This window comes from Podarcis muralis, chromosome 3 (assembly GCF_964188315.1).
Source record: "Podarcis muralis chromosome 3, rPodMur119.hap1.1, whole genome shotgun sequence".
NCBI lineage: Eukaryota > Metazoa > Chordata > Lepidosauria > Squamata > Lacertidae > Podarcis > Podarcis muralis.
The window spans coordinates 48,003,344-48,114,365 of record NC_135657.1 but is presented as its reverse complement, the minus strand read 5'-3'; the positions used below and the strand labels follow the sequence as shown (position 1 = coordinate 48,114,365).

Sequence of the window (111,022 nt, the reverse complement as noted above, 5' to 3'; positions counted from 1 at the left end):
TTTGCACAAAATTGGCTCTCATGGGGGTGAAAGCTGGTTTTTACCATGTCAGACAAAAAAATTTAGATCTAGAATTGTTTATACATCTTGAGCTTAGAGTGCTAAAAACTATTCCAAACTCCCAAAACGAGAATCAAACTTGTGCCCATCTTGTGAAAATTGAGTATCCATCTATCAAACTTGTCTAACCCCTATTATTATAAATCACCCCCTTCTCTTCCTGAAAGGTATTTCATCACTACTTGTTTGGGCCAAGTCTAAGTATAAGGGAGCTCTACATTTGTAGAGGGGTGTGTGTTTCATAATACTGTATTTTTCCATGTATAAGAGGCCCATATATTTTTTTAACCCAAAATTGAGAAATTAAATTGCTTAGCTTTTTTGGGGGGGGGGTCACTTCCAGCAAACACTCACCCCCCTGCCCGCCACTGCTGATCTCACACATTGACGCAGCCGCCTTATCTGCCCACTCATTACCGCCAAAGGCCACCCGCCCACTTGCCGCAGCCACCAAATGCCTGCCCACCTCACCACAGCTGTCAGTTGCCTGCCCAGTTGCCACAGCCAATCGCCAGTAGGCCTTGCTGCAGCCACCAATCACCCGCCCAATCGCCGCTGCCAATCTCCTGCTTGCTGCTGCCATTAATTGCACGTCCCCCCTCTGCATTCACTACCCGTGTATAAGACAACACCCAATTTTTGCCAAAAAATTTTTAGCAAAAAAGCAGCATCTTATACACGGAAAAATACAGTAATTCTCCATTTGTATCTTGCTTGTCGTTCATGGAGCCCATAGGAGATTCTCTCATGATCTCCCTTTTGGGTTAGCAGCTGGATCTCTTAGCTGCAGAATGGAATAACATCATCTGCCTCCAAACTACTATCCTGTAGTTCCAACTTTTGAGTCATGGTTGGTAAAATCAAGAGGGTAAGTCTTGTTACTTTATAAGATCACGAGAAAGGAAACATGCTTGTCTTCACTTACTTTTCCTCTGCTCATTCCAAGCCCAGCCTGCTCTTTAAAGCTCAGTCAGAGCAAACAGCAATCCACAGAAAAATGTGAATTGACATTTGCTCCGATTGAGCACTAAAGACCGAGATTTTGAAGGGAAAGCTCCAGGGCAAAATTCCCCCACAAAAATGCTCTGATACAGACCTGTGCCTAGAAAGAAGAGGGCAAAACGTAAGTTTGGGTGAGCCCAAAGCTGTGCAAAGCAATTCAGGTTGAAAGTGTTCAATGACCTTGAACGGTGCCCAAATAATAATAGCCAGGCACAGAGTGGTTTGATGCAATCTTACAGCATTTTCAGATGATCACTATTTTGTGAGTGGGATTCAATCACATACTGGCAGATTTAAGTTGCTCGATTGATTAAAGCTGATTTGGAACTGTTCCCCCAAATACCAGACTTCTGGGATAAGGAAAATGATTCGGAAATGCACTGGGAAAGTGATAACACTTGCTTTGAGATGTCATCTAGCCTCCCCACAGATAAATCGGAATGAATGCTCTTTAAGCAGGCATTGTTGTCTAATCTCCCTGCAAGCAAATCAGAATGGAAACCTAATATGTCTTCTGGAAGCATCCTTGATGGCAAAATCCCTTTAGATCATATGATCCCCCTGAAGGTTCTACACGACATTCTATGACAAGCTTTAATCCACACTAGTTGCACTAGCATACTATGCTCTGTTTGACAGATTGGTCCATCCATCTGAGCTTATAAGAAATAAGAAAAAATAAGGCAAAAAATGTTTATAAGAGAGGCCTGCTGCAATTAGTGGAGTCGGCAAGGCTAACTTTAAAACATGTAGGATTCTCTTCTATTGCCTATAAATAGAACTGGCTAATTCTTTACTTGAATTATTCTACATAAATACCCATCCATGAATCCGTATCTCTGGAATCTAATGAAAATAACTTCCTTGGTCAAACTGACCAAATCACTCCATAAATTTCCATGATGAAACCCAGACAGTGCACTGCTTACATCAGGAGGAGACACAGAGTTTGTCAGCTTAAATTTGTTGGGACTTTATAGTGTGGTGATTTTAAGGACAGGTTCTCCAAAGCCCTCAGATATGAGTCAGTTGCATTATGAGACTACAAAGCAGTCGGGTTCTGTGTAGATAGGGCTGGTAGGGGTTTGAGAAGGGAGATGGGCTAAAAGATGAGATGAGAAGGGGTTTTGAGAAGGGAGATGGTGGGGCAACACTTCTTCAATCACTGGCATCTCCAGTTAAAAGGATCCGTAAGCAACTGATGGGAAATACTTCTGCCCATCAGAATGGACAATAGTGGACGAATGTTCTGACCTGGAATATGACATCTTCCTATGGCCCTTTCTAAAGTCTGGTTCATTTCTACTCATCAAGCTTTGTCAAGTCTTTGACAACTGAGAGACACACAGCAGTTTTTGCTTTGTATGCAGAGAAACAAGGCTGTAGCAAGATGAGGCACGAGAAGGTATCAGCCAGGAATGAGGGAGAACTTTGATTCAGTTCACATATAAAGGCGAATCTATTTGATTTGCACTTTCTGAAGCAGTATGTGAGCTCAAGAACAGCTGCCCTTCAAAATTTGCACTTAACCAAATTTTGTGGGGCAGTTCTGCAGCCAAACAATGTCTGCCAACATGCACATATTAGGCAAAAGTGCACTAGATTGAATACATTAGTGAAAACAGCATGCAAAAATGTAGTCCTCCAGATATTAGCGGACTTCCATTGGCCCAAGCCAGCATGGGCAGTGGGTCAACTATGATGGATGTTGTAATCTAGCAGTGTAAGGAGGGCCCTGGGTTCTCCACCCATAGATGTGTGACCATTTGGGTGGTAGCTGTGTTTACAATTTATATCAATTTTGTGTGAGAGTTAATTCAGAAGCATCTTCACTCTTAAACTGAAGATACCGTACCTTGGTCTATATTTCAAGCCTGTGATGAACACCTGGGGGAGGGAGGAGGATTGTTTAAAAAAATATGGCCTTCTCCAAATTTTTTTATTTCTTTGCCTTTCTTAAAAACAGTACCACTGGTTGAATCACTCTACTAAAAAAGAGTGGCACACATTTCTACTATCCAATAAGGCTGAAATTACATACTGAAATTAAGTATTAAGGACAACATAATATAGTGGAGAAGAGATTTGAATAATCTCAATGCTTCTGAATAGCCAACTGAGAACAAAACCACTTTTCTTCCAAGCTATTAAATGGATTGTGGTCATAGGATTGAAATAATAGTTTATAGGTTTATTTAATTTACCCTTTTCTTCCTGCTCAGCAATTTTAAAAAGCTTTTTCCATTTTTGGATCATTTTGTAAATCAAACAAAAACACATTTACAGCAGGGACGCCAAGTGTCAGCCAGATGTGAACTGGAACTTCTTACAAAAGATGGGGCATGGGGCTCAAGAGAATCCAGGAAAGCTGTTTTTAGAATGGGGGGAAAGCCATCTTATTTTCCATAATACAATGAAATCCCCTAATACAATGTCAATCTGCTGCTGCTTCCACTTTTAGAAAGACTTGAAAATATGTGTAACTGCCCATCTGGCAACCACTTATCCAAAAAAAATAGGTGTGTGTGTGAGAGAGAGAGAGATGTACTTCTGCAATGTCTCTTCTAGCACCAGATATCGTAGCCTTCCTCATATGTAGTCATATTTGGCTGTTCCAAGCAAAGGCAGTTTTCTATGGGGCTTAAAGACAATTCCACCCAAGAGAAATCCTGGTCACGACAAATTAATTTAGTTGGGAACCCTTCTTTCTGCAGGTTTGTTTATATTCACCGGCAAAAGTTCAAATAGCAATGCCAAGAAAACTTCAGTTTCCCCAATAAGCCTCAGTAGCAAAAAGGTACTATTAGCATCTGTAATAAAATTGTATAACTGTGCTGATTTTGCATAAGCATGCTGACTTGAATATTTTATTCAGTGACCCTGACATTTGATGAAGTTTATTGTCAGTTTTTTAAAAAAATAAAATAAAGAACAATTAACATGACTGTTCACTTGGAGTCAAATGGATATTGACTCCCACTTTACCACTTAAAGAAACAGCAAAGAGATATTGAGAGGTTGCTGGAACATGAGGAAACGACAACAACTACTACCCAATTTAAATTTAATAACGCTCACTTGCAGTGCTTTCAAAATGTATTAGGCTCCTTTAATGTTTTCAGCCGTGGCACACAAGATTTGGAAGTCTGCCTGGCTTCGTCACTCTCCATTTTGATTCTCTCCATTTCTCATTTTGCCCATCTTAAATTCAGTTCTCTGCATTTCTGCAGCAATTTATGTTTGTTTGTTTTAAAAAAACAATCCTCACAAAAATTAATCAGCATTCCAGTGCAATTTTTTCCTAATAAACATGCTTGTATGTAGTTTTGGTTAATGTGGACATGTCTGCAAGCCATTTCCCCTAATACGATGTATTTGTATATGTTATTTTCATGCATAGATTCGTTTCTATGCAAACTTTCCCCTAATATATGTATATTTTTTTGTTAAGCAATGTTTGTTTGGAGAACTATGCGGCAACATTATTGCTTTAATGTTTCGTGCTAACTGGCTTTCCCCAGATAATAATAGATCCTTGACAGTTGTGTTAGATGAGCACAAACAAAAATAGAATAATAAGGTCTATTGATTACTAGATTCTTCAGAGCTGTTATGAATCCAGCTATAAAAAGCCCATTTAAAAACAAAAACAAGGAAGAAGATTATTCTGTACGCTAATATTACAAAGAATATGCAAATTGATGTTTTTCAGCATAGGATTGGACCTGGTGAAAGCTATCTCTGTTAGGGTTTGCATCTTCCCCAAAGGATCCCCTGTGCTCCCTTACAGTGATGTTTTTATTTCTTCCAGATACTGGAAATTTTAAGCACATAAAAGCTTCTTTTCTGAGCCAAGGGAAGCAGAGTTTCAAATGTTTGATCAAAAACAGGTGCAAGCCTGCTTGCCTTAACAAAAGGCTTTCAGTCCACTGTGGATAAACCCTTGGTGGGGGTGAGGTGAGTGGAAGTTCAGTGCAAAAAAGAAAGAAAGAAAAAGGAATGCAATGTTAAATTTTGCATGTCAAAAGAGAGAATCGGGATTTCAGCAGCTAATTTGAGTAGTGCTTGACATTACTATTTTTAAAAAGTGTTTTAACTTAGGAGGAGCGTGTGTTTTGGAACACATAAATCCTCTTGTTTCCTGCAGACTCAGCCAAGCGCTCACAGCTGAAGCACACAACTGTCCTTTTTGCAGCAGCGAGTTGGTTTATGCAGCCCTCATTGTGGCAAATAGATCATCCAACTCATTTCCCATGAGCAGGAGAAGCGGCAACTTTTCAGAATGGAGCTCCAAGCCTCCCCAGTGTAGCACACATCCACCACGTACAACACTGGGTTATAAGATGTACTGGTGCTGGCCCCAGAACCCCTTGCATTGCGATGGAGCCAGGGGGTTGAGGTTGCACCTCTGAATTTCATCTTGATGTAACCATGCTAGAAGAAGAGCCCAGATTTCCACACTATTTGTGGCATGGAAGATTCACTGTGCAACAACTGGAATCTGGTGGCGGTGCCCATTAAATAGTCACACAAATCCCACGTCTGATGCTATGCCAAGTAAATCAGGAATGAAGAATCCGTGACCCAGATCTTATCTGACTCCATTTTCCATTTGCCACAGCTGTCATGGCCCATGGTCAGGGCTGATAGGTTTTGTAATCCAATGACAGATGGAGGGCCATAGGTTCCCCATCCCTGAAGCAAATTGTACATTACAATTTTGCTTCCAAATTAAGTTTGTGCTATGTTCCAAGTCTGGTTTGTTTTTTTCGTTTTTTCTGCATAACCTGCTGCCAAATGTTCATTTGTTCTGTACAAGCTTTTGAAATTTGCCCACTAGTACTTTTCATTTATTTTTACCCTGGGATAAGCACACAGTTCTTCCATACAGCAATATCAACATATAGAGGATATTATTCTGACAGGTCACTCTTAATCTGACCTCCTTTCTATTTCAGTTACACTTGTCCTCTAGGAAATGAATCAGATCAGTGTTACGAAATGGAAATTCACTTCTCTCTGGCACCAGGCAATCTGTTTTCAAGCTAAAATGGTCTCAGGCAAGACAGCTATTATCTGTCTGCAATCTGTGTTTCAGAGGTCAGTTAATCAAGGCGTAAAGGCATGGTGAGGTATTCATAACTCTGATATTTCATCCTTTGGACCTCGGCCTCATGAAAGCATGATGGATAATGACGACAAAAATTGTGGGGTTCACATATCCATCTACTGTGAAGCCCAAAATAAAGAGGCCAGCTTTTAATGGCAGAGTAGAATGATGGACTTTTGCTTTCCTGTAAACAAATTAGAAGGAAATCCTTCCATCATACATCTCCCTGTCTTTGTGGAACTGGTAAAAGGAGTCGGCTGAGTGATATAATCAAGATACTGTCAGGGCCAGTGTTACCATCAGGCAGTCTGAAATGGTTGCCTCAGGCGGTGGAATCCTGGAAGGATCCAGGAGTGGTAGTTTCTGCTGCTGCGCCTGCTGTTTCCGAAGCCTGCAGCCTTGGTGCCAGTTTTAGAGGCAGCCACGACAGCTATTTCTCCAGTTCCCTCTGGTGCTGAAGTGGCCACTATCTCCAAAATGGCACCAGTGCTGAGGCCTGGGACTTCTGCTCCAGCTGTGGCCATTCTCTGCCCCCAGCGGCAGCGCTGAGGATGGAGAACAGCAGCAGCTGGAGCAGAAGCAACACAAAGACCAAGCCACAGCTTCTTCAATGGTCTTCCGGCTTCCAGCTCACCTCATTGGTTCACCTCCTGTTTTTGGCTCTTCTGATTGGGTCTCTTTTCCCAGGATTTCACCCATATTGTGTTTCCTGCTGCCGGGAGCAATAAGGAATTACTTTTGTCTTGCTGTTCTTTTGCTGCCATGCTGCTCTCATGCAGCCAGTTTGTTCCATTAATGTAAATTTTGGGATGTTGGGAAAGATGGAGGGCACAAGGAGAAGGGGACAACAGAGGACGAGATGGTTGGACAGTGTTCTCGAAGCTACCAGCATGAGTTTGACTAAACTGCGGGAGGCAGTGGAAGACAGGAGTGCCTGGCGTGCTCTGGTCCATGGGGTCACAAAGAGTCAGACACGACTAAACAACAATGTAAATTTTGCTGTCCGCTGGCTCTCAGCCAGCAGCACATGAGTTCAGTCTCCATATGAGACAAACTCACAATTTCTTTATGTAACTACCAAGTAAAGCCTGCCTTTCAGGGATCATATCGTGAACTGAAATGTGAGTAAACTTTTTGTCACTTTACTCAGAAAGACTTTTGTGTCTTTATTCTCTTAAGAGGGATCAAAGGGGACACCAGGAAATAATCTTAACTAAGAGATTCAAACGAATCTGCAAACTAGCTTCCAGCTATATTAAGGGGAATTTGCTCTGCTACATCACTCACTAGCATGTGTGAAGGAAGGATAATATTTATTCAATATATCCTTTCCTACTATCCTTCACATTCCCACATGTCTCACCCCTGGTGAGAGATATACCTGGACTTCTTATTCTTGTGGTTCAGGGTGCAGTGCGTGTGTGCTCAGTTCTGTTGAAATGACAAAAAACATTTCTTTTTTTCTTGTTTAATGTATTCCACAGCCAGAGCTAGTGAGTTACTATGTGCTTTGGACAGGCTTGGTGGGGACAATTTAGCACCTGTTAAGTATTCAGTGTCCTCAGGTCAGGTTACATGATTTTTGTCAGCTTTATTGGGGGGGGGGGCGAGCTACAGAGTAGTGTGCATTGGAGTTGTTTTTTAGGAGTCTGGTTTTGTGCTTTTTCCAGATAAAGCCATTTTTCTTCCACACCATCTCCTCCATCTCACTAAATTGGCAGGGGGTGTGCCATTGTGTGGTTTTCCTCAGGTGCCAAAATGTCTTCAGCCAGCCCTGGATGCTGTTATGGGGCTCTTTGGTTGCAAGGATAACAGAATGCCAAGAAGGAGGAAAGAGTTGGGATGATGAAGAAAAAAACCCACGGGAGATCATTTGTTCTATCTGTTACTTTAAGATGAACTTTTACCACCAATCTTGATGAACGCAGCAGAAATCTGCTTGACTTTCAGTCCTCTGATATTATAGACCTGGAGTTAGGAAGGTTGAATTTGGCCGCGTTGTTATGTTTTCTCCGCCAAGAAAGCACAATGCGTCTTGCAAAGCTGGGTGATAGCTCCTGATGCACAGCACTCCTGTCCTGATTTGTTTAGAAACAGGAACAGCCAAGCCCCAGGGGCCTGCAAAGAGGAGTTAAGTGCAGATGAGCCAAGGAGCTCCAGCAGGGTACAATGACATATTTAAGGTTCTGATACTATTCCAGTTCTTGCTTGAGGAAACCAAAACTACATTTGTAATGCCTATCTCCTTGAGGAACTTAAGAATGTGAGCCACGCAAATGAGAGGGTCACAGAACAATGAAAAAAGAAAGCCAGAATCAGTGCCCCTCCAGCCATCCTCTTCATTGTGCAGTCATGATTATTTGTGCTCATGATGGTCTTGGAGAGGTCACACGCAATCCTGCTTTCAACATGGTTTGTACCTGCAAATATTTTGGGGCAGTCACACTCCTTTATTTCCAATCAGTAGGTATCCCAAAACTTCCTGCTGAAATCTTGGAACTTTTTTTAAAAACAACCACCACCACCACCCCACAAATGTTCTGGTTTGTTTTCTTCTTCTGCTTTTGTTGCACTATAGCCCCTCCCAGAAGGGAAAGAAGCAAACAAGAGAGAGCAGGAAGAGAAGTGAAGACTGTTAATTGAAAGACCAAAGACAGAAACGGCTACATTGGTATCAAGTTAATGGACACAGTTGTCTCATTTATCCATGAAGTTCATCATTGCCAAGTGATGTAGTGATGCGGGGTAGGGTCGTTGTGGGGTTGTTTAAGTGTTCATTAGTTGGTTGGATTAAGGTTGTTAGTTTTATGAGATAAGGAAAGATTTCTATGTCCTTTGACCCTGAGGGATTGTCAGCCCACCCTCATGCCAGTCGCAGTACCCTGAAGCATTACTCATTTACTGGGTTGTTGTGGAAGGAGAACAACTACAGCAGTGGTTTTCAACCAGAGTGCTGTGGCACCCTGGGGTGCCTTAAATTATAGTCAGGGGTGCCGCAAGCAATACAGTGGTACCTCGGGTTAAGTACTTAATTTGTTCCGGAGGTCCGTTCTTAACCTGAAACTGTTCTTAACCTGAAGCACCACTTTAGCTAATGGGGCCTCCTGCTTATGCTGCACCACCGGAGCATGATTTCTGTTCTCATCCTGAAGCAAAGTTCTTAACCTGAGGTACTATTTCTGGATTAGCGGAGTCTGTAACCTGAAGCGTATGTAACCCGAGGTACCACTGTACTGGCCTCTGTCCCTTTCTCCTTCCCTCCCTCCTCTTGCGTCTCTGCCTCCCAAAGGCTTGCACAGCTGTTTGTTGCAGCAGCCACAGCTACACGTTCCGCAGGCAAATGGTGCCTCTGGGGCTGGCCAGGGGGTGCTGGTTGCCAGGAACTGAGGTGGCCTTGGAGTAAGCAAGCAAGCGGGCGAGGGAGCCCAGCCAGTCAGTTCACCAGCCCTTGCTGTTGGGAATGGGCAGATAAGTGGGAAGCCAGGCAAGCAGGCGCTGCACTGGCTTTTCTTGGGCTTGCTGCATGGACGACCTGCCTGGGAGCTGAGTGCCTGGTGCTGAAGGGGAGCATTTCCTCCCCAGGTAAGGTACTGGCCTTTTGCTCACATCTGGCCAGTCTTTGTTGTGCCACTAAGACTGGGGGCATCCTCTTCCCAAGCCCCTGTGGGGCAGTGTGAGGAGGCACCTCTCTTTGGAGTAGGGAGGGGGCAGCTCAGAGACCAGGGGTAGCAGCAGCAACTGCCCAGAGGACTCCCAAGGAGAGGGGAGGAGGCTGAGGGAACACTCCACAAGGGAGGGTGTTTGAAAAAGGATGAGAGGATGCCAGCTCTGCAAGCAAGGAGTGTGGTCCTGAGCCCCACAGGGGTGCCGCAGAAAGAATGTTGCTGGTCAAGAGAGCCGTGGACTCAAAAAGGTTGCAATCCTCTGAACCACAGGTTTGACTTATTGTGGGCAGTCTTTTTACAATCCACCAGCATCAAATGTCACCAGCCAACAGTGACATGGGCATTGTTAGGATTATTTGTGAGCGTCTTTTTTCTTATGCATATTTGAAGAAATTTAGGCAAAACAAAATTAGGACACTTAATGGGAGCAGTTCAGCCATGTGGCGAGTTCATTGGAAACTGACATGATCATGTGTCATAAAAAAAAAAAAAAGATTGCTTGGAGCCAGTCATTCCATTTGATGTGAATTGCACTCACTTTCAAAACATACACCACACAAGTTAAATACTTATCTATATTTGTTGTTTTCTTTTAAACAGGTACTTTATTACACCCCTTTTATGCCAAAATGGCTTCAAAGCAGTTCTGGTAGTGTTGAGGGCCAATATAAGAAAGGGTAGAAGATGCAGGAATTCTGCGATGTTTTCAACCATGGGAGGAACATTCCAAACTTATTTTGAGAGGCACTTTGAGCACTGGCTGAAACCCAGATTGGATATCTTCAGATGTTCATTGTCAAGTTGATAAACTAATAGGAGAAAGAAAGACCAAACATTGCCGTTGAAATATCCAATTTGTCAGAACTCTAGGGCCATAAATCTGACCAGCCTCTTCATATTCTGAATTTGTGACTACCAAAATATGTATGTCTGGTGGAGGAGGCACTGTGGTCAAACAGGATGATAAAGGAGACCCTAAAGTAACATGTGTAAGATGAGAACTTCCCAGAATGGCAGAAACACAGGACCCTCTGGAACAGAGGTGTGGCTCTAAAATCTGGTGGTTATTTTAGCTTAAGGGAAATGGGAGCCCTCCCCATATTCTGTCACTTGTTTGGTTTTAAACTATTTAAATGTTGAGGGCCATAGGCTTGGAGAGACATCCTCAAGTCAAATAATTACCCAGTGGAGGCCCTTCATTGGGTTTTCATTTGCTTATGCCAGTAGTAAAATGTGCCCATGAAAAAGTGGAAGAAGTGGGGAATCCTGCACTCAAATAGTTACTCTCTACACTTTTTACTTAAGGACATATGAGCTTTAGGATCTTGCGTACTTACATCACTTATATTCAGGTTAATGAAGTCTCTGCTTTTCACACTTAGTGCTTGGAACACGCCTGGGGAAAAATCAACAAATGTTGAAGAGTTTGGATTTGGATTTGATATCCTGCCTTTCACTCCCTTTAAGGAGTCTCAAAGCAGCTAACATTCTCCTTTCCCTTCCTCCCCCACAACAAACACTCTGTGAGGTGAGTAGGGCTGAGAGACTTCACAGAAGTGTGACTGGCCCAAGGTCACCCAGCAGCTGCATGTGGAGGAGCGGAGACGCGAACCCGGTTCCCCAGATTGCAAGACTACCGCTCTTAACCACTACACCACACTGGCTCTCAGATGTTGATCTGATTCATACCAATATGTGGGGACAATGCAAGGTAAATGACCTGAGGCATTTAGTGGTACTCATACTTAAGAGTAAAGCCACTGAAATTAATGAATATGACTAAGTTAGATCCTTTAATTTCAATGGGCGTACTCTGCTGCAAAACTTAATTGGATGCAAGCTTTGGGGCCAAGATGCAGATTTGCATAAATTAGCATATGCACATTTTGTATGTATAAATGCCCTAACTTTCAGAGGGGAAAAACAACCTCCGGCTGTTAGGGCTTAATATGGGCTATCAAGAGAATTTCCTGGGCTCAGTTCACTGTATGTGAATTGGGCCTCCTATCTCCCCGCCCCATGACTTATTAGCAAGAGCTGCTCTTTTGTATATATTAAAACAAAAAGAAGTGTCCTTGGGCAAATTAAGATGACAGGTGGGTGTAGTCTCACTGGCAATGTGCTTTGTAGTGTATTATGTGAGCACAGTTAAATACTAATAACAAGAATCTAAAAACCCCCACCAATGTTAAATATATGAAAGGGGGAAAGGGGCTATAGATCGGAAGCCAAGTAAAAAATATCTGTGGCTGAGACCCCTTGGGCCATCCCCCGAAAACACCTTGCCAATATCATCAGGGTTTTACATAAAACTCTGTTGCAGTAAATGTCAGAAACATGGTGAATGCTGACATTTACAGGTTAGTTTTAGGAGGCCCAATGAGTAATGACAGAAATATTAACGTCACTGTGGCTTCCCCTCACCTCACATTTGTACCAAGGACATGATAAAGTGTCGTTTACTAATAAGTGACAGAAATAAAGGTGACATTCAAGCATTTACTGAAAGTACTAAATTGACCTTGAGCTTTACTGGGAAATGTCAGAATTTTCTGTCATTTTCCCTGCAACTTCAGATCTTAAGAACGACCGGTCATTGTTGGCATTCATCAAAAGTCTCTCGCTTACTGCAACAGTGCCAAACATGGCTGCTTAGCAGAGCACTTGCCCTTTCAGTTCATTATGGCACTGAGACACAAGGTAAACGTGCTTTCAAACTAATAGTGTCGTAATTATGAAGCAGGGTAGCAAATCCAATAATTGTAGAACACTTGTAGGAAATGAACAGCTGCAAAACCAAATGATGAACAAAAACTGTGAAAGCAGGTAGGTGTTGGAAACCCACCTATTGTGTCTATCACATGTCAATGGGAATTAAAAAGCTTTCAAAGAGAACAAAGAAAAATAAAAGAAGAAGATACTCACGGCTTGCATTTTCCAGGCGAATGAGGCAGTTTAAGAAGTCATCAAACTCAATCTGGTATTGATCATCAGAGTACCTCAGAACCATCAACTGCAGTAGATAATTATTGAGCTGAAACCCTTCAGGAAAGAGAAATTTGAGCTTCTTTAATAACTCACGGCAGCTGCCACTCTTCCTGTGGTTTTAGTTTTTAAATAAGCTTCCAGCCCTCATGATTGTAAAGAACTGATTGGGTGAAACGGGGGGGGGGGGGGGAGTAAATCTGGAGTTCTGAAAATGTAGATTTTAATGCCTTTTATGATTCCCTGTAGTTCCATATATAACTAACTGTTACTTTAACCAGTCATCATAATCACTTCTTTTAATCTTTGATCTCAGCCAGTCTGTCCTGGTCAGAATTTCCATTGGAATCCTGATTCTTTAAAGTACATTCTGCAGCCACCTCAATCTTATTTACCTGCTTTATTCTGAGCAAGGAACTTGTTCAAAGGAAGTGTACAAAAAATCCTGACTATCCTGTCTTAAGTAAGCCCACAGCCCTATATTCATTTTCCTGGGAGTAAGCCCCACTGAAAACATGGGACTTAACTCTCTTCCCAAGTGCCACTTTTGGGCCTGTATGCCTGCTTTTAATAGATGATCTAATAAGGACTCTTTCATATCACATCTAGTGAGGATGATCTTGAAAGGCTGCTGCTCACTCACTGTCTGGGCTCCCTGCTAGCAACACAGTTGCTCCTGCTCTCCAAGCCCCTCCTGCTACCTCTGCCACCTAAGTTCACCTTCTGCCAAGGCCAGCCTTTGAGGAAAAAACTGGTACCTGCTGCTTTTAAAGCAAGACGAAGTTCATAGGAAGACATGGTGCCGGAGTGGTCAGAATCAAAATGAAGGAAAATACCCTGAACAAAAGAACAAAAAGAGAAAACTATTTGTAACCCCACTGAGAAAGGAAGAGTTGAGGGGTCACTTAATTGTTTCAAGACTTCTGAGAAGACAGCCAAATGCTCCTTTATATTGGGCTTCATCAGCCTGTGTGCTCTGACTGGCTATTTAAAAATTCATTTGTTGCTGACTGTATATTGTCCAACTTTTTCAGATCCAAAACTGGGACATGCGGCTTCTGGGACATGCTCCTGGGCACATCACGTAACCTGCACCATGCTCTAGCCTCAAAAAAGCACTTTTTCAGGGCTGGAGTATGGCCCGAGACGACACGAGATGACAGCACCCAAAATGGCCACCGAGATTTTGCAGGAATAATGGGATGACCCTTTTCCCCCAGAGCACTTGGCAGGTCACCAGTGTTTTCTCCTCATCATGAATCAGCACTTTCATCTTACATGTTCCAACAGCAATATATTATGTCCGAGCAATGTCTTTTGCTAAAGATTTATTTTGCTTGGCCTCCTTCTGAGGAACATTTGTTCTGACATTTATTACTTTTAAAAAATCCTTTTTTTGCTCAAGTTTTAAAAAAATATCGCTAATGTTTCCTGTAAACTTTTTGTGGTTTGGCACAAAAGCAAACAAATAATGTTTCCTAGAAACAGCTTTTTTATTTTTAAGAGCACTGATTTAATATGAAAGTTTTATGGGTCTTTAAAATTGCTTTGTAGTTACTTCAAAAATGCCTAACCAAACAACAGAGAAAACTATGACTCTATATTAACTTACAATCCACTTCTTCAGTTTGTCCCAGAAAATTTTGAACTCATTGAATTCGAGTTTCCCATTTCCACTGGCCTGGTGCAGTCCACATTGAGGAAAACAATACTAGTTGTGTAAAATACCAAAACCAGCCTACATTTATTACTTTATTCATGCAGTTAAACATTTTGAACTAACAGCCTTGTCCTATCAGCATTAACTGCTGCAGAGCACTATTACTGCATCAAGGACATGCTGCAGAAAACACATGCACAAAACCACCAGCCTGGACAAGCCCTGTTGCTAACATATTGTTATGTGTTGGGGTAGGGTGTAGGTTGTATGCTTGAGCCCCCTTCTAAATCCAGGATCCAGCCTAGATTCAATTCCTGGAATAGCTAGGTTAGCTTCCTGGTGAGGTCATGGACCATTAAAGTAACAAAGGAAGTAGCTCTGTACTAGAGCTGGTAGTTAGAAAGGCAAAGGGCAGAGTTGAGAGTTGCTTTATATGAGCTAGAAGTGGGCAGGCTGCAGGCTGGGCAGCTGAGAGACAGAGCTACACCTGACTTCTGTTGGAATCCAAGGCTGTGGCTGTGGAAGAAGCAATACTTTAGCGGGGTGCTGCTGCTGTGAGCCCCTCCATCAGGTTGTACATATGTGTAAATAAACCATATATCATAAAGACACCACAGTCTCCGCTGTCCCTCATTCCAAAGGAGACACGAATCCTGGGTAAGCACCTAGAACCCCTGGTATCTCACACGGCTTGGAGACTGAGGTGGCATGCAACAATATAATGCAATACAATGTCAGCAATGCCCTCTCTAAGTCTTCAAATAATTCAGTGAATGAAAACACACAACAGAACTCTGCATCCCCTTGTCCTGAGTTATTTAAATAAGCAACCAATCCTACTTGTAAATGATATTATGGTAGAATGGAAATGTTTGGAGATGCCAAACAATAAAAAAAACCTGGGCTGGGTTTGAATCAGAAATATTCCAGTGCTCTTGAAGATGCTTTTGTGAATACAATTTTGTTAAAATTCATTTCTATAATTTTTATAAGAAAAGCTGCAAAGTCATTAGGACTTCCAAAGACATGCCCTGCTTAAGTTTTCCTCCGATACACACCAACATATTTTTATATATTGGAGAAAGCAAAATCTTGTAGAGATTATTATAAAACTTTGTATCAGTTTCACCCGAGGAAATTCCCACACTCGATTTTAAAGGATACATCCATTAGGGAAATGATGTTTCTACACGAGAGGAGAGTTACTTTCTTGAATTTGACGTTATTTGCTGCAAGAGAACAATCACTATCATAAAATCAAATTCACTGTTATACAGCCCTGCTCTGCCACCCAAGGCTAAAAGAGTGCAGATCCATACCGTACATGGAAAGCACGTTCAACGCACATGGCTTCCCCCAAAGAATCCCATGGGCCATAGTGTTTTAAGGGTGTTGGGAATTGTAGCTCTATGAGGGTGAAACTACAGTTTCCAGGATTCTTGGGGAAAAGTCATGTGATTTAAATGTATGGTTACTAAGCAGAAAGGTGAACGTATGGAGTTTCCTTATGTAGAGCTGCATTTTGGTGGTACAGTAACCTAGCTTTCTATACTGATTGGCAGATGCTTTCCAGGATTTCTTAAATATTTCATTTCTCAATTTTTAACAGTATTCTTATACATTTAAATCATTTTCAATTTTTCACATCTGACATTACTTGAATCCACAGACTTCCCCCCAACCCCTACCCCTGGTTTCCAATATTTATCTCCCCCCCCCATTGCATCTAATTACATCTTTCTAATTCATTTTATATCCTTTTTAAAAAAACTTTAGTCTTATTACATTGTAAGTGTTCTAACAATCCTGCTAACTTTTAAAAATATCTACAGTGCTCTTTAAGGTACTCTATAATTTTTTTCCACTCTTTGCTAAATTTCTTGTCATCTTGGTGTCTGATCTTCACAGTCATTTTCGCTATTTCGGCATAGTCCATCGTCTTGGTTATCCATCCTTCCTTAGTTGGGACCTTCTCTTCCTTCCATTTCTTAAGGACTTAAGATGCTCTCCAGGATTTCAGACGGGGTTATCTCCTAGCCCTAATCAGAGATGCTGGGGATTGAACTTGTCACCTTCTGCATGCAAAGCAGATGTCGTACCAACTCAATGATGCCCCTTTCCTTTCGCCTAATATAAACCTATTGTGCACACTGTACAGGATTTCCCATCACTATGCGGCATAAGAAATCATTTGCCAACTGGGCTTTGACAGCGCTTACTTTTTTTCAGTACAGCGTTCAAAACGTATTCAAGTTCCTCAGCGCTGATCTCCATGTCCTACAGTGGAAGAAATGAAGGCAATTGGCAGGTTTGCAGGTTTAAAACACAATCTACCTGTAATGTGCATTCATGGGAATCTGCTCTGAATCAGGACAATGTAGTCCAAATTAGGAGCACAGAAATTTATGCCAAATTAGCCCATTGGGGGATCTAGCTGAGTATTGTCTATACACACAGCAGATCTGCAGGGTTCTAGACAAGGGTCTTTCTCAGCCCTACCTAGAAACATCAGGGATTGAGCCTGGAGCCTTTGCATACAAAATGTGGTGTTCTGCCACTGAACTGAGCCCTCCTGATCATCCAGAGTTCTGCTTGAATATGATTTTTTTTGTTTTGTTTGGATGTTGTTACCTGTCCTGCAATCTGTTGGAACAATGTCCGGAATTGCTTCTCTTCTTCTGTTTCTTCTTGGGGTGGAGATGGTTCAGGAAGCTAAAACAACCCAAAGATTATTATTGGAGAAAAACAACAATGACCGCATTTTAATGCTTCTGCTTACTGCCTTTGGGGTTGCACCTTGGAAAAAGAGGCATGTTGTTAACATTGGGTTTGATGGACTCAGTTTTTCTTTATTTTCACCTGGTGTTGCCATAATCTCGGATGCAACAAAACAATCACGAGTAACCTTAGTACAAAGTAATGCCTTTGAGTATGGTGATTGGCTCAATTATTAATTTAAATGTGGTGACATACCTCTGGCAGATCAATGTCAACATTTCCATCCATCTCCCTGTGAGAAACAAATGCAAATCCAAGTTTTTATATGATTTTCTATGTGGAACATTATAAAAAACAACAACCAGAGACAGTGTACTGTGTACAATGTAAGTGTACCTCATGCCCAGTTCTTACATTATGGGGAAATTATGGTTGTAGGTCCATTACACACTGTTTCAGTAATGTAAGAATGTAGAAAGCTGGGAGTGATGTAATGGGAATTACCGCTCACCCCCTCCAAGAGGTGGGCAGGGTTTGCGACCCAGTGTGGGGCTTCCTGGGACCAGGGTGCCACCCACCTTGGTCACAGGGTGGCTGTCGCCCCACCCCCATCCCAGTGGGCCAATGGGCTGTGGGCTGGGCGAGCGCAGGAATAAGGGCCGATGCTCCTCTGCCCAGGCTCACAATTTTCTTTCTGAATGCACTGAACTGCCTCCAGAGAAAGCGATCGTCTGTATACATTGGTTCATGTCCCAGGTTCTACAAATGCTAGCAACTTACTCTTAAAAAAAAGGAAGCTGGGGATTATGGCCCAGTCACTAACCCACTCACAGACACATGAAGCTCCACTACAAACTTTCGGTAGGAGCTGGTTGCAAATGTAAACTTGAACTTGGAATTTTCCCCTCAGATGGATGCAATACTTGGTGGTGGTACTTACTTCGCGACAGCTTTCTTCTCAGAAAAAATCCTCAGGCAGAAATCTGCCTCCTGGTGTGGCTCAAACGTGGTAGGGACAACAACGTAATCCCCAGGTGGCAGTGCAAATCGGTCAGAGACTTCCCTTAAGTTGATGTAGGTTTTGCTCCTGGCCTTGGATGCGTGGTAGCGGAAAAAATCCTTTGTCAACTGTTCGTCATTACTGGGGCTCTGCGATTGGATTTCAGATAGACCCCATTATTCATCTGTTAGCTTGGCAGATATAACAGCATAAGAACATAAGGAGAGCCTGTTGGATCAGGCCAATGGACCATCGAGGTCAGCATCCTGTTCTCCCTGCTGGCCAACCAGATGCCTGTGGAGAAGCCTGTCAGCAGGGCCTGAGTGCCAGAGCACTCTCCCCTCCAATGTTTGGAGCCCAAAGTAACACCCATTAGAATGCAAACTCCAGATTCCAACACTGGTCTACTGCCCTTTCATTTCACTCTCTGCCTTAGTGTATTGCCATACATTTATACAGCAAAACGAATATCAAGTGTGGGTCTTCAGTGTGTTGTACTAAGTGGATAGATGCATGGGGAACAAGGTCAGCTTGTGTAAAGAGTTCCCCCCTCTTCTCTCCCTTAAGAACCCTCTAAACATGTTCTGGGGGTTCCCCCAACTCTCTAGGGCAGACTGGGGGGGGGGAGTGAGGAGAGGCATGGAAAGACCCACTGCAAGAGCATATCTCATTCCATGCACATGACGACTTAGCTGAAACCTGAACGATACAGTTCAAAGTTAAATAGGAGACGGCTACATATTGTATTATTATTATCTGTTGCACCTATACCCTGCCTTTCCTCCAGAGAGGAGCTCAAGGGGGCAAAAAGGCAGACCCCCCCCCAATTTATTTCTGCCCTTCTTTTTGCAACAGCTGAAGTGTGCGGCTCTTAATGACCCAAAGGGATATGAACTTAACCTTCATACTATGAATTAACTTCATGCCGCATGAATCATCTTCTTCTGAATGGCCACTATATGCCATTCTTTTTCACAACTGGGAAAATTAAAGAAGGGAATGCTTTTCCTGTACCAGGGCAAAGAGCATTCACACAGCCAGGGTTTTTTGGAAAGCTCCCCACCCACATTTCTGAGGGGTTTCCTATCTTGGTAGTGCAGTGCCAGTGCAACAAGGGAAAAAGTGAGCACCTGCAGCTATGCAACACACAGGACTGACAGGGACTCAAGTTTAGCTTGCAGATAAAAATAAGAACCACTAAAAACAAGGAAAAAGCAATCATTAAAAAACAATGAAACATTGATAAAATTAAGAAACAAACACACAACATATAGTGATGAAGTGACTCAGCTGCAAGTCACATCAAAAGGTGAGGGGAAAGGCTCAGGGACTATCACCACATCAAAGATGTGTCTTGTGTCAGGTGTTCACCTTGGCCCTGCCCAGAGCGAACCATCACATTGCTGGAGAGGAAAATACCTCATAGATGGCATAACCTATGGTTAGCATTTCAGCTCCCTGCTTCCTGAGTTTACGGCGGTCTTTTTGCATTAGAGCGGCTATAAATGTGCATTCATTTTGACCATCGTCTTTTTCTGTCAGCTGGAGCTTGATCTGTGGATTTGTCCAAAACGTTTCTGGAAAATAGAGAGAGAAGGAATGGAAAAACAAATTGAGTGAGAGAAAATGCATGTTCCCATTTTTCTGGTATGGAGATAGAGAGCGAGAGAGAGCGAGAGAGAGAGAGGGCATTCAAAGCTATGTCTGTTTATTAAAATCAGTATGTTTATGTTTAGTCACGAAAGCATATTTCAACATTGCCGTGTCTGCTTCAAGCACATTGTTATAAAATATGCTGGAAATATGCATAGCAATGTTAATCTGGAAAATGCCATTAATTATTCACAATTCCCTCCTCTGAAAGAACCTAATGATAAAATATCTTCCCTTGATAAAATAGATCAGTTATTTTCACTATCACTAGGGCATCACTTGGACTATTAAGAAGAGCTCATCCCTCCTGCCTTTCATGAAGACCAGCAGTGGAGCCTGCAGACACTGTCTGTGTACTGTGGACTAGCATCTTGATGAACCCACCATATTTCTTTCCAAACAATCTACAAAGGCTTGGAACTGACATCTCCCCTCTGAGTTGAGTCAAAAGTTGTGGATCTGAAAATCAATGAGTCATCAATGGGCAGTAGTGGTGGTTGTGGTAGGGCAGAGCCGCCCTCTCAACACCGCCATTGCTGCTACTTACCTGTGTGGTGGTGATGGTGGCGATACCAGAGTTGTGCACCAGTAAGATCACCATTACCCAGTCAATCAGTCCAACAAGTGCACCCAGCCTCACTACTGCCCTGTCACATGCCCTGCTGCTGTCAACAGGGGAATTCCAAGGAAGGAAATGCAAACCGTTGGCTCAGCTTAGCTTTGACAAGCTGTAGCCTCTTAATAATGATGATGAAACTCTGAAGTTTCCAATGTCAAATAGAAACAGTGGCATCAAAAGCCCCATAAGTATTTATGGAGCTGAGCAGTTATTTAAGCTTATGAGGAGTTGGGCCTCACTGTTCAAACAATGATGAAGAAGGGTGGTCTGATGAAGAAGCAAGGTCTTCCCACGGAGAAGAAAAAGGTGGCAAGAAATTTCAGATGCACACCTATGAAGTTTCTGCAGCCTCCAGCAGTGGCCCCCCTGACCCAGCTGCCTTGGTGGACTATCACCTCCCATTTATGTGCTGCATTATCCTCAAGGGCATCAGGCGTCAGGTTGCAGATCTCAACTTTGTCGAAATGAGACTGGAAATCATCAAACTTCATCCTATATAAGAGAAGAAAGAGAGATCACACTATGAAGGACCGTGAAGGATATCAACATGCTAAAGATTACATGCTCAGGGCAGGGGCTTGTAAGCGTGTCTCTGCTTCCCCCTCATGTGTTTGTTGAGATGTGAGGAGGACCAAGTAACCACGAAAAAGGCACCCTGGTTTGCTCTTGCTTTAATGCAGTTATTATTGAAATCAGCATATTCACTTACCAGAACTCTCCATCATCTAGGGCTGTCTGATACAAACGTTTTTTCTCAGATGGGCTGACGGAACGCCATTCAGGAGAACTTGAAGAGAAAGAGATAGCCGTCAGCCTGCTGGAGCTCACAGAGTACTGTGCATGCCAAACTCTCGGGCATGTTTACACCATACATTCAAGGTGCATGAAACACACATTTCAAGCACATGACTTCCCCCAAAGGATCCTGGGAACTGTAGTTCCCCCCTCACAGAGCAACAGTTCCCAGGAACCTTAAACTACACTAAATGTGCTTTGAATGTAGCACATGTAGCTGAGGAGATTTCACCCCTCCCATATCCAAGAATCTGCTGATGTTCTCTGCTGATTCTCCAGAGAGGAGGGGGCGGTTTCTGCTCTCTACTTATTCCGCTCCAGCCTCACATCAAAGAGAGAGAGAGAGAGACTGAGTGTTAGAGAGAGATCGTGTGTATAGATAAGGTTGCTGCTAAGAGCAGCTGCAGGCACTCAGTGCAGTTCAGCATTTTCGTTTAGACCTCATTTAGCTCTGTACATAGTTGTGTATTATAGTTGTAGACAGAATAAAGAAGATATTCTACAGAGCTGCTCTTCGAGTCGTTTATGCTCTGCTATACTCTGCTATACTCTGCTGTGTGACGAATGTCTTCTTGTGGAAGTGAATCCGGTGCTCACAACTCTAAGCTGTGAGTCCACAGCACTTTGACCTGTTCCTGTGCAGAAGGTGGTATCTGGAAGTGCTCCCCAGCTCGCCTAGCCCAGTTTGGGCTAAGTGGATGAGTCCAGTTGGTGACACTGGCTCAAGGGCGATGCTGACAGTAGCAAGCCCTTTTGAAAGAGGCATCTTTAGGGTGGGTGGCTCCCGCTTGGCTAGACAGATCCACTGAGTAGGTTGAGCTCTCAACTTTTCCCATTTTTTAAGGGAAATTCCCTTATTCCAAATAGGATTCCTAGCAAGAAAAGGGAAAAGTTGACAGCTATGGCTCTCAGAGAAGGACCTGATCCTTACCTTTTGCTCTGGCTGGCAGGGGCTTGGATGCAGCAGTGAATCTGTCACTCCGCACCTCTCAGCCCTTACTTAGGATTGCTTTGTCCATCAGTATTAATGCTGAAGCTATTTCTTGCCCTTGGCCATTCACTCGTGGATATTTTATCACACCAGTGATGTTTAGCCATTGCATATTCTGCTTCAGTGCCTGTACTTTACTGTGTCATCCAAAATGTCAGGTGCTAAATAATGGGTGATATCAATGAAATCAATTGAATTAGGTAAATGCACTCCATTTATTCCAATGGGTGTTCTGAGAATGGCTTATCATCCCATGAGCGCGTTGTGTTTTCAATAACTGTTCCCCCACCCCAACCCCAACCCTGTCTACGGAACATGTGTAAGTTAAAAGTTCTTGGAACACTGAATATACTAACTTGTCGCTCCAAGGGCCATTCCATTCCACTTGACCCCATGGGTTCCTAACTCGAATGAGCTTCACCTTCCGGCCTTGGTAGTCCACCTAGTGAGAATGGAAGCAAGAAAGAGAAAGAATACAGAACAGCTTTCCAGTCCAAAAAACAGAGACTCACATGCTTAATCCAAGGACAGCCAGAATGATGCCCTGAACATATGGTTAGACTACAACTCCCATCATCCATTGGCCATGCTGGCTCAGGCTGATGGGAACTGTAGTCCAAAAACATTCTAGAGCATTCCCTGGCTACCTTGACTTAATATAACAACAACAACAACAACAACAACAACAACAAATTTCTTGTATCCCTCCCATCTGACTGGGTTGCCCCAGCCACTTTGGGCAGCTTCCAACAAAATATAAAGGAACACAACAAAACTTCAAACATTAAAAAGCTGAACTAAGACGTTCAACTGAATTTAGTAGGATTATAAAGCAGAGTGGGAAACCCCAAGCTGGATGGCTGAATGCAGCCTTCAAGGCCCTCATTTCTGGCAGCCAGAACTATCCTCAGACTACATCCCTGTCCTCAGAGCACACTGCTTACGAGTTCAGCTTTGTACACAGAGTGTTTTTTATTCAGCTAGAATATGTACTTGAACTCTAATTATTACTTTTGCTTATCTGGATGTAAGACAGAGATGGATTTGTGTATGTGTAAAAATCAGCCTACTGTACAAAGGCGAAATGTGCATTTGTTATTCTGTCAACCATTGCCTCTGCCCTGCTCATCATTGGCAACTGGCCCCTGGAAGGGAATGTGGCCTCCAGGATGAAAAAGGTTCCCCAGCATCTATTATACAGCATCTATTTTGAGAATTTTAGCCTATGGAGAATCTAATCATCCACATTCATCCTGACATCTTAAACTAAGAAGCAGTTTTTCTTTATAATGCTGAGTAACTCAATTAATCTGGATGACATTCTCTTCACAAAGCAAATCACCAAGCCCCTGGTACTTTAGACCTGAACATAAAGTTGGGTCTCTTTTTTTGGCGAGATTCCCAATAATGGGCATGAATTGCCCATGCTGTGTGAAGCCAACTAAAACAGTACCCCAGCAATTCAAAAGCATATTATATTACAACTATCTCTGAGCGTAGGATAAACAGGCTTGGTTTCCGAAGCCAACCACTCCTCCCCTTTAAATAAAAATAGGTTCCGTCCTCTTCACAGCAAGACAAACCACAACAGAAAAGCCACTTACCTCATCAATACCAGTTACTGAATAGGCATGACCTTTTATAAGTCCGTAGGGTGTACGAGCTTCTGACTCAGCTGCACTGCTGGTCTAAGGCATGGAAATATAGGTTGAAAATACTAGTCTTATTGAAGTAACACCATGTATTTATTCACATGTATATGTAAGAGTGAGAAGAGTGAGTGACCACATTTAGAAGCAAGGGGTTGTATCCAAAGAAAACATTTTGTACGTGGAACATCTTCAGCAAGCAGAATGAAAATTCCCCTCCCTTTTCCCCTCTCCGTGCCCCTAATCTGTTCCATAGCTTTGGGGGGAACCCCAGAGCAGATTTGGAGAAGGAGAAGGGAGGATGTTCTGTTGTGCTTGCAGAAATCATTCTGCGTATGCAGTGATTTAGTTGGAAACAGCTACAGGTAAGGAATGTGAAATACAAAATCCTACAATATAATGTACAGTGATAACATATAAAATATTTAGAAAGCTGGTTAATCGACAATGCAAGTAAGACCTCAAATCATTTCCCAAACACTTGGGGGCGTTGATAGATCCCCAGAAGAGGTCTCTGGTGTGGTGTAGGGGCTAGCATGTTGGGCAGGGCTGTGGGAGATCTAAATCCCTGTTCCGCTATGAACCAATCTTGCCCAGGTTGCTAGCTCTCACCTAACTTTTCTTACAGGATTCATGTAAGGCCAGAGTAGTCCTCTGAGCTCCTTCAGAGCAGAATCCAAATGCAACACATTGCGGATGAGTACTGTGAATGGCTTCAAATATAGATGGGGTTAAGAAGATGGACTAGCATAGAAGAATTAGCTATGAATGGTGTATGGGGCTTAGGCTGCAACTGTGTGGATGCTTACTTGGAAGAAAGTCTCACTGAAATCTGCAGGATTTCTGAGCAGACACTGGTTACTGCTGCTCTTTCTCAAATTTAGATTTTAGTAAGTGCAATTAATTAATTAATTAATTAATTAACATATGAGATAGCCATCTTCAGATATCTTAAGGGTTGTGGAAATTCGAGCAAGCTTGTTTTCTGCTGCTCCAGAGGCTAGGACCTGAACCAATGGATCCAAGTTACACAAAACAGGATCCAAGTTCCAACTAAACAGTAGGAAGAACTTTCTGGCGGTCAGAGCTGTTCGACAGTGGAACGGACTCTTTCGGGATGTGGTGGACTCTCCTTCCTTGGAGGTTTTTAAGCAGAGATTGGATGCCCATCTGTCATGGGTGCTTAATTTGAGATTCCTGCATTGCAGGGGCTTGGACTAGATGACCCCCAGAGTCCCTTCCAGCTCTACAATTCTATTATTCTGTGTATCATGGCAGCATCCAGCAGATGATATGATATACCAACAGCATATTCCATCCCTATTATGCATCAGGGAACTCAGTACTTTGGAGAAATTGTTCATTCAGAGCAACGAAACAGATAAAACCCCTGAAACTCAGCTTTATCATTTTACTTACATCAATAGAACAGCCCACCATTGAACCTCTTTTCAGAGCTTTTTTTAAGATGTCATAGAAATTTTCTGGAGCTTTTTTAACTTCAAACATTTCTCCAACTCCTCCTGTGAAATCTTCCATTGCTTCAATTGTGCTTCCGCCTTTTAAAGCTTCATAACTTCCATTCAACCTGACAGCGGCCAGAAAAAAACCACACACACATATATACAAAACTTATCACCATCATCATCATCATTATTTATTAAATTGGTTAGTTGCTTTATCTTGTCCAGGGCAACCCAAAGTGACTTACAACCAAAGAAACGGACAAACAAAAAACCCCCACATATATACATTAAAACCAAGAGGGAAAAGAAATACATTTAAAACATCCCACCAACTTCTAAAATGCTACCTATAGCTAAAGGCCAAAGACCTGCTTGTAGAGGAAAGGTTTTGTCTGGTGCCTAAAGATATGTAATGAAGGTGCAGGCAAGCCTCCCTGGGAAGAGAATTCCACAAACCGGGAGCCACTGCAGAAAAGGCCCATTTTCGTGTTGCCACCCCCTGGACCTCTCTTGGAGGAAGCCCATGAAGAAGGGCCTCAGATGATGAATGTTTGACCAAGAACTTGTCCAAGTCTCTTGGATAATAGGGGTGGAATTCATTCTATATACCACTTCAATTGCTGCATTGCTGATTGGGATAATCCAGTGCTTTTTTCTGGGGGATACGCAGGGGTACGCATACCCCTCAACATTTTGTGAATCTTTGTACTTTTGTCCATTTACTGTATTTATTTTTCCCAATTCAAACTTTAAAATGGTGATTTTCTTGAGTCAAAATGAGAGTACCCCAAACATTTTTAAGGGGGGGGGGGGAAGCACTGGGATAATCTACTAGGAAAGTCTCTTAGACAAGCCTTACAGAAATCAAAGATTGCTTCCAAAGCATTTCCAAGTTCTTGTACATGCCCAATATATTTTGAAAGGTTTCTGCAGCAGAGGTTCCTAGCATATTGTGCCTTGATGCAATCACCCATTAGCTAGGACAGCATGGTGTGCTGGCTGGAGTTGATGGAAGTTGTAGTCTGAAACAACATCTGGAAAGCACAATGTTGGCCATTTCTGAACTAGGTGAATAAACTATGGCTGGAGTATAAATCAAAAGGCACACCACTGCAGCTACTTATAGTACAGCTGTTACATACCACACATTTAAGGACATTACCCTTCTTCAAAGAACCTTGGGAACTATGGTTTAATTAAGGATGCTGAAAACTGTAGTGTTATCGGAGGAAAACTATGATTCCCTGGGTTATTTGGAGGTGAAGTTATTGCATACTCCCCATTTTAAGGTTATTACCATGATTCTGTTATTAGCATTCTTTAGATCCTTAGCAGTGGTAGCAGACACAGAGAGCTAAAATAGCAGGCCTCAATATCTGATTTCACAATCAAATTTCACAGACCACACAGATGACAGTGTGAGAGAAGAGTGCAGATAGCAATGAGGTGCAGGCTGTGAAAGCCAAGGAAACCATGAACAGTACCTAGATCACATAACCCACAAGGCTTACTTGGCATAAGCTTTTTCCAACAATGCACTCCAGAATTCATTGTGATCAGCTGAGTGTAGAAAAACCAGCCGGTCTTTGAAAGTGGGCAATCGGTCATCAACGACAATATCCAGCCACTCATTGTGTTGCCAAAACTGTTTGGTAAAGGTAAACAGAATAATTTGATAAGGTGAAATAATATGCACCACAGTAATTTGTACTTCTTTCAGTAGCAAAAAAAAAACACCCCAGCAACAAAACCCACTTAATTTTCTTGGAGCAGTCAAATGGCAAGTCTTGACTAATGGAGCAATCAAAACTCTCCCCCTCAGTCCAGTGGGGCTATACAGAGTGGTGGGGGCACTGTTGCACATGGCAGTCTGGGTGGAAGGTGGAAGGTGGACAAAGAGCAGGAGCTTGTACGGTGATTGGCCCAAACCGGGCTCAATGCCATCGCACAGAGGTAGTGGGGGTGGCTTGGACATTTGGACATGTATGACAAGAGTTCTCTTACCTGAAAATGAAATATTCCAGCATAGCCTGGTCCAAAATCCTGATCGAGTGGCACTACTCTGGCTAATGTGCTTTCATTAAGAGTAAGAGATGCTATAGCTGCCAATAGCCAACAGTCACCTGGAAATCAAATAGAACAAATTAACAGGAATTCTTTAGAATTCACATCTACAAAGTGGAGGTCAAAGCTCCCCGTTAAATTATTCCCATTAAACCTTTATTGCTTAGCTATTAAATTTTCCAATGCTTTTTCTTATGGTTGCACATCAGTGTGGCATTATTTTGAACAGCACTCCAGTTTATCTAGATATTTTCTTTTAAAATTGGTTGTATGGTATATAGGCAGTGGGTTTTTTTCCTAGAGGTACTCAAGGGTACTCAGTGCCAGCACCTTTTTTTCTAAAAGAAAAGCACTGGGTATAGGGAATCAAATATGTAAGGTGAGCTGTCCTACCCAGGAATCATATTTGATGTATGGTAGAGGTTTTGTGGTGTACATACAAATGCATGATGGACGTTGGGTGAAAAAGGGCAGGCCTGAAATCTACTCTCTGTATTTACCAGTAATCATTGGATGAGACTGTACACAAGTGAAGCAAAGAACCCACACAAATGAGAAAGTAGAGCCAATGAACTTTAGCTGCGTGACCATATGCACGTCAACACTCGCGTTTCCATGTACAAGGCAGCTACAATTTCAGTGGGAAAGAACACTCACCAAGTTCCCCTTGACAAATGTCCGTTCTTGTGGCGCCTCCAAGAATAAACTGTGGGTCTTTAACGATTTCCTTGAAGAATATTGGAAAAAAAGATAAGTGCCCTGAACAGAATATATTCTGCTGTGCATTGCTGCAACTGTGTGTCTGTTCTGCCCAATGACAGACCTGGAGCCTTGGGCAAACAGCAGACATTAAGATCTGCCAAGTCCTGTCCTTTATTAAATTGCGCATTGGAAGATTTATGGCTCCATAATGATACTATGGCATCATTGTCAATATATGAAGATCCTGTGCTGCTGGTGTCCGACCCAAAAGAAAATGGAAAATTACTGCTGTTGATGTCCTGAATTATGAGACTTCACTAGGAATACCACAGGGCATATTAGCACTCGTGCGTAGGCACAGCAAGTGATTAAAGACTTTTATACTACATTTGGATATTTAATAGCTTTTAACAAAATATTTTTAGGTTCCTTTCAAGCCCAGACAGGCTCCCAGGGCAGCTTTCAAATCAGTCCACTTAAGAATCTAGAGCAGATTCTTTTAGGAGGGCTTCTGTCTGATATCTCCTCTCTTCTTCTCTCTGCTTACTCACCAGCCATGCACAGCCTGGAGTGGCTAGGATAGTGATGATGATGATGATGATGATGATGATAACAATAGTAGTAGTAGTAGTAGTAGTAATAATAATAATAATAATTTATTATTTGTACCCCACCCATCTGGCTGGGTTTCCCCAGCCATTCTGGGCAGCTTCCACAAAGACCAAAAATACACTAATATGTCATACATTAAAAACTTCCCTGAACAGGGCTGCCTTCAGATGTCTTCTGAATGTCAGGTAGTTGTTTATCGCTTTGACATCTGCTGGAAGGGCGTTCCACAGGGTGGGCGCCACTACCAAAAAGGCCCTCTGCCTGGTTCCCTGTAGCTTTGCTTCTTGCAATGAGGGAACCGCCAGAAGGCCCACAGCGCTGGACCTCAGCGTCCGGGCAGAACAATGGGGGTGGAGACGCTCCTTCAGGTAGTGGTGTGCTTTGAATAGTAGAGTAAGGTGCCCAGTGGCCTACAAGACTGGAGGATTTTCCATTGCTCTCAGAGGGAATTTCACAGAAAAATACAACTGCCTACAGTGTTTATGTTATGTATTCAGTGGTCTGTGTTTGCCTGAGCTTGAGTCTGGACTAAGGATTCTGAGCCCCTGTGTTCTGATTCGATACATGATATCCAATCACAGAGTATTTCAGGATTTGGGCCTCTGCCATTGGCCCTTGAACTCTGAGTCGTGATTCGCAGCTTGGAAGTTTAGACAGCCAATTACTTTGGGAGTGGGAGTGGCCCAGGCCTTCAGGAATATATATAAGCAGTTGCTTTGCCCCTGTTTCCCAGTTATGTAGTTCAACAAAGGTTCTTCCTGTTGTTGCTGTGTCTTGCCTCATGGGAACTCAGCTACACTTCAGTTTACTTAGGAGGGCTGGGCTTTTGAGGGTCTATTCATCCATCCTCCTCATCAATCACGCCACTCCTAGCATCAGCTGCTTTCAAGGCAAGCAGATACCCTGGGTTGCCAATATCTGTTTTAAAAAATAAGCTAAAAAACAGGGAAGGCATACTTGTCTATCTAAAAGGGACCATACATGCTGATGATAAATACACATATACTAATAAAATTACTTTACAGGTCACAATGGATGCAGAGAGATTCTGGAGTCCAGGGCTCAAATTAAGCCTCAGACAAACAGAGGCTTTGTGGGAAGGGAGCCAATGCAGGAACGTGCTTGTGGAGCAGAACCTTCCTCCCCAGCGGGGGAGACAAAGGTCGACCATGTCTACACAGTGGGCAAGATGGATAAAGGTGGCAGCCAAGGCAATTAACGGAGGCTGCAAGCTTTACACAGGCTACTGGTAGTTTAAAAATTGAATGGAGCCAGAGGCTGGCATTTTTCTCGCCCCCAGCCTCTCTGCTTCAAAGGAAATGTCAGAGAGCAGGTGACCTGGCTGGCTGCATTCCTGCTGCTCAATGCCCAACTGGGGGAGAACATTACTTAGGCCGGTGTGTCATGATTAAAGAGAACAAAAGGCAAGTCAAACCAGCCCAGTCATCGCTGGCACCACCTGCTTGTTCAACACACCGGGTCGTGCAGAGCTTGCAATTGAACCATGCAGCACAAAGGAACAGGCTTGCCCTTAGAGAATAATGTAGTGCTGGGAGGCTGGGATAAGAAAGGGATTCCTCTAGACCTGCTCTACAGGCACAACTCGCTTCATTGCACTGTGCAGACATGCTCCTTAGGAGGATGAGGGTGCAGCTGCAGGCAGACTGGCCGCTTCCTTTTCTGGCCACAAGAGTGGAGGGAGCCTGGCTTAATAGATTACAATATAGTGTAAACATAACTTTTATATGCACTGGGAAACATTTAAAAATAAATAAATATGTGACCCGCTTTATTGCGATATTCACTTTATTGCAGTGGTCTGGTAAGCCTGTATGCATTTCTGAAGCCTGACACAGAATTTGAGGTAGCCGCATGTAACCCATGGAGTAAGGTAAAGGTAAAGGGACCCCTGACCATTAGGTCCAGTCGTGGCCGACTCTGGGGTTGCGGCGCTCATCTCGCTTTATTGGCCGAGGGAGCCGGCGTACAGCTTCCGGGTCATGTGGCCAGCATGACTAAGCCACTTCTGGTGAACCAGAGCAGCACATGGAAATGCCGTTTACCTTCCCACCTATTCATCTACTTGCACTTTGACGTGCTTTCGAACTGCTAGGTTGGCAGGAGCAGGGACCGAGCAACGGGAGCTCACCCCGTTGCGGGGATTAGAACCGCCGACCTTCTGATCGGCAAGTCCTAGGCTCTGTGGTTTAACCCACAGCGCCACCCACGTCCCAACCCATAGAGTGGTCCACCTAAAATATAATGCACAACAGAGGGGGGGGGGGGACTAAATTGTGCATACGAAAAATCCAGAATCTGAACCAGGAAAAGCTGAATTTTTTCAATCCAATTATGCAAAATAAACACATTTGCATTTATTTGCTTACTGAGACATAATATATCTTGCTTCCATTAATTATGAGGAGGGGCAAAGAGCTATATAGGTGTCTGAACCCCCATCCCCTGGTCACAGGCAGAAAGCATACTGTCTGAAATTTTGTTACGCATCCATTGGCAGTCTGGTTTAAAAATTAAAAACCCTAAGGTAGGCTTCCTCAAACTCAGCCCTCCAGATGTTTTTGGCCTACAACTCCCATGATCCCTAGCTAGCAGGACCAGTGGTCAGGGATGATGGGAACTGTAGTCTGAAAACATCTGGAGGGCCGAGTTTGAGGAAGCCTGGTCTAAGGAGTAAGAACAGGAGAGGCCTTGAAGGTGATCAACGTCTGTTATCACCACTAAGCAGCCACACTTGGCCACACTCTTCCCCACACTGATGATCCATAGGATTCATTTCTACATTAGCATCTCCAAATTTTATGCTGAACTGCCTTTTTGGGGGCCTTTGCTCTGGTGAGGCACACATGGGCCATCCTACCTAAAGGAGATCAGCTGTGGATTAGATGAGGACACAGATGGGATGGGGAAAGAGTGGTGATTGTTCCCCTGTTAAGTTTTGAGTTTGTTGTTTTGAGCCTGCTACTCACTAAGGCTCATGTGGGAATAGAGATTTCTGAGGTAACCTGCTAGTGAGGTAGCTTACTGCTACAAAGGTCCCATCTCCTGTGGCAGAAATACGGGGCAATTACACTCACCAGTTTATTACCTGGAGATTTGTAGTGCACTTTTGATTTCCCTGATACAGAAAGAAATGAGGTGGGTTATGCCTTTTCCTGCTATTTTTCTCCTCAGTCCTGTGGCCTACCTTCCTCCCACTTTGGAAGGCATCCTGTTTATTACCACATGATCAGATGGTGGCGGCAAAGAGAACAGGGCGGGGAAGCCAGAAGCCCAAGAAGCCACACCTGCTTCTTGAGGTAGCTTTTTCTGAAGGGTTTCAACCTGACAGTCAAGCAATAGAAATGTCATCATAAATCTTAGCCTGCAGAATGTTTACCTTTGTGCCTAATTTTCTGCACCCTTGAGGTATAATCCATTTTCCCCTTGCCGTAATACAATAAAATAAAAACAGTAATATACATTGGCCCTAAATCTTAAAGGAGAGAATTATTCCAATTGTGCGATCGAAGATCTCCACCAAGTGCATTCCTAAAAGCTTATTCTCTATTCTAAAGGAGGAAAAGAGAGTTTCTATCTGTTATACTTTCTCGAATCAAGTCATGAAATTCTACAAGGGGGACTCTGCTAAAACAGCAACCCACATCATGCATTTGTGATGTTTGTTTATCCCTGTTAAACAGCAAATCAAAGTTTGTTGACTTTTTCTTTCTATGGGAAGGAAGAATAACAGGATGTAGGTTACAAGTTATTTATCCACTGAATGGAGCTTAGATTTCCCCATGGGAGGTGTGGAATGTGAAATATATTTGTTTTGATTCGAAATACATGTTTGCTGTCCGAAGGTACAGTATAGACGCAGGCATTTCCGTGTTATACACCACGCTGGGAATAAGTCATGCACATGTGCTATACATTCTGAGAAGGAGAAAACATAAACATGTTTCCAAATATACTCTGGCTTACTTGCATGGTTATCTCTGTCTATTTTTATCAATTTATTATTATTATTTTATTCCACTTGCCTTCAAGGAGCCCAAGATGTGACACACCATTATCATCTCCTGTTTTATCCTCTCTACAACTCTTTGAAGTAGGTTAGGCTGAGAGGTGGTGGTTGCTTCAAGATTACCCAGTGAGCTCCAGGGCAGGCTGACTGGGGATTTGAACACTGCAAAGGCGGGCTAGTATGAAGGTCTGAGATTTTAGGGCTTTAAAAGGGCAAAATCAACACTTTAAAATTGGGCCGAGAAATAGTCTGGTAATTGGTTCAGTTGCCAAAGCTCAGGTCAAATCCACTAGTCTCACTTGATAGTTTTGTGGATGTTTTCCAGACCAACTGAATTTTGGGGGTCATTTTTAAAGGCAGTCCTCTGGGCTACATGATAAGTTATTTGGTAATAGCAGCCAAGATACCTCCATCCAGGTAAGGTTGCAGCTGACATGTCAGTTAAAACAGAAAAAAATATGATTTGAGATGGTGCTGGATCAATAAGCGCTCCCATACTGAAAACCTGAGCTTAGGCGGAGTGTAACCTCATCTTCAATGAACTTCAACTTCATCCATCCAGATGCATGAACCATCAATCACAACAGGACCTCCATCTTTTCTGAATTGAGTCTCAATTTGACCCAGTCTATTACTGTGCCCAAACACACGTTTATTTCATTTATTTATTTCCCAAAAATCTATATACCACTTGGCTGTAAAAAACCATCAGAGCATAAAACAAGAAATTATCAGTAAAAACAGAAGAGTAAAAAGCAGCTATTGAAAACATTAAAAATAATTAAAATCAACAATAAGCTGAAAACCAGATTAAAACACGTGTCAGCATGTCACATGTCTGTATAGGCTTGCCTGAATAAAAATATTTCTAGCAATTGCCCAAAAGGTGCCTGATGTCAGGGATTTTCAAGCTTAGCTGCTGCCACACTACAATATTGATTTCTTACAATGTTGGGCCATTATATCTATATTTAGAACCTTGAGGGAGAGAAACTTGTCTTTTGGAAATAGAGGTTTAGCTGTCTCATTTTGCACAAGATTCTACACAATGGGAGAGGGACTGACAGAAAGAGAAATCGCACTCACCCCAGGCCTCTTCCACACAAAGGGGACGGGAGGCTTCTCACTGTAGAAAAGGGAAGCGTCATTGGCTGGGAAGTCACAATCCTCAAAGAGTGTCCCCCTCTGCTGGCATTCAAGCTTCAGCTCCTTGTAGGTCTGGCCAGTGGAGTGAGTGGCAGAAGCGCTTTGGGGGGCGGGGGGAGCCCGTGGACTCGAGTTCCGGAAAGTGTAAGGCATTGTTCTTAATCCACCTGTAGCAGGTATAACTGAGGTAGAGGGGCTGAAGGGTTGAGAGGACAGCTTCTGGAAAATGCCAGCCCTGCAAAACAACAACAAGGAGTGATTATAGGATCCAATTGCACCTTGTGGCACGCAAGAAGATCCAGACCTTTAGGGAAGTGGGCGAAAGAAAGAGAAAACCTTCTTCTGGGCAAGCAGCCCCTCCTTTTTTGCACCTGTTTGAATGGCAGGTTGACAGTCACATTCACCAGAAACAATAAAAGAAAGGAACACCCTGAGAGCAAACAGAAAAGGGAACTTGTTTGGCTTCTTCAGGTGTTCCGGTTTGCTGGATCCTTTCCCTCAGGTATGTTAACTCAGAAACCGCAAAGGGTGGCACAGAGATAACTCTTGTGTTTGGCCATGTATCATGAATCTGCTACACCCAGAAGGAAAAGTCAGGGCAGTTTCTCCATGTTTGAGTGATAAGGGGAGGGTGTGGAGGCATTGCCTTCGCTGACTCAGAGAAATGTTAATTGGCACGAAAATCTATCTGCCTATAATTTCACAGCTCCCTATGATAGAGTGAACCAGATTATTATAGATTAAACCAGGGGTAGCCAATATCTCCAGATGTTATGGACTACAATTCCCATCATCCATGCTGGCAGGTGCTGATGGGAAGTGTAGTCCAAAATGCTAAATACTCCTGGGTTAAAGGCTGCCCACAATGCAGACACACAATCATTTTATTTGTATGCCAGTTTTCCAAACCATGCTCAAGGTGGCTTACAGTATGTAAATATATATATACATAATTACATACGTAACAAAAGCATTCATAAGCTATAAATAAAACATCAAAAAGTACACATTGAACAATTTCCACATATATCATAACATCTAAAATAAAGATACAAATAATAATATCAATACAGTAAGTAATAGACTTGTGGATGGAGGGAGGAGAAGGCAAATTCTCAATAGGCATTGTCTGCTAGCCAGGAATATTAAAAACCCAGCCCTAAAGACCACTTATGAAAAAGAGACATTGTTGTCTCTCGGGCAAAAGCTCAACCAGTTTATCCAGCTCTTGCAAAATTCTGTACAGGAAGAAAACAAAAGAAAGCCTTTCTTACGTTTTTAAATAGACAAGACAAACCCCAAAACAAATGAATAATTGACACCGCAAGTATAGCTACATAAATACTATAACAAAAAGATTTCGTGTCAGCTTAAAACTGTGGAATGGAAAAGGTGATGGTGTTAAAGTCGTGACACCCCGTGTAATGTTATTCACATAACAGTCAAATCAGCCCTGGGTATTTTCATACCTGAGGTGAAAAGTTAAAATGCCACACCCGCCTCATATATTTTTTATGACACACAGACCAAGAAATCAGAGGCAAGAAAATGGCACTTCTTTTTATATGTGCTGCTCAAAGCTACTAATATAGGTTGTTTCATGGTACATGGTAAGGCTCATGCAAATAGTCTTCAGAGCTTCTCCTAATACTCCCATCCATGTTTCTTTGTATGTTTGAGTAGCAACCCTTTGATGTTAGAATTAATGGTCTGTGCACCTAATCGGCTATACTGTATTAATTTCTTTACATATGTGGCTTCTATGCTCATAATATGCAGTCATACAGGTCAATTTTTATAGGGTTGATTTCAAAGGCGGAAGTGATGTCTGGGGGGAATTTCTGGAAGGTGACTGTCCTGGATTTTCAGCAAGTAAACCCAAAAATTGCATGGTTTTTTGTTCGTTTGTTTGTTTGCTTGCATTTTCAACAATTTTGGTGGTTTCCTAAAAAAACCTGAACAGCTTTCAGGGAGTTCTGTTTTTTAGTTTTTTGAAATATGGTAACCCTAGCTTTTATTATTATATATTACAATATATTTATTTATATCCAGCCTTTCCCCGCCATGGGACTCAAGGCAGCTTACAGATGAAAACAAGAATCACTAAAAACATAGAAAAAATATTTAAAAATAATTAATAGAATTAAAACTATATACATATATAAAATCTGTTTAAAACAGAGAAATAATTACAATTAAAACAGAATGGCACCATCCCATGGTAGGTTAATTATGTCCCTGTTTTCCCTTTATTATAAGTGCAATAATAAACTGTGAGGCAGAGAGTATTAACTCTGTAATCAATGTCATTTCCTGCAATGCAGGAATATGCAGCTGTCCCTTATGGGGATCAAACCTGCAGCTTTGGCGTTATCAGCACCAACTGAACTATATGGCTGTTGATGTGCATTGAGAATTTATACTTGCTTATGTTTTTTGGCCAGTTTCTTTCGACTCTTAGTCAGCACGTTTCTCAAGTGTGAAGTCCCTAGTCAACAGTTCCATTTAGCAACCCACAACCTGTACCTTGAATACAATCTCAGTGTATAAATCTACATTTCAAAGTCTTGAAATAAAAATTCATATTAGAAGCAAGATACTACATGCTACATATCACACAGTTTCCGGAATAATATGTTACATTGCATAAATGTTCAAAGATGCTCGCACAATAAGCAACATGCTCTCGAATGGCAGTGTTATCAGCCACACTTGCCAATTTCATGCAAGAAAGAATATGGAGAAAACCACCTGCAGTATTTGCAGTTCATGTTCACAAGGGGGCAGACTCGTCTAAAGAATAAAAATCTGTTGTGGCTCCCAATCAGAGCCTTAAAAAACCCCGTTTCATCCATGAGTATACTTGGTGTCTGGGTGTGGTTCATCTACAATTGTGTTTGTATGTGAGGGGTTGTGATTGTGTATAATGTTGTGACACTTAACTCTTCATGGGAACTGTTATTAAGCATAACTTTACATCTGCAGAAAATTTGCATTTTATTCTTTCTGTGTGCAATGTGCCACATTTATGCTGTTGTTTCTTCACTGTGTATAATGTGCAAACTGGAATTGCAGATCTGAAGTTGGAGAACACTTTTCTCTGGTCAGAGGTTATTAGACTAGGAAGGGTGATTGATCTGATCTTTCCAAGGCAAGAGATTGCCCCGGTTACACTGTTCAAACAGGATTTTATATAAGTTTGTGCAGGTAATGAGTTGTGTATCTTACCACCTCCAGTGCACATTCTCTAATCTGATCCTGCAGCTTGCTGTGGTATCTAGTTCTGCATCTAATCCTGTCTTCTGTCCCTGGAAGTGTCCAGCAAAAGCATTATATCAGCTGTAAAGAAGAAAAGCCATTAAGCCTACTAAGAGAAAGATTTTTCATTTGCTGTTAAAAGGCGCAAACTCCTGCACCTTATCTGCAATAAAAAAGCATGCCCCTTGAAACACCGCTATGAAACAAATCACAAAAGCTTTTCATCTGAATGGCCTCCTTGATTAGAATTAAGGTTTTGTTAAGAAAAAGAGAAATCATCCCATAATGCTTTTGCCATTTTCTGGAGCTGAAACAGCAAATTAAACAAAGGTTGTATGTGCCTTCTGCATGGCTCTCAGATTTTAGGAACTTTGAAACTCTGGCTACTCTTGCTTTTGATCACTACGTGAGCTCTGAAGATAAAATGATCTTCTCTGAATGGAATCATAGAATTGGAAGGGACTCCAAGGGTCATCTAGTCCAACCCACTGCAATGCAGGAACCCTGCCCTGCAGGGTAGGCTCGAACCACGAACCTTCTGGTTAACAGTCAGATGCACTGGCTCACATTGCCACCTCTGTACACTCAAAGTTATGTGCATTTAGAACACTCAAAGAGCCCTGCTGGATCTGATCAAAGGTCTACTCGCACTGGTCAGCAAACTTTTTCAGCAGGGGACCAGTCCACTGTCTCTCAGACTTTGTGGGGGGCCGGACTATTTTTTTTTTGGGGGGGGGGGGAAAGAACGAATTCCTATGCCCCACAAATAACCCAGAGATGCTTTTTAAATAAAAGCACACATTCTATTCATGTAAAAACACCAGGCAGGCTCCACAAATAACCCAGAGATGCATTTTAAATAAAAGGACACATTCTACTCATGTAAAAACACACTGATTCCTGGACCGTCCACAGTCCAGATTTAGAAGGTGATTGGGCCAGATCCGGCCCCTGGGCCTTAATTTGCCTACCCATGGTCTACTTGCTCCAGCATTTCAGATACTCTGCTCTCCATAACCTTATGCTATAATAAATCTGTTAGCTTTTGAGGTATCGGTAGAGATGGGGGAGAAACTCAATTCAGTTTACATTTAAAGGTGAAGCAACCTAATCTGCTCTTTCCAAAACAATATACAAGCCAAAACACAGCCATCCTGTGAAGGAGCGTCTCCACCCCCATCGTTCTGCCTGGACTCTGAGGTCCAGCTCCAAGGGCCTTCTGGCGGTTCCCTCCCTGCGAGAAGTGACTTTACAGGGAATCAGGCAGAGGGCCTTCTCAGTAGCCCTGTGGAACGCCCTCCCAGCAGATGTCAAGGCAATAAGCAACTATCTTACTTTTAAAAGACATCTGAAGGCAGCCCTGCTTAGGGAAGTTTTTAATGTTTGATGCTGTATTGTGTTTTTAATATTCAGTTGGAAGCCACCCAGAGTGGCTGGGGAAACCCAGCCAGATGGGCGGGGTATAAATTATTATTATTATTATTATTATTATTATTATTATTATTATTATTATTAAATATTCACATTTATCTGAATTTTGCAATGCAGTTCTCCAGCCAAGGATTGCATACAAAATGCATATATTACAATAAAGCGTGCATAAAAATGCATTTTACTAAGAAAAATTGCAATGGAAAAACCCAGAAGTGTGCAAGATGTGCTTAGTGGGAGAAATTTGCACTAAACTGCTGAATAATTTTCAGGAGGACTTTTAAAAATGCAGATTGGTGTAGAAATGTGGAGAACAGAGCTGAAGACTGGAAAACGGAGAAACAAAAATTGACAGATGGGCCTTTGCATAGATACCACAAGCCGCTCTGCTATTTATTTTCTGCAACAGACTAAGTTGACTTTGATTGTTGTTACAGTATTTGGGAGGGAATCTCCCCTTTTCCACTCTGTTGACTTGTGTTCTTTAAGTCCCTTTATGCAAGCTGAAAGCAGAGCCCCTCCACTATTTTATTTTAATCAAGTCCCTTCCTTGGAGCAACAGACAAACCATTTGCAATACAGCCCAGTTGCCATTTCTACGTATCCTGGCAGTTTTTGTAAGTGCAACACCAGAAGAGGTATTTCTTCTTTCCCACTGACAAATTGCTAGTTGTGCAAAATCCAGACGTCTTTGTCCAAGGCTGCACTTCTGATGTGAAGAAACCACATTTGTCCCAATGCTCAGAACATCCGTGTTTCGGGAAATGCAATGTTTGTTTCCGAGTGAGGGCATCCATTGTGGTCATAAGTGCAGTGTAGATTGCGAAATGGGCTTGTGCTAGTGTCGTGTCGCCTGCCGCACAGTGCCCATGACATCATGGCTGATGAATTATAGCACTCCCCAGCCCCCATTCAGGTGCCATTTAAATGATATATTTTATTTTACATTAAACACAACAGCAAGAAGAAACATGAAACATGAATGGACAAAACGAAAAGAGCTTAAAGCCAAATATCATGAGTTAATAATATCTGTTGTTTCACAGGTGATCATGAGAATCAGTCTCTAGGTCCTGTTGCATGCATACCAGCATGAAAATAGTAATTCCACCATGCAGATTCCTACAGGAGAGTGTATCATTTTGTGACTGTGGGAAATGTTCTGTTTTGCAAATGCTGTTTTGATAACACACACACACACACACACACACACACACACACACACACACACAGAGCGCTTTTTTCGGGGGGGACGCAGGGGTACACATACCCCTAAACATTTTGTGAATCTAAGTTTGGCCTCATTGAGGGGCAGTATTTCAATATGAGTAAGAAAATGAGAATACCCCTAAACATTTTTTTAGAAAAAAGCACTGTGTGTGCGTAGTGTATTATTTTTAATATATTATTATTATTATTATTATTATTATTATTATTATTATTATTATTATTATTCACTTGTTATCTAACATTTAAAAACATAATACTGTAGAGGGGGGAATCATATAATTTTAAACAGTTCATTTAATTTTTATTAAATGAAGTTTTTCCCCCAACAAAAGTTTATATAATTATGATGAAGATCCTAATTTTTAAGGGCTGGATTCAACTAAATGGTTGCACTTGCAATGAATCCTATTGCTACAATAGGGCATTTCTCCCTCTTCTCCCTGTGCACTGAACTCCAATGAGCTCTGGGGGATTGAGAAAAACCCCAGATTATCGTGTGGTGGGAAGAGTGGGGAAATAATTCCATATTAGAACGATGGCCTTAGCATGACACTGAGTTCTACTCTTAAGGCCTGAGCTTTTCCCTGAAGAGCACCGTCCCTGTTTAGAATATACAAAAGCTGTGCTAGAGAGTATTTACACAACTTCCTGCTATGTCCCATTGTTTCCCACTGCAGGATGAGGTCCTCATTTGAGTTGCTTCTCTTTTAGGGGACGGAGAACAGATGAGGAAAAATACTGTGAGCAGACAGCAAACTCGGAACTGATGAAGCGGCCTCCTCAGCCAATGTTTGCTCTTCTCACGAGGAAAAGGAAAGAGCAATGATTACAAATACATGGAAAAACACGTATCCCAGGACACTGTGCATTGGAGTCAGAGAGCAGAGGGGGCAGCTAATGTGTAACTTAGGTTAGGCAATCGGGGATAAAATAGGAGCACAAATTGTCACTTGGAGTCAGATCCTGAGCGCAGGAAACGGCAGAAGATCCCCTTCACAAGACAGTGAGTGTGAGAGAGGTGTATATACTCATTTGCAGACCTTATAATTGTTGAGGGGGAAATGATGCAAAAGGGAGTGTCTAAATATTACTGTTATTCATATTATTATTTCACCCTGTTGGTAGGAAATAAGTGTCTATCCTTTTCACAAATTCATATGTGTTCCAGTTTGACGTTCTCTCCCCCCTCCTTAATAATGCCTTTATACAAATGTATGTTGAGACCACACATGGAATACTGTGCACAGCTCTGGTTGCTGCACCTCAACAAGGGATGTAGCCATGGCTGCAACTTGGATAGCTTAAAAAAGAGATTTAGATAGGTTCATGGAATATAAGGCTATAAATAGTTGTGATGGCAGCCTGCCTTGGAATTTCACTTGCTGGGGTTTAGGAGTAGGAGATGCTGTTCTGCTCATGTCCTGCCTGTGGCGCTATGGGCTTCCCAGCAGAATCTGGAAGGCAGGAGTCATAAGAGAATGCTGGACCAGTGAGACCTTGGAACTGATCCACTAGGATTCTTCATATATGCTCTAAGATAATGTGTGTGCATTATTTTATGTCCTAAAGCTAACAAGGTTAATTGTTATTTTTCTCAAAGATGGCAAGAAACAGGTTAGCTAAGTGCAGTACATTAATTTGCAACATATACCTTTGCAGCCGTAAGGCAGAATCAACGTTTTGCAGAAGTCAAGGGCTAACTCCCCTAATAATAATAATAATAGTAATTTATTTATACCCCACACATCTGACTGGGTTTCCTCAATGGCCCTTGAGATGTACAGATTGCAAATAGATGTAAAGAGAGGTAGTAAAAATGGAAGGGAATTAAATATTTTAACACCTATGTGAAGTTAGATGAAATAGCCAAGAAGCTGATTGAAACCTTTTTATTTACTGTGGATGTTCAGTACAGCAAAAATGAGAGGAACAGTCATGAGAAGAGAGAAAAGGATGGTGTCAGAAGAGGTGAAAAGGCTGTGGTCTTCAGTTAGGAAGAGTCTTGTGGTGAAGTGTGGGATGTTCTGAGTGGGAAATTGTTGTGGTGCTCTTGGTCCTTATGCTATCAGTCTGAGAAAGATAACCAAACCTTATTCAAAAGCTGAGACGTGTGCAAGAAAAAGGAGGGAAACATCCTACTTATCTGCATAACGAAAGATTCTCCGCCCACAAAAGTAACTAGGCTGCTTCATGCATTTAAAAATAAATAAATGGCATCTTGGATAGAAAACTTGCAGAGTTGTAATTCTGACCTTACCTCAGAGGTCTGACAGATTCTCTACCCTGCCTTAGTGGCCACAGAAGGGGCTCTGAGGATTGTCTAGTTCAAGGCAGGAATATGCAGCTGTCCCATACGGGGATCAAACCTGCAACCTTGGTGTTGTCAGCACCACACTGTAACCAACTGAGCTATTAGGCATGGATGTCTGCAGGAGAAGCCCTGTGTATATGGGCCTCTGCCCACAATGATCAGTCTTCCAGAGCATGTAGATGGAGTGGCTCCTTATACACTGCAAAAAAAAGCGTTGCAAAATGGGTAGGGAAGGAAGACTCAGATTTGCATAAAACATTGTACAAGCTCATGTAGAGCTGCAAGTTCAGAAATGGTTCTTCTAATTAAAATAGAAATGTGGCACATCTCATCATAGGAGGAAGACCACGACCAGGTGTCCTATGAACCGGCTGACTCTGCTGTGCAACTTCAGGGTCCCTCCTCTGTGCTCAGATTTGTTTATTTTTTTAATCTTTAAACCAGACTTGGCCTGGACAAGTCTTCAAACAAAGGACCATATTCAAGTTCTAGCTGGTACTAACTGGCCCGACCATCTCTGTTGGGTGATGCAAGGGCACAGCACTAACAGAGATATTTTGGAAAGGGTCTTCTCTTTTCAAAGGTCATATTAAACTACTGCCAGATGGGACAACATAAAGCGGGATGTTTTTATATGTACTGTAAGCCTCCCAGCGGGGCTGGGAAAATAATTAATAAAATTATTATTATTATTATTATTATTATTATTATTATTATTATTAGCAAGGATTGTGAACCAGCTGCAGCTGCCAAGTGGTTTGAGGAAATAATAGAAATAGTATTAACCAAACAGTATTACCATTGAATCTCTTGGGAAATTTCTGAGAATACTGAATTTCAGAATATCTGGATCTTTGTACATGTCCACATAATGTGGAATATATTTGTTCTAGGCATTTTGCATCTCCAGCAACAGTCAGTGATTTCTGGTTTTTGCTGTTGTTTTCAGTCTAAGTGGTGCCATATACCAATGAGTAATTTATAAAAATGTTCTTAAAAATTCATGCATGAATTAAAATGGGGAATTAAAAAAAGCAAAGAGATGCAGCTCTTACCCATTGCGTAGGTGACCAGGTTTCACTATTGCTTTGAGTACAGAAAGTCCCAAGTTCATTCTTCTACAGCCTACATAAATAAGGATAATAGAATCATAGAGTTGGAAGGGGTCCCAGGGGTCATCTAGCCCAACCCCCTGGATTTCAGGTCATAGGGTAATAATAATAGTATTCATCATCATCATCACCACCACCATCATCCCTATCTGAGATCTTTATGACTTGCTGCCCAATAGCCAGTTATGAGCTAAATAGACCCATGGCGTGATTCTTTATAAGACAGCTTCATATTTTCACATGATTCCTGGTTGAGCAGGAAAAGAAAGAAAGCTTACAGCATCTAGTAGTTGTGATATAGAAAGCAGCCAGATCCCCAGGTTCTAAAGCAGAGGTTCCCCTTGTTTTTCAGCCCACTATCCCCTTGGTTCCATAAACTCATCCCCAGTGCTCCCTACCCTACTCTACCCTACCATATAAAAAGCATTACTCAGAATAGCAGCCTGCACTGGGGAAGTTAACAGCACAATGAAAGTCAAGACAGTAACAATTAATTGCACATTTCTTCATAATCCAATAAACTGATGAGCTTGATCCAATGATAGTCTTTTGCACCTCCAGTGCCCCCTGGCCTCTTTGGGAACCAGGGGGCACTGATCTAAAACGTGATTCAAATACACGATGTGATCACAGTCAGTTACAGCTTTTTTGCATAGTAACCCTTAGATCTGATCGTGGTTTTGTTAAGTGATACGGGTGAGTACAGGCCTTTTAATCTCAGAGCCTGGGCCAATAAGCCTAGCAAGCCACAGACTAGAACCATTTCCACCCAGGGCAGAAGATTATAACAAAGTACCTCCCGTTAACTGGTTGTGGTTTGAGTGGCCATTTTACCTGGCAGAAATAAATGCTTGGCAAACTCACAAAACTTCCCTTTGTTGCTTTTTTCCCTTCTCCAACAGACATCGCTGAAGTTGCAGTCAAACATGAACCCCGGAGTGAGTTTGTTGTGCTTCCTTCTCTGCATTACCATTGTGGGCTGTGACCGGGTCTACGTCCACCCATTCTACCTGTTTGATGTAGGAAACCTAACTGGTTGCAAGGAAGTGGAAGACAGGGAACAGCAGGTGAATAATTTTGTCCCCGTCTCAAATTTATCTCACATCAGTTCGGCACATGAGGAGGGTGTCAGAAACATGAGCGAGGGAAGAAGTCATTTACAGAGAGAGCTGAGAGACCCAATTTATATTATTGGTGCACGCTTCTATGAACAACTGAGGAAAATGCACAAGGAAGAAAATATTCTTCTGTCCCCCACATTCAGCTATGAGTCCTTGCTAGCCTTCTATATAGGGGCCTCTGGTGAAACAGCAAAGGAATTGCAGATTTTTTTAGGATTTGACTCCTCATCCGTTAATCCAAACTGCACCTACAGAATTGATGGGCGCAAAGTATTCTCTGTTCTGAGCAGCATTGCTAAAAGTCTATTTCACGCAAAAGAAGATGATCAGCTGTTCTTCTCGAAGTTCTCCTGCCTTTTCTCTGCCCCCGAAATCCGTTTATCCAAGTCCTTTGTCAATGATTTGGTCTCTCCAAACATGAATCTCTTCATACGAGCTGTGGACTTTACAAACCCCACAAAGGCAGCAGAAGAAATGAATGCTTTTGTCAAAGGCACCCACCAAAGTAAGAGTTTGCTGGCAGACATTGATCCAGAAACTAACCTCCTGTTAGCAACTTACACTCGTTTCAAAGGTAAGTGAGCAGGGAGAATTCCTACTTGTTGAAACCAGTAGCAATTCTATAGGGAATCAAATTTTCATCAGGTGAACTGAATTTATGTACCCCATAATGCCATGCTCTTCACTTTTTGAGTATTAAATCTTCTATTCTAACGTGGGAAATCCTCTAACGCGTGTCTGGAAATTTATATCTGTACACTTACTGGTAAGTCCATGTCTTTGATGGCTTGCACATGCTTCCCTAAGACTGTGCTAATGTAAGAATTGCCCAGCTAGGTTTTACACCAGCTGTTTTCAAAGATGGACAGCTAAATATCATAGGCAATATCACATGCAGTAGCTACTGCCACAGTTTGTCTCTGGCACAGGAAGTCAAAGCCTTGTAGTATACTGCTCTGCAGATTGAATTTCTGTTCCCGCCTACCACAGGAAATAGATATTGAGGGAGCAATAATTGATTTCATCTGGTTTAAAGAACAGAAGCAATTCCCATAAAAATTATTTCAGTCAACATCTTGCGGCAATGAAATCAGCCTGTCTGCTGTGTTATGTGGATATGTGCGCACGCACATCAATATTTTCAAGAGAAGCCTTCATTGGGCACTCTCTCTACATTTCCCCCATCTTTCAAAGCAACGATAGCTAATCAGCAGTAGAGATGTGCAAATAGGTGAGGAATCTGTAGTGTGCTCCTATAACAATACGCCTTGGCTCACACAACAGCCACTGGAAATTCTTGGAGCATCTAACGTGGCTCCAAAGTCTACTGAAAAAGGAAAAAGCTTCTAAACAGTCCAAGTGCATGCTTAAAGTTTCTAGTAGGTTTGGGGAGTCAATGGGGTTTTTTTGGTTCTTTTTACACAGCACTATGTGTATAGAGAAGGGACACGGGTGGCACTGTGGTCTAAACCACTGAGCCTCTTGGGCTTGCTGATTGGAAGGTCAGCGGTTCGAATCCCTGTGACGGGGTGAGCTCCCGTTGCTTGGTCCCTGCTCCTGCCCACCTAGCAGTTCAAAAGCACGTCAAAGTTCAAGTAGATAAATAGGTACTGTTCCAGTGGGAAGGTAAACAGCATTTCCTTGTGCTGCTCTGGTTTTGCAAGAAGCGGCTTAGTCATGCTGGCCACATGACCCGGAAAAACTTTTTGCTGACAAACGTCTTCTCCCTCAGCCAGTAAAGTGAGATGCGCTCGCAACCCCAGAGTCGGTCGTGACTGGACTTAACTGTTAGGGGTCCTTTATCTTTTTCAGGTGTATAGAATAAGAGGGTCCTCAAGATTCCTTAACTAAAAATCATAGAATCATAGAATTGTAGAGTTGGAAGAGAACCGGAGAGTCGTCTAGTCCAACCCCCTGCAATGCAGAAATCTCAACTAAAGCATCGAAAGCAATAAGCCCAATTCATTGAAGTAGCGTTAGTGTGTAACTGACTTTTGCATCAATTTATTGTTCCACCCGTTAGTGATTTCTTCTAGAATAACCCCAAGGAATTATGGATTTTCTCTTTTACCACTCTGCCAAAAAATGGGAGGAGGGTTTAATTGAATATAACAGTCAATTTTACTGTTTTTATTTTGCTGTTCTTCATTTTTAAAAAACGTCATATTAAATTGCTGTTGTTAGTCATCTTAATTCTGTTAAAGAAACAGAGTGGGGAGTAAATGTTTTAAATAATGGATTAAAAGAAATTTCCGCCAGTGTGGCACTTTGTGAACCAACCAAATGGATTAAAAAATCGACTCATTTCTCCCTATAACCATATTCCAATTTTTGTTTTCAGTCTCTCTGAAGGGAGCCTCCCTACTGAAAGAACCTCAGGAATTCTGGCTCAGTTCACACAAAACAATCCCTGTACCAATGATGAGAATAACTGGTACCTTTCAGCATAAATGTGATCCCAGCCAGAACATTTCTTCCATCAAAATTCCTCTTAGCCAGGATTTATTTCTGCTGCTTTTGCAGCCCACCAATAACAGTGACCTGGCCAGTGTTGAAAATCAATATTCCATGAAGGTTCTTTCCAACGAATGGCTGGTGGGACTGTCCCCAAGGTATACTTTGTTTATGCAACATTACATATTTGTGGGACCAGCAACAGTCAGGTGGGATAGCTGTCTCTTTTCACTTAGATCCAGTTGCCAGAGAACTGGTAATGACAGAGTATCTCCAAGTTAAACTCGGCCACCTCAGTCCAAATAGTAATACCTGTCATTGACAACAACATTTAAATCTTGATCAACAGGTATTTAGAAATGCCAGCAAAGAGTATTTGCACCCCCTGCCTTAAAAATAAATAAATAACAGGGCTGTCTAATTTTCTCCTTTCCACTCCTAAATCTGTTTTATAATCTCACTTATTATCTCTGTATGCTAAACCAAGGAGAGGTCTGGTGAAGGTAAGAGCTCCCTTTTTCTTTACTTTGTTAAAAGAAAGAGGGGAAATGGACCAATGCATGCCCTCCCTTATTTTGTGCTGGGCATCCGTGAGGGATTAAGTATCCTCACGGAGCCCAGAACAAAATAAGATCTATTTCCTCTGATACTTAGGTGGATGTTATGAGCATGCTATGAGAGAGGGCAGACATAGGAATCATCTCTGTTCTGCCTCTTACTCAAATTTCAAAGGGTTTCCATGAGAGTTTTTGCCCAAGAGCATGGTGTTGATAGAAATAGATGCATGGGCCCCAAATCATTTTCTAAAGTGCCCTGAATGGGTAGATTTTGACTTTGGAAGAAAATGGATTGTTGGGTGGGATATTTATCTGGGGAAGTAAGGTAATTTTTTAAAAATTTCACCATATTTGTGTCTATCTTATACCCAAAGTTCTCAGGGTGCCTTACATAGCAAACACATATTAAAAAATATATAAGGGCAATAGCCAAAACGTGATCACACCAAACTTTCCCCCAAGAAGACGTATTTTTTATTGCTTGTCATAATTCTATTACATTATTTTGTCTAAAGATGATTTGGGAAGTAATGACTAAGGTAATTAAATTGATGGAAATTAATTGGAAGTACAGTAAATGGATTGGAGAGGAGCTGATTTAGGACCCAGCTATATTAGTCAAGAAAAAGTGTTTTATGTGTTATAACACTGTGACACCAGTGTTCTGTGGAGTCCTGTCTTTCGCCAATGTGATTTCCTATAATGAGGTTTACAACACGTTTTCCTGAAACACTTTTTTGATGCGTCTAGATCCAGCCTTGTGCTCCCTTGGGGTGTGGTGCAAATTGAAGACTTGACCTGACAGTGGGGATTTAGCTGGCTTGCCTTGCCACATTTGACTTTTCTAAATTTGCACCTCCATTGGGGCAGCCTGCCCTATTTCACCTAGGCAAAACAGGAAGTTCCTCCCCCCCCTCCCCGCCCCCCTGGGCAAAGTCTCGTTCACTGGAGTTGCCTGGTGGTGCCAGCAGCTTCCAGTGAGATCTTGTGATATCTCACAGAACTCTCAAGACAACTTGTGCCAGCTCTGCAAGATCTCACTGGAAGCTTCTGCGAGTCCTTCTCTGGTGTCAGAGGTGGGCAATGCACCTACAGGGACACTGCCCTGCGGGATTCTGCCGCCTGAGGCTGGTGCCTCAGTCTGCCTCATGGGCAGGCCGGCCCTGATCTCCACATATAAATCAGCAAACACAAATTTGATAATATGTTTTCCTCTCTTTCTCCCTTCTTGCATCTTCTTCAGACAAATCCAGCTGACTTTGCCAAAGGTGTGCTTGGAAAGCACATATGATATACAGGAACTCCTTGGCAAAATGCCCCTGTCTTACCTGCTTGGAAATAAAGCCAACCTCACACGACTAAGTGACAACAACATAACTGTTGGGAAGGTACGGTCTATTTTCTACGCAAAAGCGCAGGCGCTTTCCATCTTCCACACAGAGACAAAGTCCATGTAAACAACAGAATAGAGAGCAGGCTAGTTGTTGCAGAGAGCAAAATCTGTAGTGAGCGAAAGATGAACATTTGGAGCAGATGCCGGGAAGGCATGGGACCAAAGACAACGCTATGAGAAGACAAGGGCTCAAGGAATCAGAGCACAAAGGGGGAGATAAGACGTTACATACAGATGAATGATTTTAAAAATGAAAAGACGCCTCAAAAGACTGCAGTGTTGAGTGAAAGGGAGGACGAAGAGAGAGAATAAAAGGGTTCTTAGCCTTTTTCCAGCAAGAAATTGTGTTTACTGTTAGGCAATTTTAGACTCTGGACTCACTGAGCAATTGACTTTTTAGATAGTAAAGGTAAAGGTACCCCTGCCTATACGGGCCAGTCTTGACAGACTCTAGGGTTGTGCGCCCATCTCACTCAAGAGGCCGGGGGCCAGCGCTGTCCGGAGACACTTCCGGGTAACGTGGCCAGCGTGACATCGCTGCTCTGGCGAGCCAGAGCCGCACACGGAAACGCCGTTTACCTTCCCGCTAGTAAGCGGTCCCTATTTATCTACTTGCACCCGGGAGTGCTTTCGAACTGCTAGGTTGGCAGGCGCTGGGACCGAACAACGGCAGCACACCCTGCCGCGGGGATTCGAACCGCCAACCTTTCGATCGGCAAGCCCTAGGCGCTGAGGCTTTTACCCACAGTGCCACCCGTGTCCCATGTTAGGCAATTTTAGACTCTGGACTCACTGAGCAGTTGACTTTTTAGATAGTAATGTGTTATTACTGCTCTTAAAAATATGTTAAGCCAGTACAGCTGCATTTAGGGCCACCCAGATAATACTGCTGAATGGAGCTCTCTGTGTTGTCTCAAACTGTAGCCTAACAGCACTACTGCCCACCAGACATTTTGGAGAAGGATGATGATGATGATGATTTATACCCCACCCATCTGGTTGGGTCTCCCCAGCCACTCTGGGCATCTTAAAACATATCTAAAAACATAATAAATACATCAGTCTTAAAACTTCGCTAAACACTGTTGCCTTCAGGTGTCTTCTAAAAGTCAGATAATTTATTTCCTTGACATCTGAAGGGAGGGCGTTCCACAGGGAGGGCGCCACCACCAAGAAGGCCCAGAACCAGCCCCTTCCCATTTGCTTCTTCCCTTTAGGTTTCCAAATATGTATTTACATGTATAAGCAGACATTTTAGTCTCTGCTGGGGAAAACACGACTAGACCAAGGAACACTTTTAATGGGAAATTGGTTGCAGGGAACATGCTGAGCATGCCTGCAACTCCATTCAAAATCTCAGCCTGCCAAGCATGCTTTTCACCTTCATAAACTGCCGTGTCATCACCACATATATTTATCCCCATGTTCAGCCTGTTCCACTTATAACACTCTCTCCAAATAAGTTGCTAAGGAGGCTTATAATCAGTCATTTACCCCTCAAAGCAACACTTCAAGATACTTTAAGTTGTCAAATATGGCAGAGTGTTGATTATCTACATATTTTGAAATGGAAGGAAAGGAAAAGGCACGTCTGAAATTCCTTTGCAGGTCCTTCAGCAGAGTGACACCTGCCTTGTAGAGCACAAAGGCCACTGAAGTTGGACACCCTCCAATATTATGCCTGTTTTGTCAGATGCTACAAACACGATTTCAACAGGCTTCTCCAGAAGATTGTGTTGACTCCCAGGCAGTATCTGAATTCTTCTGGGAAAACTGCTTGTTAGTTGCATGTAGCCATAACACACCATGGTGATATTTGGCCATGTTTAGTGGTCTGTAAATACTTCAAGGAAATAATATCAGAAAGAACAGATGTGGATTCTATGTTAGCTATGTGAATATGAAACAATGACCTAGTCTGGCATTCTACTGCCTCTTAATATAAACCAGGGATGGGGAACTTATGACTCTCCATATGTTGTTGGAATCCAGCGCCCATCGGAATCAGCCAGCCTGGCCAATGGTCAGGGATTATTATCTAAATGTATGGAGTGATCACTGATCAGTATGGAAATTTCAGCCAAGATGAATTGCTAATGTGAAGCATATTTCTAATACAGGACCATATTGTACTTTTACTTTATTGCCCTAGGCCTAGTCAGTCTTTGGGAAAAGGTGATTCAACAAGTCTTCTGTAAACATTATGGGTTGCTTCTTGCTGCATTCCAAGTCCTTTTGCTTAGCACTTTTTATACCTTTTTATTTACGTGGATTGCCATTTGTCATCTCTTTTTGTCATACTCCGCTCATCCAGACTCTCAAATTCACTGGGCTCCTTTCTGCTTCCAGATCATAAACCAGCAGCTTTTGGAGCTCACTCCCAGGACAGCAGATGAAGCAACAGACCCCACAGAAGGAAGTCAAGACACTGAGGCACTCAAAATAACACTGGACAAGCCATTTTTGCTAGCAGTGTATGAAATGTCAGGCGCACAGCTTTATTTTGGCAGAATAACAAATCCCCTGAAAGGAACATAAACTTCCACAAGGGGGTGGTGGCTTCCCAGACGTCATTTGATCTTTTCCTTGCTTAGCAACTGTTTTTATAATCCCACTGAGTCCTAATTAGAGATTTTGAAATGGCAAAACTGAAGTATCTTTCGATTATAATATTGATAAAATTATCAATAGCATTTAGCAACATCTTTATTCCATTAAGGGGATAGCGTGAGGGTATCTGTTTACACCAACATCTAGGGTGCCACACAAATGCCATAATATTGTACTTTGCCTGTTGCATGTAACTGCTCAGTAAGCAAGCCATCTGTACTGTTCTGCCAAGAGAAATTCAACATACTTTTGTATCTGATTATCACTTGGACAGTGGTTGGATATTCATTAACTGGATTATCCCAATGCCTTATTTACTTGAATTAATAATGCTATTCTAATAGATGTGCCGTTTAAGCAACCCCAGTGAAAATATAGTCTTAGGTCAGTTTCTGTCAAATAAGAATCGTTGTTTGGATTTTTTTTAAAAAGGGAGCATAAAGAATAGTTTTCTATTCTTTGCAGCACTTTTCTTTTTCATAATTTCCTGTTCACTTATCAAGATTCAGCCCCAATTGTAGATGCTATTTAATCTCAGCGTTTAGTAAGCCACATTTTCCTTTTTTATTAGATTCACCCTCTCTCTAAATCCTCTAGGTTCTCACCATAATTTTATTAGGTGTGTATCATATTGCAGGTTTAATTTGCATGCTGGCTTCTCACCTGAGACACCAAAGCAGCTCCAGAGCAAAAATAAATAAATATTCTGATTATCAAGCAATATTGAATCAAAAGGTTGGAAAAGAAGATACTGCTAGAAGGTAACACAGATAAAGAATGAAAATAAAAGTACTGGTTGATATCAGTATATTTTGCCAGTGCTTCATCATCTGCACTAGTTTCCAGCCCATTTTGGAGCCCAATTATAAAGCCTTAAATATATTGGGGATAGCATACCTGAAGAATTATCTCTTCCCCTATAACCTGCCCAGATATTCACCAGAGACCCTTTTTAGGTTTCCCATTTTGTGAGGTAAGAGATGGGCAATGCCCCTCTTTACCCTGGCCTTTGAGAACTGATATGTATTTTGTCATGACCCACTCTGTTCCTGTGTCTAATTTGCTTTAAACTGTTTTTAATATTGAAAGGGTGGGGAATAAATTGTATACATAATACATAATAATGGCAACAAGAGTCTTTTTGGGGGGATTAGGGTGTCTCTGTTAATTCTCTTCAACCTTTCAGTTGCTTTCGATACTGTCAGGGGCTCAGGAGCAGAGGCACAGGGGAGAGAGGAGATGGAGAGCGAAGGGGAAGAATCTGAGGGCAGCGTAGGGGAGTATGAAAGTGGCCCGAGAGATTCCATGAGTCTCTCCAGCGAACCAGAAGATTCCCAGAGGGGGGCGCCGATGGCCAGGGCAAGGGGGGTCCCAGGGGGGACACACCAGAAGCAAGGGGCCAGCGGGGACTCCCAAAGCAGCAGCGGGAGAGCAGGACCAGCTCCTCCACCAGAACGTAGTGAGGGGGAAGAGTCACATGTATCAGGGCCAGCTTCTCCTCCAGCAGGGAGAGAGGATGAGTCAGGGGTGGCCACACCTCCATCGCAGAGTGAGGGAACGGAGGGAGAGTCAGGTGCAGCTAGCCTCCCCGAAGGGGGAAGCAGTGACAGGAGCAGTGTAACGGTCAGGAGGAAGGTGGCCGGCTGGGCGCACGCGCCACGTTCGAATGTACAGGCACGCGGCACAGCAGGAAACCCAGATTGGGAACCAGGTCCTAAAGCCCGCCGGAGGGAGGGGGAGGACTCAGGAGACTCAGCGTCAGAAGAGTCTAGGAGAGGCGAGACCCCAGCGGACAGGCGGGCCCAGAGGAGAAGAGAACAAAGGAAGAGGTGGAGCAAGGCTAGAGTCTTAAACTGGTGTCTGGGGGGAGGAGATTCAGACGGAGCTTCGGCGGTCTAGAGTTTGAGACTTAGAGCTGCGCGCCGCAGCTGTGAAAGCGAAACTGAGCTTTAATAAAGACTGTTTTATATAACAACGAACTGGCGTTGGTCCTTTGTGAGCTGGGACCTAGGGCAGCTCTGACAGATACGATCATCCCTGGTATCCTTTTGAAGTGACTTACGAAGTAAGGGGTAGGAGGCGCCGCTTGGTTCTGGTCATATTTGGATGTTAGTTTCCTGAAGGTGATGCCTGGGGAGTGTTTTTTTGGTCTCATGGAGCATTCAATGGGGAGTTCCTCAGTTTTATCCCCTGTGCTATTTAACATCTCCATGAAACATCTGAGTGGGGCCATTCAGGGTTCTGGTATATGTCATCCAAATATGCTGCTGACACACAGCTCTACTTCTCCTTTACAGCTGCAGGTGTGGCAGTGGATGTGTTGAAACATTGTCTTGCCTCAGTAATGGGCGGGTGAGAGCCAACAAATGGAAGCTCAATCTGGAAAAGGCTGAAGTACTGCTAGTGGGCAGTTCCCGAGGCCCTTCTTTGTGTGCTCCCTCCAAGGAGAGGTCCGGAAGGTGGCAACATGGGAACAAGCGTTTTCTGTGGTGGCTCCCCACTTGTGGAACGCTCTCCCCAGGGAGGCTCACCTGGCGCCTTCGTTATATAGCTTTAGGCATGTTTCTCTTCAACCAGGCGTTCAGCTGGTTGGCATTCTATGGTTTTTCAACTGTGTTTTTTTTTTTTTTGTGGGGGGGTTATTGGTTTTTTTGTTTTGCTTTACTATGTCTTTTGTATTCTCATTTTTTGAAGGACGTTATACTATGACTACTACTACTACTACTACTACTTTTTGCACCTGACATCATCCATTCCTCAAAAGCACCTGCAACCTCAGCTCTTACTATCTACAAGTTATTATCCTTCTATTTGGGTGGGCAAGAGACAGACTGAGTCATTTTATTTCTGTTGATATATTTATAGCCCCATTTTTAATATAAAATACTCAAAGCAGCAGCAATCTCATTTAAATATCATAAAAAATTAAAATCATTAAACCTCAAAACATCATTGTGATAATCAGTTTAAATGAAGCAACGAGAAGCCTGTTGAAATAAACAGACCAACTGAAAAGAAATTAAATATGTAGCCTAGCCCCTTGGGAGAATGTCCCACAAGTGGCTCTGCTTCTTGTGGCTGTTTGTCAAACCTCAAACGGCAATACAAAGAGCCCCCCAACATCAATCTGAATAGGTTTGGGACAAGGTGTTTCTTAAGGTACTGTGGTCTGGGGTCATTTAAGATATTAAAGGTTACAACTTGCACTATGAATAGAGCACTCCAGAAGATAACTAATGGAGGTGCCGTATCATCAGTGTTTGGATTACGGAAAAAAACCCATGTTATATATATATATATATAACTTGGCAATTATCTGTCCTTTAATGATACTTCCAAATTAGGCTCTTTCCTTTGGGTAATTGGAGGACCTGCCTTGAATGGGGCTCCCAGTGTGTTCTCATCCAAGCATTGTGCCACATCCTGTCACCAATTAGGTTTTTCAGATTAACGGCTAGAGCTATATAAAGGGGATACCCAAAATTATGGAAATGTCTAATATTATATTATCCTACCTTTAAGGTGCTGTTGTACAGGTTACTGAGATAATAATCTCACTGAATACTCAGAAAGGACTTCATAAATGCTAAAAGGTTAAATATAAAGGACCCCTGGAGGTTAAGTCCAGTCAAAGGCGACATTGGGGTTGCGGCGCTCATCTTGCTTTCAGGCTGAGGGAGCCGGCGTTTATCCACAGACAGCTTTCTGGGTATGTGGCCAGCATGACTAAACCACTTCTGGCGCAACAGAATACGGTGACAGAAACCAGAGCACACAGAAACACCATTTACCTTTCCGCCGCAGCAGTACCTATTTATCTGTTTGCACTGGCATGCTTTCAAACTGCTAGGTTGGCAGTAGCTGGGGCAGAGCAACGGGAGTTCACCCCGTTGTACGGATTCAAACTGCCGACCTTCCAATTGGCAAACCCAAGAGGCTTCTTATTAACAGTGCATCAATACTGAAGGAAATGCAAAGAAGAGCAGAAAACACACCCAACATTTAGCACGATTGGGGAAGTCGTATCTTGATCCCAAAGAGGTGGCTTCAATATTATGCTATCAGCAAACCTCCAGTCAATCATCCTCAGTCTCACCAGAAGTATTTAAATACTAGCTATACCGATTCCCCAAACAAAAGAAGTGGACAAAATTGCAAAGGCTTGATGTTACTCTAACATACCATGAATAAGCAGGGTGCTTTCTTTCCAAATTCACATTTATTTGCTTCCTTCTTTATGATGGGCCCCAAAGGAAAAATCACAGGGCAAACAGGCATGCTGTGCCATTTGAAAACAACAGCAACAATAAAAAAAATCCTTGTAATCCTCCAACAAGCAGACATGATAATCTACCATTTTGTGAAAATAGTTGGAAATAAAAATCTGTATAACTCTTTAAAGTATTTAAATAATTCTATATCCCACCGTATTCAAAAAGCCCAGAAGTTAACAATACATTTTTGCTTAGCCATGTAATAAATGTAGGTAAGTCAGGCTACATCAAGCTTTGAAACCAGACAGGTTTTCAAACCAGGAACGCCTTGGATGGTGTAAAACAAATACGCCAAACCATGTACATTAGGTTTCAAATGACCCCAGAGAAGTACCTATATACTTCCTTAAGGAATGCATAGGGTCAGTTGACTATCTTATGAGCTTTTTCTGAATGTGGATGTTAGCAGCAACAGGAACAGGTAGTGTGTTTTAAGGAGTTTGCATGTAACTTATGATGGTCTTAAAGGTAAAGGTACCCCTGCCCGTACGGGCCAGTCTTGACAGACTCTAGGGTTGTGCGCCCATCTCACTCTAGAGGCCGGGGGCCAGCGCTGTCCGGAGACACTTCCGGGTCACGTGGCCAGTGTGACATCGCTGCTCTGACGAGCCAGAGCCGCACACGGAAACGCCGTTTACCTTCCCGCTAGTAAGCGGTCCCTATTTATCTACTTGCACCCGGGGGTGCTTTCGAACTGCTAGGTTGGCAGGCGCTGGGACCGAGCAGCGGGAGCGCACCCCGCCGCGGGGATTCGAACCACCGACCTTTCGATCGGCAAGCCCTAGGCGCTGAGGCTTTTACCCACAGCGCCACCCGCGTCCCTTCTATGATGGTCTTAAAGAGGTGTAAATGAAAACCCCAAACCCAAAAGTAATCCTGAGTTTTTCATGAAACAGACAGACTGACTTTTAGGTGATTTGAGACCCTTCCAAGACTCAAAACAACCACCTCAACAAATGCTTCATTTTCTTCTAAAAAAAAAAAGTAAGCGTGACCTCTTTGAAGACAAAGCTCAGGAGAATGCTTTCTTGTTTGTTTTAAAATTCAAGAATAGCAATGCTTATTTTAATCTCTTCTACACAACCCAATGTTCTAACATAAAATGTATGCTTAAAGGTAAAGGGAACCCTGACCATTAGGTCTAGTCGCGGACTAATCTGGGGTTGCGGCACTCATCTAGCTTTATGGGCCGAGGGAGCCAGCATACAGCTTCCGGGTTATGTGGCCAGCATGACTAAGCCACTTCTGGCGAACCAGAGCAGCATACGGAAATGCTGTTTACCTTCCCGCTGGAGTGGTACCTATTTATGTACTTGCACTTCGTGCTTTCAAACTGCTACATTGGCAGGAAAAGGTATGCTCAGAGGTCAGTAAATTACTATTCTTACATTGTGTGAAGATTAATACTACAAAGCCACTTGAACTCACATATTTAATACATCTCTCCAGTGATAAAATGTTACAAAGGAAGACAATGTTTTTCTTGTTTATTTTAATCATGTTAAATCAGTTTTCCTGCATGATAAGATTTACAATAATAATAAAAATAATAAAAATAATAATAACTTTTCATAGCTTTGTAGTAGATTGCTTAGAAATATATAAACTTTCTTCCATACAATGGAAAATGAGAGTAAATGCTCTTCTATAAGGTTCTCTCTTTTTTGGTGAAACAAGTTTTTATGTCTCTTGAGACACACTTAACTTGCTGCTGAAGCTGAATTAGGAAGCACTTCCTTGCTACATAGTACTTGACGAGAGAAAATAAAAAGAAACCCTCTTCTTTTCAAAAGCCAGGCCTGCTCTCTCTCCTCAGCTGAAAATCATGTTTGTTCTGCTGCTATCTGATCCTTGGCAGATTGAACAAGCTCTGAAAGAGCTGAGAAGCTTTTGATGTTGCTCAGCTGCAATCCCATCTTCTGTATCTAAAACAAAATATTACAGTTCATTTATTATTTTTGCAGGCAAAAGCAGAAATTTCTTACTTAATCACTGCATGATCAGAAGCTCTATAAGACAAGCATATAGAAACTTGTCTTGTGTTGACAGCCACTTCTTTTATTTAGCATGCATTTGACAAAATTATTTTTAGGCAGCTGGAATAAGTATCATTTGACTTGCTTAACATTCCAGTTACTTTTGCTGGTTGGGACGTTTTGATGTTTGCCAAGCATGAAATAGCATGTGTGTGGGCAACTGCTGTTGGTACCTGATGAAGTGCACAACTTGAATACTTGCTAACGGATCTCAGTTTTGCTGCCTGGGGTGCAGCGTAATACAAAATAGCTACTCCCACCAAAAGAGCAGTAAAGAGATGGGAAGACAATGGTTCAAATATGGAAATCTATTCCATTTTGATTGTTCACAGAATGCCTTCAGCATTCTGAAGACCAACACTAAAGGTGAAAGATGTACCTCTAAGAGGAGACCATTTGAGGGGCAGGGGTCTGCAAAGGAGAAAGCCCTTCCACATATTTCCCGCCCCAAATTTTAGTAGGGACAACAAGCAGAGTCCTACCCACGTGAGTGCCAATTATAAAGACCAAGTTTGCTAACAGTGGAGGAGGCCCTCTTGCAGTTATTTGGGTCATGCGCCAAGACAACAAAACAGCCTGAAATAAATGCTTACTTTCCTTTCAAAGGCATGAAATATCTGCTTCCAGTTATTTCTGATCCATCTGTATTTACTCAGGCTTTTGTTGTATGGTGACTTTTAACCTCAGCAACAATACCTGAATAAGTGTTTCAATGAACTGTTGGTATTTTTCTCTTGGTATTGTGCTTTTATTGCTATTCTGCTGATGATTTTAAGATGAATTACACATCACCCTGAACCGCTCCCCTCTCATTTTATTTCACTTTTAATTTGTATACCACCTTTCTATGTTGCTATACACAAGGCGGTTTTCAGTGGTTTACAAGCTTTGGAAGGAGGCAGATTTATATAACCCAGATAAAGAAAATTGTTATCCCATAAATAAAAACACACGTACATTTGTGTCTGCATCCAACTTACCTGAATTCCAAAGTGCTCCACATCCAAGGCCAGCTGCAGGCGGATTTTGTTATCATCACTCATGCCTCCATTTGGAGCAGTGCTATTTGCCGTCACAGTTTTTCTTGCCTGCTTCAGCCTTTTCAAACTCTCTTCCATTTTCTTCACAGAATTCAGAATATCTGATATTGTCTCAAAGTACCTGAATAAAGAGATTCATTAATGCATTAGACTGTGAGCCCCTTACGGACAGAGTGATTAGCATTCAGAAAAACAACTCTAATCAGCTTTGAGCCCACAGGGCACAGCCAGACAAAATGTGTGTTTGTCGCTCTCACTGAACTCAATAGGACTTAAAAGTTTGGCTGGAACATGCCATAGCTGTTAATACTTAGATTCTTGCTTTACCTTACCAGTAAGTTGTGTATACACTATCAGACCCCCAAAATCAACTATTATAAGTGTATATTTAGCATCCGGGACCAAAAATGCCACGTGGGCCATGGGTAGCAGTTTCTGCAAGGCCAGCTCCAAGTTTCTATAGGCTCTGGGCAATATAAAGGCAGCGGGCTCTGCAACGCCCAGTCACATGCTGTTGCCAGTCCTGCTGCTGCATCCCATCACTGCAGAGCTAGGCTGTGTAGAAGGAGAAGGGAAGCAGCAGCAACAGGGAAATCGGAGACTGATACAGGCCAGAAGACCAGGGTAGCATCAGTGTGGCTGGCCAAAACTATGGAGGAAAAGGGTCAAGGAAGGAGGAGTTGGCTTGCTTGCCCAAGTGCACTGCTGGAATTAGTGCAGGAATTCATGAATGGAGGAAGGGAAATGCATTCCATCACTGCAGAAGGCTTGGCTGATGCTGCAGGAGCTGCATGATGACAACAATAGGAGTTAGGCAATCAAGCGTGTCCAATGGGTTTACTGGCTGTAAATGCAAAGGCATACAAAGCAGTAAGATTCTAAAAACAACAACAACTCCACACCAAAGTTTCCGGGGAACTATAGTTAACTGAAGACAACCTGGTTTGTTTGAAGAGAAGAAGAAGTGTTTGGATTTGATATCCCGCCTTTCACTCCCCTTAAGGAGTCTCAACGCAGCTAACAATCTCCTTTCCCTTCCTCCCCCACAACAAACACTCTGTGAGGTGAGGCTGAGAGACTTCAGAGAAGTGTGACTAGCCCAAGGTCACTCAGCAGCTGCATGTGGAGGAGCGGGGAAGCGAACCCGGTTCACCAGATTACGAGTCTATCACTCTTAACCACTACACCACTGCTGGCTTCTACTACAAAGGGAGGAGCACAGGGGTTATGTGCGCAGACAAAGTGCTCACTCACATCTTCTTTTATCTAGCCCAATATGTGATCGTCTTAACCAACAGTGGCTTGGGGAAAGTTGAGTTTTTAATGCTGAAATACGCTTGTGAAGTTGCAGTAAATTTTCACTTACTTTTGTGTGCTTTTGCCAAGGGCTCCTTCAAGCCACTGCTCAATTACAGCTGGTTTCAGTGTATCTTTGTAGTCATTCTTCAGTTGGTGGAAAGGTTTAAGAGCAGTGTCAACATAGGGCAATGCTTTGGTTGGCACCTCCTGGTTAATGTTACACAAATTGACAAGAAAACGAGTAAAAAGCTCGTTATTTTAGAGTTCAAAACAAGCAAAGCTCAGCATGCTCATACATAAGCAGTACATGAGAATTCAATAATAGGTAGTTAATCAAATGGTTTTTGAATACATATACATATCACCTAAACCTCAATTAGGTTCCTTTCTGAGCCTACACATTTGACTTTTTCAGAAAAAAAGTATTTTTGTTGGATTCCCATCATACCAGACATAAACATGCACAGAAAGGGTTGGGTAAAAAACGGCTTGCCCTGATAGTGTTGAAGTGTGTTAAGTAGTAGTTTGTCTGAATTAAATGAATATGACAAAAAGCAATGGATGTGTTATCGAAGGTCCTGGGGAAAAACGGGAAACTAGAGATCTCAAGGTTTGTGTAAACAGCAGGTCTGTTCTCATCACAAATAAAGTGGGGGAAGGTTTTGGTTTGAGGAAGTCTGCTGATGCCAGTCTGCAGTAATGCTATACACTAGGATTCAAACATACACTATTCCTACTACCTTGGCTTAGGTGGGCATGGCAGGCTCAATTGAGATCCATAAAGTGTAAATTAAACTACGAGAAGTTGAAAACTGCATGTAACACAGATCATCATTAATCAGCATAACACTGTGCTCTTCCATCTCATATAACTAACTGATGATATCTCAGGTAAGAAATTATATGCCAAAGCTACTTTGCTTCATGGGGTTGGGGCCATCAGCTGCAGGTAAGTGGTCAAAACATTCTATGCTGCTGACACAAGCCTTTATTGTTTAAATATGAAGTGTGCGTTACCTTATTGGTTCTTCTATATAGCCTTGGAATCTCAACAGCACTTTTCAGGCAACCGAAGCAAGAATCACTTAACTCCTGAATAAGCTTATTGTTCAAGGTTGGCCAGCAACCCAGTAAGGAGTCCTTTGAGTCTTCCAGGGCTCCTGTTAAGAAAAAAACAAACTCTGGTAAAATCTGAGCTCCTCTGATTTATCCCAGATGAACACACACTTTTGGAGTATTTCTTAAAACATGTGCATACTGCCCTTCGTTAGAAATTCCAGGGCTATTACAGTGGTACCTCTAGTTGTGGACTTAATCTGTTTCGGGGTGCCGTTTGCACCCCAAAAAGTCCACAACTAGAGTGCCTCTTCCATGCATGTGTGTGGCGTGATCGAGTGCTTTTGCGCATGTGTGAAGCGCGCAGATCGCATCCGCGCATGGCAAACCCGGAAGTAAACACTTCTGGGTTTGCCACGTTCGTAAGCTGAAAGTCCGTAACAGAACACAACTAGAGGCACCACTGCACAACAGTCTTTTTCAACTCCCTTGTTCCCCCCTCGCAAAATGTAATCAAGTAAAGAAGACAGATACTATTTATTATGCTGTGTTACACTGACAATTCACAGCACGGTCTTCCGCGAGGTTTGGATGGGCGTGAAGTGACTGGTTGCCTGCCACACCCAAAGCCCTGCTAGCTTCCTCCAGCCAGAACAAGAGGCACGGAGGGGTTGCCCCTCTTCCTTCCTGTGTGGATCTTCTTTTTCTTTATTATCCTCCCCCTCTAGAAGGGGGATTAATTAGGCCAATCCTGTGGCCTCTCAGATGAACAAAGCGCCTGGAATCTAACAAATCCAAGGCTGTCTCCGCCTCCCCTGCCCCACAACTGGAGCAGCCTTTCAAGGGGTCTAACATTAAGTAATGAAAAACTAGCAGTAACTCTATGTTCACAGGGCTATCCACAGACATATCAAGGCCCTCCACAGTGGACGTCCCACTCTGCCAGGCTCTCTTCCGCTTAATATTCCAATATTATCTCTCATTCATACACATACAAAAGGCTTGGGGGCAGATGCTAAAACACTGCCTGATTAAAGTTAGGCCATCAAGCAAGTCCTGTGGGTTCGTGACAATTCCATGCTCCTTCTTCATATGCAAACATCTTCTTTCATTTGTAAAGCTAATCAATAATAATAATAATAATAATAATAATAATAATAATAATAATAATTGTACCCCACCCATCTGGCTGCATTTCCCCAGCCACTCTGGGCAGCTCCCAACAGAACACTAAAAACAATAAAACTTCAACCATTAAAAACTTCCCTAAACAGGTCTGCCTTCAGATGTCTTTTAAAAGTAAGATAGTTGCTTATTTCCTTGACGTCTAATGGGAGAGCGTTCCACTACCAAGAAGGCCCTCTGCCTGGTTCCCTGTAGCTTCACTTCTCGCAGTGAGGGAACCACCAGAAGTAAAATATGTATTATACTTGCACTGGCATTTTTGCTACCACAGTTAGATCTAAATCACAGTTGCAATCCCAGTAAAAAGTAAATTTGCAAACTGTGGTAGCGAAAAATATCAGCGCAATTGTAATGCCACTTGATAGCTCACTCCAAAAACGAAGGCAAAGTAGATTTCTGAACAAGCAAGGAGGAGAAATAGGACCAAGCAAGTCACAGGCATTCCCAATCCCCTGGCCATAGCCTGCCAAATAAGGGTAGGGTGTCACATGCATAAAATACTGCGCAATTTAGAAATTTCCTCAAATGATGGCGAATCTTCTTGAATCAAAAATAGTCTCTCTCATTAAACAATTTATCTCCATTAGGCATTTGCCGATATACTTCCCAGCAGAGTATGTTCATCATATCATATCATGAATATGTAACAAAAAATATAAGCAGATACCTGAACTCACATTTACCTGAGATGCAGGCTATGTTCTTGAAACCAGTGGTTTCAAGTTTTGGTTTGATAATTTCCAACAATTCAGGAAACTGAAAGAAAAGTAATATTCAAACAATTACAGCTACATTTGAATATGTTTTCTCGATATATTCAAATTCCCCATGCATAGAAGTGTTTCTTGTGTGCAGCTACAGTATATAAATTTTACTCCAACATCACAAAACATAATATTTTGAAAATCAGCTATGCAAATGCCAGACGCAATAGCAAGAGATTCTGAATTCAATGCAGCACACTATGAAAGCCTCAAGGCAAAACATCTTGAATTCATGAAACAGTTTTATTCAAAATAGCAGATTTGCTCCTTGAAGCATTTAATTAATCTTGAACAGAAAAAGTGATCAAAAAGTCACACTCAAACAGACTTCACAGCACCCCAGTGAGCTACAAGGCTTGTGTAGCAAAATGAGAGCTTGACAGTTAAAATCTTGCAGGGGGCTGAGAGGCTAATCAATGAAAATTTACACTGCAAAAACAAGCACATGGCTCACATCCCAAAGATTCACAAAACCACAGAGCTGCTTTCTATAGAGAGTTGTGAAAAACTGAAGCAGCAGCAGCCATGAATGTTACAAATTGATGGCAAGTTAGGCTGCAGGAGATGAAATAATTCTCTTTATGACATAATGTATCGCATTATATCTTCCCTGCAGAGAGACATACTTTAAAGTAAGCAGATAAACCTTGATATATCTAAACTCCATGGAACCAAAGGCACAAAGATTAAGGAATATTTTTTACATCTGCAACCATTATTCATACAACAGTCACAATAGTATCAGCACTCTTTATGGGAGCATCCATCCTAATGCTTAAGGTTCTGGAAATTATAGCTATTACTGAACTGAAGCCTGCCATTTAAATATTTCAAAAGTTTGGTGTCGGTGGGGTTAATGGCAGGACAACAAAAGTGGCCTTTGTGAACCCTTACGGTGCCTAAGAGACAGAAAGTATATTTGTGTGTGTAAGTAACAACCATTAGCTCAAATTGAGGATACAGTGACCATAAGTACAGTCAACTTAATTAAACACATTAGTTAATATAAGCCCTCCAGATGTCCAAATAAGTATCAACACAAGATAAAAATATGTTCAAATGCAGCCAGGGCAGTGAGGTCCTTAGACCACTGTATAGTTGTACCTTGGACCTCAAACGCCTTGTGACTTGAATGTTTTGGCTCCCGAATGCTGCAAACTCAGAAGTGAGTGTTCCAGTCTGCGAACGTTTTTTGGAAGCCGAACATCCGGCGCAGCTTCCGATTGAGTGCAGGAAGCTCCTGCAGCCAATCGGAAGCTGCACCTTGGTTTTTGAACGTTTCCGGAAGTCGGACTTCCGGAATGGATTCCGTTCAAGAACCAAGGTATGACTGTAAATGGCGGGTGTTTATCCTTCCAGGCTTGAAGTATAATTTCCTTTCCCTGGTTTTTCTTTTTTCCTTCTTTGTTAAATTTGCGAACAAAAAATTGACAATAATAAGCATTAAGAAAAAAGTTCAGTATCAGAGTCAGCCGGGCTCAGAGAACCATAGGCCGGATTTGATATTTGACATGCAGACCAACGAAGTATATACCAACCCATTCCTGAAGCTTATCCAGATCTGAAGCAACAAGCACCAGCTGAGTGGTGGATATGGAAGCTAAAGGCTGAGACTCTGGACAAGAGTCATTTCCTTGGTCTTCAACAGAGCTTGGGTTCAGTGGGCACTCCTTGCTACTGCTTGCCAATGATTTTTTATCCTTTGTACTTTCGTTAGAGATGGGCCTGAGTAAAAGCTGCAATAAGAAAAATGAAAATGGCAAAGGGGTTTTTGCAAACATACCATACACCAAACAATACACATCTCAGCACAATGTCCATTCATAAGTAAGTTCCACTGATTTCAATGGGAATTGCTCCCTAGCAAGTGTACAGAAGACTGTAGCCTCAGGCTACCAACATACAGTAATACCCTAATTTGAGAAAGCTGCAGTGAAACAGCATTTTGGCTCGTCATACAGGGTTTAGACAACCTCCTAAAAATAACAACTATAAGACTTGAAATGAGAACCATAGAACGTTGAGAGAAGCCTGTGGTTTTCCTCACCTCGCTAATAAAAAACGAATAGCGCGCTACAATCTGCAGTGAAAGCTTCCAAAGGCGATGTGTGAGCAATGGCAGAAATATCTGATCTGACCAACACTTCTGCAGACTTGCACATGCAACATGTGTTGCCAAGAGGCTGTACGAACTTTGAGCTGAAAAGAAAACACAGGAATAGTTAAATTTATTAGTCACAATCCAGAACTGTAGCCCTATGAGAATTTCAAAATTATCCCAATTAGACCAGCTATATTATGAATGTTTATGAATACACTTTTGCTTTTATTCTCTTCTTTCCAATCCTGTACCCATACCTGCCCCATAACTTCTGTACAGCACCAGTGTTTGGGGGATCACTGACACATCTTGTGTAAAGACAGATAAGCCAAAGTGACAATAAACAATCCTGAGACAAATATCTAGCTAACTTAAGGCCCACCCCCACCCCTCACTTAATTCTGAGGAAAAGCAACTAACAACCACCCAAGATTAAATAATACCGTATTTTTCGCTCTATAGGACGCACCGGACAATAGGACGCACCTTGTTTTAGAGGGGGGGGAACAGGAAAAAAAATTCTCCCCCTCTCTGCCCAGCGCCCCTTCAGCGAATTTTCCTCCTCTTGTTTTCCCCCAAGGCGGCTACCTTGGAAGCCTGGAGAGCAAGAGGGGTCGGTGCCCACTGACCCCTCTCGCTCTCCAGGCTTCAGGTTCCTTTCGACCTGCTCTTTGGGGCTGGCGGGGGGAAGCCCACCACCAGCCCCAAAGAGCAGGTCGGGGAGCGGGGAAAGGCGCGCAGCGGAGAGGCTCCTGCCATAGCCCCGCGTCACCTCTCCAGCTGGGAGAGGGTCGCGGGGGGCTGCTTTAGCTGCGCGCACGCTCTCCCGGCTGGAGAGGTGGTGCGCGGCTAAAGAGGCTCCTGCCGTAGTCGTGCGTCACCTCTCCAGCTGGGAGAGGGTCGCGGGGGGCTGTTTTAGACGCGCGCGCGCTCTCCCGGCTGGAGAGGTGGTGCGCGGCTAAAGAGGCTCCTGCCGTAGTCGTGCGTCACCTCTCCAGCTGGGAGAGGGTCGCGGGGGGCTGTTTTAGACGCGCGCGCGCTCTCCCGGCTGGAGAGGTGACGCGCGGCTATAGAGGCTCCTGCCATAGTCGCGCGCCACCTCTCCAGCTGGGAGAGGGTCGCGGGGGGCTGCTTTAGCTGCGTGCACGCTCTCCCGGCTGCAGAGGTGGTGCGCGGCTATAGAGGCTCCTGCAATAGTCGCGCGTCACCTCTCCAGCTGGGAGAGTGTTTTAGCCGCGCGCGCGCTCTCCCGGCTGGAGAGGTGGTGCGCGGCTAAAGAGGCTCCTGCCTTAGTCGCGTGTCACCTCTCCAGCTGGGAGAGGGTCGCGGGGGGCTGCTTTAGCTAAAGAAGCCCCCTGCGACCCTCTCCCGGCTGGAGAGGTGGTGTGCGGCTAAAGAGGCTCCTGCCATAGCCGCGCGCCACCTCTCCAGCCGGGAGAGGGTCGCGGGGCTATGGCTTCTTCGCTCCATAGGACGCACACACATTTCCCCTTCATTTTTGAAGAGGAAAAAGTGCGTCCTATAGAGCGAAAAATACGGTAATAATAATAATAATAATAATAATAATAATAATATTTTTATTATTTGTATTCCACCCATCTGACTGGGTTGCCCCAGTCACTCTGGGTGGCTCCCAACAGACTACTAAAAACATGATAGCTGGAGGTCTGAGGCAGGCACATCTTATGGATTCTGGGCAGCAAAGCCATAGCTGCTGAGGAAGGGGAAAGGAAGGCTGCTGCTGTTTCTTTAATAACCTATTAGCTTTTTTAAGGAGGGTTACCTCTCATTACAGAACTATGGATGGAGATACAAAAGCAAAACAATGCTATGCTGTGATGGTGCACATTTTATTTCAGTGCTACACAGAGGTTGTAGAACTACCTGTTTGTCAACTGTCCCTCCAGTCATACACCATTAAATAACACAACATTTAGGGCTGTATGCGAAAGAACTTTTGTCTTCTTTCCAGTGCAATTCATTCTTCATTCTTAGCCACTATGTTTAGCCATCACTGCTACCCAACTTTTAGGCAGTGCAGCAGACAAGATTTCTGCCATAGTTGATGTCATTGGCTAAAAGCAGAAATCATTCTTGAGAATTATTTCCTTGAGTTCCCCCTTAGACACTATACTATTTTTCTTAAAGCAAAGCTGAAGTTCCCATCAGTGCAAAGATGACAGATATAATTGTGAAGGGCTTTATGGCAGTGAAAAATGATTATTTGTCATTAATTCTCAAATCCTCATTGCACATGCTAATTATAGTGAAGATCTTTACCTGGAGCTTCTTCTAAGTCATCAGAAAAGGCTGTTTCTAAGGCCCCCGCTATTTCTCTAAACCTAAAAAATAAAAAAAATAATCCTAATTAAAATTAATATTTGGCAGCTTACTGCTGCACGCTGTAGTCCAATTCCCCCAAATGTATTTCAAACCCGAATGCCTTCAGAATCTCTATAACACAGCAGCTATAACTGCTCCCATGTAATAGAAGAATGACAGCAGGAGAATGAGAGGCAGTATCAGAATGAGTGTTAGGTATGGAGTAGAAACAGAAGAGAGTTTGAAGAAGAGTCTGAGAGACAGAGCAGTTAGTTAATGTTGCCGTCTCTATAGAGACTGCTCCATCATCTGCAAGGCCAATATACATTCATTCATTCAATTCAACCCTTGGTTGTGCACTGTAGTTTCCTATGTTAGTTCTTGCTGTTATGATGATAAGAAAGTTGGTAAATTTCAGGAATAAAGGCCATCCCCAAATGGATAGGGCTGGTAGAGAAATGCTGGACCTTGCGAGGCCCCGAGAGGTTTCCCCAGCCTCTAGTTATCGCCACTATTTTAGCATCTCTTTAAAACAAAAACTTGTGAGTTTTGAAAGCTGGGTCCAAATTTAATGTTGCACTAGCCTTTCTCAACCTGTGGGTCCCCAGACGTTGTTGAACTACAACTCCCATCACCCCTAGCTAGCAAGGCCAGAGCTCAGGGATGATGGGAGTTGTAGTCCAACAACATCTGGGGACCCACAGGTTGAGAACCGCTGCGGCTAGAGGGAAGTGCAGATTGGTTAAGAAGCTTAAAGGGAAAAGTTTTACATTGAAAGAGGGAGAGGGAAGGGGAACAGGGATGTGCCTTAGTTCTTAGAGTTGCTTCTGATGACCTCTGGCTGGCCTAGGCCTTATGACCATGGCACCGACGGCTGCCTTTTATTTGCTAATGGACACTGCCACAAGGTTCTGCAAACAATTCTAGGGGATGGAAATCAATAGTTCTTTCTGATACCCTGAACATTTTTGTTTTTAAAAAAGAAAAGTACCATCACAACCAAGTTTTCAGAAATATAAACAGAAACAGCTTGTAAGCTTATCTGTGTTTCAAAAGAACATGTGGCAATTGCTATCAGTCTATCTGGAGGAACGCCACAGGGTCCAAGGAACACCACAGCCAAGTCAAATGTTTCAATCCAATTAAGCAGGAAGGTTTGGTTACCTTACTCTGGGTTTGCTGCTAACATTTAATTATTTATTCACTAAACAAGTCTAATTCTTAGACTTCATTTCACTTCACTTCACTTTTAAATCAAGCTGTTACAATAAAAAACACCTTAGTTTATTAACCACATAAGTTTTAGTCAATCAACTGAATTTGCATATGAGTAAAAATAGTAATTCTGAAATATGAAGCATAATTTCTTATTTGTAGATGATGGATTCCTGTTGTAGGTTACATTATCTTATGTGTTCTCTTCTATTTGAAAACATATGACATCACAAAAAGGTAAAATCAGATGGAATGTAACTGTTAAATTTCCAAACACCTAACAGGAGAAACTGTTCCTGTTCAATCTACATTCTACCTCATAGTAGGAAAGCTGACAGAATAGACAGCTGCAAACCACAGATAATGTGTAAGATTTGAAAAACTGTTCTATTTCAGTACTTGTTGCACAAAAAAGGGGAGATATATTTGGATGCTGTTCTGACAAACAGCATGCTATGATACCAAAGGACATTTATTCCACTTTTCAACATTTTTGCCTTTGTAGGTTTCAGCAGGCAGCAAGGAACTGTGTCTTTCAAAACATGAAAAATATTTTTATCTAAATGAAGTAATTTCATGTCCCCTAAAAATAAAACTCAAATACCAACCTTATTTGGAAATAAACAGGCAAATTCCATTTATCATTAAAGCTGTGGTAGGAAGGATGCGACCGTAGTCTTTTAACGCTGGCTTGTGAGCCACACTGCCGTTCAAACTTTCTCACAAAATCCATGCTTATAGTGTATTTCTGAAGAAGGAAAGTATACTTTAAGGTATATTTCATACTTTCTTTAACATACAAATATTGAAATAACATAGTGCTATCTATCAAGCTTTCTGAAATCCAGAATACCTGATATATAATTAGCAATAGAACTGGAAAACTAACTCATTTCTATTCAGCTAATATTTTTTGTTTTGTTGCTGCTCCTTGAGGGTATCTTTTGATGAGCATGATGAGCAGAGATAACAGAACTTACAATTAATCAGAATTGAGATTTTTAGTCAATTGAGCAGGTTAAAAGGCCTAGTACCAAGGCACATGAAATGGTGCTTGCTTGTATCAAATGATACTTCATGTTGACAGTCTTTACATCAATAGTATTGTTAATCTCTGTACAGAAAATTCAATATATGACACTGCTCTTAGTTGTTGAATTTTAACATTCTGTATTTCAAAAATCATTTTCTAGTTTTCATATTAAACTAAAGGCCCACTCTCCTTGGTTCACTGTGTTAAAGAGAAGGTTAATATGCATATTTTAAATTACCTCATGAAATGCATCTGGGTTCCCAGGATTAAACAGTGATGGCAGCTTAACTTCTAAACCACGAACTATTTCTGGCCACACAGAATTTACCAAAAAATCATATCCAGGAACAACATTCCCCTTTTCGCTGCAAAATTAAATAAACATTTTTTTTATAAATACTTACAATATAAGCATTATCAATAATTATACAAAAATGTACATTAGTAGGTTTGTAGTAAAGGACTGAAATTTATAGCACAGCAGCAGCTAGTTCATACTTAATGCAAATACAGGAGAATGTGTTAGTCAGTGACTTGTTCCCAGTAACTCAATCAGTCAGCAGGAGAGCTAGCCAATAGTGCCCATGAACCTGCACAACTGGTAGGTGAATATCGCTACTCAGAATTGAGTTTAAGAGTGCTTCCAAATGGGCAGATCCTATCCAATTGTTGGTCTTCTGCTACAAGCATGAAATTGCAGCTGACTTTCCACATCACTCAGAACATGTTGCACTGCATGTTTGTAACATCTCTCCATTGTTATTATTATTAATTACTTATACCCCGCCCACCTGGCTGGGTTTCCCCAGCAACTTTGGGAGGCTTCCAACAGGAGATCAAAAATACATTAAAACATCAGTCCTTAAAAAACTTCCCTAAACAGATCTCCAGATCTCTCGAGGACTTCATTTCTGACTCTATAGCACAAAGATGTTGTTCAATGGGGTGTGTGTGTTTGATTCAGGGTAGGATCTTGCGATAAAGAGGGCAGGCAAAGATAAGAAGAATCAGTCTTTTCTCCCAAGTCTCTTGAACAAAGCTAAACATGAGGCGCTGGGCATTAAAGGATAGGGAAATGGGTTCTGCAAATATCAAAACTGCACCTCTTTCAAAAGGCAGGTGAGTCTTTCTAAAGCTGTCAATAGTTGTGAGGCTTCTGCTACGCGTTCGTAGTTTTTGAAGTTGTATTTTCTGAGGCATAAGAATACATGGAAGCATAATGGAAGAAACATACTAGGAAGTCCATGATGTAACAACTTTGTGTGGAGCAACAATTTCAGTGTAAATACCTCATTTGAAAGCACCCTAAGCTCAGGACAAGGAACTGGGTATGCAGAAAGCCCTATTGCGCACTTGATAATTACACTATTGGACACTCCAGCAAATGCATGTATCAGTGAGGAGAACACTAAAAGGCAACAAACATGGCTTACTTCCTCCACTGCTACTGATAAGATAGTTAACTACATCCTGAGCCTGTGCATAGATGTGATATGGGCTAGACATATTCGGTGTTCATCCATATAGTGGGCCATGTATGTGTCTGATTTTAACATCAAAAGGTCATGTGCTTCAGAGGAACTGAACCCTCCCTGCGGTCTGTTGACCGCAGCAGTTTTAGTCTAGTCCAGCTCATTCTGGAGCTTGGCTATGTGAAAAGAGGTAAGGAGGTAACGTGGAAAATGAAGCAGGACTCAGTTTCCCTCAAGAACACATAATAATATAGACATGGATGGGAAACACACTTGAACATTATTGTGGCTTCCCCAGGGAGAAAGAATAAACTTTGTTTTCTTCTTCCCCGAGTTCCAATTTCTAAATGTAACTAGCATCACATACAGATTAGGATTTATACCCCATTTGATAGTTCGGAAACTTGGGAGGCAGAGTGAGGGAATGAAAGGTTTTATAGTTCTCGTCCATCACAAACAAAATATTAATGATTTTCTCTTATGAAAGAAGATTAAACCTATTCAGGGATTAAGAGAATTGAAATGTTAGCAAAATGTTAAGTCATAGGAAGAGCACCACAATGCCTGGATAATTAGGAAAGTATTTCTGCAGTCTCGAGAGCTAAATCCTAAGCACCAATAATTGCAGGCTACTGTGTTAACTGGAACAAAATAAATGGATTCAATTTAGGTGGCCTGAATTTAATTGCAATATGAATTAGGAACTTATTTAAGGAGATAGCAATCCGAAATAATAGGCAAAGTGCTCAGTCATGTAGTTCCACTAGTCAGATTTACAATCTCTTTTTCTTTTTTTATTTTATATAGACAAATTAGCAAACTACATTTCCCAACAATTAGCTGTTACATGCTGTAACACAATGACCCATTATATGAGATAGCACCAACCTAGTACACACACATTCCAGAACTTAGACCAACAGTAGAGTTACTACAGTAGATACACAACACCCTATTTCATGATGGGGTATTGCCCTGAATCTACTGACTGTAACCCTAATTCTGCACCACAGTCAAGCTCATAGACTTTACACTCCAGCCCACAGCTTCCTGTTGCTTGTGATTCCTCTTGCTGAATGGTGGACATCCATTCTGTAAAGGCTTGAGTTATAACAGTTTTCTAGTTCCCCAAACCACTACAAACATCAAATCCAAACAAAATACATGCAGGTGATTTGAAATTATCTGTTGAAATCATGTCTAGCACATATTTGGAAACACCTGAATATACCAGATGTGCTATCCTGGATTAAGAAATTAAAGGTCCCGGCAATGAAAAGAAAAATATTTCATTAATGAAGTGACAATACAATCAGACACTTTCAGATTGAGTTGGGGTTATTCTATTGACACCCCCCCCCCCCCGGACCACAGTCAGGAATGTGGTTCTGATAACGCTTTACTGAGTATGAAAAGAATATTTAGGCTTTTAATCTTTTATCTTTGTGGAAAACAATTGCATTTTCAATAAGATTCTCAGCAGGTTACAGCATCTCTATTCTCTACTGTAAGATATTGATTTTCTGCAGATGAGGATCAAGAATTCTGCTTGCATCATTTAAAATCAGACTAAATCACACTCAAGAGTAGCCCCACTGAAACTGATGCACCTTAGTTACAACTAACTCAAGTCAGAAGGTCTACTTGTTTTGCGACCGGGATCCGTTCCGGAGCCCCGGCTGCTAGCCAGCCAAAGTGGATGCTAGATGAGGTGGACGTTCGCAGAGGTATTATTGTATTGTCCATAGTTATAAGTGAAACCGAAACAACAATTGCTCATGCCATTTAACAAAAAAAGGTTTGTGTTACCTTGAAATACCTCCCCCTGTTACTTCACGCAAGAGACGGCAATGGAGAGGAACAAACTCCAGCAATTTGTTGTACATGGTCTGGAGGCCATTAGGACGAGATTGAACAAACTGTTCCACAATCACCTGTTAAAGAACATTTAGTATCAAATTGAAGATGCAAGACAAGAATTCCAGTGCAAAAAAGATTAAAATATCTTCCATCTACAGCCCGAAGTCAATAATTACTGTATTATCATAGCAATGCTCAAAATGCTGCTTAACAGGAGATATAAAACAGTTAAATTAGCTTTCAGTTCCTACATGCAACAGCCTCCCGATGTTGTAACACACTGATACCATATTTTTTTTAGCACCTGAACATATTCTAGGTCTAGTGGCAAATATTATTTATTAAATTTGTAGATCTCAGGGCAGTTCACAACATAAAAATGCAAGATAAAAATACAAATGGTCAAATAACCTGCTTTATGCTCTAACTTTCTTTCCGCTGAGTTCTTTTTCATAAGTCAGGAAGAGTCCCAGAAGTACTAGACATATATACAAAACACAATGTATTCTCCTGAGTCAGTTGCCTCCAGCTTCACTTACCTCATCTACATATGGTTTCACAAGCACTTCACCAACTAACGCTTCAGCATCCCGTGTTTTGTCTATTGTTGCATAGGTTCGCAAGCAATGACGGATTATGTCAATGTTGGAAGTTTGAAGGCCTTCTAAAAGCAGTCCTTCCAGGGACTGCTGCAGCATTGCTGTTATCCCAACTATTCGCTATGATTTTCAAAAAAAGAATGAAAAGAATTGTTATTGCTGTGCCAGAAAAATTAGAAATACCCACTAGTTTTATTTAGTCATTTAAGAACTGCATTATAGCCTCAAAAACCACCAATCACCAATATACTGTATTTTTCCAAGACAATGCTTTTTGCTAAAAAAAAATCAGGCAAAAATTGGGAGTCATCTTATACAGGGATAGTGAATGCAGAGGAGGGATGTGCGATTAATGGCAGCAGCAAGCAGGAGATTGGCAGTGGCGATTGGGCGGGTGATTGGTGGCTGTGGCAAGGCCTGCTGGCAATTGGCTGTGGCAACTGGGTAGGCAATTGGCGGCTGTGGCGAGGAGGGCAGGTGATTGGTGGCTGCGGCAAGTGGGCGGGTGGGCTGTTGGTGGCAGGGAGTGGACAGACAATTGGCAGCTGCGGCAAGGTGTGCGATCAGCAGTGGCGGGCAGGCGGGTGAGCGATTGGCGGCAGTGACCTCCTCTACCCCCCCCCCCCAAAAAGCTAAGCAACTTAATTTCTTAATTTTTGGTAAAAAAAATAGGGGTTGTCTTATACATGAAAAAATACAGTAGGTTAAAATTCTAATCTGAAGTTTACCAGAAATCCAACCCTTAATGATTTTTATAGATTATTACTGAATGGCTGTTTAAAATTAAATTGTTTTAAACAACATGCTTGAATATTTGGGAAAAATAACATTGGTTGAGGTATAATTTGAGTTAATATTACATTTATTACATGCGTTTGCTACTAACAGTAGGAAAACTACTACTCCTACAAAGTTATAATTACTGAAGAGAGCTGATCATTGTACTCACAACAAAACTGACATACTGCATTTTTTAGAGTTCTGGATGGTAAACACTGCTGAGCATGTGGGTTAAAAGTGTAAAAATTTAAAACAATTTGTTCTTTACATACTGGAGCAGTAAATACATACAGTTTTAATTGATAGACATGATTTGCTTATTTTTATAAATATATTTTTTAAAGCCTTAGCTGAGATAATTGGTGATTCACCTGCCAGAAGGCAAATAGAAATGAAAGCATTTCAGTCTCCAACAAACAAGATTTTAGGGACTTTAAGGAGAAGAGATCACATTGGCTGACTAACTGTTTGGTAACAGATACAATTTTTGCATTCTTCTTGTTCATCACAACTACAGTCCAAGATAAATGCATGAACTTTCATAATGGTAGCACCACTGAAAGTCCACAATATTATTATTATTTAATTGCAACAACTTTTTTTTGTAAAACAAGGCAACATACTTACTGGTTTCAGCTTGTCTAGGAGTGGCATTCCTTTGCTCTGTACTGCATGAAACTGCAACTGGTTGAATTCTGTGGCAATTCTTTCTAAAATCTGTCCAGTCAGAAGTGGACTTGCAAAGGAATTGGCACACATCAGGATATGATTTTGATAAATGGCAGCAGATAATCATAATCATAACCCCTCCCCCTTCACACAAACACAGTCTCTTCCTTTATCTGTATATATGCAAGTTCATGTGATTTCCTCCCAGCTCCCAACAATCCCTTTGCATTTAGCATGACCAAGAAGATGCCGCAACAGGGCTATGCAGTTAGAAACAGGCTTGACTCTTAATGGCAGAAGCTTTCAGAGGCCTCAGGGCAAGGGACAGGTAATTCTGCGTCCCTTGGTGCAGCCCCTTCTTGTCTTATGCCTGGGCAAACCCTACCCAGTACCTCCAACACAATAGAGGCCACATGGGATTATGCAACATGTCTACTCAAACCAGCTTCAAAGCAACTGAAACATGCCAGAACATAGAAGCTGTTCCAGGCCCTGTCTCCTCTGTCAATTCCAAGGAGTGTCAGAATCCCAGGTGGATCTCCTATCTTCAGAGACCAGCTAGTGAACCCTTGCAAAGCCTAGAGATATGCTGGGAGATTTGTGAAAACAGGCAAGACAAATGGACATTTGCATTTTAAAAAGATGTACTGAATGCAAAGACCAAGAAGATTTCAGAGGCTATGAAAATGTTCCAGTGTTATGTCTTCATATGTGATGTTTTTCTTATGGTGGTATCACAACACGTAAGTACAGTGCATGCTCTGTCCATCATACATGAAGAATGCATACATGACTGTTTCACTAAGCAAGGGATCAATCATAGGTTTCTACCACATATATAGGTCATGAAACAGGCACTGTGTCTTGCACAGGTTTGTGTGCACATACGTAGAAACAAGATCTATGCAGGGAAAACATGACCATAGCTCCCTTTTGTTGCTGGCACAAGATAAACAACAACAACCATAGAGCCATAGGGAAAATCTACAACTAATTTACTCCAGAGCAGCCCTATGAAAGTCAACAGACTGCTCCACAAAAGGGTACACAGGTGGCAGGACAGGTGCTCTGCTAACTGTAAAACGGCATTTGCTATTTTGGCATGTTATTATGACAGGAGCAATTGGTGTATCACGAACTAACTTCTTTAAATAGTTGCTTCCTCCCACTTTGGAGTTTCAAGATGCTGGTATATAGATTTCAAAGACAGACAGAACTAAGCAAAAGCAATTTGCTAATCCCATACCTGCTTCCTTCCAGTGATGACATTTCTTTAGAATTTTGGGAGTGCAGAATTTTCTCAATTTTCTCAACTGCTTTAATAACTTGAATAAGTCTCAGGACACACATCTGGTTGGTGAGGGGAGAAACAAAGAAAATAAAAACTTCTCGTATTGAATCTGATATATTTTCTTCCCAACAAATTTGCAGGTATTTTGGGGAAATGATTTGACTCAATAGGTAAGGAGCTGGAAGTAATAAACCTATTACAATGTGATCTCTGAAGTGCACCACTATGCCAAAGGGACCCCCACTTCTCCACTGCTGAGGTTAATAACTGTATGCAGCTCCCAGTTAAACCTGATGATTCTTGGCATAAAGGCAGGGGAGGTGTGCTGTGTCAGAACTGTAACACATATTAAAGACAGTGCCTTCTGTTACCACATTCAAAGGAATGCATAAGAAAAAACAAGGAACCCAAACGACAAAAACTCCCTATGATGGCCTTTGTCCATGTTTACCGTCATTTAAATGCATACTGTTCAGTGCAAGTGGGAAACAGTTTAAACAGTGCAATCCTACACATAGCTATTCAGAATTAAGTTCCACTGAGTTCAATGGGACTCACTCCCAGATAGGTATGTATAGGACTGCAGCTGGCAGAGCAATTCAAAAGAGGAAGGGGAAAAGAATCTAAGGCAGAGAAACTACAAAATCCAAAGCTCTGTCAGGCTCATGTAGAGAGGGTAAACTTGTTTTTCCTCCCTTGCCATTATCTCTGAGGTCCTGTCCATCAGTTTCCCTCCCACAGGTTTCTATGCTTCCTGCTCTGAGTCTTGTGCAGTTTCCTCCTTAGCTTGGTAATGTACTAGAGGCATGAGAGCACTTTAGATTCAAGGCCTCCTTCGATCCATCCTGACACACCTCTTTTTTTTCTCACTTTCATTTGAGCACTGACAGGAAAGGGAAGATGTCCACAAAGCTTCCTACAGCCACAACAAGGTAGCCTCCAATGAAGGATCTCCCTTTCTACGGCCAAAGGGAAAGGTGTATTCTATCCTATAACTCCTAGAACACTCTTCAAGAGGACATAGGTCATGCCTTGAGAGTGTGTTAGAAAAAGTAAGGCTCTGATCTTCTAGTCAAGCAAATCTGCCTTTACTAGTGCCTTTTCATTTTGCCATGTCAGAAGATTGCATGAAGTGCTCTCAAACTAACGAATAAATTTCCATATGGTGGTATATATGTTCATTTTGCCCTTTTGCCATAAAAATGCAATAAATGGATCTGCCTGTTGTACCTTTTTCGCCCTGATATCTTCTTGTTTAGACACGCGTTCATCAATTGCTCGAATTCCTTCACTGACACATGACTTAAGACTCTGGAAAGAAAAAACATACACACACACTCCATATTTCCTCCCAATTAAAACAAGCAGTTCTGTGCACATATGAGTTAACATCTCTCACACAGATTAATCACATCTTTTGTGCCTTTCTAAAATGCATAAGCAAGTTATGAACGAGGCCAAAATATTTATTCAAAGCCAAATCTCAGGTGCTGGACACCTCCTACTATGTGCTCAGCTGGAGCTCCTTTCCCTGGAGAAATATCACTTATTCCAGCTTGTGCTATAGTGACTGCAAACCCATCTATCTTTTGCAACAAGATTTTCCTATGCTGAGCTACATTTGAAAAGAAAGGTGGACATGACAGGAGACTGCAGGGCTTGTTGGCCATAGGCAATTTCCAATTGAGCATGATCAGGGACACATTGCAATCCAACTGGCACCATCCCACTGTTGATATAACTTCTGTTTGTTTCTCTTAATTCCTAAGGTCCCTTTCCAATATTATCTTAGCAGCATGGGAGCCAACGCTGTATTTTTCCAGTGCTACTTCAGTAAACTGGGGTGTCTGAGGTAACAGGCAACGCAATGCTGTTCATCTTGGAAGCTTAGTCAATAGTGACGTAGTCTCCCATGTACCTGGGGCTTTCATCATTCCTATGTCAGAATAAGAAGGAACATCCTTCCCTGATCTAAGGTAAAGTGTACCTTACAAGTTCTGGATGGCAGCTCCCCTACTGCTTTCTGTGTGGGAGCATCATTTCTGAAGAACATAACCCTTTACAAATTTCATTTTCAGAGCCTTATTAGATTTCAGTAGAGCAACTTATAATCATGAGTTTCCAGGCAGTGACAAGACAAAAGGAGTGTAGCTCCTGGTTCATTAGGTAGATTAGTAATGAAACGGTTATGGAGAGCGAGGAGTGATGGTAAAAGAGCTCAGGGAAATTAAATATGAGGAAATTCAGCCCAAACAGAAGCAACACTTTATGTCTTGCTTTCAATTTAATCTAACTGCGGTCCTGTAGAAAAAGAAATGTCTCAGTATCTAGAAATTATTCTAGTTATCTTTTCAATCAATTGGTTCAGAGACATTCCATCCAGTTTCTATTATTTCAGTTCATCAGGTCACCTAGCTAATCTTGCATGTGTTGCTGGTTATTAATATTATTTCCTATTTTAATGCCATCTGCATATTTAATCAACACAGCCCTACTTTCCTTTCCAACACACAATACATTTAACTTTTAGGAAAAAAGAGGTGAATGAAATAAATAATTTGTTTTTTAGAAACAAGTATTTGCTGTTCTAGGGAGAAAAAAGAAATTGTTTGGCTAAATATACTTAATGCATAGTAAAGGTAAAGGGACCCCTGACTGTTAAGTCCAGTCGCGTACAACTCTGGGGTTGTGGTGCTCATCTCACTTTACTGGCCGAGGGAGCTTCTGGGTCATGTGGCCAGAATGACTAAGCTGCTTCTGGTGAACCAGAGCAGCACATGGAAATGCCATTTACTTTATGCATAGGTTAACATAAATGTATGCCTGTGGTGTTCTTGTCTCTGTTCTTACCACACAGTTAGGGCTCCTAAAATGGTTTCTAAATGTTCTGACAAAATGTATTTTGCTGCTTCATGAAATCCCCTATGTCAGCCCCATACAGAATTTATTTGGTTTCTCAATATTTTCAAAATCAGACAAATGATATGAGAAGTTATTTCAGAACATACCATAACTTCCTCTCGCAGTTGTCCTAAAGGCACTGAAAGCTGATTAAGGGCTTTGTCCATGCCAACCTAAATAAATTGTCCAAACATATAACATATTACGATTAATGAGCAGTTAAAACTGTGTATGTGTATTTTGTAACAAATTATATTTCTATTGAAAACAAATGTAAAAAATGTTTACAATCAGTACTTCAGAAGACATCCCAACTAGCAAGTAATCCTGACTATTATATTTTCCTAATGGCTGGCTGTCATTGGTACAACAACAGAAATGGCACTTGCACATTGCTAACTTGCAATCTCTGGCAAGCTGGCTCCAATCCTGCACAGAATTATCTGTGAATGACTGCTGAAATAAAAAAAACATAAACTGGACAAAAATGGAAGACTGTGTGTCCACATACTTTATATGTGCAGAGCGTTCAATAGGTACCTTATCTTTAGCGCTGTTATCAGCATCCCATGCCAACTAAGAAGACAGAAAAAGGATCTGGACCAAAGGGACCCATTTCAAATCTACACTCAGCCAGGAAACTCATTTAGTGGTATGGAACAAGTCATCCTATTGCACATTAGAAGACTTTTAAGAATTGCATATTCTATCTATTTTCAAAAGTATCAAATGCTATAAAAAACAAAATCTTATCTATCCATTCATACTCCTTGAAGGAAAAGTGGGATGCAAATATGATGTGAGAAAGAGCTTTTTATATATATTTTTTACCTCTGGACTATTTAACCTCTCTTTTCTAGCATGCATCAATTCACAGCAATTGTACACACATACAGCTAAGAGATTTTAATTCAAAGGTGTTTTTTATTTACCAGTTGACTTCCTTCTGTATATTGAGGTATCCTATGACATCCTGCACATCCACCTCAAACAGCTTATTCACATACCAAACCCTTGTCTAGAAGCTTCCAGTACCTCCTTAAAATGTAAGGCCCTCCAAATGTTGCTGGACTACAACTCCCATCATCACTGACCATTGGCACAGTGACTGGGGCTGACAGGAGATGCAATCCAGCAACGTATGTAGAGCCACAGGACCCTGCTTTTGGAAATATGTTGAATATTAGCATCTTCAATTATATATTATTAGTATACTTAAACACTAAGATTAGTACATATAAAACATCCAATTTGAAACTTACTAGATTGGTGGAAAGATTAACAAAGTCTGCATAATCCTTGTTTATGAGCTCTATCATGGCAGTTTTAAGAAGTTTGTAGTAGAGCTCAAGATCATCCCGAAGCTCTTCCAACTGAACACGTTTCCTGCACTCTGACACAAAGTGATCGACATCGAAATCCGGCTATATATGAAACAGGTAAATAATAATAATCATGATTTAAGAAATGGCTCATAACAGAAAATGCAATTCCTCGTAAAAGCAGTTTGTGTTTATCTAACTTCCAAGCATGCTTGAAGTGAAGGGATAAAAATGAGGCCCATGGACTAGGAAAAGTTTTCTTCCTAAATGAAACACTAAAATATAAGATGTGTAAACACAGCCTTATTGGTTTGTTAAAGTGCTTTCTGTCTGTAAAGCCTAACTAATTGGTACTATTCAAAATAATATTGATAATAATAATAATAATAATAATAATAATAATAATAATAATTTATTACTTCTACCACCCAATCTGACTGGGTTGCCCCAGCCACTCTGGGAGCCTTATAACAGAGTATAAAAGAACACATGATACATCAGACATTTAAAGCTTCCTGATACAACGCTGCCTTCAGATGTCTATGGAAGGTCATATAATTGTTTATCTCTTTGACATCTCATGGGAGGGCGATCCACAGGGTGGGCACCACTATCGAAAAGGACTTCTGCCTGGTTAATAATAATAATGGGTCTGACAGCATAAGACCATAAGAAGAGCCCTTTGGCCTAATGGCCAAAGGCCCATCTAGTCCAACATCCTGTTCACACTGTGCCCGACAAGATCCCTATGGGAAACCTAAAAGTAGGACATGAGTGCAACAACAAAGAATGTTTTAAAGTTGTATAATTGCTTACATCCAAGAATCCCCTTTATTTTATTTTAAAAAGGTAAAGGTACCCCTACCCATACGGGCCAGTCTTGACAGACTCTAGGGTTGTGTGCCCATCTCACTCAAGAGGCCGGGGGCCAGCGCTGTCCGCAGACACTTCCGGGTCACGTGGCCAGCATGACGAAGCTACTCTGGCGAGCCAGAGCCGCACACGGAAACGCCGTTTACCTTCCCGCTAGTAAGCGGTCACTATTTATCTACTTGCACCCGGGAGTGCTTTCGAACTGCTAGGTTGGCAGGCGCTGGGACCGAACAACGGGAGCGCACCCCGCCGCGGGGATTCGAACCGCCGACCTTTCGATCGGCAAGCCCTAGGCGCTGAGGCTTTTACCCACAGCGCCACCCACGTCCCTTATTTTATTTTATTAGATATTTTAAACAGCAGTTTTTCAAGGAAACAGCTATGTGTCTAGAATTAGAATTGCTGAATTGTAGAGTTGGAAGGGGCCTTGGATCATCCAAGCCAAATTCCTGCAATGCAGGAATAGGCAGCTATTGAACCCATAATCTTATCAGCACCATGCTCTAACCAATGGAGTAGCACATTCTGAAAGAGCCAGTCTCCGTGTATGATGGACAGTAGTAGTATTATGACAGGTGAAATACAAAGAGCTGCCTGGCAGGCCGCAACACAGGGATGCCTCACAGGATCAGAGGACCCAAATCCAAGAGGGGCGTGAGTTCACAGGAAACATCCTGGCTGGGGCATCTAGATTTTAAACGGGTTCCGACTTAAAAATGTGTGCGTGCAACATACACAAAATATAAAAAACCTACACAAGATGCATGTCATGCACAGGCAGCATGGACTTCCTTGTGGGAATTGAATAATGTGTGAACGGGGCCAGCAATAGGAAGTGTACATATTCATCTATTAAAAAGAGGTGCATATACCCCTATCTCCCCCACATGGAGAAAAACAACCTATAAATCTCCTCTGACAACCCTACTAGGAGAAAAATGAGCTACTTTGAAGGGCTTTCCGGGAGGGGGCAGGACTAGAGCTTCCCTGGGGTGGCGAGGCCTGCGAGTCACTCCAGCCCAGCCAGGGTCTCCCACAGACACGCATCTCCCCCTACCATCTCCCCACACCTCCCAAGTTGCCCCTCCTCTCCCTTCAGCCCCGGCTTCGGCCCAGCCCGGCGCCCTCCTGCCCAGGGGCCTCCGCCTCCTCACCTTCATAAACTCGTCCTTGTCGAAGCACAGGTTTTCGGGTCCCCGCGGTAGGTTCATATTCCACGTCTCCATGGCTGGCTGGGCTCCGCTCCCTCCCTCCCGGCGACCCGGGGCCGCCACGTCTCTTTCCCGGATCTCCGCTCGGCTTCGGCTTCGCAGTCGACACAAAATGTACGCGCGCGCGCCACACTTCCGCCAGCACCGCGGCGCCGAGACCGGGCACCGCCGGCCGCCTCCTGCGCTCGGGAGGGCGGCCTCCAGCGGCCTCCGGCCTCACTGCAGGCGCGCTCGAGGCCTCCTCCTCGGGACGGGATGGAGCGTCGTAGTCGTGGGTCGGGGCCGGGGGTCCCGTCTTCTCATTCTCGCCCTGGGAAGCGAATACCGGGAGGAAAAGGGTCTGACCTCGGCCCCAGAATTTATTTTCCAGGCCCGACGTCGACGCCAACCTATGTGGAAGGGGAGTCTTGGAAGAACTTCGGGGCTGCAGACTTGGGTGGGAAAGTAGGCGAGGCAGGTGCTGCGCAGGGAAACTTTCCTGCCTCACAGTTTCCTTACGCGAAGCCACTTGTAGACAAAAATACGGCAAGGATTAAAAATTAAGCATGGCCATGGTTGTCCGGAACGTCCTAAACTAGGGAAACAGCCCTCCGCCACCAGGGAATATGAGAAAAAGAATATAGAGTATCATGAGTGTAGCCAGGATTTTTGTTAGGGGCCCCCCAAAAAAGTTGTTGGGAGATCGTGAGTAAAAATCACCACCTCAAAAGGGGCAGGCTTTTGTGGGGACGGGGGAGCAAAACCTCAATTAATTGAGTAATGCTTTTCAATAATTTTTGGCTACACCCATGCAGGGTACCATGTTTGTAAAAGTTTGCAGATTTTGGATATGTGTGTGTGGTAGTGTTGGGTTGTTTTAATAAGGAACAAGACAGAGATCGGATTACTACTTCGCAATGTAAATCTAGTACAGCCCTAAATTCCATAGGGCTATAAATGGAGGGACAAGCAATTAAAAGTACTGCCATCATTATCATTGCTGCTAGAAGTGGGGTGGGTGGGGATTTATAGCAAGCATCTCTGTAGGTAGATTTCTGCTGGGCCTGTGAAGAGACGCTGCCTGAAAGAACATGTAGGATCAAAGTAGGCTAGGTAAGGTTACACAGTTCAGGTAGCAGATTGTGGCATGCTAATTAAAAGGCAGATATATTTTCATGACCATGGGAAGTGTGTTGCTCTGACCCTCTCTCCAGCTTGCTGCTTTGCTTCTAGCTCACATCACCATAAACTCTGCCCTCAACTCTGCCTCTGTCTTTTGAATTATCCCACCCAATTGCCACCTTGCACAGAGCCCCTTTCCTTTGTTTCCCTTAATGGCCCATCACCCAGGCAATCGCCCCCAAAGCAGGAAGCTAGCCTGGCTTATATTTTAACACTGGCTGGGGTTAGAAGGGTCTTGTCATACAGCCTACAAGCTCGTCTCCCAAATTCATAACAGTATCACTTGGAACTCTGACTGAAATCCAGAGGAAGCAGGAAACATACTGAAAACAGTATGGCTTGCTATTGTGTAAAGATGCATAGAATCACACTGTCAGTGATGTACCCAGTAAAGGTACACACAATACCTTTAAAGCACATTTGAAGCGCATTCTTTCCTTCTGGACAGTGTGCTGTTTACTGGCATTGCTTGTTTCCCTCTAAACATAGTTTGTGGTACATAGTCAAAGATGCTCCCCAGCCAAAGGAATGCACACGGCAGATAACTCTTTGTTGTCAAAGATAGCACAGTAGTTTCTATGGCTCTGAATACCCATGCACACTTGTCTAGCATCTAGGCAGCTGTTCCCAGATCCACACTCTAAGGAGTAGTAACAGGGAGCCACTCCACCAGTTTATGTACCTCCCCACAACAGGCTGCACTCACAGCTGGAGACTACATCTGCATGGAAGTTTTCTCTGCTCATCCCTCTTCAATCCCCTCCTGGTTCTGGGAAACAGTGGTGCAGGAGAGGGTGGGGAAGCACCCAGCTCCTTCACTTGCCTGACCTGCCTCTTCTTCCAGCTCATCCTGTGCTCCACCCTCCAGCTCTGTAGCTTCCCCTGCCTCTGGTTCTTGCCTCCTGGCCGGTACAGTTCCCACAAGTCGCTGTCCCCCTCTCCTGAGTCAGACTCCAGCCCCCTTCCCCCAGTGCACACTTGTCAGCATCCTGCCAGTCCCTGACATACAGTACATCCAAATTGGACAATTTGACCTCCAAATCAGGTTTTAAGACCGTGGCTTGGAGATTAGAGCTAACCAACTGCCTGATTCAAACATCACGGCAAACTATGGTTAAATCAACCAGAAAATGGAGGAGCCAATCAGTGTGCAAGAGCTACTTGGTGTGCTTGTATCCAGTCCCACACAATGAATTAGATACTTCTTTCACTAATTTTACACTCTGGACTGATAATTTTTTCCAGTCACATTTTATTTCTGATTTTCCGTTACAGGCAAGTCCTGTATGCCCTGAGCATTACAGTTGTTTATTCTGTCATCTGCTGGCTCAGCTGCACTCTGTGGAGAGATCTCTTTCACACAATCCCTTCAAACTGTGGGAAAATTGTGTTTTTAATTACCTCTTAGGGGACCTTCCAAGTACTTAATCTGCAGTCCTTGGTTGACACCGGATTAATAGATACCTGTCCTTCTGCAAGCCCTTGGGAAGGCCACAGGTGGAAGATCTGAAAGTCATTAGAAATGATTTTCTGGTTGCGGAACCAGTACCAAATTAGTGTGAAAATGAGGAGAGATTGATAAACAATCTGCAGAATACTAGTTTTTAAAGACCGAAATTGTTTTTAGAACCACCTTCATGTGATAAATTTGCCCTTCTCTTGAAGGCTCCCTGTGACTAATTCCCTATCTTGGAAAAGCTCTGAGTCCAAAGACATTAGTTAAATCAGACTGCAAAGAACTATCTTCTGCCTCTGGCCTCACAAAGTTTCCCCTGACATATTTTTCTCCCTAAAGAAAATGTTTTGAATTTAGCAGCACACCAAAAATACACCAACTGGAGCATTCAAAGTCATAGCTATTATCATAACTAAAAAAGGATGACTTAAGCCAATAAAAGTAACTTGAACCATGCCATGTACCCACTAGTGTGAAGACTCCACATGATTGCGCTGATACATATTATAAGCATCTCATAAATGTTATGGTTCCTGCAGTTAGCTCTACTGCTGGCGTTTTTTGGTTTAAAAAATATATATATTTTGAGACTGATTTCCCCTCTATCCATTATTTTCAGCTGTGCTGCCAGTTACCTACAAATCAGGTAAATAGTTGAAATGCAGTTTCCGAAATGTAGGACGTCTTGGTCAAAAATATTTTTAATTGAAATCCCAGATTTTGACTTGATTTTCAACAGTTGCAAATCTTTTATCTCACTTTTATCCCTTTCTTACTTATAGGTAGGTATGCTGCTCACTCCTATGTGGTTTTCAGGTACAAATCCAGAACATACTGAAAATCCTTGTCATTAAATTTATTGCTTTCTGTACCATAAGAACTTACTGGATAGCTAGCTACCATTACATGGCAGTAATTCACATTAATTTCAGTGACATTGCTTTTCAGTGGAAATTGAGACCAGCATTCTTGCTTGTCATTAAGTATGTCTGGCTCACTTATTTATTTATGAAAGTATGTGTATGCCACTTTTGGTGTTAGGATGATGCACATGTCTCTAGTGGTCATCTGACAAAGCAAACCGACTGGAGGTCTCATGAGCGAGGCTTCCAAAGCACATCTCAGTGCCCAGACAACCAGGCTCACATATATGCAGGTTGTGCTTCAAATAACTCAGTCCCAAATCATTTAGGACTTTAATGATTAAATTGGTGCAGAATGCCCGAATAACAGATGACCAGAAACATTATGCACCAGTTTCCAAACTGTCTTCAAAGGTAGCCCTACAAAACAGCATTTTACTAGTTTCACCTGGATTTGACTTGGGCATGGATTACTGAGGTCTGACCTCTCTAAATAAGTGCACAGGCAGCACGCACATACACACACATCCTGCAAACCCCATAGTATCAAATTTAAATTCATAGAAAGGTGGAAGAGATTTAGGGTTATCTGCAACTCCAAAGTAGAAACATCATGAACAAATATGTTTGAATCCAGGTGACAACTGGGTTTAATTGAATGATTTTGGAAACAATGGGATGGAAAATATCACTTTCAACCAATTGGATCAGGGCATTTTGTCTAGTGTTATCTTTAAACTGGGATAGCCCATGGAGTTTTTGTCAAGAATAGACTCTTCTCACTAATAAAGTAATAGGAGAAAAAGAGTGGGTTGTAGTCACGTAAGTCAGAGTAGTCAGAGTAGACCCATTGAAATGAATGAATGAATGAATCCTAACTTTAGTGAGTCTACTCTGAATACGACTAGCATTGAGCACTGCCTAATGCCTTTATAACAAATCAGTTTTGCTGGTATCTGTTGGTGAGAAAGGAACAGAGGCAGCAATATGATACCTGCAGCTACCTTTATTGCAACTACACTGTCACAATCGGCTCATGCAAAAGTAGGTCAGATCCGTAAGGCAAAATGAGCTCGGGTTTCTGACGAAATTCAGCTGGGCTGATTAGATAAATGAATATAAACTTGCATCTGTGCACAAAGCCAGATGTCTAGTAAACACTAGTGCCTAAATTAAGCCTGGTGATTGTCCTTTGGCTTGCTGAAGAGGGCAGTAAGAAGATTTTTCTCTTATGTGTGCTGCTTTTTTTTTAAGGATTTGGCTGCTGCCTACTTAAATTACTCCCCATCTTATTGCATAGTTGTATATTTCATATGGCACTTAGCGAGAACATCATTGAGATAAAGGAGAATGTTAAAGAACAACTTCACACAAAGTCCGCAAAGCTTCTGGTTTTAGGTACCTGGCCTGCCGAGAGCTGCTTGCACAAGCCCAAAAACTTGCTTAACATTCTGAGCCATACTGGCGTTGGTGCCCAATCTTGGGTTTTAAAAATGTGTGTGTTATGTTTGATTTCCTATACAGCTCAGTCTTGTGAGCTGGAGAAATTGATATATTAAGCCAGACAAGCTGCTTTACCACCATCCGTCATAGTAGCAGAAGGGCTGTGAACAACATCGGCAGAGAGCTTTCACAGTGGGTTGCTGTAACCAGTAGGGATCAAGGTCCTGTTTACTGGAAGAGCTCCCAAGACCACCTTTTTTACTGTTATAATTAAAGAAACATGAATATGCACTCCAGTAAATCTGTAACAGTCAATATGGAAATCTGAAAATTAATTCACGCCTCACAATTCCATTCCGAATGTTGGCAATGTCAATCAACATGAATGACAGTTATCCAAGTGCTGCTATGAAGATGCTTCCAGATAGAGACTTATTGTCAGATTTTTGCAGCATTCACACAATGTTGTTGGCATCAAAATGTCAGTCAGTTCTCTCCCCGCCCCCACCCATTTAATTCAGATTTACCCTTTCTGGGGGAAATCCGATAAGTTAAAAAAAGAGGGCAATGACTCATTTGCAATATTTGTACAGCACATTAACAATATTAAGCCCTCATCTTGGAGGACCATAAGACTGCTTGGTTTTCTATCAAAGCCTCTTTAAAAAAAACCTACTTGTTCATGATGTAAAATGGGAATGACTTTGTGTCAGGGACATTTTTCAGCATACTGGGATATGAGTAGTCATCCTTGCAGGAGCCGTACTTGATCAGAAGAGCAGGGAAGCCCAAGCTCTGGAGGGGCCTGAGAGATTGCCACAGCTCACCAGGATGTGGGAGTTCATCCTATCATTAATATTTATCCTTGCATTGGAAAACGTGAGCATACATAGGATATTGGTGAGTACCAACACACAGTATTTCCCCCGCCCAGGTAGTCAAGTGCAGGAACAAGATTATGGAGGCTACAGATTCCTAGTAAGCAAAAACCTGAAACAACTTGAAATTACATCTTTATGAGCAGAAGAGCTTTCCTGTTTCCCAAGCAACCTCTAAGTATACGCCATTAAGGTAACAAAGGAAGTGGCTCCGTGCTAGGTAACAAATGGGTGGACCTTCCCAGAACTCTCTGGTAGAAAGATAACAGTTAGTTAGAAGCTGGAAGGCAGGCTGCAGGCTGGGCAGAAATCCAGAGCTATGCTTAATTCCTGTTGGAATCCAAGGCTGTAGTTATGGGAGAAGCAAGACCCTCTTGGGGTATTAATGTTGTGAACCCCTCCACTGCAGGCTCAGGTTGTATGTATGTGTAAATAAACCATATATCATAATGGCACCACAGTCTCCGCTGTTCCTCATTCTGAAGAAAACATGAAGCCTTTGGGTCAACATTTTATTTGGACCCTGCAATAAGAAATGTAGATTTGGGTCAGGCAGCCTAAATCACCCCACCAATTCTAACAGCAAAATCTGTCAATCTCCCATTTAAAATAAGTCTTAGTTTGACACTTCAAAAACATTGTGGAATGGAAGTTGTAAAATAATTTGCTAGCTTTAATTGGTTTCCCCCAGCTTCTCTTATTTGCTCTTTTGAGGAATGCTAGATACCTTAGCTCCTAAGAGATGTGATTAGCTTTTCTTGCACTAAGGCCAAGGAGAGGGCCATTCCATCATTACTTTAATAATAATCTCTCTTCCTTTCTCTCTTTCTCCCTCCCCACCTTATTCCAGACATTTATTTCAGAATCTTTTATTCTGACATAAAAGGAAATGTATATACAGCCTGACTTTTGAGAGCTTTGACCTAGTTGTGCTGGCCTCTCTGGCAGCTTAAATGATATGACACTAAAACAAATGCAGGAATATGTGTGACAGTGTATATTGGGAAATTAGTTAAAAAACTGATTTTGAATTAGATTTTTTTTTTAAACCCCCCTGTAATTTCTTTTGGGAACTTGGATGAATTTTTACCCGTTAAGGAAGTGATGTCAGGCTTTGGTGCCTTTTGCCTCTCTGTAACTACAGCTTCGAAAGCTACAAAGCAGCATTTATTTATTTACTATCTTTCATAGAATTTCATAGAATCATAGAGTTGGAAGGGACCACGAGGGTCATCTAGTCCAACCCCCTGCAATGAAGGAATCTTTGACCCAATGTGGGGCTTGAACCCACAACCTTGAGATTAAGAGTATCATTCTCATCAGGCTTACAAAGAAGAGGGGAGATCAGTTGTTGTTTTTTTAAAGGGCAGTGTTGTCAGCTGAATAGCAGCTGGTGACTCTTGTTCCTTTGGCCCATGGATGGGAACCCTCAGGACTGAGGGCCCAATGTGGTCCTCCAGGCATCTCTGTCTGGTGCCTGACACTCTCCAGAGGCTACAGCCCGCGCCAACCTTGCTTCGCCCCCTCCTTGAGTGTTCCTGCCAGGTTGGGATGTATCTTTGAACTCTGATTGTGACCTTTGCTTGCCTAGATGGCGGATAGAGTGGGGTGTGTGAGGGTGCAGAAACTAGCCTACTGTGCAAAGGTGATATTTTCCTCCATCGTCCAGGCACAACCTCTAAAACAGGTGCGCACTTTGTGTGTAGAGACTCCCCTCTAGTGCTCTAATTGCACAAGGTTCTAAATCACAGGGTGCATAGAAAAGGCTCCCCTTTTCAGACAGAGACTTCCTGGACACATAGACAGTGTGGGAGCAGATGCGCCTTCCCTGCTCTGTGCGATTGATTATTTATTGTGGGAATTGAATGCCCAAGCATAGAGAGTGTGACATCCATGCCGGAACCTGCAGACAGCGGCATGAATCTCCAGGGGAGATGCAAGCTGACAGTGTTCAAATGACCAAAGGATATTTATTACATTGATTAATTAAAATATTCTATTTCTTTTAAAAATTAAAACCACATCGTTACCAGGCAATGAAACAGCAACACTCCAGAAAAGCCAGCTTTCCTGAACTCTACTGAGTGGAACTACCAAAATGGCTTCATTGGGTATGACATTCATTTCATATGACACAGTTGTCTGAACCAGACATGCGTCTTCAGACAGCGGTGCTGACCGTCAAGACGGAAACTGGCAAGTGGCTCCATACGGGCAAAGAAACCTGGTTGACTCCTCACATTAGCCCAGAGACTAGTTAAGATGCACAGGAAAAAATACACAACATGCTTCTTCACGGAACTGGATCAAGGCACTTCAGTAGAATTTGTTCAGCTCATAAAAGCTAAAGTGGTTTCTCCTGCTTTTGATAGAAACTCACTTATAACATTTTTATTTGCTTGGCATAACAGTGGTACATCATTTTATCTTCCCCCTGAGCCTGAGCCCCATCAAGTGTGTGGATGATTCAGACAGACCTTCCATCCATCCATCCATCCATGCAGCAGCAACAGCAGCAGATTTTATGTATGTCTATCCAGAGAGCGGGTGCATCTTATGTCATGCCTCATCCTGGTGCAAGAAGTGTGTGCATGTGCAACAATGCACAGAAAAAGCCAGGACTCTGATGCCTTGGGGCCTGGCATTGGAGAAGTCAAAAAGATGTCCTGTCTGCTTAGCAAAAACATGCTTAGCTCCAGCATGTCTCTGCCAATGTGCCCATGGCTGACAAAACCCCAGACTGCTGCTGCACATCACTGACATTTCTACCAGAATGTTCTTTTTCTTTCTTTTTAAAATCTAGGGTAGTTTACAGTTACCCAGGGGCTAATGCACATACCTATTTATTGTGAGTTGCCATGGCAGTTTGGCACATGAGCGCCTTAAGCGTGACTGATTAAAATGATTCAGTATTGTCTCCTCGCTCCTTAATTTTTCATAAAGTGGCTGAGAAAAGTTCTCGCAATTAAGTGGTATCTATTTTTATCTCTACAGAAGCTTAACTATTATTTGGCCCTACAGTGTCCTTACATTAAAGACAAGCATAAATCATCGGTGATGTAGTGTTGCATTGAAAAGCTATCCTTCAAAGCCCGAAAGGGAAGCCAATTATTATAGGAATGATTATGGGAAGTCAAGGGAAGCCAGCTTCGCATGGCAACTTTGGGTTTCCTGACAAGTGATTAATTTTACCATAGCAAAACCATTGCTCCCCCCCCTTTCAAATTTCTTTTTTCAAAAAAAAATGAGGGTGGCACATTGATTTTTGCAAAACAGTTCCTTCTCTGATATGAACAGCTTCAGAAGCAAAAGCTCAAGTAACATGAAAGAAATTTTATAAAGAGAACAGAAAAGCACAACAATGCTCGTATTAAATATAAAAGCCAGTTCACCTTTTCCCCTTGCTGCTTCAAAAGGAAACCCTTCTGTTTGTTTGTTTACACTCTGAGCAACAAGTGAACCTAAGCATTAAAGGCCTCGTACTTTGTGAAGTATTAAATATGGATCTGGACTATGCTTCAGACAGGGCGGGAGGAACTCGCACAACCACTGATTCCTGAACAGGGTAAAATTGGTTTTGCGTAGCATATGAAAAGCTGCATCAAGGAGAAGGTGATTTTGAAGTAGAAAAGAAGAAAGGGTGAAGCAGCTGAATGCTCCCTCAATAGATGATTGGAAGGTGGTGACAAAATAAAGAGCCTTTTTGGTAGTGGCTTCTGGGCAGTGGTCTCTTTTCCTTCAAGTCCATCTTGCACCAACCTTAACATCTTTTCATACTCCCAGGCATTTCACAGTATTTGATGTAGCTGTTGGGTTTTTAAAATTACTTTTTCTGTTGAAAATTGTAGTAGTAGTAGTAGTAGTAGCAGTAATAATAATAATAATAATAATAATAATAATAATAATAATAATAATTTATTTCAACCCACCCATCTGGCTGGGTTTCCCCAGCCACTCTGGGTGTATTTCGACAGAACATTAAAAACAGAATAAAATTTCAAACATTAAAAACTTCCCTAAACAGAGCTGCCTTCAGATGTCTTCTAAAATAATTATTATTATTCTAAAAGTCAGATAGTTGCTTATTTCCTTGACATCTGATGAGTGGGTGTTCCACAGGCCGGGCGCCACTACCTCTGCATGGTTCTCTGTAACCTCACTTCTCATGGGGTGAGAACTGCCAGAAGGCCATCAGAGCTGGACCTCAGTGTCTGGGCTGAACAATGGGGGTGAAGATGCTCCTTCAGGTATACTGGGCTGAGACCGAGATGAGCTGTTGTCTTGAGATATAAATATTTCTGGGGTAAGATGCTTTTTAATGTTGCATTGTTCCTGTTTCGAATTCAGTATGTTTATTTTCTGTAAGTTACCTTGAGGTTTGTCTTGGTATAAGGCATTTTAAGAATAAATAAATAATCACAGTAGCATTAGTAGTAATAGTAAAAAAAAACACCTACTATTTATCTCTCCACACTCTACCTCTATTCCCAGCTGAGTGAGATGATTTTGTGTAAATCTCTGGAGGAAAGTTACACCAAACTGTGATTAGCATGTAGTTTGAGCCTCAGGGTGAGGATGATAAAAGAAAAGTACATAAAAACAAAGAGCAGTATAAAACAACATTTTTGCAGCCTAAGTTTGATCTTTTTTATTTTATTTTTAAAAAAGAGACTTCAGAATTTTGAGCCCAGAATAAACAACACAAAACAAGAATTCTTGCATATAGTGACATATCATGCATAATGTAATTTGTGCAACCTTCAGATCATTTGTCAAGGAACATAACAGCAAAGGGATAAGGAATAATATGAGAAGAATGTGGAGATCATATTAGACTAAGCTTGGGGTTGCCTGTGTGGCACCCATGGGCACAATGGCACCCTGGAGGATTTCTTCAGGCACCCACAAATTCCTCTCAGCTACCCCTGCCCCCCTCATCCTGTGGGTGGTGATGAAGGAAGTTAACTTCCTCCCCATGGGAAGTACAGTGGTACCTCAGGTTAAGAACTTAATTCGTTCCGGAGGTCCGTTCTTAACCTGAAACCGTTCTTAACCTGAGGTACCACTTTAGCTAATGGGGCCTCCTGCTGCTGCCGCCCCGCCGGAGCACGATTTCTGTTCTCATCCTGAAGCAAAGTTCTTAACCCAAGGTACTATTTCTGGGTTAGCGGAGTCTGTAACCTGAAGTGTCTGTAACCTGAGGTACCACTGTACAGACCCTCCAAGTGTCCCTATTTATGAGGGACATCCCTGATTTAGAGAATCTGTCCCAGTTTCTGTTTTGACCCTGGAATGTCCCGCTTTTCCTTAGTACGTCCCTATTTTCATTGGAGAAATGTTGGAGGATATGGAATTATCCAACCCCTGAACGGTCTGAAGGCAATCCTGTACAGGGAAGTTGTTTTTTTTAATGTCCAATATTTTATTATGTTTTATATATGTTGGAAGCTGCCAGGAGTGGCTGGGGCAACCCAGTAAGATGTGTGGGGTATAAATACAGTGGTACCTCGGGTTACATACGCTTCAGGTTACAGACTCCGCTAATCCAGAAATAGTACCTCGGGTTAAGAACTTTGCTTCAGCATGAGAACAGAAATCGTGCTCCTGCTGCGCAGCAGCAGCAGGAGACCTCATTAGCTAAAGTGGTGCTTCAGGTTAAGAACAGTTTCAGGTTAAGAACGGACCTCCGGAATGAATTAAGTACTTAACCCGAGGTACCACTGTAGTAAAATTATGATTATGGGATGGGACGAGACTATTTTAATTGGAGAAATGTTGGATGGTATGGAAGTACACAGAGCTGAAGAAGGAAGCTGAGAAAGCAGCACCATTTCCCGGTTCCCCTTTTAGTTTTAGGTGCTGTCCAAGGCTCCCTTTGGCACCTGAACTGCTAATATGAGCCTCAGAAAGCACATAAGGTAGAAGATGAGCACCACTGTCTTTCGCTTCCTCTTTTAGCTTTATCTGCTTTTCAAGGCTCAGATGGGAGGACAGAATGTTGGATGCAACAGGAGAAGGGGAGAAAGAGAGAGAGAACATGTAAATGAGTAGCAGCCAATCAGTCCTGTCAAAACTGCATAATTTTTTCATAGACCCCTCTTCCCATCTCTCCTCAACTGGCATCAAATCACAGATCACATCTGTCTTCCTTGTCTTAATTGTAAATCTCTCTCTCTCTCTCTCTCTCTCTCTCTCTCTCTCTCTCTCTCTCTCTCTCTCTCATTCCAGCATTGCCACAGCACAAAAACATGAACCTGAAGCACGAGTCATTAAGAGTCCTAATAACTTTACAAAGGATCCCCTCAAAACCAGAATCACTTGTATTCTGTGGTTTTGTTGTCATCCAATGTAAAAAATAAATAAATAAGGAAGATCCATGAGAATCTATGTCTTCCACAATTTTTTTTAATTCTAGCAAGCACTGACTTTATGATTTCTGTTATGCAGTCTACCAGTGCAGCTTAAATTTGATGGTGGTTTGGGAAGGGGGAGCCCCATGTGAAATCATGCAAATTCAAGAAGAGCCATTTTAATTTTACAGGGTTTAACTTTCACCTAGAGACCCACAGAAAAACAGCTTGCACACACGTGTGTGTTTTCTCTCTTTCTGCCCGGGGTTGGCAGGGACCCAGGGGAAGAGCAGCGAAGATCCAGCAGAATGTCTAGGACTAAAATGAGATTAGGGACCAGATCTCCCAGGCCCAACACTCTTATTCATACAAAAAAAAATTGGGAATGGTGGATTGTTTGGGAGGAAATTTGGAAGCTCTATCACCCTTCAGTTTTGAGCATAGTTCTCACTGACACAGCACACATTCCCTCTTTCATATTTCTCAAGTTCAGTTGATGCCAGCAGCTCCCCTCCCTCCATGCACACACATAATAGCCAGTCTCAGTCACAACCATGTGATGTTGTGTATTTAAAGTGCTTCAGTTTTATTTATAGCTCTTCTGAAACCAGCATCAGCTCATCATTTCAGCGTGGAATAGAATATATGATTTGATCACCAAAGCTAGTTTAAAAAATTCCATTGTTTCTATCTTGCACAAGAATATGAAAAACCCCACATGGTTTTTGTGCCTCTGCCTACAGACACACGCACCTTTTGTCTGTCTGTCTACATGTGCATGCCCACACACACACTTATTTTTTTTCCTTGCTCTTGACCTCACTGGATGGAGATTTCCATATTTTAGACTCCCCACCTCACGCCTTTCACATTTAGAAGCTAAGGAGACAGGTTGTGACTAAGTAACTCACAAAGCTGTGCAAATCTGCCCACGGGAGGAGGTTATCCAAAATCAGTTTTAAAAAGAGCCCCTCCAGGATCCAATTCCAAATCTGTCATGTCATTATTGGACAGATCATTGGTGCGTACTTAATGGGAACAATTTTATTAGGTTTTTTAAATACTTCGTAGGGACGCGGGTGGCGCTGTGGGTTAAAGCCTCAGCGCCTAGGACTTGCCGATCGAAAGGTCGGCGGTTCGAATCCCCGCGGCGGGGTGCGCTCCCGCTGCTCGGTCCCAGCGCCTACCAACCTAGCAGTTTGAAAGCACCGGGTGCAAGTAGATAAATAGGGACCGCTTACTAGCGGGAAGGTAAACGGCGTTTCCGTGTGTGGCTCTGGCTCGCCAGAGCAGCTTTGTCACGCTGGCCACGTGACCCGGAAGTGTCTGCGGACAGCGCTGGCCCCCGGCCTATAGAGTGAGATGGGCGCACAACCCTAGAGTCTGGCAAGACTGGCCCGTACGGGCAGGGGTACCTTTACCTTTACCTTAATACTTCGTAGCATACACTACCCCTGTCCATGCTCAGTAGCGATGTACAATATGGGTACACAGTAACATGGTTTTTCATACTGGATTACACAATGTTATGGAATTGGATTCAAGTTGCAAGGAAGGAGCTTCTGACTAAACATCAAGAGGAGCTGTCTGATGGTAAGAGCAGTTTGTCAGGAGAACAGACTCCCTAGGGAGGTTGTGGACTCTCCTTCATTCAAGGTTCATAGCCATCTGTCTTGGATGCATTGCAGGGAGTTGGACTAGATGACCCCTGGCGTCTCTTTCAACGCTACAGCGCTGCAGTTCTAAAATATTCCCCAAAATGCCATCATTCTCCAGTGTTTTTTCTTCCAAAGGAAACCCAACCCAGCTCATGCTGACCCTGCCTGAACTGAAATTTCTCATTGTTTGGAAAAAAATGGGACATGAGCAACCATATTTGGCAAACAAGGGAGAAATGGTCCAGATTGTTTACATGTGTCCTCTCTTAATCTATTTTCCTAGTAAGAACAAAACAAATCCCAGCTGTTCTTCCAGATTGCAAATAAATATAGGCCCAGATCCAAAGCTATTTACAACCAGGGGGCTTTGAGCTTCCCAGTGATGCAAGTATCTTCTAAAATGTCATCGTATGGGAGCAAAGGCTGTTTTATGGTTGTGCAATGGGTGTGGCGGCACTGGGATCCATGCTGCAGGGGACGCCAAATTTTAGCATTGCACAGGGTGCTGCTAAAATTCGAGAGTCCAAAGTCTGCCACCGCAGGGGAGTCACTTCAGCTGTGGTGCATCCCACAGCATAGCAATAAACACTGAAAACCTCAGCTGCCTGCACTGTGTCATCTTCTCATATTTATCCTCATCCCTCCATGAGTTGGAGGGTCACCTTCTGGAGCAGAGAGCAGCTAGAACTCATGGAGACTCCCTGTGTGTGGAACCCTGGAAAGTTCAGCGTGCTAAATTGCATGGGGATCCTTTGAGAGTGGAAGAGCCCCTCTGCTTCAGAACTTTGACTTCCATCTCATGGAGGGCTCAGAAACATGAGAAGATGACATGCTGGAGAGTTTGGTCCCTGGGAGTGGACCTGCAGTTCTTCCTCACAGGCACCTAGATACAGCTGAAATCACTGACAATTTCCTGCTAACATGTTGTGTAGTTAGTTTCACCCACATTGTTGTGGGTGCAGTGTGGCATATACCCACCATAGCTGCTGTTGACCTGTTCAGGGGTGGGCAGGGACAAGGTCCATCCCTGGTGCCAATCCAGCAGTTCCACCAACTCTCCTCCCATCCCATCTAGATAAGCAGCAGTGAAGCTGGTGCTGGAACGGAGCACTCTAGTTCTGTCCTGCCACTTGTACCACTAGTGGTCTTTAAACGTTACAGAGCCATGCCACAGAATGAACCAGTAGCAGATGGTGTTTCTGAGCACAGTTCAAAGTGTTGGTGCTGACCTTTAAAGCCCTAAATGGCCTCGGTCCAGTATATCTGAAGAAGCATCTCCACCCCCACTGTTCTACCCGGACACTGAGGTCCAGCACCGAGGGCCTTCTGGTGGTTCCCTCACTGCAAAAAGTGAGGTTACAGGGAACCAGGCAGAGGACTTTCTTGGTAGTGACGCCCACCATGTGGAACGCCCTCCCACCAGATGTCAAAGAGAAAAATAACTTCCAGACTTGAAGACATCTGAAGGCAGCCCTGTTTAGGGAAGCTTTTAATGTTTGATGCATTACTGTATTTTAATATTTTGTTAGAAGCCGCCCAGAGTAGCTGGGGAAGCCCAGCTAGATGGGCGGGGTATAAATAATAAATTGTTGTTGTTGTTGTTGTTGTGTATGGAAGGGCCTGTACTCACTTGACCTCTGGTCGGTGCAAAAGCACAGGCAGAAACACCTGACTGACTATAGTGGTGCATTTGCACTGCACCACCCTCACTAGGACCTCACTCCTCTCCTTCGATCTCCCTGTAAGCAGCAGCAGCAACGTGACTGGGAAGTACCACTGCCCCATCATGCCATCTGCTGCTGGAACAAATTCATAGAAAAGTGTCACCTGCTCCTAAGACATCAAAAACTTACCAAACCACTTTTTAAATTGAAGGGATTTTCAAAACTGATTTGTTGCGTTGACAAAGGAAAATGTTCAAAGGAAAATTTGATTTGAGTCCTATCTGGAGGAAAACAGCTTACAACATTGTCCCTATCCAGCCTGTCGTTATAATATATAAAGGGGAAGGGAACAATTTTGCATCTTCAAGGCGCCGGATAGGACGTCTTCAAAAGAATTTATTCAGCTCATAAAAGCTAAAGTAATTTCTCATGTTTATGCTATAAACCAACTTACCATTCTTACTTGCTTGGCATTAGATCAGGATACAATATTTTATCTCTCTCTCTGACTCTGACCCCTGGGTGTGGCAATGATTCAGTCAGCCCATCAATGCAGCAGATTTTATGCTATTATTTTCCTACTGTGAGAAGACATATCTCATCTCATGCTTCATTTGCCACAATGTTTTCCTGCCACCGAGCAGAAAGGGTGTGGTTGGTTGGAGACAGAGCACTTATAAGCCCGCAATACATTTACATTTAAATCCTATTGTTTCCTTGCATTTTCAACAGCAGTTAGGCCACTTGATCCATTCGGCCAGCTGCAAGCAGAAATAGCAACCCAAATAAACCTGTTCTTCCAGGTAGCAAGTACAATATTGAGAGCCAGAGTGTTGTAGGGGTTACGGTGTTGGGCTAAGACCTGGGACCAGTCACTGGCTCTCAACCTAATCTACCTCATAGGGTTGTTGTGCCACTCTACTCCCTGCCAGCACCTGCTGTCTGAGGCAGCCACCTCATCTTGCCTATTGTTAGGGCTGGCCCTGTTCTACATTCCAATTCTTGGTGACACTAGAATGTGTCCGAGAGACAGAAATCAAGAACTGGGTTTTAAGTGTATGATGATGACACATAAAAGCAGCTACTGCGTGGCACATCTGCAGCAATATCACATTAGTAGAAGAATGCACACTGTTTTATTTATTTGTAGACTATGTCTGGGAATTTTTCAAGGGTCACGTGTGAAGCAGCCCCCATGGCAGGCATATTATTCAAGGCTTCACCGCTTGCAGGTAGATGCGAGTGACTGCTGCTTCTATGTTGTATTACAATTAAGTGTTTTAAATTTGTTGTTAGCCTCCCTGAGCCCAGTTTTCTGAACCGGGAAGGGCAGGGTATAAATAAAAATTTATTATTATTATTTATCATTACACGGCTTCCTTGAGAATTGGATTGGGTGTGGTGTGGTTCCCTGCCCCCCTTTATAGTTAATTGCCTATTATTTAGTTTCCATTGTCTCCATCAGCTTGTGAGTTGCATCATGCTCAAGAGAGAAGATTTTTCCATTCCACTTTGCATGACAGCAGAAGCATGTAACAGTGCTGAGCAAAGTTCCCCAAGGAAGACACACAGACAGTTGTTGAAGGTAGGACAGTTTATTGAACTATTTATTGGTAACTGATGATAAAAAAAAAGTAACAAACTGGAGAGTCTTTGGTCTGATTAATAGGTCTGAATAATCTGCCTCCCTTGGCTTCCTATGAGTGCCCCATAGCAAACTCTATCATCTCTATCATCTATCTATCTATCTATCTATCTATCTATCTATCTATCTATCTACGGTATCTATCTATCTAATCTGTCTATCTATGTATCTATCTCTATCTCTATCTATCTATCTATCTATCTATCATCTATCTATCTATCTATCTACGGTATCTATCTATCTAATCTGTCTATCTATGTATCTATCTCTATCTCTATCTATCTATCTATCTATCTATCTATCTATCTATCTATCATCTATCTATCTATATCTATCTATCTATCTATCTATCTATCTATCTATCTATCTATCTATCTATCTATCTATCATCTATCTATCTATCTATATCTCTATATCATCTATCTATCATCTACCTATCATCTATATCTATCTATCATCTATCTATCTATCTATCTATCTATCTATCTATCTATCATCTATCTATATCTATCATCTTCCTTCCTTTGTTCCTTCCTTCGTTCCTTCCTATTTACCTTTATGACCCATGCCTTCATGTATATAGATGCCAGAGTGGGCTACAGCACATAATATGAGCAGGGAGTGCAATTAAATTAACAAAACAATAAAATCTGGGGCAGCAGCATCTCTGGAGGTGATCTCTGGAGGTGATCAAAACAAACTGGGCAGGGTGGCCTCACCAGAGAAGGGGAGATACTCAGCCAATCAGAGGATAAAGGTGTGGTGGCTGGCAGAGAAGGACCAAGGAAGGAGAAATAGTAAGAAACAAAAGACGAGTAAAGAGCTAGGCCATGGGGAAACCTTGTCACAGTGACGTGGGACACAATGTGGGAGGAAGGAAAAAGCAGCAGTTCTGTTGCCAACCACTCTAGTGGCAAGTAGGGGAAGGTTAACTGGAGGAAGGAAGAGGCTGCTTGCACTCTAGATGACAGAGAAATTAACAGGGAAGCAAGGCTGCTTAAATAAGCAGATCTCAGAAGAGTTCACCGAGTGTTTTCCGAAGGTAGGAGAGTCCCTGGTGCTCTGGAGACCCTTGGGAGTGAGAGGATGGAAGCTTCCACATCAGACTTATTAAGATTATTATTGATATGGTTGTTTGTCTTGTTAGAAATAGCAGCAGTTAAGCTAACTTGACACATGGGTGGTAAATGCAAGAATGGTCTAGGTTGATCTAGAATATCTGGCCAGCTTTTGCACTTGGAGCAGAGAAGGTGCCCACCTCGTCCTTCTGCTCAGGTGGGCCAACCTTGTGCCCAGCCCCTTGAAATGAGCTTGAAGGAAGGAGGGTGCCTGCACAAACACTTCCCACTTCTGTTTGCTTCCTACAGGGATTAAAAGAGGACAGGACGTGGCCATGGACCGTCATCTCCCAGAAAGCTTCTATCCCATTCATCTTAATAACTATATTGATTCTTCTTCTGCTGTCACATATTTAATTTCCACTAGATCAGGAAAAAAACATCCCTCTCCCCAAAGTAGCCTTGTATTTATTCCTTGTATGTGGGAAGGGCTGCATCTCACAAGAGAGCATGTGCTTTGCATCCAGGTGGTCTTTGGTTCAATCCCTGGCATCTCCAGGTAGGGGTAGGATAAGGTTCCTGTCTGAAACCCTGGAGTGCAGCTGCCAATCAGGGTAGACAGTACTGCAGTTGATGGACCAAGAGTCTGGCTCAGTATAAGGTTCTATGTTCCTGAAAAAGACCGGCTAGAGCAGGCATCCCCAACCTGCGGCCCTCCAGACGTTCTGACCTACAACTCCCATGATCCCTAGCTAACAGGACCAGTGGTCAGGGGTGATGGGCATTGTAGTCCAAAACATCTGGAGGGCTGAAGGTTGGGGATGCCTGGGCTAGAGCATCTCACTGTTTTTCCCCACTCTCATCAATGGTTAAATGGGGATTGCTGGCAGAAGAGGCAGCATGCAGTGCGGGGAAAGTCCTCCTTCCCTTTTCTTTATAATTTGCTTCTGTCCTTGGCTACTTAGTATTGCATTTTGTAGCTAAAGCTGCTTCATTCCAGTTTTAATAATGCAGCCAAGCTGCTTTCTGCCATAATCTCAATATAATCACCATAATTCCTTCAGCTTCCAATATAGGTCATGTTATGCTTGATTCAATAAAATTTTGCTCTAAAGCTTTATTAATCTGATAGTACATTAGGCTGCGTCGATTTGATAACATTCTGCTGTTATTTTGTTTGCTTTTATACCGTTGTTGCTTCTAATACTGAATTTGATTAAATAAATAAATATGCCATTGCTGCTGTGTAAGTCTGCCAGCTCTGTCTCCATTCTTTGGGCATACAATGATCATATGTGCTTTCAGATCCACAAAGGCTTGCTAGGTCAGAGCAATGGTCTAACTTAGCCTTGGGAGCCTTGGGAGCTACAGAGGAAGAACAAAGGAGCCGGCATTAATAAAGGATTCCTTTCTCTCTCTTTTTAAAAAATAGCTTTTATTTATCTGCAAAGAAAGAAAAAAGATGTTGGAGTAAAGAATACAGGAAAGGTTTGTGATGCCCCCACTGACCCATGCAAGTCATCACTCGATGCTGCAGTCATCACCAACCAACCCTGATCTGAAAGAAAGTTCTGTTGAAGTCAATAAGATTTAGGACTGCTTCGCAGTTGTTTGCTTATTCCTACACATGTGTAGACACAGGTGGTGCTATGGTCTAAACCACTGAGCCTCTTGGGATTGCCGATCAGAAGGTTGGCAGTTTGAATCCGCGCGACGGGGTGAGCTCCCATTGCTCTGTCCCAGCTCTGCCAACCTAGCAGTTCGAAAGCATGCCAGCGCAAGTAGATAAATAGGTACCGCAGGAAGGTAAATGGTGTTTATGTATACTCTGGTTTCCATCACGGTGTTCCGTTGCACCAGAAGCAGTTTAGTCATGCTGGCCACATGACCCAGAAAGCTGTCTGTGGACAAATGCCGGCTCCCTTGGCCCAAAAGGGAGATGAGCACCACAACCCCATAGTCGCCTTTGACTGGACTTAACTGTCCAGGGGTCCTTTACCTTTACACATGTATACACTTTATATTTGACAACTAAGTTCTCTGGAGAGATCTTCTGTGTTACCTCACATCACTTTGGGCTTTCCAGTAGGCTGAATTCATGCACTCAGTTGCCAGCCGTCAAGTGTACATTAAACACCCACAGTGATGCACAACCCTTACAGACAGGTCTACCGCTAAGAATGCTACTACTCACGTCTGTGTTATTCTAGCATGCAGCTGAGAACCTGCACAGTTGCTCACTTGCACTAAGCCATAGTTTGGCTTAGCATTTCAGCTGAACTGGGTCACTGGCTCTCACACTGGTGTATGATCACCACAAATCCAGCCAAACCCATCTATCCCTACATGCCAGGCAGGGACTCAGGTGGCGCTGTGGTCTAAGCCATTGAGCCACTTGGGCCTGCTGATCAGAAGGTCGGCGGTTCAAATCCCCGTGAATGAGTGAGCTCCCGTTGCTCTGTCCCAGCTCCTGCCAACCTAGCAGTTTGAGCACACCAGTGCAAGTAGATAAATAGGTACTGCGGCAGTGGAAAGTAAACAGCATTTCCATGTACTCTGGTTTCTGTCATGGTGTTCCGTTGCGGCAGAAGTGGTTTAGTCATGCTGGCCACATGACCCAGAAAGCTGCCTGTGGACAAACACTGACTCCCTCGGCCTGAAAGCGAGATGAGTGCTGCAACCCCATATTTGCTTTTGACTGGATTTAACAATCCAGGAGTCCTTTACCATACCTTTACATGCCGGATGTTATCTGCTGGGCAACATGGATAGGCTAGCATACCCTACATAACCTGCGGCTTTATTAAAGATTAAGGTGTAACCGTAAGCAAAGTCCTTACTTGGAAGTAAGTCCCACCAGGGATGAATTTCAAGTAAAAGTTTTAGGCCTTGAGTATATGTGGCTTGCCTTAATCTTATCTATGAAGCTGTTCATATAGAGCAAAAGGGAAGACAGAAGCATCTCTCACTAGCTGTGCTTTTGCAGAAAGAGAGAGTGGGAGGAAAGGAGAGAGAGAGAGAGAAAATGAAACATAGAATTATATATATTTTAAAGACTTTTGCATCCTTTGGCCAAGAAACTATGTGCAGCAGCATTTGTTAGTATAATTGCATATGGTGAAAGCTTCATTACAAAAGAACAGTGAGTACTCAGCAATGGGAACATTTCAGGAAAGTGCTAATTTTCAGATGGCTGCCTGTCAGCGTCTTTATTTGTCTCACATGGCCAGAGTGTCTGGGAGCAGTTTCTACCAGATTTGGACCTTTAAATAACTCTTGGCCACTGAGGATTGTATCATTCCGAATGCACAAGGCAGAGGGGAGAAAGCATCTTAATCCGGTTGATGAATGTGGTTTAATAGTGTTGCTCATGTTTTAAGCTGCACTGCAGAAAGGACGGATCCTGAGTATCATAACATCAGAATTGAGTGGTGTGTTTTTTTCTTCCACCCAGTTCCAAGAAACATCTTTGGAAAGCTGAAGTATATGTCAGTGATAGAAGCAGTCGCGGCAATCAGTTTGTGTGCGCAAGTATTTGCAGGTCACGGAAACAGAACCTCGGCTCATTATAAAAAGGGGACACAGTTTTGCATAAAATTTCCATAGGCAAATTTATAGGTGTAGATGGAAAACGAGGAATGATTACTAGACTATAAAAAGAAACAAAGTAAGAGTCATCCTAATGAGGAAGACTATGGCCAGGTGACTGCTGTGTCTGCTCAGTCTGCAACCTATGGGCTAACTGATGAAGGGCAACTTCAAGGCCCCTCCTACTTGCCTTTTGGAAAGAGCAATCCAAACCCCCAATCTATCAGGCTGGGGGGGGGTGTTGCAAGAGGCAGAGGTTCCCCTCTGCCCAGCTCCACTGGACTCCAATGGCAGGTGTGCTCTGCCATCAACGAGTATCAAAAAATGGTCACTGTTGTCACAATAGCCAGGGGACCCTCCTGGAAGAGGTGTGTTTTGGGATGGGGAATGGAATTATGCCAGCACAAGATCTTCTGGATCCTAAGCTGGGTCTGTGCTCTCACATGTTGGCAATGGGCCCAGTTCAGGCAAGCAAACAGGCATGGCATGAGTAGCTTCATTAAGCCCTGACACAGCTGGCCAGAGGTTTCCATTGCAATCCCAGGGTTCTTTATTTTTAAACTGGACTTGGACCAAATAGCCCTTCAAATTGACAACACCTTCAAATAGAGGGCTGTCCTCTGTAAGGTAGGACACATGGCCATCCTCGTACACAATTTAACTGTGAAGAAGCATTCTGAAGAGTTCTAGAGGAATCAACTGCCACCCCCAATGCTGCAGTTAGCCATATTTGAGGAAATAAGTAAGTCTGACTGAATCCATCACTCACCAACCCAAAAATAATTTGACACTTCATTCATAGATGAGAGCTTTGTGGCCCTGGAATGACCAGATGTAGCAGCCTTCTGTCAAATAAAAAAAATGCCTACAAATATACAGGGGTGGTTCAGAAGGTAGATGGGGATCTGCTGGCCATTCAGAGTCATTGGCAAGAGTTTTTAAAATTAAAAAATAAGATTATTCTTGGAAAACGTTTATCCAGCTTAAATGGGGGAAATGTGGGCTGGCATTCTGATATACGATATACAATATCTTTATTGTCATTGTCCCATGCAGAACAATGAAACTGAAAAACTACATAAAACATTCAAAAACCCCTAAAAACTCTGAAACCCCATATGCGGACTCTGAAAAACCTGCAGGCATGAGCAGTACCTAGCCCAAAATAAACACCCATGTGGAGGTACTATAATTTAGTTAAATTCATTGAGCATCCAATAACCAGAGTTCTCTGGGCAATGAGCACATTGAAAGCCAAGTGAAATCACAAGTCAGCAAAACAGATGTCAATAACAGCACAATTACTTGCAACTGAGACATAAGGATGCATTTAAAATTGGGGTGGTTAACCTTTGATCCTTCAGATGTTGCTGAACTACAATCCCAACTATCTGGCCGTTGGCCCTGCTGACTGAGGCGCAGGGGTATCATCTTCCCCAGGCTTTGATAAATATCTCATTTATATGCAAACATTTTCAATCTCCTAATAATAAGTTCCTATCGATGAAAGATCATTCTGGGCAATCCAGGAACCTCCCTAACAAAGGAGTGCTTGGCCAGATAGCTGAGCACCTTGTTAGAAGCCCAAAACAGTGACTCTTGCAAGGAAACAAGCAGGGAAGAAGAGGAAGAAGAGGAAGAAGAAGAAGAAGAAGAGGAGGAAGAGGAAGAGGAAGAAGAAGAAGAAGAAGAAAGAAGAAAGAAGAAAGAAGAAGAAATGTAAAGAGGAATTCTAAAAACAGTTCAATGAAGAGAGGGAATAGGATGGAGTACTGGGAAGACCAGCATACTTGACTGACTGGAACAGTAAGCAGGATTACTGCACACTGCAACATTTTGCTGCAGATCCCAATTGTTCTTTTTCTTTTAAAGAGTGCAAACTTCTATGCACAGAATAGGGCAGTGCCATGCACAAATCACACACATGAATAGAAAAGAAAGAGAAGAACTTGCACACAGGCCTTACACTGACCCACTTAAGTTCTTTAATGGTACACTATTGACTTTTCTGTTTTTGTTGTGGGCAGAGAGTTATTACATATTGCGCTTCCTGTACTGCCCATGACATTGGTGGTATATTAGTCCATTCCTGATATAGCATCTGGCTGGGGTATTTTTTTCAAGTTCAACAGTTATATAAGGTACTTTTTTCCAGGCTATCCTTATTTACGGATAGGCACTAGCACAATGTCTTTTAATTTATTTGCTGCCTTTAGCTATTCTTCTCCACGGTGGAATCAATGACTCTTTATTTAAACTCCACAGATGTCAGGTTCTCTGTGCCAGGCAGAACAGGCTAAGAAGCTTTTCCACATAAATCCTGCAAGAAATATATCTGGAAAGACATTTCGGAGACAGATAAACAGTCAGGATTTGTTTCCTCATTTGGCTTTCTCTCTACCTTTGTGTGGATTTCAAGATCAGAAAGATTTATGGGATTTGAGATCCCTGAATTGGCAAAAAGGGACATTATTACAGTCAACAGAGAAGGATCTGGACTCTATTCACTCTCTGATCATAATAGTTCAGAAAATTGGGTTGAAATGTTCTGAGACTTACTTTAGAACATGTCTCTGATAAAATGTGTCTCATTTGGTGGCTCAGAAATGGCTGGAAATATAACAAAAAAGTCAAGAAACAGTCCTTATAGAACAATGCTATCAAATTATTAATCGGCAGAAAAGAAATTGGTTTGCTGTTGATGTAGTTAATTACTATCTTGCTAGGACATTAACTTTTCCAGGGAAATGAAATTGGCACAGCGATCTTTAAATAGAGGCAAGTGTGAATCTATTTGGAAGATGGGTGTGCAGGAAACTGCTTATGTTTTTCGGGGGGGGGGGGGGACCCACACTTTTTTAACTAAAGAAAAAAAACAGACACTGTGCATGATGTTCTTGTTGCAAAAGGCCAGGACACAGGAAAGGTACATAAGTGGTGCTAAATATATGTTTTTGTCGCACTTCCTAACACTTTTTTAAAAACCTGGCAAATATGGCTAGTGGAGCACATAATGCAGTTGTGGGATATTTTTAATGGTACTTTGTCTATTAAACTTGAACAATTTTGATAAGCACTTGCTACTATTCTATTTGTATAGAAATCCATCTATACCAGATATGGTCATCTAGGAAGGTGTTGGACAAAGTTCCCCATGATAGTCCTGTAGAGAAGATGGCAAAATGTGGGCTGGATGAGGTAAATATAAGGTGGATTTGTAGTTGGTTGATTGACAGACTCCAAAGAGTATTCACTAATGGTTCCTCATCATCCAGGAAAAAAGTGACAAGTGGGATTCTGTCCTGGACTTGTTGTTCAGTGCCTTTATAAATGACTTGGATGAAGGAATTGAGGGGATGCTCATCAAATTTGCAGATGATACCAAACTGGGAGGGGTACCTGATGCAACAGAAGACAGAATTGGGATTCAAGATGACCTTAACAGATTGGAGAACTGGGCCAAGATTAACAAAATGAATTTCAACAGGGACAAAACTAAAGTTTTACACTTAGGCAAGAAGAACCAGCTGCACAAATACAAGATGGGGGACACCTGGCTCACCAGTAGTAGATGTGAAAAGGATCTAGGCGCCTTAATAGACCACAAGCTTCATGAGCTTAACATGAGTCAACAGTGTGATGCAGCAACACAACAAAAAAAGCTATAGTGTCTTGATAAAGGGAAGTCATAGTACCACTCTATTCTGCCTTGGTCAGACCCCACCTAGAGTGCTGTGCCCGGTTCTGAGCACCACAATTTAAGAAGGCTATTGACAAGCTGGAATGTGTGCAGAAGAGAGCAACCAACATGATCCAGAGTCTGGAAAACAAGCCATATGAAGAAGAGTTGAGGAAATTGGGTATGTTTAGTCTGGCAAAGAGGAGACTGAGAGGAGATAGGATAGCCATCTTCAAATATCTAAAGGACCATCCCATGGAGCTGGAGCAAACTTGTTTTTTCCTACTCTGAAACAAATGGCTTCAAGTTATAAGAAGGAAATTCTGACTAAACATCAGGAGGAACTTTCTGATGTTAAGAGAGCCAGTGTGGTGTAGTGGTTAAGAGCAGTAGACTCGTAATCTGGTGAACCGGGTTCGCGTCTCCGCTCCTCCACATGCAGCTGCTGGGTGACCTTGGGCCAGTCACACTTCTCTGAAGTCTCTCAGCCTCACTCACCTCACAGAGTGTTTGTTGTGGGGGAGGAAGGGAAAGGAGAGTGTTAGCCGCTTTGAGACTCCTTCAGGTAGTGATAAAGCAGGATATCAAATCCAAACTCTTCTAAGAGCAGCTTGACAGTGGAACAGACTCCCTTGGAAGGTGGTGGACTCTTCTTTGTTGGAGTTTTTAAATCCAGCAGTGGAGAGTTGAAAATGCTTTTCCATCACCATCTCTGGAGCCAACTGATGATTCATTCCTAGGTAAGATCCTTCCCCTATTGTGTGGGCAGGTAGTCCCTCCCCTTACCTGGCCTGATCACCTTGGCAACGCCTACCCAGGTGGGATTGAGCAACTGACTGGGGTAGGCGGAGACCTCCAGGTATTCCACCTGGGGGGAGGTGAAGTCAAGCCTGTGCTAATGGTGCAGCATAGGGTACGGGGGCTGCGCGCGACCATGCAAAGGACTCCTCCCTTTTAATGTGGGGAGCGGTCATTACCAGCACATTAAAGTGTAGAAGATGAAAAACAAAACTTAGTCCACGAGAAAAAGAAAGTCATTGTGAAGCTACAAAGTTTGATTTTTTAAAATGTACAAGCAAGAATAGATACCACCTGACCGACTCTTAATTATTTTAAGGTGAGAAAGAGATAAATCCCCACTCCTCTGTAAGGGAATGTGGAGGATTTCCTTCATTCTCCTAGAAAATGTTCCTGTACCTATATGTTCGAAATTTGGGAGAATTAATCCACTCTGGAGGGGCTTCTGTGTCTGTAAATTTCATCCACTGTAAATTTCATCCCCAAAGCGAAAGGTTATAGCTGTGGATTCTCTGTGATAGTGAATGGGAATATACAGAGCTTTGGCTCAGAACCTGAGTATCTCAGGTATCTCAGGTATACAGTATCTCAGAAACAGATCAGATTTTTTTTTAAATGCACAGAATCATAGGGAATGTGCACACTCCTGTATAAAATGCTTAACAGCAGGCTAACAGTTGCACAGATTAACATGCTACGTTAACATTAATTACTGCTTTAATTTCCCCACTTTTTGTCACCACCAAAATCAGTGGAGTCTTGGGAACCCACCAATTGGGGGTTGGGGTGGAATAGATCAAGGACCCAGTTCAGGGATTAACCACTCCTGCTCGAATGACTGGTATGTTGCAGAATTATATATTTACCCATTTCTCAAACCGATTCTTTGGATGAAAAATGAATTGCTCCGTTACTGCTTGTTTTAAGCTATGCACCACAAATGATTGTCATGAACCAAGCATGCTGTTCTTTGTAAAATGTGGATTTAGTAACACATATCTTTTTTTAAAAGTGCACATCTTTGAAATGTTTTTGGAATACTGCATTTGTACATGAATGAATGGCTTATTTTCAGCTCAGCTTAAGTACCATTGGGCAAGTAATCATTCACTCATATATGAGCACATGACATCTCATGAGGACAATAGCAAAAACAGACAACTAAAACATGCAGCCAATTTCCCAAGTCTTAACAATGGTTAAAATAGACTCCACTTCTGTTTCTTTCTGAATCATCTGGGGCTTAGATTTACTTCTCTACAAACCTGCATTTAAAACCTTGAAAATTAATTATAAATGCACACTTTATGATTTATGCTGCAAACATATTCCTGTCTCGGTCCTAATTTTAGCTCCTGCTTTAGCAAAGGTAGCTGGCACCTTAATTACTTGTGACTTTTCTGGGTTTTTTAAAATCCAACTTTTGTTCCAGGTAAATAGAAACCTTGTTTTTCAAAAGAAACAAGATCTATGTTTCCCTATTTCTTGTTGCATTTATATCTCGCCCTTCTGTCAAGGAATCTATACATGGCTCTTCCCTCTCCTCATTTTATCCTTGCAACCAGATAGACTACACTGGTACCTCGGGTTACATATGCTTTAGGTTACAGACTCCGCTAACCCAGAAATAGTACCTTGGGTTAAGAACTTTGCTTCAGGATGAGAACAGAAATTGTGCAGCCGCGGCGCAGCGGCAGAAGGAGGCCCCATTAGCTAAAGTGGTGCTTCAGGTTAAGAACAGTTTCAGGTTAAGAACGGACCTCCAGAACGAATTAAGTACATAATCAGAGGTACCACTGTATACTTAGAGAAGAGGACATGGTTTGCATGCAGAAGGTCCCAAACAGAATCACTGGCATCTTCAGCACCGATCTCCAAGACCTCTGCCTCTTAAGAGGCCCTGGGCCATAAAACTGCTGCCAGTCAACATAGGTAGCTAGATGACCTGACCTGATATAGCTATGTTTCTATACAAATAGAATATAGAAGCAAGAACCCATCAAATTGTTCACGTTTAATAGACAAAGTGTATATGTTCTCTTTGAGATGAACTTGGAAATAAACCAATTATTCCAAT

At 42.4% G+C, this 111,022-nt stretch overlaps 3 protein-coding genes and 1 long non-coding RNA gene across 6 annotated transcripts; 2 read left to right on the top strand and 2 right to left on the bottom strand.

The window, feature by feature from the left end:
* Positions 1–10,398: 10,398 nt before the first annotated feature.
* Positions 10,399–34,246, bottom strand: CAPN9 (calpain 9). The gene is made up of 20 exons (XM_028723994.2): positions 33,865–34,246; positions 28,095–28,164; positions 27,378–27,496; positions 26,885–27,018; positions 25,327–25,495; positions 23,863–23,946; positions 22,615–22,700; positions 21,182–21,259; positions 20,804–20,964; positions 19,620–19,777; positions 18,141–18,349; positions 17,456–17,492; positions 17,114–17,194; positions 16,702–16,759; positions 15,647–15,711; positions 14,435–14,503; positions 13,581–13,659; positions 12,763–12,879; positions 11,175–11,233; positions 10,399–10,646 (listed from the first exon to the last, which is right to left on the bottom strand). Exons 1-20 carry the CDS (start codon positions 34,075–34,077, stop codon positions 10,620–10,622), a joined length of 2,073 nt encoding a protein of 690 aa, XP_028579827.2. The 5' UTR covers positions 34,078–34,246; the 3' UTR covers positions 10,399–10,619.
* Positions 34,247–40,695: 6,449 nt separating this feature from the next.
* AGT (angiotensinogen) lies at positions 40,696–52,525 on the top strand. Of its 2 annotated transcripts, none has more exons than XM_028723995.2 (5): positions 40,696–40,846; positions 44,169–44,961; positions 46,729–46,999; positions 48,642–48,786; positions 51,141–52,525. In XM_028723995.2, the coding sequence occupies exons 2-5, from the start codon at positions 44,193–44,195 to the stop codon at positions 51,327–51,329; spliced, it is 1,374 nt and encodes a 457-aa protein (XP_028579828.2). In that variant the 5' UTR covers positions 40,696–40,846; positions 44,169–44,192; the 3' UTR covers positions 51,330–52,525. The 2 variants fall into 2 exon arrangements, with proteins under 2 accessions (XP_028579828.2, XP_077781926.1); XM_077925800.1 differs by having other exon boundaries at positions 40,798–40,861.
* Positions 52,526–57,093: 4,568 nt separating this feature from the next.
* On the bottom strand, positions 57,094–82,846 carry COG2 (component of oligomeric golgi complex 2). Of its 2 annotated transcripts, XM_028723996.2 has the most exons (18): positions 82,648–82,844; positions 80,561–80,722; positions 79,406–79,471; positions 77,628–77,708; positions 76,353–76,456; positions 75,065–75,173; positions 73,598–73,777; positions 73,008–73,132; positions 69,965–70,091; positions 69,302–69,441; positions 67,437–67,498; positions 65,103–65,254; positions 64,594–64,791; positions 62,975–63,047; positions 61,068–61,210; positions 60,118–60,257; positions 58,692–58,872; positions 57,094–57,600 (listed from the first exon to the last, which is right to left on the bottom strand). In XM_028723996.2, exons 1-18 carry the CDS (start codon positions 82,717–82,719, stop codon positions 57,499–57,501), a joined length of 2,217 nt encoding a protein of 738 aa, XP_028579829.2. In that variant the 5' UTR covers positions 82,720–82,844; the 3' UTR covers positions 57,094–57,498. The 2 variants fall into 2 exon arrangements, with proteins under 2 accessions (XP_028579829.2, XP_028579830.2); XM_028723997.2 differs by lacking the exon at positions 79,406–79,471 and having other exon boundaries at positions 82,648–82,846.
* A 374-nt stretch (positions 82,847–83,220) lies between these two features.
* LOC144327246 (uncharacterized) lies at positions 83,221–89,523 on the top strand. The gene is made up of 3 exons (XR_013392196.1): positions 83,221–83,796; positions 85,941–85,967; positions 86,104–89,523. It is a non-coding gene; the product is annotated as an uncharacterized LOC144327246 (long non-coding RNA).
* Positions 89,524–111,022: the final 21,499 nt, after the last annotated feature.

Bases quoted from the DNA above. Each gene is read 5' to 3' on its own strand.
- CAPN9 (XM_028723994.2), bottom strand. From the start codon at position 34,077: ATGCCTTACACTTTCCGGAACTCGAGTCCACGGGCTCCCCCCGCCCCC. The intron at 18,350-19,619 runs GTATTTTCCTCT...ATCCAATCGCAG, and splicing joins TAGGTTATGCCATCTATGAG to AGCCCCAGTAATGACGAACA. The intron at 16,760-17,113 runs GTAACAACATCC...CTTCCACTGTAG, and splicing joins TCCAACAGATTGCAGGACAG to GACATGGAGATCAGCGCTGA.
- AGT (XM_028723995.2), top strand. From the start codon at position 44,193: ATGAACCCCGGAGTGAGTTTGTTGTGCTTCCTTCTCTGCATTACCATT. The intron at 44,962-46,728 runs GTAAGTGAGCAG...TTTTGTTTTCAG, and splicing joins AACTTACACTCGTTTCAAAG to TCTCTCTGAAGGGAGCCTCC. The intron at 47,000-48,641 runs GTATACTTTGTT...CATCTTCTTCAG, and splicing joins CTGGTGGGACTGTCCCCAAG to ACAAATCCAGCTGACTTTGC.
- COG2 (XM_028723996.2), bottom strand. From the start codon at position 82,719: ATGGAGACGTGGAATATGAACCTACCGCGGGGACCCGAAAACCTGTGC. The intron at 67,499-69,301 runs GTTGGTATTTGA...TTTATTTTTTAG, and splicing joins CCTGTTTATTTCCAAATAAG to GTTTAGAGAAATAGCGGGGG. The intron at 65,255-67,436 runs GTAAAGATCTTC...TTTTCTTTTCAG, and splicing joins TGACTTAGAAGAAGCTCCAG to CTCAAAGTTCGTACAGCCTC.